This window comes from Dromaius novaehollandiae, unplaced genomic scaffold, assembly GCF_036370855.1.
Source record: "Dromaius novaehollandiae isolate bDroNov1 unplaced genomic scaffold, bDroNov1.hap1 HAP1_SCAFFOLD_37, whole genome shotgun sequence".
Classification (NCBI taxonomy): Eukaryota; Metazoa; Chordata; class Aves; order Casuariiformes; family Dromaiidae; genus Dromaius; species Dromaius novaehollandiae.
The window spans coordinates 1,784,912-1,926,149 of NW_026991398.1; the positions used below are offsets into that span (position 1 = coordinate 1,784,912).

The 141,238-nt window shown below is 52.6% G+C and overlaps 5 protein-coding genes across 5 annotated transcripts; 3 read left to right on the plus strand and 2 right to left on the minus strand.

Annotated features, from left to right (window-relative positions):
• The first annotated feature begins 1,299 nt into the window (after window positions 1-1,299).
• On the plus strand, window positions 1,300-30,177 carry LOC135326204 (olfactory receptor 14A16-like). Its single transcript, XM_064504054.1, has 4 exons — window positions 1,300-1,432; window positions 1,640-2,160; window positions 21,583-21,646; window positions 29,978-30,177. The coding sequence occupies exons 1-4, from the start codon at window positions 1,300-1,302 to the stop codon at window positions 30,175-30,177; spliced, it is 918 nt and encodes a 305-aa protein (XP_064360124.1).
• Window positions 30,178-32,553: 2,376 nt separating this feature from the next.
• Window positions 32,554-33,453, minus strand: LOC135326244 (olfactory receptor 14A16-like; the record flags this gene model as incomplete). The annotated part of the gene is made up of 1 exon (XM_064504093.1): window positions 32,554-33,453. A coding segment is annotated over exon 1 (900 nt), but the record flags the coding sequence as incomplete, so codon positions are not given.
• A 25,296-nt stretch (window positions 33,454-58,749) lies between these two features.
• On the plus strand, window positions 58,750-59,697 carry LOC135326205 (olfactory receptor 14A16-like). The gene has a single exon (XM_064504055.1). The coding sequence runs from the start codon at window positions 58,765-58,767 to the stop codon at window positions 59,695-59,697; it is 933 nt and encodes a 310-aa protein (XP_064360125.1). The 5' UTR covers window positions 58,750-58,764.
• Window positions 59,698-64,531: 4,834 nt separating this feature from the next.
• Window positions 64,532-65,511, minus strand: LOC135326206 (olfactory receptor 14A16-like; the record flags this gene model as incomplete). Its single annotated transcript, XM_064504056.1, has 2 exons — window positions 64,532-64,651; window positions 65,047-65,511. Coding segments are annotated over 2 exons (585 nt in total), but the record flags the coding sequence as incomplete, so codon positions are not given.
• Window positions 65,512-91,039: 25,528 nt separating this feature from the next.
• LOC135326207 (olfactory receptor 14C36-like) lies at window positions 91,040-91,960 on the plus strand. Its single transcript, XM_064504057.1, has one exon. It carries the CDS (start codon window positions 91,040-91,042, stop codon window positions 91,958-91,960), a length of 921 nt encoding a protein of 306 aa, XP_064360127.1.
• Window positions 91,961-141,238: the final 49,278 nt, after the last annotated feature.

A 141,238-nucleotide genomic window follows, 5' to 3' on the forward strand; every position in this document is an offset into this window, starting at 1 on the left:
GGAATAAGTTTCTCTGCACTCTTTAGCAAAGGACAAGAGGTGATTATTTTAGTTTACTTCAGGGAACATTTCCCAGGAGGAGGGAGCACAAGGGACAGAGAAATTCAGGCCTTCAGCTGGGCCCCTGCTCCTGAGCAGGGCCAGGCTCCTGGGATGGAGGGAGCTCACTGCAACCTGGCAGCACTGCCCAGAGACAGCTGTGTGCAGGAGCAGCTCCTCTGCAAAGAGCATCAGGGCTGCGGGCACTGCCTGCTGCTGCTGACAGGAGATGAGAGAAGGCAGGGAGAAGTGGAAGGCAGTGTGGAGTGGGAGGACAGAGGAGAGCTCCTTGTGGGGGAAATCTTCACAGCCCTTGGCATGGTAAGTCTCTGGCTGTACAGCAATATTATTGAGGTTCCTGGAGGGGTCTTCTGAACCCAGCCCATCCCATGACTGATAGGCTTTTTAAGAATTGCTCTCCCTGTTCTTCTGGTGCATAAGAGGAGGAGATCCTTTAGAGCAGGGATTCCCTGCCTCAGCATCACAGGGACAGGGCACGCTGCTCCCTTCTGCCTGTGAGGGTCAGCACTCAGCCTGCCCAGGGAGCTCCCCACGGTGCTGCAGGACAAAGCTCTGGGTGAGAGGAACAACCACCAGCAGGCAGGTTCGTTCTCCCACCAAGAGGGTGCTGCATGGGTCAGGGCTGCTCACAGCTCTAGCTCATGCACAGGAGATATCCGAGAAGCCTTTTCAAGAGGCAGATCAAGAGGAGGGCTACTTGAAAGAGAAGGAGCTTTCCTTCAGGTGTCTGTGCTTTCAGTTTTCTCCCTAATTTTGGCAGAGACAAAAAGAGAAAGAGTTTCCTGGTTTGGGGAGGAACTGGGACTCCTAAACCTTCACTCTGCAAGATTAATAGGGACAGCGAATCTGTTTTTCTCGAGACTCACAGTAGAAATGCCAAGGATTTCTTCTTCGAGGAACAATCCCCAGGGATGACAAGGACATCTAGTAGAAAATAAACACCATTTAAAAATCCCTAAAACTCTGTTTCTCAACGCTCATTCTCTATAATACAGAGTGAAAGTGCTGAAAAGCTCTTCCACATGTTGGGTGGAATTCACCTGACAATAATTGTGAACGTCAGAGCAGCACACTCAGCCAGTGCAAAGTGGAGCTGAAGCAAGGCAGCTGCACAAAGATCGTCTCGGTAAAGAGGGGCAATGTGGGGGGTTGTATGAGAATGGCAACATTTGGGGGAGGGGGTTGCCTGAAGATTCTCCCCTAACTTGTCAATGTCTTTTCTTCTTTGGACAGTCCCCCATGCCTGGAGAGAGCAAAATGTCCAACAGCAGCTCCCTCCACGAGTTCTTCCTCCTGGCGTTTGCAGACACACGAGAGCTGCAGCTCTTGCACTTCTCGCTCTTCCTGGGCATCTACCTGGCTGCCCTCCTGGGCAACGGCCTCATCATCACAGCCATAGCCTGCGACCACCGCCTCCACACCCCCATGTACTTCTTCCTCCTCAACCTCTCTGTCCTGGACCTTGGCTCCCTCTCCACCACTGTCCCCAAATCCATGGCCAATTCCCTGTGGGACACCAGGGCCATTTCCTACTCGGGATGTGCTGCCCAGGTCTTTTTCTACCTCTTTTTACTTGCAGCAGAGTTTTATCTCCTCACAGCCATGGCCTATGACCGCTTCATTGCCATCTGCAGACCCCTGCACTATGGGACCCTCATGGACAGCAGAGCCTGTGTCCAAATGGCAGCAGCTGCCTGGGGCAGTGGTTTTCTCCATGCTGTGCTGCACACTGCTAACACATTTTCAATACCACTCTGCCAAGGCAATGCCCTGGACCAGTTCTTCTGTGAGAATCCCCAGATCCTCAAGCTCTCCTGCTCAGACTCCTACCTCAGGGAACTTGGGTTTCTTGTGGTTGGTGCCTGTTTAGTCTTTGGATGTTTCATTTTCATTGTGGTGTCCTACGTGCAGATCTTCACTGCTGTGCTGAGGATCCCCTCTGAGCAGGGCCAGCACAAAGCCTTTTCCATGTGCCTCCCGCACCTGGCCGTGGTCTCCCTGTTTCTCAGCACTGTCATGTTTGCCTACCTGAAGCCCCCCTCCCTCTCCTCCCCATCTCTGGATCTGGTGGTGGCTGTTCTGTACTCAGTGGTGCCTCCAGCAGTGAACCCCCTCATCTGCAGCATGAGGAACAAGGAGCTCAAGGATGCCCTGAGGAAACTGGTTCAGCTGGTACCAGTTCAGCAGCTATAAGTTGCCCATCTCTCTTTGTAAGTGATTTATCTCAGACAACTCTTGTGCTTTGAGCATTGTATCTGTGATAATCAGGCTTGTACAGAAGTATTTAAATTCCTCACAATTCTCCAGAGGCACAAACCCAGCCTTTCTGACCCAGAGGCCTTCTGTGAATGTGTCCGTCACTGTGTCAGAGCTGGCCTGTCTCTAATAAAAGTGTATTTCTAATAAAAGGGGATTTCCTCAGTGCTGTGCTTGAAAGTTGCTTTCTTCTTCCACAACTGGAGCCAAGAATTCACTCAAGGGCTTTCACCCTGAAAAGGACTGTTGCTTTCTGGGAGGTCTCCATTGTCTCAAGGCAATGAGCTCATGGGGTGCTGTGTTAGGGAATGAGGGCTGCATTCAGCTCTCACTTGTGGGTGCCCAGTGCTCCTGGAGGTGCTGAATGGTCAAGCGGTGTCTGCCTGGGACTGTCTGCCCTATGACAGGGCTGGTGACAGATGCCCACAGTGGGGACCCTGCAGGCAGAGGGAAGGGAGCCTGGAGAGGGGTTCATGTCACCTTCAATGGAAAACCCTGGGCGGGATCTCGGCACACACCTGAACACAGCCTGAGCCATTTGAAATGCCCTGTGATTTCCCAGAGCATCATCCATGGCCACAGACCCCTTGGTAGGGGGTTGTCAGGTGCAATGATGCCCGTCCAGCTGGGTCTGCTTCTCACCCCAACCACCATGGCCAGTGCAGAGTCACCCCGTGGCCCTGGGGCACCACAACCCGCTCGCTCTGCAGAGCAGCACCGCCAGCTCGGGGCCCTGCGGGGAGCACAGGGGAGGCTCCAGGAATGGCCCGGCAGGCCAGCACTGATGCACTCCCTGGGTGAGGACACACACCAGTGGGTTTGTGGGGCAGAGCCAGGTCTCGTGGAGGGGAAGCAAGACATGCCGGGCGCAGGAGAGTGGAGGCCATTTGCAGCCCTGGCTGCACAGCTCAGGTTTATGGGTGAGTCTTGCTGTGCGGCCAGTTCATTCCTGCTGGGCTCAGTGCCGGTATCGAGGGGAAGAGCCAGGCCTAGGCAGCCTCTCTGCTGGCCCAGACCCCAGCAGGCCCTGGGGACGGCTGTGTGCTGACCCCTGCGTGGGACATGGCCAGGGCTGGGCAAGGTGCAGAAACTGTGGGGGCTGCCAAAGCAGGAGGGCTGTGGGGGGACGGGACACTGAAGGCTGTCGCAGGGACTGTGCCAGGGGGACGCTGGCCTGGCCCACGAGCTCTTGTTCTTGCTCCAGCTGTGCTGGAGGACCATGACGTCCCTCAGGCAAAGCTGTGCTGCTTGGGGAGCTGCCCTGAGCACCACAACAGGCAGAGCATGCTCCTTGTATGTCCCCGTCCTGCTGGGAGGGTGGCACGGGCACCATCCCTCGCTGCAGCCCCCACTGGCCCCTGCCAACCTGCCCCTGCCAACCTGCCACCACCCCCGTGCTGCCTCGTCCTCTGTCCCTCTTCTCCACGCTGCAGGCACCAGTCATGCAGCAGGAGCTGGCACAGCCCCACAGCCGCTGCCGGCCCCGGCCCTCCCCTCCTGCCTGCCAAACATTACAGCCATCTTCAAGAAGGACAGGAAAGAGGATCTGGGGAGTGATGGGCTGGTCAGTGTCACCTCAGTCCCTGGGAAGCAAATCTTCCTGCAGCTGGTTCCAGCCACATGAAGGGGTCGGGAACAGCCAGCTTGAAGTCATTGAGGGCAAATTGTGCCTGGCTAAGCTGACTGCCTTCTGTGATGGGATGACTGGCAGTGTGGACAAGGGAGTGCAGTGCATGCACTCCTCAAATGTAGGGAGGCCTTTGACAAGATCTTCCATAACGTCTTTGTAGCCAAACTGGGAAGAGGTGGGATGGAGGAGTAAGCAATGGAGGGTGTGGGAAATGAGCTGGAGGCTGCCTGGCTCAAAGGGTGGAGAACAGTGGTACAAAGCCGAGGGGCCTTGAAAGACTTGGGGATTTGGCTGACAGAAACTTCATGGCGTTGTACAAGGAGAAATGGCAGGTGCTGTTTAAGAGGGGGCAGAACAGCCTGTGCATGAGGACAGGCTGGGACTTGACGGGTAGAGGAGTGACCCTGAGGAGAAGGACCTGGATGTTGCAAGAGATGCCACATGAGCCAGTGCTGCATGCTCACCATAAACGAGGCCAGTTGCATACGGGGTGGCATTGGGAAGTGAGCGGCCACCCAGACAAGGTGAACTATTATCCCCCTCGTCTCAGCACTGGTGTGGCCACATCTAGAATAGGGTGTCCCAGTGTGGGATGCCCTGTGCTGGAGGAATGGGGAGAAACTGGAGAGGGTCCAGAGGAGGTCAGCAAAGGTGAGGTTAGAGGTCTAAAGGACAAGGCCTTTATGGAGAGGCTGAAGGACCTGGGTTGCTTTAGCCTGGGGAAGGGGAGGCTGAGGGCAGTCGAGTAGGAACCTGTGACTGTTTGAAGGGTGGCTTCAGAGATGATGGAGCTTTTCTTGGTAGTGGGAAACAGCAAGAGAAGGGGAAAGCCACAAGCTGCAGCTTGTAGGGCTCAGCTGTGACATTAGGAAAAGGAAATGTCACTTGAAGGGTAGTGCTGTGGTGCCAGAGGTCACCCAGAGGGAGCCTGTGATCAGCCGCTGGCTTTGTGTTTCAAGGAGAAGCAAGTGAGGACAGGAAGACAGCAGTAGAGGTGGAGACATCCCGGGGTGAAAGCAAGGTGGGGAAGCAGGTTGGGTGTCTACAGTCTGCAGGGAAACAGGCACAGGTGTGGGACAGTGTAGGACAGGCTGTGGTGGAGGTGGCCAAGGACACTGCCAGGGGTAAAAGCTCCCAACAGAACTGAGGTCTTTGTCCTCTTTGCGATGGCTGGTGTCTCTGCCACCAAGGCCTCTGAGAAGACACCATTTCCTGAAAGCACTGTGGCCTTGCTGCCTCCTCATCCCCAGGGAGCCCAGGAGGTGCTTTATCATTGCCCTGCACTTGGCGTTGCACACCCCAACCCTCACACTGCCCCCAGGAAGAGCCCTGAGCAATGCATGATGGAAAGGATCACCCTGCCCAGGGGCTGGCTGTCAGTGCCTGGCTGCTCTGCTTGATAACACACATCCAGGTTGATTTGGCATCACAACCACCTGCACATTGCCTTTGCCTGCCTGCAATCAGGGCCTCCAACTTTCTGCTCTAATCTGTTATTGAAATTAGGCTTATCGGCCACCATAACAGGGCTCGACCCTAGGTTCCCACAAGTAAAGTTCAGAGGCAAATCCAAACAAATTACATTTTAATCACATGCGTGCAGTAATTACAGCTCGAGCTGGGTGCCTCCTAAGAGGGCCCCTGACGTAAACAAATCCTGGGCAATTATAGTTTTTTCAACTTACATTTCCCACCCCTCACGCGGTAGTTAGACCAATAGTAATTTTTTTGGTCTGGGGTCTCCTGCTCCTCATTGGGTCTCATCATCATTCTTAGGTAAGCTGTTTTTCTCCTTATTCTTGTTTTTTGCGGTCTCTGATGATGGTTGTACCTCTGTTTTTGTTGGGTCTGGTGGTTGTCTCCCAAGGTCTTATTTTTCAATTGTTTTGATGTCTTCCCTTTCGGAGTGGGTAACACAGGAGCACAGACTGTGTGTGGCTTCCTTATTTTCCCAGCCTGAACGAGCTCTGAGGCACTATTTTTTACTAAACTAGGTAAAGATTCATTACTTTTCCCACCTGCGGCCTAAGGCTTCAGCAAATTTAGCTCCTCATGCTAAGCAAGTTTTATATAAGTTGTGCTAAGCAGCTATCTCCAGACAATTTCAATTCACCGTTCTTTAACAGATGCATGGTATAATGACCATTCTCACTTTTTCCTTGTCCTTATGCGGCCACCTCTCCGGTAACAGTTTTCCCCAGAATGTTCTCACCACACTCCAGCTGTGCCAGGATGATTCATGTCCTCCCTGGCAGTTGGCCTCAGGGTCATCCCCACTGATGGGTGGGTGGTCGGGTCCGCAGGCCAGCTGACGGTGAGTCCGAGTCCCCACAGAGGCATGTGGCTTACTCTCTTATCCTTCCTGGGTTTGGTTCGTTATCCAGTCAAACAATGCCAGACCACGGTTACACAACAGCTGTATGGCCCCAGTCAATACCAACAGGCATACCAAGAGACAACCCAGTGCTCAGTTGACAACAGTACGCGTATTCAACAGACAGCCGTACTCAGTCAATAGCAGTATGCAAATCAACAGGTCCTTCAGTGGAGAGTTCCACAGTACCTAGATGTCTTCGGTGTGAGTCTGTGGTGTCACTTCCTCTCTGCTGACTAGGTTTGTTCAGTGATCATGGGGTCGTTGGAGGGTGTGCCACTAGGCTACAGCAACCCCACAGTGTGGTGACTCTGGCCGTGGTGCCCCCAGGGTTCCTTAAGTCTTGGGGAGCACCCCAGAGCAAACCCCTCTTCTATGGGCTGCACCATCCTGAGTGCCGCACTTGCCTGTGTGGCACCTATCAAATGGCTGCAAAGGGTCTAGCAGGAGATGAATGTCCAGAGGAATTCCCTGTCCCAAGACCTTGGAGGAATGGAAGTGAAGGGATATAAACTTGGCCTTTGTGTGTTTTGGTGCCCTTGTGGGTCTCCTAGCTGCTGCCACGTCTAGTCCTGTCCCCTGTATGTCTCTGATGCAGAGGCGTGTGTTGGCTGGCAACCCTCTATGAGGCGAGGGGCAGGTGGTGCGGTGTGTCACAGTGGTGGGGTGTCCTGTGGTGGGAACGAGTGGTGGCCCCAGTGTCTTGGTGCTGCTCTGTGCGGGAGGAAGTGTCTGGAGAGAGCAGTGCTGTGCGTGGGGAGTGCCGCCAGGCTGGGGAGCTGGGGAGCCCTTGGAGGTGAGGAGGTGACTTGGCTCGCAGGGCCCAGGCTGCCCTGGTGGCGAGAGCCAGGGATGCTGGCAGCCTGCTGCCTTCTGTGCACTGAGGTTCAGGCCTTGAGTTTCCTCAGCTCTTGCCAGGATCTGCAGCCAGATATGCCACATAGACTGTGAAATACCTAGAAATATGGAGCTTAGAGTATTTGGAGTATAAGAGGTCATCTTTCAGAAAGGGTTCCTTGTTGGAGATTTTTAAAGTTAACACTTCTGGGATCTGTCCAACCACAAGGTTTTTTAGGCGAGAGGCATAGCAGTTGCCTCTCCCTCCTATTTGCAAAGGCTATGGGGAGATACTGCCCATATAGCTAATTGGTGCAGACACTCTTTTCTTCTCATGTGGCAGGACCCTAGAAACTCTTTGCTAATAATGCAGTATTATCTCCCAATTGGCCCTTACTTAACCATTTGAGTAACTCCCCTCCAATCCACTGAACTATAGAGAGGATCTTGAGCTCTTCTTGCTGAAGGCCTCGCTGCTTTGGGGCTCTCTGCTGCACCTTGCACCCTGCGCACTGCCCTGGGCTCTGACATGGGACATCCAGGGGCTGACATCTAGCAGGAGGCCTCAGAGCAGTTTAGATCATGTGGGACTTTTTTCACCCACACAGTTCACAAGGAAATGATCTTGCCACAGTGGAGCACTCAGAGGCACTCTTTCACGTGGCAGTGCCACAATTATTAGCTTTTTAAATAGCCAAAATAAGGAAGCTTCCAAAGACAAAGTATTTCTCCAGAAAATAATACGCCTTTAAAACCAGTTCTCCCAGATGCACAGTGACTGCAGTGAGTCGTGATGCTCAAGCACTTGCCTGCAAGTCTGCAGGAAATACTTCAGGGGTCATAGCTGAGAATCATGTTGCAAAGCTGAAGTTGTTTTGTGCAAATAACTTGCACATCCCCTCAGAATTATGTTCCTCACCCTTCCACATGCTCCTGTCTGCTCTAGGGGAGTCATTTCTGACCTGACAGATCAGGTGTCCAGCTCAGCTGAGCACATTTTGCAGCATGTCACTGAGCTGGTTGAGGCCTGCAGTTTCCGAACCTCCTGCCCAATCAGCTCGGGCACAGCCTGGGTCTTAGGTTATTCGTGGACTATTTTTTGCAAGTGATCTCCCTGTGAGATGAAATCCCAAATGTGGATCTGAGTCTAATTTGGACAAAGGTGCCTTCTTGGGGTTGAGGTGTGCATAAAAGCAAGTGAGGGTCAGATGCTTTTGGAGTGGTGCAGGGCTGTCCCAGCAGGCCTTGCACAGTTCAGCTTACCCACCCATTATCAAACTGCACATTGGAGCTTGCAAGATGGTTCCTTTTTGGTAGCACAGTATAAAATACCCCTCTGGCTGGTAATAATACATCATGTGCTGCTTTGGGAAGGTTGAGGTGCCAAAGGAAGCCTTCAGATAATGTCAACAGTGTGTCTGGGCCACAGGGGCAGCACCCTGGGCTCGGAGGAGATCTAGGCGAGGAGCTGTGCACTGCTCAGTGGCAGGTCCGCTGCAGAGGGGCGAGTCCTGAGCAGGGTGGCCGTGAGCCCTGCCTGCCTGCCTGCGGCTGTGGGCTTGTGGGGTGGCCGCAACAGAAGTGCCCTCACAATCAGCACCCAGATGGGTCCCTGTCACCTGCATCACCCCCTCCCCTCCCCAGGGCTGTCATTGCTGCTGGGTGGGCTCTCTGAGGCACTGGGTGACATCCCCAAGCCTGCTGGCCAGCACATCTGCTGAGGGCCAATCAGGCAGCTGCAGTGGAAGTGACCTCACAAACAGCACTGCAGCCATGTCCCCTTTGCCTGCCTCTCCCCATCCTCCTGCCTGTATATCATCTCTGATGGGATGAGAGGTGGTGTGATTCTCTTCTTGTCCTCATGAAACTGGGCTCCTGGGGAAGGCAGGCTGGGACAGCGAGGAGGTGCAGATGTGCTCTGTGCAAAGGGGTGGCTGGAGTGCACAGGGCTTTGCCTTGGAGCAGGTGATGAGCCAGTGGAGACCTTGTAGGAAGGAGAAGAGGACACAGCAGTCTGGGTGACATTCTGGTAGGTGTTTCAGCTCATTCAGGATCTGCTTGGCAGGATCCCCCAGGAGACTTCCGTGGTGGGCAGAGGGGCCATGAGGCCTCTGTAAAGAGAGACTTGGCAGAGGAAGAGAGGCAAAGGAAGGGAGAGGACACATGTCCATTTGAATACAGTAGTTTCTCAGAACAAAGTTTCTCCATTGAGAGTGTTGCCAGGAAGTGTATCAAGAACATATACATATATATAAACATGCGAACTCACATAGAATAATTTCTGTCGTGCATTCATATGGGGCTGCCAATCCAAAAAAAAAAAGAAAATAGTCATTAGAATTGCTAAAGAATATTTGAAGTTCTGAAAACAAAGATTTTTTTTCAGTTCTTGCATAGAGCTTTTTTTTGTATAGATTTCAGCAGTGACAAGAGCTTTACATAAAGGCTCTTATAGACACATACAGAGGCCACTGCTGCCTGAGATGCCCTGTGTAGCTGTGTTCCTGTGTGATGCTGGGAAATGTGACCCAGGAACCATGAGAACCTTCCTGGAGCATTGGCTGGTCACCAAGAGAAGCATCTCCAGACCTCTCAGTGGGAGGTCTATTTCCATCGACTAGAAAGGGCAGTCCAGACAACTGGATTAGCCAGAGACATGTGCTGAAGGTGTCTGGCATCGAGTGAGCTAATTCCCATCCCTGTTGTCGCCTAAAATGGAGTCGCACTTCATGACCACGCAAGGAATGAGAAGGGAGAGTGGCTAGATGTGTAGGGACTTCTTTAAGATGTCACTGTAACACAGGTACGTTGAGATTGGTGCAAATTAGGCCATCAATAAATAGAACATTTTATTGAAGCTGATCAGCCTGCTTTCCTCTATCAGTTGTGAGCTCACGACACCTCATGGTGCGACTCGCTGTGTGCAAAGAGCAAGGAGCAGCAAGAATGATCCTGGGCAGGAAGTGGTTTGTGGGGCACTGGACTCATGCAAGACACAACAATAGTATTTTTAGTAGTGTAGACCTTATTATAAAAGAAATCTTTAGAAACTGTCAATAAAAATGAAACAAGAAAGAAAGTGGATAAATTATCTCAAGGAAAACATATGTTTTGATACACTTTTCAGCTTTTGAAACTTCTTTGCATTCTTATTTTTTTCTTTTTCTTATTATCTTGTTTTCTTTGGTTCTTTTTTGATACGCTGGTCTTTTGGGGAGAATCTTTTCTTTTTTTCTTTTTTTGAAAGGGAAAGTGATTTTCAGAGCTGGGGTGGGATGCAGTCACAGGGCCATGGACATGTGGTGCCATTGCAGCTGCCCTGGTCCCCTCTGCCCAGCCTCCATCTGTAACTCCCAGGGGCTCCGGTCTCCCGCAGGTCCCCTGTGAGAGCTGCCAGGCCCAGGCAGGTGCCTCAGAGACACCGGGGCCTCTCCAAGTGCCGCTGGGTGCTTGTGGTTGGACACCTGGGCTCGGCCTGAAAAGGTGAAGAACTGTTTTCACCATTAAAAAAATAGGAGTCCACTTTCATCAGCTCAAATGATTGGCTAATTTTAATGTCAGTGTTTTCATGTGATGAAATAATGGAAGAAGAGGGAAGAAGACGTGGGAGAAGAAATACTGATCTGCCCCTGACCTTGTGTTTCCACTGCTCTGTCTCTTTGACTGTGGATGCAATCTCAGTGATCTCTCACATATTTCCACGTGGCCTGATTAACTTGATCATTTCTAAAGGCATCTTCACATCAGACTCTTTGGACATACACACTTTCCTTAGTTTCACAGTTTTCCTCCTCCCCTTGCTCTTTATCATTCAGATACCTCTCAACTCTCCAGTTGCTGCTTTGAGCTTCTGGGAGTCTGAAGCTTGCCTTGTCTTTCAGTAGTCTCACTGTCTCTTTAGCCAGCTCCTTTGTTCTGCTTCTCGTCTATCCTTTCCTATCTATCTGTCGAGAACATTTCAAGGAAGGTTATGTCTTGTGGGCAGTGGAACTCACTGGAGGCAGCTTGGACTTTACATAGAGTTGAGGAGTGTCTTTTATCTTTTATTAAACTGTTTCGAATTTTATTTTGGTTTGTTTGCTATTAAGAAAAACATCTCTATGTGTGCTTGCAGTTAGTTCTCTAAGGAAAGCAGGTGGGAATTGGCGCACATGAGCTGTAACCTTCAGCTACAGACTTGAGAGGAGAAGGGTTAGATTTTAACCAGAGTGATCTCAGTCCCCAGTGGCTGATGAGGGAACTGACAGAACTGGGGAGCTGGGGAGGAAGGTTGTCCATACATGTCTCCTATCAAAAATACTGCTTGACCTACATGCCCAGACTCCATTAGGAGACACCGTGGGTCAGTGTGAATTGGAGAATTGCTTATTCTGAAAACCAAAGAATAAAGAAAGCTTCAGAAGCAGACATTTTTGTTTTCAGGTGCTCATTGAAATCTGCCTAATCTCAGTACACTCCTGAAAACTTTCTAATTGGCCACACAAGACTTGAAGAACTGAAGCAAATTATGCAAGGAGGCATGGTCCCTTAGGGCTTTGGGCATTTTAATGACCCCTTGAGTGTATTTGGTGCTGAGCCCGTGAACTGCAGATGCTGAGAAGAAACTGAAGAAACCTCTCAAGAAGTTAAAGTCAGAAGCAAATCCCAAGTTTCTTGGAGCGTTAACAGGTCCCACTGAGGGCCATTACCAACAAAGCCTCCCCAGGGGCTGATTAGAGCAGAAAGTTGGAGGCCCTGATTGCAGGTAGGCAAAGGCAATGTGCAGGTGGCTGTGATGCCAAGTCAACCTTGATGTGTGTTATCAGGCAGAGCAGCCAGGCACTGACAGCCAGCCCCTGCGTAGGGTCATGCTTTCCATCCTGCATTGCTCAGGGCTCTTCCTGGGGGCAGTGTGCGGGTGGGGGTGTGCAACGCCGAGTGCAGGACCATGACACAGCACCTGCTGGGCTCCCAGGGGACAAGGAGGCAGCAAGGCCACTGTGCTTTAAGGAATGTTGTCTTCTCGTGGGCCAGGATGGCAGAGACACCAGCCATAGCCAAGAGGACAAAGACCTCGTTGTATTGAGAGCTTTCAGCCCTGGCAGTGCCTTTGGCCATCTCCACCTCAGGCTGTGCTATGCTTTCCCACACCTGTTCCTGTTTCCCTGTGTACTGTAGACACCCAACCTGCTTCCCCACCTTGCTCTCACCCTGGGATCTCCCGACCTCTCCTGATGTCTTCCTGTCCTCACTTGCTTCTCCTTGACACACAAGGCCAGGGGCTGAACACAGACTCCCTCTGTGTATCCTATAGCACCACAGCACTACCTTAGGAGTGACATTTTCTTTTCCTAATGTGACATCCAAACCCCATGAGCTGCTGTCTGTGGCTTTTTCTCCTTCTCATGCTTGTAGGGAACGGCGATCGGAAGATCTCGCGATGGCACGGAAAGAGGAAGGAAGAGGAAGGATATGACGTAGAGATAGCAGTATGCTTGTAGGTATATAAGCGAATGCATACGTACAATAAACGCCATTTGTAGCATCCTCATATTGGTGTCAGTGCTCATTGGCCCGGAGGCAGGGGGAGCCTCCGTGCCGTCTCAGGCGGACGGGAGATTGTCGCATCAGAAGGCGACAAGTGGTGACCCCAACGTGATAGCTGAGACGGCGGACCGCAGGCGGTCGAGAGGATCCGGATCATGGACGCGGTACTTAAGGTTGTACGTGTGGGTGCCCGGGAATGGGTGCTCTCTATGAGAGTGGATGCAGTTGCGAACTGCGTCGGGCGGCTCCTGAAAGATGGAGCGATAGTTAGAACAGGGGACATTTTTTCCCCTTCTAACTGGGAGAAGTGCACTCGAGCGCTTGCTCAGAGAGCTACGGCCACTAAGAAGGCCGCAGGGCTTAAGACGTGGGGAGACATAACGATCATTTTACAAAGGACTAGGGAGGAGCTTGAGACCTGGCAGGCTGCCCACGCGGCGCTGCACATGTCCGCGGAAATGGCGACACAGACAGCAGCAAACGCAGAGGAGCGAACGGAGGTGATAGAGGGAGAGACGATAGTAGGGGATGAAGTGAGAACGGAGAATGTGGAAACAGACATAAAGGAGGAGGCGGTTTATCAAGAACCAGAGCGGGGAGAGGGGGAGGCAGAAACTCCAGAGGCTTACCCAATAATGCCCTCTTCTCCGCCACCGCCGCGGTATCCGTGGAAAGAGATGAGGGCGATGGAAGGGGGAGAACCAGGAGAACCAGGAGAACCAGGAGACCTTTGTGGAGACCGAGATATGAAAAAGCCAGAGGCGGGTAGAGGAGAAGAAAGCAAGGTGAAAGTGGAGGAGGCAGAAGAAAAGGAAAGACCGCTTATAGTGGATGATCCCCGAGACTGGCTGCCGGGGGCCATGATTCGGGTGCAGTGGGAGGACGAAAGAAGAGAAGAAGCAGGGGAAAGACCAGAAGCAGGGGAAAGACCGAGGGTGCCGCACCCGGGGAAAGATGGCGCTGGCCGAGAGAGGAGTGGGCGTCGACCAGCATTGCGGAAGGAGGGGACTGAAGACTCAGGCACAGACTCTGACTCTGACCCCTTAAAAGGAATAACGACGAAGATGCAGCAACTAGGGCGGAGTTCCCCGCTGCAGTCAGAGGCGGGAGGAAAAAAGGGGAGGAAAGTCACAAGTTTTGTGACAGGCTACAGGCAGCAGTAGAACTTGGTAGAACTTGCATCTTTACCAGACGCTGCAAAAGGAGCGGTGATGTTGGAATGTAGCAAACAACAGGGCAACGAGTTGACAAAAGAAATCCTAAGAACAGCGCCTAAGGGAGCAAGTCTAGGGCAGACGATCAAGTACATATTAGAACACCGGGACAAGACCACAGCCCTACAGATTGCTGCAGCAGTTATGGCAATGCCGGAGGTTAGAGCTAGAGGAGGTCCAAAAGGAGGCCCATGCTTTGGCTGCGGGCAAATGGGCCATTTGAGAGCACAGTGCACGAATAAGGGAAGTTACGCGCGCCCAACAGGGGGTATGGGGAGCCTTACATGCTGGGCCTGTGGAAAACCAGGACACAGAGCACGAGATTGTCGGCGGTCGGGAAACGAGAAGCGGGGAGGGCAACTAGGGGGCCACCCCTCCCCGGTGAGCCGGCCTCAAGTAGCCCCTGTCAACAACAACACACCGCTGATGGACAGCTCCAGCGACCAAACTCCGAAGGGAAACCCCGTGTGGCCCTGGTCTTAGGGTGTGAGAAGAGACCCCGAGTGAAAGCGCATCTGATAGGCCCACCAGGGGCGGGTCCTCCTAGCATCCCCTTAATAATGATGCTAGATACCGGGGCAGATGTTACATGTGTGCCCTCGTGGTTGTGGCCATCGAGTTGGCCAGCAAAAGTGGCAAGCTCGTTAGATGGAGTGGGAGGCAGGGCGGAGGCTATGATTTCTGAAGCCGATATCACAATTGTATTGGAGGACCCGGATAGGCCTGCTCAGATCATCCGTGTGCGGCCGTACATAACTGCCATAGGGGAACCATTGTTAGGGCGAGATGCCTTATTGCAAAGCGGCTTCCACCTGACAAATTTAGGGTAAGGGCCACTGCCTACCTCCTCGGGGCTCATTTCGCTGTCCCGCTGACATGGTGCTCCAATGAGCCTGTGTGGGTAGAGCAGTGGCCATTGACAGGGGACAAATTGGCGGCTGCCTGACAAATAGTAAGTAGAGAACTAGAGCAGGGACACCTGGAGGAAAGCCACAGTCCCTGGAACACTCCTATATTTGTGATACACAAAAAGGACAAGTCTGAATTTCGATTACTGCACGACCTACGAGCGGTAAATCAGCAGATGGAAGCGATGGGTGCCCTCCAGCCGGGGTTGCCACTACCATCAGCAATACCAAAGAATTGGCCAGTGGTGGTGATGGATATCCAAGATTGCTTTTTCTCTGTACCATTAGCCTGTCAGGACAAAGCTCGATTTGCCTTCACACTGCCCTCAGAGAATCTGCAGGAGCCAGCAGCGCGATATCAATGGACCGTCCTCCCGCAGGGCATGAAAAATTCACCTACGATTTGTCAGGCGGCAGTGGCTAAGGTATTGCAGCCAGTAAGAGCGCAGCTCCCGCGCGCGCTTATCATCCATTACATGGACGACCTCCTAATAGCTGCAGAGACCCAGCAAGAAACCGATCAGGCAGAACAGGCAGTAATTAACTGCCTAAATGAAGCGGGATTGTACGTCCAGAAAGCGAAGACGCAAAGGGGAGAATCTGTCGACTATCTGGGAACCACCATCCTCCCCAGAGCTGTGGTCCCACAGCCGATAAAGCTCAATAGAGAGATACGGACGTTGCATGATGTACAGCAATTGGTTGGAGCTCTCCAATGGCTGCGAGGGCTGATAGGTATTCCCAAGGAGTGGATGGAGCCACTGTTCGAGTTGCTCAAGGGCCACAAACCATGGGAACCGAGGCAGATGACACCGAACGCGTTAGAAGCCCTCCGAAAAATAGAAGATCTCATGGCAAAGGGCGGAGTAACGAGATACGACCCGGCCAGACCAATCAATCTGTACGTGGCAGTTACAAGAACAGGAGCCATAGGCGTTCTAGGACAAGGGGCGCCGGAGCGTCCGGAAGTCGTATGGTGGATAGTGTCGAACCAAATAAGTACGGCATACGTCACAATCGTAACAGCGTTGGCACAGATGATACAGAAGGGAAGGACTGCCACCGTTCGGCACTTCGCGAAGGAGCCTGAGTCTATTTACCTGCCGGTAAAAAGGAGTCAATGGGACAGCGTGGTCCAGAAACAAGATAGTATAGCAATAGCTTTAGAAGGATTCCCAGGAACAATCAGATTATCGCCTGTGCTGGAGATGTATACACACCTCTCCGTCCTTCGGCCCCATCTGAAAGCCCGAGTGCTACAGCGACCTGCACCAGGGCGCACAGTGTTCACCGACGCGTCATCGGTGACCAGGGCAGCGGTCGTTGTGTGGCAAGATCAAAAGGCCCAATGGCACCGAGTGAAGATCAGCGAGCCGGACAGTAGCATACAGCATCTAGAGGCCCGAGCTGTGGCGCAGGCATTGCAAATGTGGCCAGAAGAGCATTTGAATGTAGTGACAGACTCCATGTTCGTCTTTAAATTGTTACACAACATGTTGTATCCCGGATGGGCCGGGTCGCCCATTGCGCTAATGCTAGAAAAAGCCCTACAACAGCGGCGGGCCACTGCCTCCGTTATTCATGTTCGGAGTCATGAGGCAATCCAAGGAGTGTACCAAGAAGGCAACAATAAAGCCGATCAAGCGGCCAAAGGTGTGTGGACAGTCGCAGAGGCAAGGCAGGTGCATGACCTTCTCCATGTTGGTGCAAAAGCACTGGCAAAAAGCTGCAACATCCCCCCTCACCACGGCTCGTGAAGTGGTTGCGGCTTGCCCGTATTGCCAAAAAAAACCCCTGTGGGGCGCCGGCATCAACCCCAGGGGGCTGAAAGGAAACCAAATATGGCAAACGGACTTCACAATATGCCAGCGACTTCGACCACGGCCCTGGCTGGCTGTCACAGTGGACACACACAGCGGTATCATCGTTGCGACCCAACATAAACGAGTCACAGCGCGGGCGGCACAGTTGCATTGGCACACGGCAATGGCCTGGCTGGGTGCCCCAGAAACTATTAAAACAGACAACGGCACGTGTTTCACAGCGCAAAGCACGAGAGAATGGGCCGTACGGTGGGGAATTAAGCTAGTGCACGGTATTGCCTATAATGGCACAGGTCAGGCCATCGTCGAGCGAGCAAACCACACTTTAAAGCAAAGGATCAAGATTCTTGGGGAGGGGGAAGGATATACACAAAGAATCCCCGCGCACAAACAATCAGAAATAATTATGCGGGCCTTATTCGGTCTGAACCAGTTCATCAGGGGGGAGGAGAACAAGACGCCAGCGGAAAAGCATTGGGCTGTCCGAGCGATGCACGAGGGACCAGACGTAAAGGTCCGAATCCCGGAAAAAGGGGAATGGGAAGAGGGGTGGCAGCTGGTAACCCAAGGACGAGGGTATGCAGCAGTCAGGCAGGGAGAAGTGGTAAGATGGGTCCCTGCAAAGTGGGTGCGCCCAGACCTCAGGGCAAGGACAAGACAGGAAGCAGAGAGTCAGGTGAATTAATGAATGTCTGAGCTTTATTGCAGGGGAGGACCACCCTGAATGGCCGATGATCCCTTCTAGCAGCAAAGACAGCAGACAGGAGAAGAAGAACAGATGAGAAAAGGCGCGTGAAACCACAAGAAGAACGTGTAACCAGAAAACCCGAGAAGATGGCAGGGGGAGCAACCCAAGTAGCTCTCCTCGTAGCGATGCTGGGACTGGGACTCCAAGGGGTGAAAGGCGAACCAACGTTAGCGAAATGGGGTAGTAACAATCTATGGCTCACCTGGGCAAACCGGACAGGAAATAAGCAATTTTGCCTGACGCTGGCGGGTGCGGGGCAGCCTTTTAAGACATGCTTAATAGGGGTCCCATTGAATTTGACCGTAGACCTACCAAAGCTGAGAGAGCATTGCACAAACACAAGCAATATTAGTAACTGCTTGAACACGCTGAATGCATCATTGCCCTGGGACCCGCAAGAGCTTGACCTTCTGGGTTCAGTAGTGGTAATTGGCTTGGGCTAGGACCATGGGCCAGGCAGTTACTAATAGAAGGGTTGCGCCTGCTGCTGATGCTCGTGCTAGGCATATTAGCATGTAAACTAGTGTTTAGATGCTTGGTAAGACAACTGCTAGAAAAGGGGTGGTCCCACCCACACCCACATTATGAACGCTTAACCCGCGACACGGCAATTTAAAGCAAATAGCATAGTCAAAGCATGGGGAGGGGGAGATGTAGGGAACGGCGATCGGAAGATCTCGTGATGGCACGAAAAGAGGAAGGATATGACGCAGCGATAGCAGTACGCTTGTAGGAATATAAGCGAATGCATACGTACAATAAACGCCATTTGTAGCATCCTCATATTGGTGTCAGTGCTCATTGGCCCGGAGGCAGGAGGAGCCTCCGTGCCGTCTCAGACGGAAGGGAGATTGTCGCATTTAAAGGCGACACCCAGCTGCCACCCAAGCTCTCCTGGGGAGCTTTACAGCCCTGGCACCCTGCATCTACCACAGTTTTGACTGTGGGCTTCCCAGGACATGCCCACACACCACAGTGCTGCTGTCCAGGCTCCAGTGCAGAGCCTGGAAGGCGGTGCAATGCCACAGGACCTTCATTTGGGCTCATTCAGAAGCTTGTGAGGTGACCAGCTCCCAGTGCTGCAGCTGCTGAAGCTTGAGAACATCCCTACAACCAGCCTTCCTCCCCTTCCTAGTCTTGGCATAGTCCCAGGGGTGACTCTTGCAGAAGGGAGACTCCATCCCCCTTGAATGCTGTCAGAGATGGGGCTTTCCAAGTCCCTGAAAAAGGAAGGACTCGTTTACTTCTTTGGGTTGCTTATTCAGCCTGTGACACCCCTTCTGTGATGCTGTGAGCCCAGCTGTGCACCCTGAGGTCTCTGCCCTTTCTCTGCCCTGTCTCCTGGGTGTCTACCCAAAGTCTTGCCAGTGCACCAGGGCCATGGGAAGTGTTGCTTTAGAGAGCTCACTTGAAGCTGTGCCATGTTGTGGAGCTGAAGACCTGACAGAGGCTTGTCTGGGACGTGGCCATGCTACCAAACCCCCTCTTGCTCCTGGTCTGAGGGGCCAGGAAGGTCCCAGGATTGAGAGCAGTGGGTTTGGTGTGGGTGGGATGGGTTTCCCTTGACATGCCTGAGTCCTGCCTGGGTTGTCTGAGTGTCCAGAAAAATCCCTCCTCTCCGGGGGCTTGCAAAGAGTGTTTGCCAGACTTTTGTACAGAAACACAGCCTGGTCCAAGATGCCCAAGAGCAGCACAGCCCCCAGCATGGTGCAGGATGCCCAGGAGCTCCATGGCTCTCTCCTCTGTTTCCACATGTCCTGATTACATTAACAATTTCTAACATCCCCTTTACAGCACAGTATCTGGGCACTGTAACACTGTAACTCCTTCCATTACTCTTTGTTCATTCCCATACTGCGCTGCTGATTTGCACTGTGAGGAGTTTTAAACTTGTTCCTCTGGGCAAGTCCTTCATTCTGTTTCTATCTAGCATTTCCTATCTACCCAAAACATTTCTAGCCAGGCTATCCCTTGTGGAAAGGGGACCTCATTGGAGGCAGCTTGGACTCAGCATACAGTTCAGGAGTGTAATTAATTTTACGAAACTATAGCATGCCTTTTTTTTTTTTCCCTTCTGGCTTGCAATTAAGAAAAATTCTTCTGTGTCTATTTGCAGCTCGTTCTCTAAGGAAAGCAGCTGGGAAGTGGGACATATGAGCTGTAACATTCATTTGCAGACTAAAGTGGAGAAAGGTTTGACTTTAACAGGAGTGATGCAAGTCCCAGGTGGCTGATGAGAGAAATGGCAGGTTTAAGGAGATGGGGAAGAAGATTGCCCATACAGCGTCTGACGTCTGGGACACTGCTTTTCCTGCATGTCCACACTTCCTTAGGAGACACTCTGGATCTGTACCATGTGGAGAATGTTGCTGTCACTTATTCTGAAAGCTGGATAATAATACTAACCATAAAAACCTTAAAAAGCAGGAATCCCTTTACACTACGTTCTAACTGAAGTCACTGTCTTTCAGCTACACTGCTGTAACCAATTACCTGTACATTACTTGAAGAGAATTACAGGGAGAGACGTGGTTCATTGGGGCTTTTGGCATTGTAATGAGCCCCATGGTGTATTTGGTGCTGAGTCCATGAACCTCAGCTATTGCGAGGAGATGGAGCAAAATGTTGAAGTCAAAGTCAGAAGCAAATCCCAAACTTTTGTAGAGTGTTAATAGATCCCACTGAGGGCCACTAGCAAGAAAGACTCGCTGGAGGCTGATTAGAGCAGAAAATTGTAATCACTGATTACAGGTAGGCAAAGGAAATGTGCAGGTGGCTCTGACACCATGTTAACCCTTGATGTGTTTTTCAAGCAAAACGTCCAAGCATGGACACTGAGACCCTGGGAAGGGACATCCTTTCCCGTATGTGTTTTCCATGGCTCTTCCTGGGGGCAGCATGCAGGTTGGGGTGAGCAATATTCATGCAAGACAATGACATGAGACCTCCTGGGCTCCCCAGGGAACAAGGGGACAGTGAGGCCCTGATGTCTACTCATAGGCCTCGGTGGCAGAGACAACAACCATAGGGGACAAAGACGTCAGGTCTGTCAGAGGCTTTCAGCCTGTTTCAGGCAGTTGGCATTCCTTGCTGCCCAGGCACACTGCTGTCTGACTAGCTTGCATACTAACTGGTATGCAAGTATACTGTGGGAGAAAGTGTCAAGAGCCTTCCTAAACTTGAGTTAACTGACATTCACTGTTCTCTGTTCATCCACAAATACAGTTCTTTTAGCACAGAAGGGCATGAGGTTGGTGAGGCTCACATCCTTTCCCCTCAGTAAATCTATGCTGACTGCTCCCTGTCACCTTCTCCTCTTTTGTTTACCTAGAAATGGGATCAGAGAAGACTTGGTCCATGACACTCTCCTGACCAAAGTGAGGCTGAATGGCCTGTAGTTCCCCAGGTTGTCCTTGTGGCCTTTTTTGAAGATGGATGCAACATTTGCCTTTCTCCAGTCATTGGGACCTCCCTGAGTCTCCACAGCTCTCCAAAATGATAGAGAGAGGCCTTGCTAGATAGCAGCCAGCTCTCTCAGCACCCTTAGCTGCAGCCCATCCAATCCTGTAGGCCTGTGTTCTTGCAGATAATACCTGACTCAACCCTCAGGCACTGCTGTTTTGTTTTTCTCCTTGCAAGTCCTGACTCTAAGCACAATGGCCTGGGAGAGCTTGTTGGTGGAGGCTGAAGCAAAGGCATTGAGTTCCCCAGACCTATCTGCATCTGCTGATACCAGATTCCCTGCCCCATTCAGCCGTGGCCTCACATTTTCCTTGTTTATGCTTTTACTGTTTCTGAAGGAATAGCAGATCATCTTTGTGCCTTTGACATCCCTTGAAAGCATCAATCCAGAGGAGCTATGGCTTTCCTAACCACTTCCCTGGACAATATTTCTGAATTCCCCCTTTGCAGCCTCTCCCTGCTGCCCATTCCTGTGTGCTGCCTTTTTGTACTAGAGCTCAGTGAGGAGTTCCCTGTTTAGCCACCCTGTCTCCTGAGATGTCTACCTGTTCTCCTGGGTATCAGTATGGGCCATTCTTGAGCTTGGAGGATGCTGCCTTAAAGACCTGCCAGCTTTCCTGAGCTACTTTGCCCTGCAGACAGATTCCCATGGGATTCCTCCACCAGTCTCCCCAGTAGGCCCAAGTCTGCTCCTCTGACATCCAGAGTCTGGACTCTGCTACTCTTCCTCCTCGCTCCCCTCAGGAGCAGGAGCTCCACTACCTCGTGGCCACTGCAGGCAAGGTTGACACTGATTATCCCATCCCTGGTCAGTTCTTCCTTGTTTGCAGGTTCCAGGTCCAGGAAGGTGTCACCCTTGTTGACCTGACTGGCTTAGCTGCGCTGAGTTGTCCTCCACACCCTCCAGAATCCTCCTGGACTGTTTGCACCCTGCTGCATTGCCCTCCCAATGAATGTCAGGGAGATTAAAGTCTCCCCATAGGAACCGGGGTCTGTGATCCACAGACTTCCTCAGGTTGCTAAAAGATTTGCAGTTCTGCAACAGCCTGTGCATCTCCCCTTCCTCTTGTTTGTGGACTGGTCTATGTGCATTTGTGTATATTTGGGCTACAGGACCTCAGCTGTGGCACCAGGGCTGAGTGCAGACTTGCCACAGTGAAACCTGTTCCCCAGAGCCAAGGACACCATGTATTCAATGGCCCCACTTCAGAACAGAGACCTGCTGGTGTAGATAGCAGATGGCGATACAATGATGATATGAGGCACCCACTAAGAGAGCAAACCCCGCAGTACCCAAGGCCAGGGAGAAACAGAGCTGGGCCATGCAGCTGTGGCAGGAGAGGTGTTGTGTACCCAAGATGACTTTGCAGCACCTTGGGGCCTGTGATAGAAGTTACCAGATGTCCAGGAAGGACAAGGTGCCACTGTGAAGGTCCTTGGGCCTGAACAGCCTGCAATCTAGCCACGCTGTAGCTGCATCATTAGTATGGTCCCGGTTCACATAACTGGGGGGTGAGAAAAGCTTTAGGGAGAGGAGAACTAGATGGATTTGGGAGTGCAGGAGTATGTGTGGAGACCTTGGTGCAATGTGCCTTCCATCTTTGCAGCATGCTTGGATGTAGACATGACAGACTTTGCCTAAAGGCAGTGGTGGGAATCCCTTGCTTGGGAAGAGGTAGGAGAGTCGAGATGCCCTGGGGTGTTTGTCCAGCTACCACTCCAGAGTGGCATGATTTTCCTGTAGGTCCTGAGCTGTATCTGCTAGAAACATGGTGGTTGTGCTGGACACCCCATGCATGTGACATGGCCCTGCAGGCCTATTGTCATTGCATTAAACCAAGTGTCTGCACTGAATTACATCAGCTGTTTGCAACATCAGGATCTGCACAGGTCTCAGCTTCAGGGTGAGCGGAGCTCTTGCAGTAGTAGGTAGCTAGTGTCATTTGGAATGGCCAAGGAGATTCTCCACCTGGCAGCTGATGCCCCAGAAAGATGTGGGTTTCAGAGCTGTTACATCAGAGCAAGGAGACATGTCTTGGACCACCTCTGACACTTCCAATGTCAGAAGCTGTTTGCATATGAACAACTGACTCCCACCCTCCATCTCCACTGATTACAATGGGAGCTTAGACAAGAAGCAGACAGTCACACTCTGCACCCCAAAACCTGGGCAAGGGGAATCCCACCTCCTGTGAGTCTGTGGAGTGCACAAGAGGGAACTGAATCCTACTACATCCCAGGAGCTTCCGAATCAGTATTTAATGCCTAGCTTGACACCTCAAAACCAATTGCTAAGACATGAATAAATGAACTCCCTTCTTGTCCCTGCCTAGGTGTCCTGTCTTCTTATGGGATGGGAGCAGGCCCTTCCAGAGTGGGACATTTCCACCTCTCCCAGATAACCATCTTCTGATGAGACAAACTGAAACGCTGAACTCAGTCTCTCTCCCCTGTTTAGGGAGGGACCATCGGTGATTATGTTAGTCTACTTCAAAGGGCATTTTCCAAAGGGTGACCACACGGTCTTTCAGGAGATGTCAGCCCTGGAGCCCTGGGAACTTCCTGAAGGTGCACAGGGCACAGAGAAAGTCACATCTTCAGCTGGGCCTGGCTCCTGGGACTGCAGGAGCCCATGGCAACCTGGCAGGCGCTGCAGAGAGACAGCTCTGTCCTGGTGCAGCTCCTCTTAAAGGAGCAGCAAGACTCAGGGTGCTGCCTGCAGGCACCAGGATGAGAGGAGCGGCTCAGAAGCTAAAGACAGTCAGCAACAGGAGGACAGCTGAGAGCAGCACACTCTGAGCAGAAATCCTCACTGCCCTTGACACAGTAAGTCTCTGGCTGCAGGGCAATGCTGCTGTGGTTCCCAGAGGTTTCTTCTGCAGCTGGCACCTTCCAGAGCTGAAAGGGTCTGTCAGGGTGACTCTCCCAGCTTCTCCTGTTTGGAGCAGGTGGTGCTTTACAGCAGGGATTAGCTTCCACACTATCACAGGGACAGGGCATCATGGCTACCTTCTCCCAGGAACAGTGCATGGGTGTGAAGCCAGGGAGTGCACCCAGGTCTGCCCAATGCTGCATTTCAGAGCAGTGTCCCTGTGCCCCAGGGTGCTGTGTGCCCAGGGCAGTGACTCTACTGCCTGCGAGGGTCAGCACTCAGCCTGTGCCAGCACCCTGTGGTGCTGCAGGGAGAAGCTGTGGGTGGAAGGAGTGACCCGCGTCAGAGCAGGTTCCTTCTCCTGTTGAGAGGGTGCTGCATGGCTCAGGGCTGATCTCAGCTCCAGCTCACCCCCAGGACATTTTCTGAAGGGGACTTTTCCAGAGGAAGGTATATGCTGGTCAAACCTGCAAAGGGCAGAGCTTTCCTGCCTGAGTCTGCGCTTTATCTCCCCATCCTTTGACAGGGCTGGAATGGAAACAGAGTTGTGTAGTTTAGAAAAGAAACTCTAACTCCTGATCTGTTTACAGTGAGAGAGCAAAAGGTCTGCAAGGAACCTCAGCAAATCCCTCCAGCCACCCCTCTGCCTATGAGCAGCACCACCATAATCTTTATTAGCCTCCTCAGGGTTGGTCTGAGCTGCTCCTTAGCACCTGCAAACCTGAAGGTATCTGCCCCTGGGACAGTGCCAGGCAGCAGCAGGATGATGCATGAAAGAGAGGAAACTTCTCACAGGAAAGGCTGTGGGAGGGTGGATGTGGGCAATTCCCTGACAGCTTCTGCAATGCAGATGCCTTCCCCTGAGCCAGCCCCTGTGTCTCCTCTGCCGCCTACCAGAGCCTCTGCCCTCAAGGCCACAGCATCCAGGGCAGGAGACACCTCCTTTGCAGTCCAGGCTCCAGGAGAGCAGATGTGCATCTCTCCTGTAGGTGCCCATTTTACCACTGCTTGACAGAGGGGCTGAGAGCAAAACTTCCTCTGCAGGGGGATGTGCACAGCTGAGTAAGATGCAGGCTTTCCTGCGTGCCCATCTGGAGGTGTTTGCATGGGAGTGAGGGGTCCCAGACCCCTTCTAGCCTGTGGGTCTTTGGGCCATGCAGTCTGTAGGGCTGGGGAATGCGCCAAGTCTCCCTAAGGAGACATCCCCTTTTGGGCGATGCACTAACCCAAACACTTTTGCCCCTCAGGATTCTCTAGTAATGCAAAAAGCCAAGGATTTCTGTCCCTTCAATAGATGTGCCCCATGTGTGGTGGGCAAGCCCCTCTGCTACAGCCCTTCTTCTGCAGAATGGGTTGTGAGGATGTTGCAGACCCCTTCCCAGTTATGAGTAGGCTTAATCGGAGAGAGGATGTGGACACACAGCTTGTCTGTACCCCCTGCCCCACAACCCCTATTGTGGCTGCAGGTGTGGTGCGGGTGGTAAACTGATGTGAGGGTAGGATCTATCTTAGTGGAACGGGGACCTCTGCAATGGGTCCTGTAACCCCTGCCTTCATGGGCCTGTTTTCCTCCCTTGCACTGAGTGGGAGCTGATGGTGAATGATTTGGATACAGACAACTGTTCAGAAGGGTGAAAGAGGAGGAGATGAATTCCTCCCAGGGTTCTTCTCTTGCAGAGGCTGATGGGCTGGATGCTAATGTCATTTGTCCCTGCAGGACTTGGAGAGTATTCCCATGGGATCACTGCATGAAATCCCCCTCACTCAGCTCAGGGCATCCACCCCAGAAACAGCTCCCCCCAAACACATGTTGCTGTTTGCTCTCTCCATGTACCCAGTGTGGCAGAGCACATGGTGAGAGCTAAGGAACTGAAGTTACAGGTGAGTTTCAAATATGAAAAGTCAGTTTTGTTCTGGAGTCATGCTTGTGGTTTGGCTGGGTACCAGGGCTACGCTTGTGTGCACACCCAGAGCACTTCGGTCATTAGCTCCTTGCCTGGCCTGAGAATTTCCTGGCCAGTCATCTGCACAGATGAGAGAATAGGTTGTCATGAGACAGTGGACCACCAAGAAACTAGGTGATTGACTGGACCTAGGCAATTAAGTATTTGACCAAGAGTTATGGCAGCCCTGCAGGTGGGAATTTCCAAAGGTTCTAGAAATTCCCCTGTGGCAAATCCTGCTGTGTCTAGTCCATTTTGTATGCTGAAATGTGTTGATAATCATCTTGGGTGGAGTGTCCCGAAGTGTCCTTGCTGCAGAAGTGATCTGATTGTGCATGGCTAAGACATTTGTAAATAGTCAAATACAAAGTGTTCCTGCAGTAATTGTCACATACTCTGAGCTTAAGGTGTATCAATAGCAATGAATTATGCATGTGCTGGGTGGTCACGTGGGTCCCCAGCCAACGGGAGTAGAACTGAGCCAAACAGGGGTTCAGGAGTCTCACCTAATCCCGCTGACAGCACTGCAAGGACACGTTGTCACTGCACAATGACGGACCATCCTGTTTTGATTCTGAGTGTGTGTGTAACAAGCAGGGCTGACTCCTCTGGAGCCCGTGGACAGAGGACCCTGTTCCCCATGGCAGACTCAGAAAGCACAGACTAGAGCAGAAGTAGAGGAGGTGAAGGAAGGTCCTCCTGGTAAGGAGAAAGGACATGTGGGGAGTTGCTCTGAGAAATGCTGTGGGTTTTGTTCCAAGTCAGTCCTAACTTGTCAATGTCTTTTCCCCCCTGGACATTCTCCCACAGCCCAGAGGCAGCAACTGTCTAACAGCAGCTCACTCAGCAAGTTCCTCCTCCTGCCGTTCTCTGACACACAGGAGCTGCAGCTCTTGCACTTCTCGCTCTTCCTGGGCATCTACCTGGCTGCCCTCCTGGGCAACGGCCTCATCATCACAGCCATAGCCTGCTACTACCGCCTCCACACCCCCATGTACTTCTTCCTCCTCAACCTCTCCCTCCTGGACCTTGGCTCCATCTCCACCACTGTCCCCAAATCCATGGCCAATTCTCTGTGGGACACCAGGGCCATTTCCTTCTCAGGATGTGCTGCCCAAGTCTTTTTGTTTCTCTTCTTAATTTCAGCAGAATATTTCCTTCTTACAATCATGGCCTACGACCGCTTTATTGCCATCTGCAGACCCCTGCACTACAGCATGCTCATGGACAGCAGAGCTTGTGTCAAAATGGCAGCAGCTGCCTGGGGCAGTGGATTTCTCAATGCTCTCCTGCACACTGCTAACACATTTTCAATACCACTCTGCCAAGGCAACACCATGGACCAGTTCTTCTGTGAAGTGCCCCAGATCCTCAAGCTCTCCTGCTCAGGTGCCTACCTCAGGGAAGTGGGGCTTCTTGTGGTTGGTCTTTGTTTAGCTTTGGGGTGTTTCATTTTCATTGTGGTGTCCTATGTGCAGATCTTCACTGCTGTGCTGAGGATCCCCTCTGAGCAGGGCCGGCACACAGCCTTTTCCATGTGCCTCCCTCACCTGGCCGTGGTCTCCCTGTTTCTCAGCACTGGCACGTTTGCCTACCTGAAGCCCCCCTCCATCTCCTCCCCAGCTGTGGATCTGGTGGTGTCTGTTCTGTTCTCGGTGGTGCCTCCAGCAGTGAACCCCCTCATCTACAGCATGAGGAACAAGGAGCTCAAGGAGGCACTGAGGAATCTGATTCAACTGGTACCAGTTCAGCAGCTATAAGCTGCCCATCCCTCTTTGTAAGTGCCTTGAATTTATCTCAGACAACTCTTGTGCTTTGGGCATTGTATCTGTGATAATCAGGCTTGTAGAAATTTTTTTAAATTCCCACTTCTCCAGAGGCACAAACCCAGCCTTTCTGACCCAGAGGCCTTCTGTAAATGTGTCTATCACTGTGTCAGAGCTGGCCTGTCTCTAATAAAAGGGGATTTCCTCAGTGCAGTGCTTGAAAGTTGCTTTCTTCTTCCAGAGCTGGAGCCAATAATTCACTCAAGGCCTTTCACCCTGAAAAGGACTGTTGTTTTTCCGGGACTCTTTATGGACTCAAGGCGATGAGCTCATGGGGTGCTGTGTTAGGGAATGAGGGCTGCATTCAGCTCTCACTTGTGGGTGCCTAGTGCTCCTGGAGGTGCTGAATGGTCAAACAGTTTCTGCATGGGGCTGTCTGCCCTGTGACAGGGCTGGTGACAGATGCCCACAGCGGATCCTCTGCCTCTGCAGGCAGAGGGAAGGGAGCCTGGAGAGGGGTTCATGTCACCTTCATTGAAAAACCTTGGGCTGCATCTAGGAACACACCTGAACACAGCGTCAGCCATTTGAAATGTCCTGTGATTGCTCAGAGCATCATCCACAGCCACAGACCCCTTGGTAGGGGGTTGTCAGGTGCAATGATGCCCATCCAGCTGGGTCTGCTTCTCGCCCCAACCACCACGGCCAGTGTGGGATCACCCCGTGGCCCTGGGTCACCACAGCCCGCTCGCTCTGCAGAGCAGCACCACCAGCTCTGTGGGGAGCACAGGGGAGGGTGCAGGAGTGGCCGGGCAGGCCAGCAGTGATGCACTCCCTGGGGACAGGCTCTCTGGGGAGCAGGGACCTCCCTGGAGAAGGGGAAAGGAGCAATTGTGTGCTTGCAAGGAAGAAAAATAGAGAAATCTATTCCCATGTATGTCAACTAAGGGCAGGGGGTGGTGAGCAGAGGCATTTCTACACCTGCCCTGAGCTGGCTGCCTCCCACCTGCAGTCCATTTTCCTGGACTGGAGAAAAGTGGGGACACACTTCCGCTGCAGAGCTGGTCATGTGGGGACTTGCTTTAGTTCAACGGAATGACATTCTGAGTGTAGCAGCAGGGCTGGCAGGCACTGATGCCTTCTCCCCCGGTCCAGGAGCTGAGACTGCTCCCCAGTGCTAAGGGGCTAAAAAGAAAGTTTTCGGTGCAGGGAGAAAGGCAGAGAAATACTGCAAGTCTCCTTCAGGCCAGACGTCATGGGATCTGCTTCTGAGGGCATTTCAAAGGAGATCATGATGTGACTCAGGTCCCTTGTGAGCCACACATTGGAGGCATCTCATAGTCTTCAGTCACCCAGGACTTTAAGGTCCCAGAATGAAATCTTTGAGTTCCAGGAAACTCCCCTTTGGTTGGGAGGGGTGTCTCAAATCCTGCTGCCCTCTATCGCACAAGGGGGGCCAGGAAAAGACTCTCCTTCCCCCAGGTGCCACTGGAAGGAATGGCCTTGCCAGAGAAGGGGGAAAATCTGCCTGTATTTGGAGATGTTTGCCAGTGGGACTCCTGGCCTTCATTCCCCCTCTTTTGATTTGTCTCCACTTTCTTCCGCCACTTCTCCCATATGGATTTATTTGACACTGTGAGGTGTGTCCTGGGCACATCATGCCCATGTCATGAGCAATCCAAGGAGGCCGTATCCATGGCTCAGGGATCGGGATCCTTGGCAGCTCAGGATGGTCTATCTCTAGATAGGTTAGACAACAAAGATGGATTCTGTCTCTAAAAAGTCATAATCCTGTCCATGCATCTAGAGATAGAGTAAATAACGGGTCCCCCTGGAGCTGCCTCCCTTAAGCAAGTCTGGGCGCACGTGGCTCCAGCCGATTGGCAGAAATGCCTAAATCCCCCCACACACACCTTTTTTTTTTTTAAGTTGTTTTAAAACATTTCCAGTACCGGGGACATTGATCATATTGTTATCTCAAAGATCAGTAGTCTGCCAGTTCTGCCCTTTCTTTATCCTGCTTCTCTTTGGCTGAGGCTGCCGGGATATTTCATCTGTCCCACTGCACTCGCCCTGCTGCCTGTGCTCTTGCTAATACAACGCAGGATGAGGGTGGCTGCCTGTGCTACAGGAGCAGCCTGAGGACTCCCTGTCAACTTGCTGTCCACCAGGACCTCCAGGTCCTTCCCTGCAGAGCTGCTTTCCAGCCAGGCAGCCCCAGCTTGCCCTGCTACATGGGGTTATCTCATCCCAGGGACAGGACCTGGTTCAACTCCCATATCACCAGCCTGTCACTGCCCCTTTGCTTAGCAATCCTGCCCTCCAGCAGGTCAACCACTCATAGCAATTTGGCATCATCCATGAACTGGCTGAGAGTGCACTCCATCCCACCATCTAAATCATTCATAGTGGCAAACACCATTGGCTCCAGTATTGACCTCTGAAGAACATCCCTGGTAACCATTAGTCAGCTAGACTTTGTATCACTCCACTCGTTGAGCCAGGCGGCCTCCAGCTCATTTCCCACACCCTCCATTGCTTGCTCCTCCATCCCACAGCTCCCCAGTTTGGCTACAAAGATGTCATGGAAGACCATGTCAAAGACCTTCCTAAATTCAAGGTGTACAGCATGCACTGCACTCCCCTTGTCCACACAGCCAGTCGTCCCACCACAGAAGGCAGTCAGATTGGCCAGGCACAGTTTGCCCTCGATGACTTCAGGCTGGCTGTTCCCAAGGCCTTCGTGTGGCTGGAATGAACTCACAGAAAGGTCTGCTTCCCAGGGACTGAGGTGACTCTGACCAGCCTGTCATTCCCCAGATTCTCTTTCCTGTCCTTCCTGAAGACAGATGTTAAATTTTCCTGTTTTCCAGTCCTCAGGAACTTCCCCTGATTGCCATGACCTATGGAAGAGGATTGTGAGCAGCCTAGCAATGACCACCAGCTCCCTCAGTAACCTAAGAAATTGCAACTCAATACAAGCAAAAGAGGTTTCCTCATGAGGGTGGTCAAAGACTGCACCAAGGGCAGCTATGGGATCTTCACTGCTGCAGATGTTCAGAGTTTACTGGGACATAGGCCTGAGCAACCTGCTCTAACCTGGCCTGCTTTGTATGAGAGGTTGGACTAGAGACCTCTGGAGGTCCCTTCCCACCTGAATTGCTCTGTGATTTCATGCATGGAAAGACCCCAGCCATAGAGACAGGCTGTGCTTCTCTCGCAGGCTGCCCACCAGCAGAGGACATGGAGAGCCCTTTGCCAGCCCCACACTCCCTTGTCCCCCTCCACTTGTGATGTGGGACACAGCCTGGGTCTGGACCAGGCCCACATGAGGTCTCCACTGCCGGCCCTTCCCCTGCAGAGGGAGGAAACCCCGACATTCCCGGCATGGAGCTGATGTCAAAACAGCACCTGCAGCCTGACTGGTCTGATGGCCTTGTCCCTCCCAGCACAACCATGGAGTCCCAAGTGGGGCTGCCCACCCTGCCCCATTATCCCCCCCCCCCACTCCCCGTTACCCCAAGCCCCATCCCAGCCCTGGCACTGGCTGACTGCCCTGACCTGGGGCAGTTCCAGCTCCCTGAGAGGGAGTGGGGGTGCAGAAGCAGCAGGCTGGGGGGCTGGGCTGCAGGCAGTGATGGCCCTGCCAGTCTGGGAGCTGGGGGGTGCGGCTGGACCCGCTGCCTGGATGGGGCTGGAGCCCCGGCATGGGGAGAGGCAGGAGGGCCGGAGGCCAGGCAGTGGCTGAGGGGCTGTTCCCACTCCTGCTGCACTGCTGGTCCCTGTGGTGTGGGGAGAGGGGATAGCAGATGAGGCAGCATGAGGTGGCAGCAGATCAGCAGGGGTGGGGTGCAGTGGGGGCTGCAGCAGGGGTCGTGGATGGTGCTTGTGCAGCGCAGCGGCACTCACACCACTGCCCGAGCCCCACTGTGGGTACAGCCCTCTCCTGGGGGCAGGGGTGTGTGTCGGCCACCCCATCAGCCTCCCAGCTGGGACTGGCCCCAGTGGCCCAGGCAGACAGGACAGTGACATCTGTGTCCCTTCTTCCTGTGTCCAGCAGATTCCCTACCCCCAGGCTGCCTGCAGCCCCCCCATGCCAGCCCCTCTCTCCAGGACAGCATGGGAGTCCCTGTCCTGGGGCTCCTCAGGCAGCTCCTGCTGCCCCAACATACACAGAAACAGATTTCTCTTTCTTGCTTATTCCTCCTTGCAAGCACACAATTGCTCCTTTCCCCTTCTCTAGGGATGTCCCTACTCCAGAGAGAGCCTTTCCCCAGGGAGTGCATCAGTGCTGGCCTGCCTGGCCATTCCTCGACCTTCCCCTATGCTCCCTGAGGGCCCCGAGCTGGCGGTGCTGCTCTGCAGAGCGAGCGGGTTGTGGTGCCCCAGGGCCATGGGGTGACTGTGCACTGGCCGTGGTGGTTGGGGTGAGAAGCAGACCCAGCTGGACAGGCACCATTGCACCTGACAACCCCCTGCCAAGGGGGTCTGTGGCTGCAGATGATGATCTGAGCAATCACAGGACATTTCAAATGGCTCAGAACCTGTGTTCAGGTGTGTCCCGAGATCCAGCCCACTGAAGGTGACATGAACCCCTCTCCAGGCTCCCTTCCCTCTGCCTGCAGGGTCCCCACTGTGGGCATCTGTCACCAGCCCTGTCATAGGGCAGACAGTCCCAGGCAGACACCGCTTGACCATTCAGCACCTCCAGGAGCACTGGGCACCCACAAGTGAGAGCTGAATGCAGCCCTCATTCCCTAACACAGCACCCATGAGCTCATCACCTTGAGTCCATGTAGAGTCTGAAAAGGAAGAGGCCTTTTCAGGGTGAAAGTCCTTGAGTGCATTCTTTGCTCCAGCTTTTGGAAGAAGAAAGCAACTTTCAAGCACTGCACTGAGGAAATCCCCTTTTATTAGGGACAGGCCAGCTCTGACACAGTGACAGACACATTCACAGAAGGCCTCTGGGTCAGACAGACAGGGTTTGTGCCTCTGGAGAAGTGGGATGAATTTAAATATCTCTGAACAAACATAGGTGCCCAAAGCACAAGAGTTGTCTGAGATAATTAGAAATCAGCTGTGAAGAGGGATGGGCAGCTTATTCCTGCTGAACTAGTACCAGCTGAATCAGTTTTTTCAAGGCCTCCTTGAGCTCCTTATTCCTCATGCTGTAGATGAGGGGGTTCACTGCTGGAGGCACCACCGAGTACAGAACAGCCACCACCAGATCCAGAGCTGGGGAGGAGAGGGAGGGGGGCTTCAGGTAGGCAAACATGCCAGTGCTGACAAACAGGGAGACCACGGCCAGGTGCGGGAGGCACATGGAAAAGGCTTTGTGCCGGCCCTGCTCAGAGGGGATCCTCAGCACCGCAGTCAAGATCTGCACATAGGACAGCACAATGCAAATGAAACACCCAAAGACTAAACAAAGACTAACCACAAGAAGCCCCAATTCCCTGAGGTAGAAGTCTGCGCAGGAGAGCTTGAGGATCTGGGGCACTTCACAGAAGAACTGGTTCACTGTGTTGCCTTGGCAGAGTGGTATTGAAAATGTGTTCCCAGTGTGCAGCACAGCATAGAGAAAACCACTGGCCCAGGCAGCTGCTGCCATTTTGACACAAGCTCTGCTGTCCATGAGGGTCCTGTAGTGCAGGGGTCTGCAGATGGCCATATAGCGGTCATAGGCCATGACTGTGAGGAGAGAATACTCTGCTGTGAGCAAGAAGAGAAACAGAAAGACCTGGGCAGCACATCCTGAGTAGGAAATGGCCCTGGTGTCCCACAGGGAATTGGCCATGGATTTGGGGACAGTGGTGGAGATGGATCCAAGGTCGAGGAGGGAGAGGTTGAGGAGGAAGAAGTACATGGGGGTGTGGAGGTGGTGGTTGCAGGCTACGACTGTGATGATGAGGCCGTTGCCCAGGAGGGCAGCCAGGTAGATGCCCAGGAAGAGGGAGAAGTGCAAGAGCTGCAGCTCCCATGTGTCTGCAAATGCCAGGAGGAGGAACTCGTTGAGGGAGCTGCTGTTGGCCATTTGATCCCACTGGGCTTTTGGGATTGTCTAAGGAAGAAGAAACAGTTGAAAAAAAAAAAGTGAAAAGACATTGACAAGGCAGGAGACACCTTCCAAGGAAAAAAAAAAGGAACATTTCTCTTTGAAAACACTAGGTTGTCTCTCTCTTTTTTGGGGAGGATCATTCGGCAGGTACCTGTAGTGTGCTGTGGGAAGCAGAAGCCTCTGCCTGGGGGCTGCACAGGAATCAGTCCTTCTGGACAGTAGTGGGAACATGGGAACAGAGGTAAACAGCTCTGGCACTCATAATTTCTGTCAGGTAAAATCTATTCCTCACCTGGAAGGGCTTTTCAGTGTTTTCACTATCTGCTCTAAAGAATGATAGTTGAGGAACAGAGTTTTAGGGAGTTTTTAATATATATATATTTTTCCATTAGATGTCCTTGTCACCCCTGGGGAGTGTTGCTCAAAGGCAAAAATTCTCAGCATTTCTACTGTGAGCTTGGGAAAAAAAAAAAAAAAGATTCACTGCCACTTGGTACAGAGTGAGGACAGCTTGTTTCTCTATTAGTCTTGTTCCCAGCTGTCCTGTACTCACACCGCTTTGAGCTGGAGGATGAACACTCTCATATGTTGCCCTAAAAAGAAACCAGCCCCTGCTGAGAGCAGAGGAGTCCACTTTCAAAGTGCAGATCTCCAAATTTCTCTCATTCTCAGGGTGCCAGAGGGAGCTCTCCACACTCCCCTTCTAGCCAAGGACACACAGAGCTCTTTTCAGCTGCCCATTTACAGCCTCCCAACACCATCTCCATGCTCTTCACATCTCTGCAATTTCTTCACGGGTCTCTCAGATATCACAGAGATGCTGTGAGACATCTGTGCCTTGCTGGAGGGCAGCTCGCAGCCTGGCTGGACACCACAGAGAAATGGTCAAAGGCCTGTTAGGACTGAAGATGGGTTCTCCTTAAGGGAGATTCAGCTCAATTCCCAACCCCATAGGCTGCATTTCTGGGAGCCACACTGGTCAGAAGTGGGCTGGGGCAACAGCACTCCCATGCAGGCCCCTCTCCTGCACAACATGCAGCATTGGTGTCAGAACTGCAGCTGAAGACCCCGACCCCAGGGAGCTTGAGAGAAAAACAGGAGCAGCATGACAGGAGGAGAAACAAGGAGCAACACCAAGATTCTACTGCCAAGGGAGGCAAGGAGAGACAGACGGGCGCTCAGAAAAGCCTTTACCTTACCCAGCTGGGCATGCCACCTTGCAGATGGTGACATTGCAGGGCAATCGTTCCCTTTGTGGCAGGAGAGATGCCCCTGTCCTCTGCCAGAGGTCTGGCTGCAGAGGAGGCAGCTCATGCCCTGGACTCCATGGCTGTCAGGGCAGAGGCTCTGCTGGGTGGGAGAAGACACATGAGGGGCTTGCTCAGAGGAAGAGTCTGCATCAGAGGGACTGACCATGACTTGCCCAAATCCATCCTCTCCTTGTGATTCTGTTAGCAGTTCCCTCTCATTCCCTGCCCATCTCTGCTGCCTGGAGCAGTCCCTGCTGGAAGCTCTTTCTCTGTCCCAACATCTTTTCCCGGTCATCCTCTGTGTGCTCAGTTCTGCCCTACTGAAATCTCCCGGGACAGGGCACTAGCCAGGGGCATCTCTGTGTTTGCAGGTCCTAAAAAGCAGGTGACACAAACCTTGACTAGCACAGAGAAGGTGATGCTGGTGCTGTCTGTAGGCAGAGGTGGGAGTGAAGCAGCTTACTGAGGTTTCTCAAACCTACTGATCCTGAGAGTGAAGGTTTGGGAGTCCCAGTTCCTTGCCAAAGCAGAAAACTCTCCTTTTTTCTCCCTGCCAAAATCTGGAAACTGAAAGTGCAGACATCGAGAGGAAAGCTCCTTCCCTTTCAAGTAGCCTTTTCTTCACTTTCCTCTAAAAACACTCCTCAGAAATGCCCTGTGCATAAGCTGGAGCTGTGAGCAGCCCTGAACTGGGCAGCACCCTCTCAACAGGAGAATAAACCTGCCCTGATGAGGGGCACTCCTCCCATCCAGAGCTTCTCCCCACAGTGCAGTGGGGAGTTTCCTGGGCAGGCTGAGTGCTGACCCTCGCAGGCAGCAGAGTCACTGCCCCAGGCACACAGCACCCTGGGATGCAGGGACACTGCTCTGAATTACAGCCCTGGGCAGACTGAGTGCACAGCCCAGCTTCACAGCCTGCGGCCATTCCTGAGAAAGGTAACAGGCTGCCCTCTCAATCTGATGGTGTGGCTGGGAATCTCTGCTCTGAAGCATCTCATCCTACTCTGAGTGGGATCCTTAAAAAGACAGTCATGGGATGGGATAGGTTTAGAAGACCCCTCCAGGAACCTCAGTAGCATTGCCCTGCAGCCAGAGACTCACCGTGTCAAAGGCTGTGAAGGTTTCCCCCACAAGGAGCTCTCTGCTGTCCTCCCACTTCACACTGCCTTCCACTTCTCCCTGCCTTCTCTCAGCTCATGTCAGCAGCAGCAGGCAGTGCCCGCAGCCCTGCTGCTCTGCGCAGAGGAGCTGCTCCTGCACACAGCTGTGTCTGGGCAGTGCTGCCAGGTTGCCATGAACTCCTCCTGTTTCATCAGCCTGGCCCCACTTGGGAACAGTAGCCCAGCTGAAGGTGTGATTTTGTTTGTCCTTTGTACTCCTCCTTCTGGGAAATGTTTACTGAGGGAGACTAAAATAATCACTGATGGTCCCTCTCTAAACACTGAAGAGACACTGATTCCAGGACTGTAATTTGTCTCATCAGAGGAGGGTTATCTACAAGAGGTGGAAATGTCCCCCTCTGGAAGCCCCTCTTCCCATCTCTTAACTAGGTAGGACACGTAGACAGGGACAAGAAGGGAGGTCATTTACCCAGGGTTCAGGTATTGATTCCAATGAGTCAATCTGGGCATTTCATGCCAGGTGAAAAACCCCTGGTCTGGAGTGGGATTCAGCAAACTGCCATGAACTCCACAAACACACACGAGGTGGGATTCCCCTTGCCCAAGCTGAAGTGTGCACAACACAGATGTCTGCACACAAGATCCTACCATTATAATCACTGGAGATGGAGGGTGGCAGGCAGTTGCTCACACGCGAACCCTTGGTGACATTTGGAGAGACAGAGGTGGTCCAGGGCATGTGCCAGTTTCTGCTTGCTCTGAAGGAGGAACCTGCTTCCTTCTAGAGCATTAGGTGGGGGTTAGGTGAGGAATTTCCTTGGCCATCTCCAATGACACTAGATGCCTACTACTACAACTAAAGCGCCAGTCACTATGATGCTGAGACACAAGTGGATCCATACAATGCAAACAGCTAATGTAATTCAGGACAGACACTAGATTCAGTGACATAAAGATAAGCCATAGGCAGGGCCATGTCCAATGCCTGGGGTGTCCAGCACAACCACATGTCTCTAGCAGATACAGCATGGGACCTACAGGAAAAGCATGCTCTTTTGGAGTGGTTCCTGGGCAAGGGCCCCAGGGCACCTTGGATTCCCTACCTGTGCTCAAACATCATGAATCCCACAGCTGCCTTTGGGCAAAGTCTATCCCATCTACATCCAAGCATGCTGCATAAATGACAGGCACATCACACCAAGGTCTCTGCACTCTCAAACATTTCTTGCTCTCCTCCTCCTGAACTTTTTCTCACCCCCAGATGATATGAACAGGGACTGTGCTAATGAGGTGGCTGGATCCAGGCCAGCTGGCTCACAGGCTGTCCAGACCCAGGAACTTCTTCACTGGCACCTTGTCCTTCCTGGAGATTGGTGGACCCCCGTCACAGGTCCCAGGGTGCTACAAAGTCAGCTCAGGCAGCAAACCCCTCTCCTGACATTTCTGCATGGCCCAGCTCTGTTTCTCCCTGGCCTTGGGCACTGCAGGCTTTGCTGTCTTAGTGGGAACCTCATTTCACCATTACATTGCCACGTGCTATGGGGTCTGTATGACCAGGAGTGCAGCCAGGAGGTCGAGGGGCATGATGATCCCCCCTCAAGTCAGTATTCATTAGACCATGTATACTGCATCTATCTTTGGGTCCCCAGAAAAAGAAAGAGGTTGATAACTGGGAACGAGTTTGGTGGCGGGTCCTCCAGATAATCAGGGAGCTGGAGCACTTGCCCTGTGACGAAATGGGGCTTGATCAACCTGGAGAAGAGATGGCTTTGGAGGGATCTCATAACAGCCTTCCAGTGGCTACAAGGAGGTCATCAAGGAGATGGTGCATGGCAGGAGGACAAGAGGCAATGGGCATAAGTTGAAAGAAGAGATGTTCATGCAGGGGACAAGGAAAAGCTTCTCCACTAAGAGGATGGTCAAGCACTGGAGTGCACTGCTCAGAGAGGCTGTGCAGTCTCCTCCCTTGGAGGTTTCCAAGGCCAGGCTGAATCAAGCCACAGCAACCTCATCTGACCCCAGAGCTGACCCTGCTGTGAGCAAGGAGATTGGGCTGGAGACCTCCTGAGGTCCCTTCCACCCTGAAGGAGTTCCATGATTCTTCCCCCTCTGGGTCTTTGCTCTTTGATGTCGGGGAAAACACAAAGGTTTCCTGTGACAGTGGAAGTAGATCAGCTCTATTGTCCTCCTCCAGTCAGATGTGTTCCCATACAGGGCTTCTTGGCAGGAATCCCAATAGCTGTGATCAATCCTTTGCTTCACTTTTAATTTCCTTCCTGCCCCCTCCAAGTTTGTGTCCCTTACCATCCTGATCCCCTCCTATACAACCAGCCCACCCCTGCTTACCCTTTCCCCAGTGGCACTGCTTTGTTTGGTTTCATTTTGTTTGGTTTTGGTTTTGACAGAGAGGAGCTTCAGTCCAGAAGCACCTTGAGAAACTTGGGGGATTCAGGCAACAGACACCTCAGGGAGGTTTGCACAGAGGTGTCGAGTCCTGTACCTAGAGGGGAATAACCGCATCCGTGAGGAGAGGTTCAGGGCCTTGGGCTCCTTCATCCTGCTGAAGCGGAGGTGAAGGGCAGTAGAGTCGAAGCCTATGACTGCTTAAAGGGTGGTTTCAGGGATGAGCTTCTCTTCGTAGTGGGAAACAGCATGAGAAGGGTGAGCAGCCACAAACTGTAGCTTGTGGGTTCAGATGTAACAGGAAAAGGAAATGTCACTTGAAGAGTAGTGCTGTAGTGCTACAGGTGACCCAGAGAGAGTCTGTGATCAACCCCTGGCTTTGTGTTTCACGAAAAAGCAAGAGAGAGCAGAGAGACATCAGTAAAGGTGGGGAGATCGCAAGGTGAGAGCAAGGTGAGGAAGCAGGCTGGGTGTCTAGAGACTGTAGGGAAAGAGGCACAGGTGCAGCACAGCACAGGACAGTGGTGAAGACAGCCTAGGGGACTGCCAAGGCTGAAAGCCTCCAATAGAGCTGAGGTCTTTGTCCTCCAAGAAACTTGGACGTTTTCTTCTGACTTTAACTTCTTAAGGGGTTTGTTCAGTCTCCTCTCAGTATCTGAGGTTCATGGACTCAGCACCAAATACACCAGAGAGGTCCTTAAAACGCAAAAAGCCCTAACATTCCATGTCACTGACCATAATTTCTTTCAGTTCTTCAAATCCTGTGTGGTTAATTGGAGAGGTTGCCGGAGTGTATTTACAAGAGGAAGATTTCAATGAGCACCTAAAAAAAAAAAAGAAAGAAAGAGAAAAAAAAAGGAATTTCTACTTTTGAAGTTTTGCTTACTTTTCAGCTTTCAAAATAAGTGATATCCACACTCTCCAATTTATACTGACCCACTGGGTCTCCTAATGAAGTCTGGATGACTAGGAAAAGCAACACATTTGACAGGAAACCTGTATGGACCACCTTCCTCCTCACCCTGCCCCAACCCTGCCCTTTCTCTCACCAGCCACTGGGGACTTACATTACTCTTGTTAAAAATCTAACCTTTTCTCATTTGAGTCTGTAGCTGAATGTTACAGCTCCTATGCACCAATTCCCAGCTGCTTTCCTTAGAGAACTAGCTGTGGACACAGCAGGATTTCTCTTCATTACAAACAAAAATGAAAAATGAAACAGTTTAATTAAACACCAGAAATACTCCTCCACTGTATGCTCATTAAGCCCAAGATGCCTCCACTGCTGTCCACTTTCCACAAGGAATAACCTTCCTAGAAATGTTTTAGACAGATAGATAGGAAAAGATAGACAGAAACATAACTATGGAGCTGGTAAAGAGACAACTAGACTCCTGAAGGATGAGGCAAGCTTCAGACTCCCTGAAGCTCACAGCAGCAACTGGAGAGTTGAGAGGTATCTGAATGGATACAAAGCAAGCGGAGGAGGAAAAGTGGAAAACTGTGGAAAGTGCATATGTCCAGATAGTCTGATGCAAAGGGAACTTTAGAAATGATTCTTTTAATCAGGGCATGTGAAAACACGTGGGAGATTCCTGAGATTACATCCACAGCATAATTAGACAGAGCAGTGGTAACGCAAGTTGAGGGGCCTATCAATATTTCTTCTGCTGCTACTCACACCCTTCCTGAAATACCCTTCCTTCATATCCTTCCTGAAAATTTCCATTATTTCATCATGGGAAACATTGACATTTGTATTAAAGTTAGTCAGTCATTTTAGCTGATGGAAGTGTGTTCATACTTTCTAAATGTTGAAAACAGTTCTTTCTTCAGCTTTCCAGGCAGAACTCAGGTGTCCAACCACCAGCACCCAGTGGCACTTGGAGAGGCCTCAGGACATGTCAGGTACTGGCCAGGGCCTGGCAGCTCTCACAGCTCTCACCTGCGGGAGACCGTAGCCCCTCGAAGCTGCAGAGGGGACCAGGGCACCTGCAATGGCACCAGATGTCCATGACACTGTCACTGGATTCCCACCCCAGTTCTGAAAACCCCTTTCCTTTCCAAAGGGAAAAAAAAATCCCCCTAAAAGACCAGTATATTTAAAAAAAAAGACAATAAAGCAAAGAAAGATAAGAACACAAGGAACTTCAAAGTTTTTTAAGAGCACAGCTAACAGCTGAGAGTGCAGCTAGCAGAGGCAGCGAACAGAGGAAGGCCAAGGCCCATTTGGAATTAAATCTGGCAAGGGATGTCAAGGACAACAAGAAGGGCTTCTTCAAATACATCAGTAGCAAAAGGAAGACTAGGGAAAATGTGGGCCCGCTGCTGAATGGGGTGGGCGCCCTGGTGACGCAGGATACAGAGAACTCGGTCCAGTCTTGTTCAACTTCTTCATTGGTGAGCTGGATGAAGGCACATAGTGCATTCTCAGCATGTTTGCTGATGAGACAAACCTGGGAGGAATGGCTGATACACCAGAAGGCTGTGCTGCAATTCAGAGGGTCCTTGACAGGTGGGAGAGATGGGCAGAGAGGAACCTCATGAACTTCAACAAAGGGAAGTGCAGGGTCCTGCACTGAGGGAGGAATAACCCCTGCACCAGGAGAGGCTGGGGGCTGACCTGCTGGGAAGCAGCTCTGTGGAGAAGGACCTGGGAGTCCTGGTGGACAACAAGTTAACCCTGAGCCAGCAAGGTGCCCTTGTGGCCAAGAAGGCCAATGGTATCCTGGGGTGCATGAGGCAGAGTGTTGTAAGCAGGTCAAGGGAGGTGATCCTCCCCCTCTCCTCCACCCTGGTGAGGCCACATCGGAAGTACTGTGCCCAGTTCTGGGCTCCCCAGTACAAGAGAGACATGGCACTACTGGAGAGAGTCCAGCATAGGGCTACAAAGATGATGAGGGGACTGGAGCATCTCTCCTATGAGGAAAAGCTGAGAGAGCTGGGCCTGTTTAGCCTGGAGAAGAGAAGACTGAGAGGGGACCTTCTCAATGTCTACAACTATCTGAAGGGAGGGTGTCAAGAGGATGGGGCCAGACTCTCTTCAGTGGTGCCGAGCGACAGGACAAGAGGCAACGGGCACAAATCGAAACACAGGAAGTTCCATCTGAACATGAGGAAAAACTTCTTTACTGTGAGGGTGACAGAGCACTGGAACAGTCTGCCAAGAGAGGTTGTGGAGTCGCCTTCTCTGCAGATATTCAAAAGCCACCTGGACACGATCCTGTTCAATGTGCTCTAGGTGCCCCTGCTTGAGCAGGGGGGTAGGCCTAGATGATCTCCAGAGGTCCCTTCCAACCCTAACCATTCTGTGATTCTGTGCTTCTGTGATCTTAAGCACCACACATGGAGAAACCTTCCTGAGGCCTCTTAAAAACAAGGAGCCTGCTTTGGTGCCTAAAGGAGGAAGGCTGAGTCCTGTCCCATATTGTCCTGCATCCTACCTCTACAAAAAGAGTGACCCACAGCAGAAATCAGTTTTGAAGCTCACCAAAGCATCACCAAAATCAGTTTTGAAGCATCACCAAGCTCTGGCTTCCTGCACAGGCCTGCCCAGGGCAGAGATCTGTTCAGTACGGGGGTGCAGAAGTGACTTCTCCAGTGCCTCATTTTTAGATACTTCACAGCCTTTGACACCATCTGGGGACATTCCTGAAGGATTTATCAACAAGTTCTGGAAAATAACTGGGGTGAAGGGAGGTGACTGCTTTCCAGGACATGAGGAGAAAACTGCCTGCTGTCTCCCTGGCTGTGCCATCTCCATGGCAGTGACCTACTGAGCCCCCTGATGACACAAGCAGAGGTCACAGTGGGATGTGCTGCATCACAGGGAGGTCTCCCTGGGGCCACAGGGGTACCCTCACTTCCCTGCAAGGCCTGCTCACTGCTGGGCACCGCTCATGTGCTGCCTGCCACTGCCCTCTGGAGCCACTCCGTGGCAAGGAGAGGGCTTGGGAGCCATACTGGGGCCCCTCACAGACAGGCAGAGAAAGAGGGACCCACCAGAGATTTTTGTGCAACGAGACAGGAAGAGCGTCTTTCCTCCTCGTCTTAGAGGCAAGCCAAGAGCAAGGAGACAAGCAAGACGGAGGATGGATGGACCACCACCATCAGCCCAGACTGCAGTTCCTTGTTCCCAGTGCTCCTGCAGCTCTCCACCAAGGGTAAGGGTTTTGGGAGCTCCTTCCTGAAGAGTCACAGAAAGACTGCTAACTATAAAAAAGGATGTGGATCCTGGGCTGTGGGGGTGGCTGGACAGGGTGGGGGCTGCCAAGAGAGCCTTGTTGTAGAGTCCTGACTGGCTGGGGGGCACAATGTGGCAGGCAATGTGACTCCTGGGTCCTGGGGCTTGGCCCTAAGCCCCCAGGATCCTGTGGGGGTGGGGGCAATCCAGGTCCAGGTTTCCCTGGGAGTGGGTCCCCCTTTGGGATCTGGCTCTGAGAGGAAAGGGGTGCTGCATCCCAGAGGCTGGGGTGACCTGCAGTTCCGTGGGGCTCTCAAGAGCCTGCTGGAAATGCCCTTGCTGGAAATGGAACCTTCACCTAGTAATAAACCCTAGTAGTCTACTTGTTTGGGAGAACCTCTGTTCCTTCCCCGTGGATCCTCTTCTGCCTTCATTTTGGCAGAGCATGTTTTGGGCAAGGAGATGCCATCTTCAGATGGTCACAGCCCCTGTCCTCCTGCAAATGGGGGCCAAACCTCTGCAGCCAGAAGAAAGCATGCTTGGGAGAGCAGCTTGGAAACAGGTGGGGGTGCCAGTGCCACTCCATAAGCCCTGGCTGATCCCAAACATTCTTCTTTAAGCCACAGTGGGCAGTGCTGGGGTGGAGTCCATCAGGGCCATCTACCCCAGCCCTCCTATGGGCCCTAAACCATTGGCAGGCCCAGAGCTGCTCTCCCCATTGCTGCCCCCTCATCACTGCCCTGTGACCCCATGGGTTCCTCAGCCCTGTGGAGTGACACGCTGGGGCCCAGCCCAGCCCCACAGAGACCAGCCCCTGCCCGGCCGCGGCTCAACCCTGCCGGGCGCGGCGCGAGGGCTGCCGAGCCCCGGGGCTGCTGCAGGCAGGGGACTGGGGCCCCAGAGGCCACAGGGCCCAGCCCAGCCCTGCCCTGCCCTGCCCTGCCCAGGGCAGCAGGACGCTGCCCGTGGACTCCAGCACCCCAGCCATGCCCAGGGCCCCTGCGCCAGCACCAGGGCCGGCACCAGCAGCAGCCCTGGGGCTGCTCCCCCACACCAGGCACAGGGCAGCCAGCAGCCCCATGGGACCCCTGTGGCAGAGGCCAGACCCTGCGGGGCAGCAGCCGGGCCCCAGGGCCCTGCACTGCCTGGGCACACGGCACCGGGCTGCCCCCAGGCCCCGCCACACCCCGCGCTGCTGCCCACAACATGGCGCCCAACTGCGGGGTGGGGAGGGGAGGGGCAGAGCTGGCCGCCAGGGCAGGAGGCTGCAAAGTTTCCCCGGCAACGCCCCAGTGCTGCCTCCTATTGGCTGCTGTGAGGAGGGGGGCTGGGCTGGGTTTGACTGGTGGCTCTGTCAGCCAATCAGAGTGCAGCATGTGGAAACCCAGCCCTGAGAGCATGGTGAGACCAAAGCGGGAGCGAGGGGCTGGGTGAGAGCAGGTGGGAGCAGGGCTGACGGGGCTGCGAGCGCGTCCTGATGGCGGCGGGTGCCCTCCCGCCGGGGTGGGGGCAGTGGTTCTGCCGCGGGGTTGCTTTCCTCCCGGAGCTGCAGCAGGGGCTGGTGGGGCCGGGAGCACGGGACAAAGCGCCCTGGCCCCGGGGCAGCTGCCCTGCGAGCCAGACGTGCCGGCTGCCCCCGAGCAGCTGGGCTGGGGCGGCTGGGGGGGGTTGGGGGCAGGAAGCTTTGCCCCTGCCCTGGGTTGCAGACCCCTTCTCCAGCCTTTCCCGAGCTGCTGCTTTGGGAGCAGTAACTGGTCCGTAGTGGATGTTTTGCTGCCTGATGAGTGTTGCGAGGCCCCGGGGTGAGTCCGGGAGGCTGCTCAGGAGCTGGCTGAGCCTTGGGGGAGGCAGGGGCAGCTGCAGGCGGCAATAGCCGTGTGGCCGGGCTGTGGGCAGGGAGGTCACGGCTGTCTGCGAGAGCTGGGCCAGGAGATCCCCAGGGTCAAATCAGCTCTTGGTCAGTAGCTGCCAGGCCAGCAGGAGGCCTGTGGCTCAGCTGTTGATGATGAGGTCACTTCTGCTGGAGTAGCTGATAGGCCAGCAGCAGGAGCAAGGCTTGGATGTTGATGGTGAGGTCATTTGTGACCAATTACCTGACTGGATAGCAGCAGAGTTGTGAGTGGAAAGATGATTGTCAGGCCACTTCCAGCTGAGCAGTGGTTGGGGCAGCAGCAGATCCACGGCTGGGACACGTGCTTTGGAGCTCACTTCTGCCTGAGCAGCTGATTAGCAGGATTTGGCTCAGGGCTGGGGAAGCTATCGTGAGGTAGCTGCTGTCTCAGAGGCTTGTAGGCCAGTGACAGGCACATGGCTGTGAAGGGGACTGTGAGGTCATCTCCTTCTGAGTCCCTGATAGGCCAGCAGCAGGCCCCTGCCTGCGAAGGTCCTTGTGAGGTCACTGCAGACAGAGCAGCTGCCAGGCCAGCAGCTGGCACCTGGCTGGGAACTGACTCGGAGGTCCCTCCTGTCCCAGCAGCCTCTCGGGCTGCAGCAGGCGCCTGGCTGTAAAGGTGCCTGTGAGGTGCCTTCTGGGTGAGAAGCTGATAGGCCAGCAGCAGTCTGTGAAGTGGGGAATGTGCTGGTGAGGTCAGCTGTGTGTCAGTATGTGACAGGCCAGTAGCAGGCCCCTTGCTGGGAATGGACTTTGAGGTCATTTCCTCCAGAGCAGCAGGGAGGCCAGCAGCAGGCACGTGCTGGAGAGATGTTTGTGAGCTCAGCTCTGTCTCAGTGCCTGACAGACTGTGTGGAGGCACATTGCTGGGAGAGTCGCTGTGAGGTCACTTGTCTCTGCAAGGCTAGCACTTGGCTAATGGCTTGGGCATTTGCCTGTGAGGTCACTTGTGCCTGAGTCCCTGATAGGCCAGCAGCAGGCAGATGGGTGTGGAGGTTGCTTGTGAGGTCTCCTTGGCAGAGGACCTGGTAGGACAGCAGCGTGTTGGTGGCTAGGGAAGTTGTTTTGAGGAAACTTGTGTCTCTGAAGCCATAGGCCATCAGCAGGCACCTGGTGGGGACATGCACTTGTGAGGTCACTTCTATCTGAGCAACTGCTAGGCCAGCAGCTGTTGGTGGTAAGGTGACTTCTGGGTGTGGTGAGTGTGCCCAGAGGAGGGATTGACACCTGCAGATCTCTACAGCAATATGGAAATCGAAGTATGTGCAAAGCTGATAGGCCAGCACTTGACTCCTGTGCGGGTTAAGCGCTTGTGAGGTCACATCTGCCTGAGTACCTGATAGGCCACCAGCAGGCACAGGGCTATTTAATGAACCATAGATACTATAGTACCTTTTCCAGGTTGGGATTGAGAGGTGGCCCGTCCGCCCAAGTCAAATTAAGTGAAGGTCATCTGGAGACGAGATGTTACATCCCTATGTACAAGCTCAACCACACGGGAGCTGGGCAAGAGCAAAATTCAGCAAGACAGAAGACTGAGCAAGCCCATGTTGTCTGTGTGAAGAATTTTACTCTTGCCTTCCAAAGAAGGACTTTGGATTAGTAAGTCATATACTGGTTAGTACAAAACATTAAACATCTTTACCTTTACTGCTAAAGATGTGAATTATATCTACTGAGGATAGGAGGGCTCTACGAGAAAAGAGCCTCGCTATCCTTAATTGGCGGCTACTGGAAAGTCCAAGGTCAGCGAGGAAACTGTCGTTTGCCTTATGCCACTTCCTGCGAGCGCCAGTTGGGAAACCCAGGAACTCCACCTCTCCAGCTTTGGTCAATGCTTTCACTTGTTCTTCAAGAGGTTGATACTTTCGGACTTTCTCTGCCGCTGCGTCCCCCAGAGATGACAATCCGCTCTCGTAGCAGACTGTAACATCCACTACTTTCGCCCAGCCTTCTTTAGCCACCACCAAATCCAGCTTGAAGAGCTCGTTGTTATTATCTCTGAGGTTGGGCTCTACATAGATCTCCCAAGCCAGTTTCTTAGCTTCTCCAGCCAGCAATCCACAAAAGATGTTGTGCCTTTTAATCCGTGCGTCCTGGACTGCAGGGCAGTATCCAATAATATGTGAACAAGTCTCCCATTCTGCAGGACAATGCCTGCATCCCTTTGGTGCCCCTTCTCCCAGCCCACGTGCCAAATACTGCCTAGTGGGATAGACATTGGCACGCAGCTGTATCACTGTTAATAGCTTCCTGTGGGGAATGCCCCAGTAATGTATGAGCCAATCATAACTGATACTATCATTCTCAAAGTTCTTAATGCTGTGGCCCTGTGCTTTCGGATTGACCCAGTTTTCTAACTCTCTTTTCCTCCACTTGCTAGGAATAGGATAGATGACCTGGGGAGATGGTACTTCCCATTCAGAGGTCGTCTCGCTCCCATCCAGTACGGTCAGAATTCCCATGGGGAGTTCTTCCCCAATTGATGGTATTTTATCGGCCTTTCCTCCAGTGGCGATCCACACCTTCTCAAAGGTGTGGATCCACCCATCCCGTAGGGCTAGGATGTAGGTTTTATGGTCACTCCTGTCTCTGCAGCTGATTGGCCAGCAGCAGGCACATGACTTGGATGTTGATTGTGAGGTCCCTTCTGCCCAAGTACCTGACTGGAGAGCAGCAGGCACATAGCTGGGTCACGTCCATCGGGAAGCTGAAAGGCTGGCAGCTGGTGCCTGGGCTTGGATGTTGTTTGCGAGGTTCTTTGTATCTGATCAGCTGATGGGCCACTGAGAGGCTGATGGGTGGCAAAGTTATGATGAGGTGAATTGTGTCCTGGAAGTTCCTAAGCTACTAGGAGGACCCTGGCTGTGAAGATGACAGTGATGTCACTTCCGTCTCTGAAGATGATGGTCCAGCAGCAGGCACCGGGGTGTGGAAGTGCCTGTGAGGTCACTTGTCCTGGAGAATGCGTTAGGCAGCAGGCTCACAGCATGGGAATGTGCTTCTGAGGGCACTTGTGCCTGAGGACCTGATTAGGCAGCAGGCACAGAGCCTGCTGGCACAGAGCCTGCTGGCACAGAGCCCTCGCCCTGCTGGCAACACTCTTCCCAGGGCAGCCCAGGAAACCATTGGCTTTCTTTGCCATGAGGACATGTTGTTGCCTCATGCTGCTTCCTGTTGTCTACCAGCACCCCCAGCTCCTTCTCTGCAAAGCTGCTGTCCAGCCAGCCAGCGCTCAGTGTGTCCTGGTGCATAGCGTTACTCTTTCTCATGGGCATTTCCCTTTGTGGAGCTTCATGAGGTTCCTCTGTGCCCATTTCCCCATCCTGCCGAGGTCCCTCTGCATGGCAGTGCAGACAGCTGTGGTATCATGGCTGTATTGTAGGAGAAGATTGTGTCTCAGAAGCTTATAGGCCTTTAGGTCTACATGCACATGACCCTGCACAGGGGAACTGTGAGGTGACTTCTGTGTCTGCAGGTGATGGGCCAGGAGCAAGCACAGGAGCTGGAAACTGTCTGTGAGGTCACTTCTGCCTGAGTGTCTGACTGGACAGCAGCTGGCACATAGCTGGGTCATGTCCCTCCGAGAAGCTGACTTGGCAGCAGCAGGCATATGGGGTTGGAATATGATGATGAGAGTACTGGTTTCTGATGGGCTGATAGGCCCCAAAGCTCAAAGGCCAATCTGAGGCAGATGGCCACGAAGGTGATGGTGAGGTCACTTCTGTCTCTGCAAGTGATGGGCAAGGAGCAACAGTCTGTGAGGTGACTTGTGCCTCAGTACCTGGGGTGTGAGTTTTCTACCTGTGTGGTTTGCACCTCGAAGTAGATGGTGCCATCTTCTCCAGTTTATCTTTCCTGGAGCTCAGACATGTACGTTTTGCCCTCAGGGGAGCTGAATCCCACCCATGACGGTTAAACCCATGCCCTGTGTTCATCCAGAGGACAGCAGGGAGGGTTTTCTCCTGTTGGCTTGCTCCCATGCCACAGGGGCTCTTCAGCTGGGATTTGTCTCCCCTTGTTTTGGACAACCACCATTGGGAGGTCCATCCACTCTTGCTTGTACAGGCTTCTCTTACAGCTGACAGAGGGTCTGAACCCTTATCCGGGATAATTCATCCTTGCAGCACTGTGAACTCACCTGGCTCCTCCATCCTCTCAGCCTCTGGGAGCCTGATCAGCCCAGGCACAGCCTGGCTATTAGCTCACTCCTGGACTCTTCTCTAGAGGTGAACCTCCTCTGAGGTGAAATCCCAAGTGTGGATCGGAAGCTAATTTGGACAAAGGTCCCCTCTTGGCATTGAGGTGTGGAAAAAAACAAGTGAGGGTCAGTTCCTTCTAGAGTGGTCCAGGGCTGTCCCAGCAGGCCTTGCACAGTTAAGCTCACCCACCCATCATCAAACTGTACTTTAGAGCATGCAGTGTGACTCCTTCTTGGTATCACACTATATAAAACCCCCCGTGGCTGGTAATAATACATCATGACTACTTTGGGCACGCTGAGCTGCCACTGAGCTGAACCTTCCAGATCCTGCCTGTGCTGTCCCTGGGGCAGCACCCTGGGCTCAGAGGAGATCTAGGCGAGGAGCTGTGCGCTGCTCGGTGGCAGGTCCGCTGCAGAGGGGCGAGTCCTGAGCAGGGTGGCCGTGAGCCGTGCCTGCCTGCCTGCCGGCCGCGGGCTGGTGGGGTGGCTGCAGCAGAGGTGCCCTCACAATCAGCACCCAGACAGGGCCCTATCACCTGCATATCCCCCTCCCCTCCCCAGGGCTGTCATTGCTGCTGGGTGGGCTCTCTGATGCACTGGATGACATCACAATGCCTGCTGGCCAGCACATCTGCTGAGGGCCAATCAGGCTGCTGCAGTGGAATTGACCTCACAATCAACACTGCAGCCATGTCCCCTTTGCCTGCCTCTCCCCATGCTCTGCAGATGCAGAAGAAAGGACAGAGAGGCAGAAGAAGAGATAGGCAGTACGTCTATTTGAACACAGTAGTTCCTCAGAACAAAGTTTCTCCATGCAGAGTGCTGGTAGGAAATGTATCGGGAATTAATAACTGTAAGTACATATATGTGTATATATATAATAAATATATACTGTTAAGGAATAGCGAACTGACACTGTCTAGAGGTAGCTGCTTAGCACAACTTATATAAAACTTGCTTAGCATGAGTAGCTAAATTTGCTGAAGCCTTAGGCTGCACTTAGATAAAATAATGAACTTTTACTTAGTCCAGTAAGAAAAGGCCCTCAGAGCTGGTTCCAGCTGGGAAGATAAGGAAGTTACAAGCAGTCTGCATTCCTGCGTCTCACACTCCGAAAGGGAGGGTGTCTGCATTCCTGCGCCTCACACTCCAAAAGGGAGGGTGTCAAGGCTTTGAAATAAGACCAGTGCAGGGCATTAGGACCTTGAGGGGCAAAGCCTTAGCTCACTGCTGGGGCAGTGTTGTTATGATTTAGAATCTCCTCCTCCTCCTCCTCCTCAGGACCTTAAGACACAACAGTAAGACCCAACAAAAACAGAGGTACAACCAGCATCAGAGACTGCAAAAACCAAGAATAAGGAGAAAAACAGCTTACCTCAGAGTGACAATGAGACCCAATGAGGAGCAGGAGACCCCAGACCAAAAAATTACTATTGATCTAACTACCGCGTGAGGGGTGGGAAATGTAAGCTGAAAAAACTATAATTGTCCAGAATTTGTTTATGTTAGGGTCCCTCTTCAGAGGCACCCAGCTCAAGCTGTAATTACTGCACATGCATCATTAATATTTAATTATTTAATTTGTTTTGATTTGGCTCTGAAATTTTCTGTGGGAACCTAGGGTCGGGCCCTGTTATGGTGGCCGACAAGCCTATTTTCCGTAATATATACAATAAAAACAGAAATAAAAAATCCATTCCAATTGATAAAATTGCATAGAGTTATTTTTCGAATAGGTTTCACCTTATGACTAGTAGTCAGTGTTCAGGCCTTTATTCATTTGCCCACAGATAGAGGCTATTGCTGCCTGAGACGCCCTGGGGTGGCTGTGTGCCCATGGGGAGCTGGGAAATGTGACCCAGGACCTGCGAGAATCTTTCTGGAGCATTAGGTGGTCACCAGAAGAAGTCTCTCAAGACCTCTCAGTGAGAGGGACAACAGGGAAGGAAACGGGAGTGTGGCTAGATGGTTAGGGACTGCTTTTGGACATCACTCTAACACAGCTATGTTGAGGTTTGTGCGGATTTGGCCATCTGAAGATACAGCATTTCACGGAAGCTGGTCACCCTGCTTGCCTCTATCAGTCGAGAGAGCGCGACACCTCAGTGTGTGACTTGCTCTGTGCAGAGAGTGAGGAGTGGCATGGGCAGCCCTGGGCAGGGGGTGGTTTTGGTAGACTGGACTCTATGCGAGACGCAAAAATATCTGTTTTAATGGTGCAGGCCTGATTATAAGAGAAAGGTCTAGAAACAGTCAATAAAAAATGAAACAAGGAAGAAATTAAGAGGATGATCCAAAGCGAAGGAATGTTTGGTTGCAGTTTCCAGGTTTTAACCTTCTCTGTGTTCTTATGGTCCTTCGCTTTGATTTCTTTAATATAGTGGTGTTTTATGGGGACTTCGTGTTTTTTCTTTGTTTTTTTTTGTTTTCAGAAGGAAAGTAATTTTCAGAGCTTGGGTGGGAAGCAGTCACTTGGTCATGGACATGTGGTGCCACTGCAGGTGCCCTGGTCCCCTCTGCCCAGTCTCCCTCTGCAGCTCCAAGGGGCTCCGGTCTCCCGCAGGTCCCCTGTGAAAGCTGCCAGGCCCAGGCAGGTCCCTCAGAGACACCAGGGCCACTCCAAGTGCCACTGGATGCTTGTGGTTGGACAGCTGAGCTCTGCCTGGAAAGGTGAAGAACTGTTTTCAAGATTTCAAAAATATGACACCACTTTCATCAGCTCAAATGATTGGCTAATTTAAAGTCAATGTTTTCCTGTCATGAAACGGTAGAAATCTTCAGGAAGGGTCTTAACCTGGGGAGAAGAAATATTGATCTGCCCTTGACTTTGTGTTTCCACTGCTCTGTCTATTAGGCTGTGGATGAAATATCAGTGATCTCTCACATATTTCCACATGTCCTGATTAAACTGATCATTTCTAAAGTCATCTTTGCATCAGACGATCTGGGCATATGCACTTTCCATAGTTTTCCAATTTTCCTCCCTCCTCCCCTTGCTCTTTACTCATTCAGATACCTCTCAACTCTCCAGTTGCTGCTCTGAGCTTCTGGGAGTCTGAAGCTTGCCTCGTCTTTCAGCAGTCTCATTGTCTCTTTAGCCACCTCCTTTGTTCTGCTTCTTGTCTATCCCTTCCTATCTATCTGTCAAAACCATTTCAAGGAAGGTTATGTCTTGTGGGCAGTGGAGCTCACTGGAGGTAGCTTGGACATACAGTTGAGGAGTGTCTTTTATCTTTTATCAAACTGTTTCAAATTTGATTTTTGTTTGATCACAATTAAGACAAATCCTTCTGTGTCTCTGCAGCTAGTTCTCTAAGGAAAGCAGGTAGGAATAGGTGCATATGAGCTGTAACCTTCAGCTACAGAATTGAGAGGAAAAAGGTTAGATTTTAACCAGAGTGCTCTAAGTCCCCAGTGGCTGATGAGGGAACTGGCAGGGCTGAGGAGCTGGGGAGGAAGGTTGTCCATACATGTCTCCTATCAAAAATACTGCTTCTCCTACATGCCCAGACTTCATTCGGAGACCCAGTGGGTCAGTCTGAATTGGAAAATGTGGGTATCGCTTACTCTGAAAACTGAAGAATAAAGAAAGCTTCAGAAGCTGACCTCTTTTGTTTTCAGGTGCTCATTGAAATCTGCCTAATTTCACCTGAAATCTTTCTAATTAGCCACACAAGACTTGAAAAACTGAAGGGAATTATGGAAAGAGGCATGACTCCTTAAAGGGTTTTTAATGACCCTTTGGGTGTATCTGGTGCTGAGCCCATGAAACACAGTTGCTGAGAAGAGACTCAACAAACTGCTCAAGAAGTTACAGTCAGAAGCAAATCCCAGGTTTCTTGGAGTGACAACAGGTCCCACTGAGGGCCATTACCAACAAAGCCTCCCCAGGGGCTGATTAGAGCAGAAAGGTGGAGGCCCTGATTGCAGGCAGGCAAAGGCAATGTGCAGGTGGCTGTGATGCCAAGTCAGCCTGGATGCGTGTTATCAAGCAGAGCAGCCAGGCACTGACAGCCAGCGCCTGGGTAGGGTGATCCTTTCCATCCTGCATTGCTCAGGGCTCTTCCTGGGGGCAGTGTGCAGGTGGGGGTGTGCAATGCCAAATGCTAGACCATGATACGGCACCTCCTGGGCTCCCAAGGGACAAGGAGGCAGCAAGGCCACAGTGCTTTGAGGAATGGTGTCTTCTCATGGGCCTCGGTGGCAGAGACTCCAGCCATAGGAAGAGGACAAAGACCTGGCTGTGTTGGGAGGTTTCAGCCTTGGTAGTACCCCAGGCCATCTCCACTGCAGGTTGTCCTATGCTTTCCCACACCTGTGCCTGTTTCCCTGCAGACTCTAGACACTCAACCTGCTTCTCCACCTTGCTCTCACCCCGGGATCTCCTGATCTCTCCTGATGTCTTCCTGTCCTCACTTGCTTCTCCTTGAAACACAAAGCCAGGGGCTGATCACAGACTCCTGGGTGACCTGTAGCACCACAGCACTACCGTACGAGTGACATTTCCCTTGACCTCCTGGCTGTGCTGCTGGTCAGACAGCCCACGATGCTTCTGGCCTTCTTTGCTGCCAGGCAACACTGCTGGCTCATGTTTTGCCTCCTGTCCACCAGGACCCTCAGGTCCTTTTCCACAGAGCTGCTCCCCAGGCACTCAGGCCCCAGCCTGTAACACTGTGGGGTGCTGATTAATCCCAGGTGCAGGACCTGGCATTTGTCCTTGTTGAATTTCATGAGGTTCCTGACAGCCCATTCCTCCTGCCTGTCTAGCTCCCTCTGAGTGGCAGCCCTCAAGCATATGACTGCCCCTCTCCCCCACCTCCAGTTTGGGGTCATCCACAAGTATGATGAGTGTTACCTCCTCCATGTAACTAGTACAGATGATAAACAGGACAAGTTCCTGGGGAGAGATCAGTGGTGCTGCACTTCTCCCTGTCCTCCAAGAAGAGTGCTACCCATTTACCATTGCCCCCTGACCATCCAAGCAGCTTTTACGCATCTGGTTGTCTACTCTTCTGGACTGTAACGTTCTAACGTGCATACAAGAATATTGTGGGAGGCAGTGTCAAACACCTTGCTGAAGTCTGGGTAAAAGACATTTACTCTTCTCCATCCACAAATACAGTTATTTATTCATAGCAGGCAATCAGGTTGGTGAGGCACAATCTACCCTGGGTAAATCCATGCTAAGTGTTCCCAGGCACCTTCTTCTCCTTCATGTGCCCAGAAATGTGATCTGAGAGGATTCTTTCCATGACTCACTCCTCACCAAAGTGAGGCTGAACTGCCTGTAGCTCCCCAGGTTGTCCTTGTGGCCTTTTTGGAAGATGGATGCAACATTTGCCTATATGCAGTCATTAGGACTTCACTCCATCTCCACAACCTTGCAAAGACGGTAGCGAGTGGCCTTGCAGTGACAGCAGTCAGCTCTCACAGCATCCTCGTATGCAGCCCATCCAACCCCACTGACTTGTGTAGTTTGAGTTCTCACAAGTAATCCCTCACTAACCTCATCCACCATTGGCTCTTTTTCTCCTCTGGAGTCCTGACTCAAGGCACAACAGCCCAGGAGACCTTGCTTGTGGAAAGGGAAGCTAACAAGGGCTTGAGTTCCTCAGACCTATCTGCATCTGCTGCTACAAGATTCCCTGTCCCATCTAGCAGGGCGGCCACATTTTCCTTTTTATTCTTTGATTCTTACTGGAGCAATAGCAGCTCATCTCCATGCCCTTGACATCCCCTGCAAGTGTCAATCCTAGGGGAGCTTTTTCTTCCCTAACACCATGTCTATGACACTGGACAATATTTCTAAATTCCTCCTTGGCCTCTCCCTTCTTCCCCCTGCTGTATGCTGCCCTAGTACCCTGGAGCTCAGGTGTGAGGTCCCTCTTTAGCCATGTTGGTCCCCTGAGGTGTCTGCTAGTTTTAGCAAGTATCGGGATGGCCCATCCTTGTGCTTGGCAGGTCTGTCCTTAACGACCTGCTGGCTTTGCTGAGCTCCTGGGCCCTTCAGAGCTGCCTCCCCTGGGATCGTGCACCAGTCCCCTGAACAGGCCAGGAAGTCTGCTCCTCTGAAGTCCAGGGTCTGTACTCTGCCACTGTCCTTCCTCACTCCCTCCAGGGTTTGGGACTCCACGTTTTCATGGTCACGGTAGGCAAGGCTGGCACTATCCTATCCCTGATCAGTTTCTCCTTATTTCTAGCTTCCAGATCCAGGAAGACATCACCCTTATCTGGCTTGTGCATCTCTTGTGTATATTTGGGCTGCAGAGCCTCAGCTGTGGCACAGGGAACAGATTTGTAATGGTAAAACCTGTTACCATGAGCCAAAGACACCATGTGTGCAATGGCCCCACTTCAGAGCAGAGACATGCTGGCACGGATAGCAGGTGGCAATGTAGTGGTGAAAGGAGGTTCCCACTAAGAGAGCAAACCCTGCAGTGCCCAAGGCCAGGGAGAAACAGAGCTGGGCTGTGCTGAAATGGCAGGAAGGATTTGGCTGCCTGAGCTGACTTTGTATCACCTTGGGGCCTGTGACAGGGGTGAACCAATCTCCAGGAAGGACAAGGTGTCACCAAAGAACTCCCTGGACCTGCATGTCCTGTGATCCAACCAACCTGTGGACATCACTAGCACAGTCCCTGTTCATATCATCTGAGGGGGTGAGAAGTTTTTCGTGGAGAGAAAAGCTAGAAGGGCTTGAGAGTGCAGGGACTACAGTGGAGACCTTGGTGTGATGTGCCTCCCATCTATGCAGCACTGCTGGATGTAGATAGGACGGCCTTGCCCAAAGGCAATGGTGGAATCCAGTTGTTTGGGCACTGGTAGGAAACCTGGGAGGCCCTGGGGTGCTTTCCCAGCAACCACTCCAGAAGGACATGGCTTTCCTGTAGGTTCCATGCTGAGTTTGCTAGAGATCTGTGGTTTTACTGGACACCCCAGGCATGGTACATGGCCCTGCCTATGGCCTATCTTTATGTCACTGAATCTACTGTCTGCACTGAATTGCATTAGCTATTTGCATTGCACAGATCTGCTCATGTCTCAGCTTGCAAAGTGAGCAGAGCTCTAGTTGCAGTAGGTATCTAGGGTCATTTCAGATGGCCAAGGCAATTCCCCACCTGGCCCCCACCTCATGCTCCAGAAGGATGTGGGTGTCATAGTTGCTCCATCAGAACAAGCAGACTCTGGCACATGCTTTGGGCCACCTCTGTCTCCTCCGCTGTCACCAGGTGTTTGTCCAGCTGACTCCCACCCTTCATCTCCAGTGATGACAATGGGAGCTTAGACAAGGAGCTCCTATGCAGACACCTCTGTGGTGCTCACTTCAGTTTTGGCAAAGGGAGTCCCACCTCCTGCGTGTTTTTTTGTGGAGCTGACAGGAGGGATCTAATCCCACTCCATCCCTGGGCCTTCTAAACCACCCTGAGAAGCCTAAACTGACTCATCTGAATTAACACCTGAACCATGAGTAAATGAACTTCCTTCTTGTCCCTGCCTAGGTTCCTGCCTAGTGAAGGTACAGGAATAGGTGCTTCCAGAGTGGGACATTTCCGCTTCTTGCAGATAACCATCCACTGATGAGACAAATTGCAATGCTGCAATCAGTCTCTCTCCACTCTTTAGAGAGGGACCATCGGTGATTATTTTAGTTTATTGCAGTGAACATTTCCCAGGAGGAGGGAGCACAAGGGACAGAGAAATTCAGGCCTTCAGCTGGACCCTGCTCCTGTGTGGGGCCAGGCTCCTGGGATGGAGGGAGCTCATGGCAACCTGGCAGCACTGCCCAGACACAGATGTGTGCAGGAGCAGCTCCTCTGCAAGGAGCAGCAGGGCTGCGGGCACTGCCTGCTGCTGCTGACATGGGATGAGAGAAGGCAGAGAGAAGTGCAAGGCAGTGTGGAGTGAGAGAACAGAGGAGAGCTGCTTGTGGGAGAAATCTTCAGAGCCTTTTGCATGGTAAGTCTCTGGCTGCAGGGCAATGCTAGTGAGATTCCTGGAGGGGTCTTCTAAATGGAGCCCATCCAATGATTGGATTTTTAAGGATCACTCTGCTGGCTTCTCCTTTGTAGAGGAGAGGGAGATGCTTCAGAGCAGGATTCCTGCCACAGCATCACAGGCACAGGGCATGCTGCTCTCTTTTGCTGGAGATGGCGGCAGGGGTGGGAAGCCAGGGAGTGCTCCAGAGACTGCACAGGGCTGTGATTCAGGGCAGTGTCCCTGTGCCCCAGGGTGCTGTGTGCCCAGGGCAGTGACTCTGCTGCCTGCGAGGGTCAGCACTCAGCCTGCCCAGGGAGCTCCCCATGGCACTGCGGGGAGAAGCTCTGGGTGGCAGGGCAGGTTCATTCTCCCCCTGAGAGAGTGCTGTGTGGGTCAGGGTCACAGTTGCTCACAGCTCCAGCTCACCCTGAGCACATTCCTGAGGGGACTTTTCAAGAGGGAGCTCAGGGCAAGGGCTACTTGGAGTGGAAGGAGCTTTCCTTTTAGGGTATGTGCTTTCAGTTCCCTACTTTTTGCAGGCAGATGAAAGAAAAGAGTTTTCTGCTTTGACAAAGAACTTGGACTTCTAAACTAGTGCTGTGAAAAACCTCAACAAGCCCCTTCATCCTCACCCAGCCTACAGACAGCATCGGCATCACCTTTAAGGCATTATCAGGCTTTATGTGACCTGCTGCTTAGCACTTTGGAGCACAGCAATGCCCCTGGCCAGTGCCCTGTATCGGAAGGTTTCTGTAAGGTAGAACTGAGCACACACAGGGTAGGATGGGATCTTGGGACAGAGAAAGAGCTGCCAGCAGGGACAGCTCCAGGCAGCAGAGATGGGCAGGGAAGCCCAGCAGAGCCTCTGTCCTGACAGCCATGGGGTTCAGGGCATCAGCCGCCTCCTCTGCAGCCAGACCTTTGCCAGAGGAGAGGTGCCTCTCTCCTGCCACGAGCCCATTTCATGCCGCCCGACAATGGGCCTGAGAGCAATTGTCCTGCAGTGTTGCTGTCTTCATGGTGCAATGCCCTGCTGGGGAAGGGGAAGGCTTTCCCAAGTCCCCCTTTCTCTCTCTCCCTCCTTGCCTCCCTTGGCAGCAGGATCATCTTGTTGCTCCTTGTTTCCTCCCCTCTCCAGGCTGCTCCTGTTCTTGCTCTTGGGCTCCCTGGGCTTGGGGGTTTTCAGCTGCAGTTCAGACACTGATGCCGCAAGCTGTGCAGCAGAGGGATCTGCTTGGGAATGAAGTTGCCCCAGACCCCTTCTAACCTGTGGAGTGCCAGGAAATGCAGTCCGTGGGATTGGGAATTGAGCTGACTGTCCCTTAAGGACAGTCCGTCTTTATTCCTAATGGTCCTTTGACCATTTCCCTGTGGTGTCCTGTCAGGCTTTAAGCTGCCCTCCAGAAAGGCACAGCTGTCTCATAGCATATCTGTGATATCTGAGAGACCCATGAAGAAGGTGCAGAGATGCTCAGAGTATGAAGGTGATGGTGGGAGGCTGTGGACGGACAGCTGAAAAGAGCCCTGTGTGTCCTTAGTTAGAAGGGGAGTATGGAGACCTCTCTCTGGTGCCTGGAGAAAGGGAGAGAAGGTTGGAGATCTGCACTTTGAAATGGGACTCCTCTGCCCTCAGCAGGGGCTTGTTTGTTTTCAGAGTAACATCATCGGCCAGCTCAAAGAGGTGTGAGCACAGGAGAGCTGGGAATGAGACTAATAGACACACTGGCTGTCCTCCCTCTGCACCAAGTGACAGAGGATGCTCTCCTCTCAGGGCTCACAGTAGAAATGCCAAGGATTTCTCCTTTTAAGGGGCACTACCCAGGGGTGACAGGGCATCTCAAAGAAAAACAATATTAAGAAAATACCCAAAACTCATTTCTGCAACCCTCATTCCTTAGAACTGGGAGTGAAGATGCTGAAAAGCCCTTCCACAAGACGAGTGGATTTCATTTGACAGAAATTGTGAATGTCAGAGCTAGTCACCCCCATTCCAATGAACCCTCTTCAGGTACGGCAGGACGGACTCTACCGGAGCGCGTGGGCTAATGTCCCTGCTCCTCATGACACTCTCAGCCAGCACAAACCAGAACTCAAGCAAGGGAAGTGGGCAAAGGGCTTCCCTATAAAGAGAGAAGCAATGTGGGATTTTAATGAGAAATTGAATGTTTTATTAATTTATTTATTTTCCTTTAAAAGTCTCTCCTAACATGTCCCTCTATTTTTCTCTTTGGACAGTCCCCCATGCCTAGTGGGAGCCAATGTCCAACGACACCTCCTTCAGTGAGTTCCTCCTCCAGGGTTTCGCAGACACACGGGAGCTACAGCTCTTGCACTTCTCGCTCTTCCTGGGCATCTACCTGGCTGCCCTCCTGGGCAACGGCCTCATCATCACAGCCATAGCCTGCGACCACCACCTCCACACCCCCATGTACTTCTTCCTCCTCAACCTCTCCATCCTCGACCTTGGCTCCATCTCCACCACGGTCCCCAAATCCATGGCCAATTCCCTGTGGGACACCAGGGCCATTTCCTACCCGGGATGTGCTGCCCAGCTCTTTTCCTTCTTTTTCTTAGGTTCAGCAGACTATTATCTTCTCACAGTCATGGCCTATGACCGCTTTGTCGCTATCTGCAGACCCCTGCACTATGGGATCCTCATGGACAGCAGATCTTGTGTCAAAGTGGCAGCAGCTGCCTGGGGCAGTGGTTTTATCTATGCTCTCCTGCACACTGCTAACACATTTGCAATACCACTCTGCCAAGGCAACACAGTGGACCAGTTCTTCTGTGAAATCCCCCAGATCCTCAAGCTCTCCTGCGCAGATGCCTACCTCAGGGAACTTGGCCTTCTTGTTGTTAGTCTTTGTTTAGCTTTTGGGTGTTTCATTTTCATTGTGGTGTCCTACGTGCAGATCTTCACTGCTGTGCTGAGGATCCCCTCTGAGCAGGGCCGGCACAAAGCCTTTTCCACGTGCCTCCCGCACCTGGCCGTGGTCTCCCTGTTTGTCAGCACTGGCATGTTTGCCTACCTGAAGCCCCCCTCCCTCTCCTCCCCAGCTCTGGATCTGGTGGTGGCTGTTCTGTACTCAGTGGTGCCTCCAGCAGTGAACCCCTTCATCTACAGCATGAGGAACAAGGAGCTCAAGGATGCCCTGAAGAAACTGATTCAATGGGCCCAATCTCAGCACTGATAGCTGTCCATTTTGCATCAATTCCTCAGGGTATCTCCCATCAAATCTGTGTGTTTTGCATTTCTTTCTTTCTTATTTTTCTCTTTTTGCTTTAAAAAAAAAATCAGGTTCATGTTACGTGTCGGGGCAGGACGGACGAGGGAAGCAAGAGGCAACCCAGTATGGGCGATAAACAAGCTTCAACTTTATTGGTAACAAGCACAGCTTATATAGCTCATTCGACTCTCGATTACATACTTGGCGCACATCCATTGGATAAGAATTGTACACGCCCTCCTGACAAGTCTCTTGGCCGACTGCCAGGGACTTCTAGTGTCCGTTAGTGGTGTGCTGTTTGTTACCTACACTGTGCTGTAACTAAAGGTCAAGTAAAGTTCAAAACCTCTGTAATTTTCCTCAAGCTAGCACCTATACAAGCATCTCCATAGAACTGTGTCGCTGTTCCTCAAGCCATTCCCCAACAGTTATGTCTACTCAAGAATCTCTCATTTGAATCTGACCCAGGGACGGTGTTGAAGCAGGAAGCCCGGTTTCCCCCTTCATCAGCAGCGACTGGGGAACCTCAGAGCCCCCTAGTCTGAGCTCCCTCGGATGCCCCAGTGCAATGAGGAGAGTTTCCCTTTGCAGTGTCTCTTCTGGCGCTAACACCAAGGGAGCTCAGGGGCACAGAGTCAGGCTCAGATGAGTTCCGGCCGGGTGAGACCATGGGTCCCATGTCCCCTGGGTCACAGTCAGGGTGTGATCTCACACCCCTCTCCTGTGAGGGTGGCAGCCAGCTGTCACCGTGGGCTGGTCCCTTCCCTCTAAAGTGCTCCAACACCACAAGTGGAGGGGGAGGGGAGGGGAGGGGAGTCAGGCAGCAGCTTGTGGGGACAGACCCCGTGCTTGGCAGTATCATCCCCCCACTGCCACAGCAGGCATTTCCTCACTGCAGCCTTCCTGGGGGGGCTGCAGCTGTCCTGAAGACACATCCACCCACAGCAGCAGGAATTACTCTTTTTAGAGTTGTTTTCTTCATTTCCATGATGGCCTTCTGTGCTCTGTGGATATGACGCAGGAGTTCTCATAACCTGGTGGTGGTAGGCTTGTGTTTCCACGTGCATGTCCTGGAAGTACAGGCAGGAGCAGGCAATGGACACCCTTATGTCAGTCCTGGCCTCCAGAATAACATTTCCACAATAAAAGGGGATCTCCCCTGTGACGTGCCTGAAGTCTGGCCTTTCTTCAGGAGATGGAGTCAAAAATATGCTTGAGGGGTTGGATCACTAAGAGGTCTGGTGTTCTACTTCCGTACTCCATGGGCTCAAGAGGATGAGCTCAGAGTCCCTGGGTGATCTGTTAGGGACCGAGGGCTGCACTCAGAGCTCATTTCTCAGTGACCAGTGCCAGTGGGGATGGGGAATGGTGTCTGAAATGTCTGCCTGGGGCTGTCCCGCAGGTGACAGTGCTGATGACAGATGCCCAACCTTCTGGAGGGGAAATGGAGCTCCACGAGAGCCCAGGGGATGTCCAGGGACAGTGTGTGCCTGGGGGTGGGCAATGAGTGGAGCCTCACAAAATGAGGGATGGTCCATGGTGGAGTAACCAGAAGGTAGAACACTAAATCCAGGTATGCATGGGGAAACGAGGGCTCTGCAATCCCCAGAGAGGCAGTGGGGACCCAGGCGTCCCAGGGAAGGGGCCCTGGAGAGTGATTCCTGCACCCTCAGTGACACAGGCTGGAGCTGGTGCCCCTCCAAATACATCTCCTGCCATTGCCAACATCTTGGGGTCCCTCTGAGCACTGTCCATGGGCACAGACAAGTGCCAGCAGTATCAGTGGTGGTGACCCCTGTCCAGCTGGGTCTGCTTCCCACCCCAACCAGCACGGTCCATGGCCCCACAGCAGGGCTGCTCCATGTGGGAAGCGGAGCCAGGAGCCGAGGGTGCCAGCAAGGCAGGTGGGGCAGGGACCCACTGATGAGAGGTGCCGTTCTGCAGAGCCTGGACAAGAGGAGCAGAGCAGGCTTGGGGATCCTAACCAGGGTCAGGCACAGTCCAGTGATGGCCAGATGGGACTGCAGGGCTCCTACAGCCCTGCTTTGTGTGGGAGGTTGGACTGGAGACCTCCAGAGGTCTCTTCCCACCAAAACTCCTCTGTGAATCCATGAATTCTCAGCCTCTACTCTGGCACCACTGGCACGGGGACGAGAGCACCTGGGGCAGAGCAGAATGAGCTCGTCTGGGAGAGCAGCAGGGGGAAGATCCCAATGCCCCTCCCTGGCTCAGCCTTGGTGTTTGGAAAACTCCCTCATTAACCCTGAGAGGCTCCATCTGCCTCTTCCAACCTCCCTCTGCTCCTCTCCCCTTAGCCAAAGTGGAGTCCAGCATTGCCTGGGGACTCTCTTCCCCATAGGGAGCAGAGGGAGGATCTTCACCAGCCCCACGCTGACTTTTCCACCCCCAGCTTTTGCAGTTGCCTGCGCCTGGGTCTGCCCACTTGCCTTCACCATGGTCACAGCTGCACTGAAGCCCATGAAAATCTTGGTGCTCCTACCTTCGAGCTGGCATCCACCCTGAACCTGGAGCCTGATCAGCCACAAAGGCATCACCCCTCCAGTGCCCTGGCCCTGAAGCCGAGAGCAGAGGTCTTTGCCCCAATTTCCCTGCTCCTCCCCTGCTCCCAGCACTGCTACTGCCGTGCCCATGTCAAACTCTCCTGTCACCAGACTGCTCCAGGCCTGAGGCAGCTCCAGCTCCCTCCAGGGCTGTGCTGGAGCCTTTCAGGAGCAGGCTGAGGTGGGGCTGGCACTGCTAGGGTGGGTCAGGAGAGGGCAGCTCCCCTCTGCCACGCTGGGGCTGGGGCTGGGGCTGAGGCTGGGGCTGGGGCTGAGCACAGCGTTGCCCTGGGGAGCTCCCTGAGGAGCCGCTCCGGGGATCCTCCACCTCTGCCCTGGCAGCAGCACCAGCGCTCAGGGTGCCGGGGTGGAAGTGCGCAGAGGGTGGAAGGGGCATGGGCTGCCCAGGGGGAGCATCAAGACCTTGTCCATGCATGCAGGGATGGAGTGAGGAAAGCCAAAGCTCGGCTGGACCTGGAACCACAGACCTCAGATGTGGAAACTGCTGGGGTATTCTTAAATGACTCTTAAATGATCCCCTGGAGTCTGAGGGGTCAAAGCACCCAGCCCCTGCCCAGCCCAGGCTGTGCCCAACGTGAGGGTCAGCAGACTGCTGTGCTTCAGCGTCTGCTGCGTTCTGGTGCAGAAGAGAGGCCATGCAAGGCTGGTCTTTTCCCCTCCATCGGGATACGGAGACCTGCAGGAGGACGGAACTGGCCATGGACCACCCCACAGCTGGGTGAGCAGCCAGTGCTGGAAAGGGGTGATGTGAGGGGCTGGTCTGGGACGATGGCCCTGGGGCAGCTTCCCCACTGTGTCCATGCAACACAGGGAACAACCTGGGCTCTCCTCTCCTGCACCCACCATGTCCTGTTGCCTTTCCCAGCAGACCTGCATTTGCCTGCAAGCACACGGCTCTGTGCTCCCACACTGCCATTCACACGCAGGAGCTGCCTGCTGGCATTTGTCCTCTCCCAGGTCCTTTCCAGACCAGACCAGACCCTCCCTGGCCCTCCCCAGCTCCCCTGCCCTCTCCCCAGCACACCCAGCACAGCAGACCAGGCTGGGGTGGCCCCACAGCAGTGCCTGTGGCAGGGGGCTGCAGAGCTCTGGGCACTCACCCCACAGCCCCAGCCCCTCTGCAGGGCACAGCAGCTGCTGGGGGGCAGAGAGGGGTGTCAGCCTCCCCATCAGCCCCACACCTGGGGGCCAGCAATGGCACAAGGAAATGGAGGCCAGGCACTCCATGTCTCCACTGCTCTCATGACCAGAGATCCTTCACCCTGGCTGCCTGCAGCCCCTCTGGGCAGCCCCTCTCCCCAGCACAGCACAAGAGTCCTGGCCCCGGGGCTCCTCGGGCAGCTCCAGTGACAGAGCAGCCTGCCCGGAGCTGACACACACAGGAACAGGTTTTCATTTATTCCTCCCCACAAGCACACGATTGCTCCCTCGCTCTTCTCTGTAGACCTCCCTGCTCCCCAGAGAGCCTCTCCCCAGGTCAGTGTGTCCGTGCTGGCCCATCCAGCCATTCCTGCACCTCTGTCCTCTGCTCCCTGCAGGGCCCTGGGCTGGCAGTGCTGCTCTGCAGGGCGAGCAGATGTGCAGTGGTCCTGGGTGACTCCGCACTGGCCATGCTGGTCAGGGCAGACCCAGCTGGACCAGCATCATTGCACCTGACAAGCCCCTCCCCAGGGTCTGTGGCTGTGGAGGGTCCTTGGAGCAATCACAGGCCATTTCACATTGCTCAGGATGGGTTCAGAGGTGTTGTTAGACCCAGCCTACTCCCTTTCCTGAGACTGCAGAGCCCTGATTTGGTGCATTCCCTGGTTTGGCCCTTTACCTTCAGGTGACTCCACTTGGTTTGGGGAGTCTCCACTCACTGTGCACCCCAGGCACGCGCTGCCCCTGGAGATGTCCTGTGCTCTCCATCCAGGTGGCTCCATATTCCCTTCCAGAAGGATAGACATCTCTCACCAGCCCTCTAATAGGTGGGACAGTCCCTGGCGGAGACCTCTTGACCACTCTCCCTCTCCAGGGGCACTGGGCAACCACCAGTGAGAGCTGAATCCAGCCCTCATTCCCTCACACATCACCCAAAAAAGCTCATCCCCCTTAGCCTATGGAAATCACAGGCACAGCAACAGGGCCTTTTGGGGTGCAATTCCCTGAGCACATTCTTGGCTCCAGCTTGGGAAGAAGACCCCATCGTTCAGGCACAGGACTAAGAAGGTCCACTTTTATTGCAGAGATACTACTTGGGAGGCCAGCTCTGACACAATGAGGGGCAGATTTACAGAAGGCCTCTGGGTCAGACCCATGGGGTTTGGACTAATGGAGAAGCGGGAGGAATTCAGACGCTTGTGTACAAACATGACTATCACAGACAGAACTCCCAAAACACAAGAGCTGTCTGAGGTAAACTGGGAATTGCTTGTGAAAAGCTGAGGAAATCCCCTTTTATTAGAGACAGGCCAGCTCTGACACAGTGACAGACACATTCACAGAAGGCCTCTGGGTCAGACAGACCGGGTTTCTGCCTCTGGAGAAGTGGGATGAATTTAAATACCTCTAAACAAACATAGTTATCACAGGGAGAATACCCAAAGCACAAGAGTTTTCTGAGAAAATTAGAAATCAGCTGTGGAGAGAGATGGGCAGTTTATTGCTGCTGAACTAGTACCAGCTGAATCAGTTTCCTCAGGGCCTCCTTGAGCTCCTTATTCCTCATGCTGTAGATGAGGGGGTTCACTGCTGGAGGCACCACCGAGTACAGAACAGCCACCACCAGATCCAGAGATGGGGAGGAGAGGGAGGGGGGCTTCAGGTAAGCAAACATGACAGTGCTGATGAACAGGGAGACCACAGCCAGGTGCGGGAGGCACATGGAAAAGGCTTTGTGCCGGCCCTGCTCAGAGGGGATCCTCAGCACAGCAGTGAAGATCTGCACGTAGGACACCACAATGAAAATGAAACACCCAAAGCCTAAACAGGCACTAATGACAAGAAGCCCCACTTCCCTGAGGTAGGAGTCTGAGCAGGAGAGCTTGAGGATCTGGGGGATTTCACAGAAGAACTGGTCCACTGTGTTGCCTTGGCAGAGTGGTATTGAAAAGGTGTTAGCAGTGTGCAGGAGAGCGTTGACAAGACTACTGCCCCAGGCAGCTGCTGCCATTTTGACACAGGCTCTGCTGCCCATGAGGGTCCCATAGTGCAGGGGTTTGCAGGTGGCAACATAGCGGTCATAGGCCATGACTGTGAGGAGAGAATACTCTCCTCCAAAAAAGAAAAAAAGCAGGAAGACCTGGGCAGCACATTCAAAGTATGAAATGGCCCTGGTGTCCCACAGGGAATTGGCCATGGATTTGGGGACAGTGGTGGAGATGGAGCCAAGGTCCAGGAGGGAGAGGTTGAGGAGGAAGAAGTACATGGGGGTGTGGAGGTGGTGGTCGCAGGCTATGGCTGTGATGATGAGGCCGTTGGCCAGGAGGGCAGCCAGGTAGATGCCCAGGAAGAGCGAGAAGTGCAAGAGCTGCAGCTCCTGCATGTCTGCAAATGCCAGGAGGAGGAAGTCATTGAGGGAGCTGCTGTTGGACATTTTGCTCTCTCCAGGCATGGGGGACTGTCCAAAGAGGAAAAGATATTGAGAATTTAGGAGAGAATCTTCAGGCAACCCCCCTCCCCCACATGTTGCAGTTCTCACGCCACCCCCCACATTGCCTCTGTCCTTACTGAGAGGATCTTTGTGCAGCTCCCTTTCTTCAGCTCCACTTTGCACTGACTGTGTGTGCTGCTGTGAGGAGCAGGGGTCTCTGCCTGTGGGCTCCAGAGGAGTCTGTCCTGCAGTGCAGCAGTGGGAACAGGGGAATGGGGGTCACTAGCTGTAGCATGTACCATTTCTGTCAGGTGAAATCCACCTGTCATGTGGAAGAGCTTTTCAGCACCTTCACTCTGTATTATAGAGAATAAGTGTTGAGAAGCAGAGTTCTAGGGATTTTTAAATGGTGTTTATTTTCTACTAGATGTCCTTGTCACCCCTGGAGATTGCTCCTCGAAGAAGAAATCCTTGGCATTTCTACTGTAAGTCCTGAGAAAAATGGATTCACCGTCCGTTAGTACAGAGTGAGGACAACTACTCTGTTTATTATTCTTGTTTCCAGCTGTCCTGTGCTTGTAATTCTGTGAGCTCGTGGACAATCACACTCATATGTTGCCCTGAAAAGAAACCGGCCACTGCTGAGAGCAGATGAATCCAGTTTCAAAGTGCAGATCTGCAACCTTCTATGCCTTTCTCAGGGCACCACAGAGAGGTCTCCACACTCCTTGCCAGAGACACACAGGGCTCTTTTCAGATGCCCATATACAGCCTCCCACCACTATCTCCATACTCTCAGTATCTCTGCACCTTCTTCTTTTCTCTCTCAGATATCACAGAGATGCTATGAGACAGCTGTGCCTTTCTAGGGGGCAGCTTGCAGCCCAACAGGACCCAAAAAGGAAACGGTCAAAGGACCATTAGGACTGAAGATGGTCTCTCCTTAAGGGAGAGTCAGCTCATTTCCCAACTCCAGAGCTCCACAGGTCAGAAGGGGGCTGGGGAAACCTCATTTCCATGCAGATCCCTCTGTTGCACAACTTGCAGCACTGATGTCTGAATCCCACCCCTGAGACCTGAGAGCAAGAACAGGAGCAGTGTGGACAGGAGGAGAAAGAAGGAGCAACCCCATGATCCTGCTGCCAAGGGAGGCAAGGAAAAAGAGAGATAGACAGGAACTCAGGAAAGCCTTACCCACCTGGGCATGCCACTTCATGGGTGGTGACATTGCAGGGCAGTTGCTCTCAGCTGCTTTGTCAGGCAGCATAAAATTGGCCTGTGGCAAGAGAGAGGCCTCTCTCCTCTGCCAGAAGTCTGGCTGCAGAGGAGATGGCTCATGCCCTCGACTCCATATCTTTCAGGGCAGAGGCTCGGCTGGGTGGGAGAGGAGACATGGGGGACTTGCTCTGAGGAAGACATCAGCATCAAAAGTACTGACCGTGACTTGCCTAAATCCTTTCTCCCATGATGATTCTGTTGGCAGTTCCCTCTCATTCCCTGCCCATCTCTGCTGCCTGGCACTGTCCCTGCTGGCAGCTCTTTCTTTGTCCCAACATCTTTTCCTTGCCAGTGCTCCCAGACCCCTTCCCACCCTCTCTGTGCTCAGTTCTACCCTACAGAAGACCCCCAGGACAGGGCACTTGCCAGGGGCATCTCTGTGCATGCAGGTCCTAAGCAGCAAGTGAGATAAACTCCCATGAGGCCACACAGGTGATGCTAATGCTGTCTGTAGACTAAGGTGAGGCTAAAGCAGCTTGATGAGATTTCTCACAGACCTATTAATCTCTCAGAGTGAAGGTTTAGGAGTCCCAGTTCCTTGACAAAACAGAGAACTCTTTCTTTTTTCCTCCCTGACAAAATGAGTGAATTGAAAGTGCAGATACCAGAAGCAAAGCTCCTTCTCTTTCAGGTAGCCCTTCTCTTGATATTTCTCTTGAAAGATTCCTCAGACATCTCCTGTGCATGAGCTAGAGCTGTGAGCAGCCGTGGTCCACACAGCACCCTCTCAGCGGGAGAATGAACCTGCCCTGCTGGGGGTCGCTCCTCTCACCCAGAGCTTCTCCCTGCAGTGCCATGGGGAGCTCCCTGGGCAGGCTGAGTGCTGACCCTCACAGGCAGCAGAATCACTGCTCTGAACTTCTCTGAATTACAGCCCTGCACAGACCTGAGGGCACACCCAGGCTTCACCCCCATGCAGCTGCACCTGGGAGAAGGGAGCAGCATGCCCTGTCCCTGTGATGGTGTGACAGGGAAGCCCTGCTCTAAAGGATCTCCTCCTCTTATGCACTAGAAGAACAGGGAGAGCAATTCTTAAAAAGCCTGTCGGTCATGGGATGGCCTGGGTTCAGAAGATCCCTCCCGGAACCTCAATAATATTGCTGTACAGCCAGAGACTTACCGTGTCAAGGGATGTGAAGATTTCTCCCACAACACGCTCTCCTCTGTCCTCCCACTCCACACTGCCTTCCACTTCTCTCTGCCTTCTCTCATCTCATGTCAGCAGCAGCAGGCAGTGCCCACAGCCCTGCTGCTCTTGGCAGAGGAGCTGCTCCTGCACACAGCTGTGTCTGGGCAGTGCTGGCAGGTTGTCATGAGCTCCCTCCATCCCAGGAGCCTGGCCCCACTCAGGAGCAGAGGCCCAGCTGAAGACACAAATGTCTCTGTCCCTTGTGCTCCCTCCTCCTGGGAAATGTTCACTGCAGTAAACTAAAATAATCGCCTATTGTCCTTTGCTAAAGAGTGCAGAGAAACTGATTCCAACATTGCAACTTATTTCATCAGAGGCTGTCTATCTATGATCAGTGGAAATGTCCCACTCTGGAAGCCCCTATTCCTATCTCTTAACTAGGCAGGACACCTAGACAGGGACAAGAAGGGAGGTCATTGACACATGGTTCGCATGTTGATTCAGATGAGTCAATCTGGACATCACACGCTGGTTTAGAAGCCTCTGGGTTGGGGTGGGATTCAGATCTCTCCTGTGAACTCCACAAACACAGAGGAGGTGGGATTGCCCTTGCCAAAACTGAAGTGAGCACAACATAGAGCTCTGCATGGGAGCTCCTTGTCTAAGCTCCCGTTATAATCACTGGAGAGGGAGAATGAGTCAGTTGCCCACACACAAACACCTGGTAACAGTTGACGAGACAGAGGTGGTTAAAGGCATGTGCCAGTGTCTGCTTGCTCTGTCTGAGTGACTAGGAGACCCCCATCCTTCTGGAGCATCAGGTGGGGGCCAGGTGGGGAGTTTCCTTGGCCTTCTGGAATGACACTAGATGCCTACTGCTACTACTAGAGCTCCACTCACTATGAAGCAGAGACACAGGCAGACATCTATGGTGCAAAAAGCTAACAGATTTCAGTGCAGGCACGTGATTTAATGACATAAAGATAGGCCATAGGCAGGGATTACGTCAGATGCCTGGGGTGTCCAGCACAACCACATGTCTCTAGCACATACAGCATGGCACCTGCAGGAAAACCATGCCCCTTTGGAGTGGTGCTGGGCAAGTGCCCCAGGGCCCCTCAGGTTTCCTACCTGTGCACAAACAACTGAATCCAACCACTGCCTTTAGGCCAAGTCCATCCCAGCTACATTCAAGTGTGCTGCATAAATGGGAGGCACATCACACCAAGGTCTCTGCTCTAGTCTCTGCAATCTCAAACCCTCTTTCTCTGCTCCCCCTGAACCTCTTATCACCCCTGGATGTTATGAACAGAGAATGGGCTAATGATATCCACAGGGTGCCTGGATCATAGGGTGTTCAGATCCAGGGACTTTCTTCAGTGGCACTATGTCCTGCCTGAAGATCAGTTCACCTCTGTCACAGGCCCCATGGTGCTGTGAATCAGCTCAGGCAGCAAACCCCTCTCCTGCCATTCCTGCACAGCCCAGCTCTGTTTCTCCCTGGCCTTGGGCACTGCAGGGTTTGCTCTCTTAGTGGGAACCTCCTTTCAGCACTACATTGCCACCTGCTATCTGTGCCAGCATGTCTCTGCTCTGAAGTGGGGCCATCGTACACACGGTGTCCTTGGATTTGGGTAACTGGTTTCACCATGACCAATCTGTTCTCTGTGCCACAGCTGAGGCTCTGTAGCCCAAAGAGATGCAAATGCCTGCAGCCTGGGGCACAGCCAGGAGCACAAGCTGTCACAGGACTGCAACATCATTGGAAGAACTGATTTGTGGTGGGAGCACCCACATGACTGGAGCGCTCTTCTTGGAGGGTACAAGCTCTTCAGGAGAGACTGTCAAGGAAGATGAGGAGGGGGGATGTCCTTGGTGTGAAGGGGCAGCTCAGATGTGTGGAGCTCTTCCATGGAAGAAGCAAGGCTTTGCATGAGTGCTTGGATGCAGTCTCCTTTAAGCAATGTGAACAAATCTGTGACTCACGGGCCCTGGTTCTTAGGGTGGTGGTGATGGTGGTGATTTTCATGTCCCAGATATTAACTGGAAGGGCAAGCAGCAGAGTGCAAGCAGGCCAGGCGGTTTCTGGAGGGCATCGGGGACAACTTCTTAGCACAGGTGTATGATGGGACAATACTCATGATACTTTCTTATATCCACTAATTTCAAACAGGGAGGAACTGACCAGGGATGGGATAGGCAGTGGCAGCCTTGCCTACAGTGACCATGAAAAAGTAGAGTTCTATATCCTGAGCAGAGAGAGGAAGGATAGTGGCAGAGCACAGACCCTGGACTTCAGAGGAGCAGACTTGGGCCTGTTCAGGGGACTGGTGGGGGTTCTCATGGGAGGCAGTTCTGAAGGGTCTAGGAGCTCAGGAAAGCCATCAGGTCTTTAAGGACAGCATCTGCCACACACAAGGACGGTCCGTCCCAATACTCAGAAAAACTAGTAGACATCTCAGGAGATCGGCTTGGCTGCATTGGGAACTCAAGACTGAGCTCCAGGGCAATAAGGCAGCATACTGGAAGCAGGAGGAGGGAGAGGCTGCAAAGGAGAAATTCAGAAACATTGTCCAGCAAAGCAGGGATGGTGTTAGAGAAGCCAAAGCTCCCCAAGTGAAGACACTTGCAGGGTACATCAAGGGCATGAGGAAGAGCTGCTGCTGCTTCAGTTGCAGGAAAAGGGTGAAAAGGAAAATGTGGGCTCACTGTTGAATGGGGCTGGGAATCTAGTAGTAGCAAATATAGATAGGAATGAGCTCAAGTCCTTCTTGGCTTCAGTCTTCACCAGCAAAGTCTCCAAGGCTGTTGTGCCTAGAGTCAGGACTTCAGAAGAGAAGAGTGACCAACAGTGGATGACAGCTGAGTGAGGCAACTCAACTCATACAAGTCTATGAGACTGGATGGGCTGCATCCAAGGACATTGAGAGGGCTCGTCACTATCACAAGATGACCATTCTCTATCACCTTTGAAAGGCTGTGAAGATCAAGGGAATTCCCAATGAGCAGAAAAAGGAATGTGTTGTGTCCATCCTCAAAAAAGGCCACAAGGGCACCCCAAGGAGCTGCAAGCCATTCAGCCTAGCTTTCATGAAGAATATTTCATGGAATGATGCCTCTCTCATTACAATTATGGGCATGTGAAGAAGGTGACTGGGAGCAGTCAGCATGGATTTTCTGAAGCTAAATCATTCCTGAGCAACCTGATTGCCTTCTGTGATAAAAGACCAGCACTTATGGAAGAGAGGAGAGGAGTGGATGTCATGATTTTAGCAAGGTGCTTGACACTGTCTCACAACAAGTAAGACATTATGATAGGCTGGGTAGACAACCAAATGAGAAAAAAGCTGGTTGGATGATCGAGCTCAGAGGGTTTTTGTGAATGGGTCAGGCTTTACCTGGAAGCCAGTGACAAGTGGAGGATGCAGGGGTCTATATTCTTACTTGTCCCGTCTAACAGGTTCATCAGTGACCTGGAGGACACAACTCTCATCACAGTTGCAGATGGCACCTAATCAGGAGAACAGTCGTAAGGTTGAGGGCTGCCATCCAGATAGATCTCAGCAGGCAGGAGGAATGGACTGCCAGAAACTTTGTGAAATTCACAAACAAAACAAATGCCTGGTCCTGCACCCGGGGTAGACCTGTAGTGATATGGGCCTTTCGGTGCATCACCTGCAGTGATATGGGCTCAGGAGCACCCAGAAGGGCAGCAACTCTGCAGAAAAAGATGTGGGATTCTTTGTGGTTAGCGAGCTGAACGTGAGCCAGCAGCATGCCCTGGCACCAAAGGAGGCCACAGCATCCTGGGCTGCCTGAATAAGAACACAGCCGGGAGATGGAGGGAAGTTACTATCCTCCTCTACTCAAAACTCATTAGAGCACATCTAGATACTACATCCATTTGGGGCCCTCTTCAGAAAAACACCGTTGATTACAAGGAGTGAATTCAGTGGCAGGCCCTCAAGGTGGTTGGGTGCTGGAGCACTTGCCCTGTGAGGAGAGACTGACACCTGTACATTAGTACAAGATACCAAATAAGTGTGACACACACAGAAAGCATGAGGGTGATTGCATCTAATGTGCCTAAGGTCCTCAGCAAATCCAGTAAAATACAGAAGGAGTGGAAGAACCATTAACATCCCAGGCACACACAGGGAACGTTGACTTTGTCACTATGGGAGGCTGAGGGAGCTAGGTTTATTCAGCCTGGAGAAGAGAAGGCTTTGGGCAGACCTAATTACAGTCTCCCCACGCCTGCCAGAATGTCACCAAGAAGACTGAGCCAGGCTTTTCATCGTTGTGCATGACGAGAGGATGAGGCCTAATGGCCATTAGCTGAAACAAGAGAGGTTCAGGCTGGGTGTAAGGAGAAACTTTTGACCCCTCCAGACAGTCAAGCACTGGGGCAGGTTGCTCAGAGAGGCTGTGCCATCTCCATCCTCAGAGGTTTTCAAGTCCTAAATGACTAAAGCCCTGAGCAACCTGGCTGCTGACCAGGTCAGCTGATAGCTGACTTTGCTGTGGGAAGGAAGCTGGGCCAGAGATGGTTGCCATGGTGATTCCTACCTTTGCCAGCAGTTCCTTTAAACTAATACCTCCTTTTATTATGTGTAGCGTCCTGCAGTTCCTCCTGCTGTTATCCTGTCAGAGGCACTGCAAGGCAGGATGAGCCATCTGCGCACACACATTTACAGCTGAAACAATGGAGCTTCAGTCCAGAGGGGCCTTGAGAAACTTGGGGATTTGGCCAACAGAAACCTCATGACGTTGTACAAGGAGAAGTGGCAGGTCCTGCGTCAGGGGACAGAACAACTCATGCTTCAGGACAGGCTGGAACCTAACGGACAAAGGAGTGACCCCATGGAGAAGGGCCTGGATGTTACGAGGGATGCCATATGAGCCGGCGTAGGCACTCACTGCAAATGAGGCCAGCTACATACTGAGCTGCATTAGGAAGAGCATAGCCACCCGGGCAAGGGCACTTCTTATCCCCCTTAGCTCAGCACTGGTGTGGCCACATCTGGAACAGTGTGTCCCAGTGTGGGCTGCTCAGTGCTGGAGGAATGGGGAGCAACTGGAGAGAGTCCGGAGGAGGTCTGCCAAGATGGGGTTTCTGTCCTCAGGCACATGGCCTGTAAGGAGAGGCTGAGGGACCTGGGCTTCTTTAGCTTGGTGAAGTGTTAGAGATAAGGGGAATACAGGGGTAGGGTAGCCTGTGACTGCTTGAAGAGTGATTTCAGAGATGATGGAGCTTTTCTTGGTAGTGGGAAACAGCACAAAAGGGGGAAACAGCCACAAACTGCAGATGAAAGGTACAGACTGGATGTCTGGAAGAAGAAATGTCACTTGAAGGGTAGTGCTGTGGTGCAACAGGTCACCCAGGGGGAGTCTGTGATCAGCCCCTGGCTTTGCATTTCAAAGAACAGCCAAGGAGGACAGAGACACATCAGTAAAGACTGAGAGATCCCAGTATGAGAGCAAGGTGGGGAAGCAGGCTGGGTGTCTACTGCCTGCAGGGAAACAGGTGCAGGTTTGGGACAGCTTAGGACAGCCTGAGGTGGAGATGGCTGAGGACACTGTCAAGGCTGAAAGCCTTCAACAGAACTGAGGTCTCTGTCTTCTTGGCTATGGCTGGTGTCTCTGCCATTGAGGCCTATGAGAAGAAACTTTTTTCTTATGGCACCAGGGCCTCTTTGCCTGCCTTCCCCCAGGGACCCAAGGTGTGCTGTATCGTTGTCCTGCATTTGGCCTTGCACACCCCGACCTGTGCACTGCCCCCAGGAACAGCCCTGGGCAACACATGGGGGAAAGGATCGCCCTACCCAGGAGCTGGGTGTCAGTGCCTGGCTGCTCTGCTTGATAACACACATCCAGGTTGACTTGGCATCAGAGGCACCTGCACATTGCCTTTGCCTGCCTGCAATCAGGGCCTCCAACTTTCTTCTCTAATCAGCCCCCAGGGAGTCTTCCTTGCTAATGGCCCTCAGTGGGACCCATTAACACTCCAAGAAACTTTGGGATTTTCTTCTGACTTCAACTTCTTGAGAGGTTTGTTCAGTCTCCTCTCAGCCTGTGAGGTTCATGGACTCAGCACCAAATACACCTGAGGGGTCATTAAAATGCATAGCTCCCCAAAGAGCCATGACTCTTCCCATGATTTTCTTCAGCACTTCAATTCTTGTGTGGTTAATCGGAGAGGTTTCAGGAGTGTATTGAAAAAGAAAGAATTTCTGATTTTAAAGTTTTTTCCATATTTTTCATCTTACAAATTAGAGTGATATGACATTCTCCAACTGATACTGATCCAGAGTGTCTCCTACTGAAGTCTGCACATGTAGGAAAAGCAGCATCCTTGATGTTAGACATGCATGGAAAAGATTCCTCCTCACCTCCCCAGCCCTGCCAGTTCCCTCATTAGCCACTGGGGACTTAGAGCACTCCTGCTAAAAATCTAACCTTTTTCCACTCAAGGCTGTAGCTAAATGTTACAGCTCATGTGCATCAATTCCTACCTGCTTTCCATAGAGAACTAGCTGCAAAGAGATGTCTCAATTGCAATCAAACAAAAATAAACTCAATCCAATGTCACAAGAAATAAAATGCACTTCTCAACTGTATGCCAAGTCCAGGTTGCCTCCAGTGAGGCCCATCAGCTGATCACATACAAGAACCTCGCAATCATCTTCCAAGCCCAGGGCCAGCTGCTGGCCTTTCAGCTTCCCTGATGGACATGAAGACTCAGCTCTGTGCCTGCTGCTACCCAATCAGGTCCTCCAGCAGAAGTGACCTCACAATCACCATCCAAGACATGCACCAGCAGGGACAGGAAAGACCACAAAGTCAACATCCTAGCCCTGTGCCTGTGCGTAGCCTAGTAGGTACTCCAGCAGCAGTGACCTCACAAGGAGCATCCAAGCAAATGAGCTGCTGCTATCCAATCAGGTCATCAAGAAGAAGGGACATGGCAAAGTCATTACCAAGCCAGAGGCCAGATCCTGGCCTATCAGGCATTCACAAACAATTCACCTCACAATCAGCATCCAATCCACGTGCCTACTACTGGTCTACCAGCTGCTTGGGCAGAAGGGGCCTCACATGCACATGCCCCAGCCATGAGCCTGCTGCTGGTCTATCACAGCCTGAGACAGAAGTGACCTCACCACCACTTTCCCAGCAATGTGCCTGCTGCTGGCCCATCACCTGCACAGACAGAAGTGACATCACTTTCACCTTTATGGTCATGTGCCTCCTACTATCCGAGGTGCTTCTGAGAAATAACTGCTCTCATCATAGTGTCCCCACCAGTCAGCCTTCATTCGGCCTACCAGCTGATCCTTTACAAGTAACCTCACAGCCCTCTTCCAAGCCCACCTGCCTGCAGCAGGCCTTTCAGCTTCTCAGAAGGACTGGACTTGCCATATGCCTGCTGCTATCCAAACAGGTACTCAGGCAGAAGTGACATCACAACACCCAAGCCATGTGCCTGCAAGTGGCCTGTCAGGTACTCAGGCAGAAGTGACTGCACAAACACCTTCTCTGCTCATGAGCCAGGGGCTGCCCTATCACATGCTGAGACAGAAGTGACCTCACAATCGACATCCAAGCCATGTACCTGATGTTGGCCTATCAGGTACTGAGACACAAGTGACCTCACAGACAGTTTCCCACCCATGTGCTTGCTCCTGCCCCATCACCTGCAGACACAGAAGTGACCTCACACTCACCTGCATGGCAATGATGTGCCTCAAACTGGCCTTTGAACTTTAGAGCCTATCAGCCTGTCAGATACCAGGTCCCTCATTGTATCGTCCAAGCCCAGGTGCCTGCTGCTGACATGTCAGCTTCTCAGGTGGACATGACCCAGCCCTGTGCCTGCTGCCATCCAATCAGGTATTCAGGCAGAAGTGTCTTCATAAACATCATCTAAGCTATGTGCCTGCTCCTGGCTTATCCACTACTGAGGTAGAAATGATCTCAAAAATCAGCATCCTAGCCATGGGCCTGCTGCTGGCCTATCAGGCACTCTGGCAGAAGTGACCTCCCAGACAGTTTCCCACCCACGTACTTGCTCCTGGCCCATCACCTGCAGACACACAAGTGACCACACAGTCAGCTGCATGGCCCTGTGTCTCCTAAGGGCCTACGAGCTTCTGAGACACAATGATGTCTTAAAATACAGGCATGACACAATAGATATTTGCCCTGCCATTCAGAGGGACCTCAGCAGGCTGGGGAAATGGGCACAGAGGAACCTCATCAAGTTCCACAAAGGGAAATGGAATGTCTTGCTCCAGCACACACTGAGTGCTGACTGGCTGGAAAGCAGCTCAGCAGTAAAGGACCTATCTGGGGGCCCTGGGAGGCAGCATGTAGCAGCATAAGCCAGCAACACGTCCAATGGCAAAGGCAGTCCATGGCTTCCTGGGCTGCATTAGGAAGAGCGTTCCAGCAGGGCAAGGGCTCTGTGCCTGCAGGCTCTGTGTCAGCAGGAGATGGGCCTGCTCTCTAATCAGATACTCATCAGATACTGGCCCATCATCTCATGAGGTACAAATAACCTCACAGTCATCTTCCAAGCTCACTGCCAGCTGCTGGCCTTTCAGTCTCCTGATGGACATGATGACCCAGCTATGTGGGTTTCTTTTCTCTCTGTGGAGAAAGGAGACACACTGGGATTTAGTCAGCATCCCAGCTGGAGATCCTGGCAAGAGCTCCAGAACCTGCAGGCCTCAACCAGCTCAGTGACACATTGCAGAACATGCTCAGCTGAGGAGCATGTGGAAAGGTGAGGAACATAATTCTGAGGGGGCTTTCAAGTTATTTGCATGAAACAACTTCAGCTGAGCAAGCTGATTGTCAGCTATAACCCCTGAAGTATTTCCTGCTGACTTGCAGGCAAGTGCTTGAGCATCACTACTCACTCTGGTATGCACGCCTGGGAGAAGTGTTTTTAAAGCCAATTATTTTCTAAGGAAATCCTTTATCTTTGGAGGTTTCCCTTATTTTACCCACTTTAAAAGCTAATGACTGTGGCAATGTTGCTTGAAAGGGTGCCTCTGAGAGCTCCACTGTGCCAAGACCTTTTCCCTGTTAACTGTGGGTGAAAAAAGTCCCACATGATCTAACCTGCTCTCTGAGGCCTCCTGCTCGATGTCAGCCCCTGGATGTTTTTTTCAGAGCTCAGGGCAGTGCGCAGGGTGCAGAGCGCAGCGGAGAGCCCCGAAGCAGGGAGGCCTTCAGCAGGAAGAGCTCAAGAACCTCTCCCCCCAACTATAATTCACTGGATTGAAGGGGGGTAATCGGATAGTTAAGTAATGGTTAATTGAGGGATACTACTGCATTATAAGCAAAGAGTTTCTAGGGTCTTGCTGCATGAGAAGAAAAGAGTATCTGCACCAATTAGGTATATGGGTAGTATCCCCACGTAGCCTCTGCTAATAGGAGAGAGGGGTAACTGCTATGCCTCTAGCCTAAAAAAAAAATGTGGTTGTACAGACCCCACAAGTGTTAAATTTAAGACTCTCCAACAAGGAACCCTTTCTGAAAGATGACCTCTTCTATTCCAAATACTCTAAGCTGCACATTTATATGAATTTCACAGTCTATGTGGCATATCTGGCTGCAGATCCTGGCAAGAGCTTTGGAAGTTCAAGGCCTGAACCTCAGTGCACAGAAGGCAGCAGGCTGCCAGCATCCCTGGCTCTGGCCACCAGGTCAGTCTGGGCCCTGCGAGCCAAGTCACCTCCTCACCTCCAAGGGCTCCCCAGCTCCCCAGCCTGGCAGCACTCCCCACACACAGCACTGCTCTCTCCAGACACTTCCTCTCATGATAAGTACAAAGACACTGGAGCCACCACCCATCGCGAGCACAGGGCACCCCACCACTGTGACACACCAAACCTCTGACCCCTCGCCTCACAGAGCCAACACGTGCCTCTGCAGCAGGGACACACAGGGCACAGCACCACACAGGGCAGCAGCCAGGGCATCCCCAGGGCCCCTAAACACACACAGACCAACTCTCCAGCAGTTCCATTACCTTCCAGTCCTCCCAGACCTTCCAACGGGGACTTCCTCTGAACAGTCCCGAACAGCCCTGCCCCGCTCACTTCCCACCTCCAGGAATCCAAGGACAGAGATATCCTTCTGATCTGGGAGAAAACCTCAGCAGCCCCCTGGTATTTTGATGGGGAAGAATATTTCGCAGCACACCAACACATAAAATCAGAGATTGCCAATGTCACTGCTCACACCAGCACTTCACTCATTTAGCAGCGTAAAAATTCTAGCTGGACTCCCTCACCCACCGGCAGCAGGCTGTAAGCCTGTACTTAGGAAGAAGTGCATGGGTAAAGTCCACGTCTACATTCACCAGTGAACATCATCCACATTTTACATGTAGCAGTACTAATCCATGATGAGGCAGCTGAATAAGACTTGTGACAGATGGTGTGGAATATTATCTGCTTCTGCTTGATTTACTAGTTGCGTCTCTATACTGCTGTAGAGCTCTGCAGGTGTCAATCCCTCGTCCCACCATGCTCACCAAACCCAGAAGTGACCTCACCACCACCATCCAAGCCATGTGCCTTCTCCTGGCGTATCAGCTGCTCAGATAGAAGTGACCTCGTAAGTCCATAGCCCCACCAGGTGCCTGCTGATGGTCTAAGGGCCTCAGAGACACAATTTTCCTTGAAATAACATGCCCTGTCATGAACATGCTGCTGCCCTACCAGGTACTTTGATCAAGGAGCCCTCACAGTCTGCTTCCACACCCCTCTGCCTGCTGCTGGCCTATCAGGGACTCCGGCACAAGTGACCTCATCATCAACAGCTGAGCCACGTGGCTCCTGCTGGCCTGGCAGCTACTGACCAAGAGCTGATTTGACACTGGGGATCTCCTGGCCCAGCTCTCGCAGACAGCCGTGACCTCCCTGCCCACAGCCCAGCCATGCGGCTATTGCCACCTGCAGCTGCCCCTGCCTCCCCCAAGGCTCAGCCAGCTCCTGAGCGGCCGGCCTGATTCACCCCGGGGCCTCACAACAATCACAGTGCAGCAAAACGCCCATTACGCACCAGTTACTGTCCCAAGAGAACATCAGCTCCTGCCTAGGTAGCACCTACACCTGGCCTGTGAAACTTAGCAATTGCAGAAAGGCCTGCAAGTAATTCTGGGCAACATCTCCTAACAGGAGGATTGCATGGGAGCAGCGACCATGGAGCTAGAGACAGCAGGGCCTCATGTCCCAGGCAGAGGGAGAAGCCTTCCCACAACTCCCAAGTCTGGGTCCTGCCCCAGTGCTGAACACACCCAGCAAACCCTCCACACCCCCAGGACAACAAGCACTCTCCTGCTTGGGGCCCTGACACTCTGAGACACGGGGAAGGACTGCGGCCAGGGCATCTCAGCGGGGGAAACCAGCAGAGCCGGGATTCAGCAGCTCTGCAGCCCGGCCTGGGAGCAGGGCTAATGGCATCGGCCAGGGCAGCACTGGCCGCCCAGCAGCTGCCCAGGCCCTGCAGGAGCCCAGCAGCTCCCAGCACAGAGCTGCTCTGCAAACACCCTCCCGGCTGCTGCCAGGGCCGCAGGGCTGCGGCCCAGCAAGAGGCCCGGAGCAGCCGCAGCGGCTGGGGCCCAGCGGGACCCGTGGGGACAGCCTCTCTGCGAGCCCTGGAAACGCCCTGTTCAGGACAAAAGCGAGCCTGGGGCAGGGCCCTGGCGAGGCCCCCAGCAGCCTGCTGCACTCCCATTGGCTGACGGAGCCATCAGTCCAACCCAGCCTGCCCTGCTCCCCTTGCCAGCCAATCAGAGTGCAGCACTGGGGGCGATGCCATGGCAACACTGGAGCCCTGTGTGACCCGGCCGGCAGTCTCTGCCCTTCACCCTCTTCCCCCCCCACCACTCTGGGGCGCCATGTTGTGGGCGGCAGCGCGGGGCGCAGAAGGGCCTGGGGGCAGCCTGGCACCGTGTGTCCAGGCAGTGCAGGGCCCCAGGGCCCAGCCGCTGTCCCACAGGGCTGGGCTCTGCTGCAGGGGCCCTGTGGGGCTCCTGGCTGCCCTGTGCCTGGGGGCTGTGCTGGGCATGGGGGAGCAGCCCGGAGCCCCTGCTGGTGCCAGCCCTGGGGGCAGCGCGGGGCCCTAAGCATGGCCGGGGTGCTGGAGCCCATGGGCAGCATCCTGCTGCCCCCAGGCAGGGCAGGGCAGGGCCCTGAGTCCCCTGGGGCCCCAGTCCCCTGCCCGCGGCAGCCCCGGGGCTCGGCAGCCCTTGCGCTGCGCCCAGCAGGGCTAGGCTGTGGCCAGGCAAGGGCTGCTCTCTGTGGGGCCGGGCTGGGCCCCAGCAGTCACTTCAGAGGGTGAGGAGCCCATGGGGGTATAGGGCAGCGATGAGGGGGCAGCAATGGGGAGAGCAGCTCTGGGCCTGCCAATGGCTTAGGGCCTGGAGGAGGGCTGGGGTAGATGGCCCTGATGGACTCACCCCAGCACTGCCCACTGTGGCTTAAAGAAGAATGCTTGGGATCAGCCAGGGCTTATGGAGTGGCACTGGCACCCCCACCTGTTTCCAAGCTGCTCTCCCAAGCATGCTTTCTTCTGGCTGCAGAGGTTTGACGCCAATTTGCAGGAGGACAGGGGCTGTGACTGTCTGAGGATGGCATCTCCTTGCCCAAAACATGCTCTGCCAAAATGAAGGCAGAAGAGGATCCACGGGGAAGGAACAGAGGTTCTCCCAAACAAGTAGACTACTAGGATTTATTACAAGGTGAAGGATCCATTTCCAGCAAGGGCATTTCCAGAAGGCTCTTGAGAGCCACACAGAACTGCAGGATACCCCAGCCTCTGGGATGCAGCACCCCTTTCCTCTCGGAGCCAGATCCCAAAGGGGGACCCACTCCCAAGGAAACCTGGCCATGGATTGCTCCCACCTCCACAGGATCCTGGGGGCTTAGAGTCGAGCCCCAAGACCCAGGAGTCCTGGCTGCCACATTGTGCCCCCCAGCCAGTCAGGACTCTACAACAAGGCTCCTGTGGCAACCTGCAGCTGTGTGCAGCCATTCCCACAGCCTGTCATCCACAACCCTTTTTACAGTTAACAGTCTCTGCGCGACCCCTCAGGAAGGAGCTCCCAAAGCCCTTACCCTCAGTGGACAGCCGCAGGGCATTGGGAGCAAGGAACTGCAGTCGGGGATGATGGTGGTGGTCCAGCAGTGCTCCATCTTGCTTGTCCCCTTGCCCTTGGCTCAGCTCTCCAGACGAGGCGGAAGGACGCTCTTCCCATCTCATTACACAAAACTCCTCTCTGATGTGCCCTTGCTCCTCTGCCTGTTGGTGAGGGGCCCCAGCATGGCTCCCATCCCCTCTCCTTGCCATGGAGTGGGTCAAAAGGGCAGTGGCAGGCAGCACATGAGAGGTGCCCAGCAATGACCAGGCCTTGCAGGGAAGTGAGGGTACCCCTGTGGCACCGGGGAGACCTCTGTATGAGGTGGCACATCCCACTGTGACCTCAGCTTATGTCATCGGGGACTCAGTAGGTCACCGCCATGGAGATGGCACAGCCAGGGAGAGAGCAGAGATTTCCCCTCACATCCTGGAAAACAGTCACTTCCCTTCACCCCAGTTATTTTCCAGAACTTGTTGATAAATCCTTCAGGAATGTCTCCAGATGGTGGCAAAGACTGTGAAATATCTAAATTGGGGCACTAGAGAAGTCACTATTGCGCCCCTGCACTGACATGTCTGCCCTGGGCACACCTGCGCAGGAAGCTTCAGGGCTGATTTAAGTTTTGGCGTTTTTCAAAGCCAGGATCAAACTCATGTGAGATCAAACAGCACAAAGCATGGCCACGGGCTGAGATGCTTTGGTGAGCCTCAAAACTGGTTCTTGTTGTGGGTTGCTCTTCTTGTAGAAGTAGGATATAGGACATTGTGGGAGAGGACAGAGCCTTCCTCATTTAGGCACCAAAGCAGACTTTTGTTTTTAAAACTCCTCGGCAAGCTTTCTCTGTCTGTGGTGCTCCAGATGAAAATAATATGCCAGAGAAGAGCAAATGTGCCCTTAACACCCATCATCTGGAGGGCCAGGCCAGGGAGCAAATCTGGGGAAGTTCTCCCATTTCCCTGTGCATTTTGCCCAGCCTTCCTTCTGGCTGAACCTAACCTGAGCCTAGGGAAAGCCACTTCTCCTCCCTGGTCCTTTTTGGGCCTTGGGCTTTTCAGTGTCTCCTCGAAGGAGTGCTTTTGCCTGAGGGTCACTAAAGCCTCTGGCACCCTGCACATACCCAGCTGCCACCCAAGCACCTGGATCCCTGGATCTCCCACAGTTTTGACCCTGGGCATCTCAGGACATGCCCACACACCACAGTGCTGCTGCCCAAGCTCCGGTGCAGAGCCTGTAAGGCAGTGCAATGCCTCAGGACCTGCATTGGGCTCATTCAGAAGTTTGTGAGGTGACCAGCTCCCATCTCTGCAGCTGCTGAAGCTTGAGAATGTCCCTACAACCAGCCTTCCTGCTCTTCCTAGTCTTTGCACAGTCCTGAGTGACTCTTGCAGAAGGGAGACTCCATCCCCCTTGAATGCTGACAGAGATGTTGCTTTCCAAGTCATTGCAAAAGGAAGGACTCGTTTACTTCTTTGGGCTGCTTATCCAGGGTGGCACACCCTCTGTGATGCTGTGAGCCCAGCTGTGCACCCTGAGGTCTCTGCCCTTTCTCTGCCCTGTCTCCTGGGTGTCTGCCCAAAGTCTTGCCAGTGCACCAGGGCCATGGGAAGTGTTGCTTTAGAGAGCTCACTTGAAGCTGTGACATGTTGTGGAGCTGAAGACCTGATGGAGGCTTGTCTGGGATGTGGCCATGCTCACAAACCCCTCCTGCTCCTGGTCTGAGGGGCCAGGAAGGTCACAGGATTGAGAGCAGGGGGTTTGGTGTGGGTGGGATGGGTTTCCCTTGACATGCCTGAGTCCTGCCTGGGTTGCTCTGAGTGCCCAGGAAAATCCCTCTGCTCCAGGGACTTGCATAGGGTTTTTTCCAGACTTTTGTACAGAAACACAACCTGGTCCAAGATGCCCAAGAGCAGCAGAGCCACCAGCATGGTGCAGGACCCCCAGGAGCTGTATGGCTCTCTCCTCTTTTTCCACATGTCCTGATTATATTAACAATTTCTAACATCCCTTTACAGCACGCTATCTGGGCACTGTAACACTGTAACTCCTTCCATTACTCTTTGTTCATTCCCATACTACACTGCTGATTTGCACTGTGGGGAGTTTAAAGTTTGTTTCTCTGGGCAAGTCCTTCATTCTGTTTCTCTCTAGCATTTCCTATCTATCCAAAAGGTTTCTAGCCAGGTTATCCCTTGTGGAAAGGGGACTTCATTGGAGGCACCTTGGACTCAGCATACAGTTCAGGAGTGTAATTATTTTTCAGGAAATTGCATCATGCCTTTTTTTTTTTTCTGGCTTGTAATTAAGAAAAATTCTTCTGTGTCTATTTGCAGCTCGTTCTCTAAGGAAAGCAGGTGGGAAGTGGGGCATATGAGCTGTAACCTTCATTTGCAGACTTCAGTGGAGAAAGGTTTGACTTTAACAGGAGTGATGCAAGTCCCAGGTGGCTGATGAGAGAAATGGCAGGTTTAAGGAGATGGGGAAGAAGAGTGTCCATGCAGTGTCTGACTTCTGGGACACTGCTTTTCCTACATGTCCACACTTCATTAGGAGACACTCTGTATCTATATCATTTGGAGAATGTTGCTGTCACTTATTGTGAAAGCTGAATAAGACTACTAATCCTAAAAACCTTTAAGAAATACCTTTATATGATGTTCTAACTGAAGTCACCATCTTTCAGCTACTCTGCTGAAACCACTCCAATTAGCCATACATTACTTGAAGAAAATTACAGGGAGAGACGTGGTTCATCACGGCTTTTTGCATTGTAATGAGCCCCATGGTGTATTTGGTGCTGACTCCATGAACCTCAGCTATTGCGAGGAGATTGAGCAAAATGTTCAAGTCAAGTCAGAAGCAAATCCCAAACTTTTGTAGAGTGTTAACAGATCCCACTGAGGGCCATTACCAGCAAAGACTCGCTGGGGGCTGATTAGAGCAGAAAATTGTAGTCACTGGTTACAGGTAGGCAAAGGAAATGTGCAGGTGACTCTGATGCAAAGTGAAGCCTTCATTTGTTCTATAGAGCAAAATGGCCAATCATGGACACTGAGACCCTGGGAAGGGAGATGCTTTCCCTCATGCCTTGCCCAGGGCTCCTTCTGGGGGCAGTGTGCGGGTGGGGGTGTGCAATGCTGAGTGCAGGACAATGACAGGACATCTCCTGGGGTCCCTGGGGGGACAAGGGGACAATGAGGCCCCATTGTCTCCTGGCAGGCCTTGGTGGCAGAGACAACAGCCATAGGACAAAGACCCCAGTTCTCTCAGGGCCCTTCAGCCTTTGCAGCACCCTCGGCCATCTCCACCACAGGCCGACGTACACTGTCCCACTCCTGCTCCTGTGTCCCTGCAGAGTGTAGACACCCAGCCTGCTTCCCCACCTTGCTCTCACCCTGGGTTCTCTCTCCCTTCATTGATGTCTTTCATCCTCAGTGGCTGTTCCCTGGAACACAAAGCCATTGGCTGATCACAGACTCCCTCTGGGTGACCTGTTGCACCACAGCACCACCCTTCAGGTAATTTATTTCTATGCTACTGGCCAGTCTGAACTTCCCAAGCTGCAGGTCTGAGGTTGTTTCCCCTTCCCATGCTTCTTCCCACTACCAAGAAAAGTTCTGGGGAGCCTGGGAATCGGACACATCAGTGCTGAGTTGAGGGGGACAATAACTGCTGTTGTCTGGGAAGCCATGCTCCTCCTAATGCAGCCCTGTTGATGTCTGGCCTTATTCACAGTGAGCATGCACCACTGGCTCCTATGGCATCCCTTGCAATACCCAGGCCTTCTCCTCAGGCCATTCCCCAGCTGCTCACCTCCTAAACTGCCCAGATACATGGGGTTATTCTTCCCCATGTGCAGGACTTGCCCCTTCTCTTTGTAAAACATCATGAGGTTTCTGTTGGCTGAATCCCCAAGTTTCTCAAGGTCCCCCAGACTAAAGCTCAGTGCAGCAGCTGTTAACGTGGAGTGCGGAAGGCTCAGCTTGAGTTGTGATGCCCCTAAGAAGACACTAGCAGAAGGAACTGCAGGACACTTCAAGTACTAGAAGGAAGTACTGGTTTAATGGAATTGCTGACCTAGGTAGGAATTACCACGGCAACCATCCCAGGAATGCCTAAGGAAGGTACTGAGGGTCTGTGGGGAGAGGGTAAAGAGAGGTGGGCAGTTTGTACGGGAGGTTATGAGGCTGGTAAGAGGGTAGAACTTGGAAGGAGTAAAGGAGACAGAAACACAATAAAGGGTGAAACAAAGGAGTGATCAGGGCTGTTCTGGGGTACCTGTGAAGCTGCTCTGCCTCTGCACATCTCTGACTGGAGCAGGACAAGAAAGTCAGTTGATCTGGTCATGCTTGTGTCTGACTTACTTCCATGGTCAACGAGAACTGGGTGCTTCCCCTAACACTGACAAGAATTGACCCAGAGGGGAAGGAATCATGGAGTCTTTCAGGCTGGACAGGACCTCAGGAGGCCTCTAGCCCAATGTTGTGCTCACTGCAGGGTCAGCTTTGGGGTCAGGCCAGCTTGCTGAGGCCTTGATCCAGTCTTGAGAACCTCCAGGGATGAAGATGACACAGCTGGTCTGGACAACATGTTCCAATGCTTGACCATCCTCTCAGTGGAAAAGCTTGTCCTTCTCTCCAGCCTGTTCCTCTCTGGTTTCAACCTATGGCTGTTGTGTCTCATCCTTCTGCCATTCACCATTATGGAGAGCCTGTCTTTGTCTTCCTGAGGACCTCCTTGTACAGGGAGGGCCCTTTCTCGGGGTGGGGGGAGGGGCAAAAACTGAATGCAGTGTTGTACATGTGGCCTAAGAAGTGCCTGGAACAAGGGGCTAAGCACTTCCCTTGACTTCCTGGCCAGGCTCCTATTCATACAGCCCAGGATGCTGTTGGCCTTCTTTGCTGCCCAGGCACACTGCTGTCTCACATTTTGCCTTCTGTCTGCCAAAATATTTGTGTCCATCTCAGCAGAGCTGCTGCATGGCCACTCAGTCCCCAGCCTGTCTCTCTGCAGGGTGTTGGTCTGTCCCAGGTGCCGGAACATGGCATTTGTCCTTGTTGAATGTCATGAGACTCCTGACAGCCCTTTCCTCCTGCCTGTCTAGGTTCCTCTCAAGCATAAGATTAATCTTCATGCAGTTTGAGGTCATCTACAAACAGGATGAAAGTTGCCCCCTCCAGGTCATTCATAAAGGAGATAAGTAGGACAGGCCCCAATAGAGACCCTGTGCTCTCAGGAGCAGGAGCACCACTACCTCATGGCCCTGGCAGGCAAAGCTGACACTGATTATCTTTGACTCTGACTCTGGTCAGTTATTTCTTCTTTGCAGGTTCCAGGTCCAGGAAAGTGTCACCCTTGTTGACCTATCTGGCTTAGCTGTGCAAGGAAGTTTTCCTCCACATCCTCCAGAATCCTCTTGTACTCTTTCTACCCTGCTGCATTGCCCTCCCAGGGAATGCCAGGGATATTGAAGTCTCCCCATAGGAACCAGGGTCTGTGATCCGCAGACTGCCTCAGGTTGCTTAAGGTTGCTTTTGTAGTTCTGCAACAGCTTGTGCATCTCCACTTCCTCTTGTTTTGTGGCCCAGGCTTTGTGCATTTGTGTATATCTGGGCTGCAGAACCTCAGCTGTGGCAGCAGGGCTGAGCACAGCATTGTTGCTGTGAAACCTGTTCCCAAGAGCCAAGGACACCAGGTATGCAAAGGCCAAAGTTCAGCACAGGGACATACAGGTGTAGCTAGCAGGTGGCAATGTAATGATGATACGAGGCACTGACTAAGAGAGCAAACCCTGCAGTACTCAAGGCCAGGGAGAAACAGAGCTGGGCCATGCAGCCATGACAGGAGAGGTGTTTGGTGCCTGAGCTGAGTCTGTAGCACCTTGGGGCCTGTGACGGAGGTGACTGGATGTCTAGGAAGGACAAGGTGCTGCTGAGAAAGTCCCTGGGCCTGAACAGCCTGCAATCCAGCCATGCTGCAGCTGCATCATTAGCACAGTCCTTGTTCCTATCATTGGGAACGAGAAAAGGCTTCGGGAGAGGAAAAGGAGCAGGGTATGAGAGTCTAGGCATATGCGTGCAGACTTGGTGTGATGTGCCGTCCTGCTGGACACCCCATGCATTTGACAGCCCTGCAGGCCTCTTGTCATTGCATTAAATCAAGTGCCTGCCCTGAATTACATGAGCTATTTGCAATGTGGAGATCTGCATATATTTTGGCTTCAGTGAGGGGAGCTCTTGCAGTAGTAAACATCAAGTGTCATTTCAGATGGCCAAGACGATTCTCCACCTGGCCCCTGGCTGATGCTCCAGAAGGATGCGGGTCTCCTACTTGCTCCATCAGAGCAAGGAACACTGGCACACGTGTTGGAGCACCTCTGGCACCTCAAATGTCCAAAAGTGTGTGTAAACAACTGGCACCCACCCTTCATCTCCACTGATCACAGTGCTTGGGCAAGGAGACTGCCTGCAGACACCCATTTTATGCACCCCAAAATTTGGGCAGGGGGAATCCCACCTCCTCTGCATTTGTGCAGTGCACGGGAGGCTGAATGCCAGTCCATGCCAAGGGGCTTCTCAATGGGCATTAGATGTATTGATTTCTTCCTCTAAATCAGTCCCTGAAGCACAAGTCAATGAACTGGCTTCTTGTCTTTTGCAGGTGTCCTGTCTACTTATGAGATGGGAGCAGGGCCTTCTAGAGTGAGACATTTCCACCTCTCTCAGATAATCATCCTCTGGTGAGACCAACTGCAATCCTGAAATCAGTCTCTCTTCGCTGTGTAGGGAGGGACCATCTATGACTATTTTCATCTACTTCAGTGGACATTTCCCTTGGGTGACCCTGCTGCCTTTCAGGAACCATCAGCCCTGGAGCCCCAGGAACATCTTGAGGATGCACAGGGCACAGAGAAAGTCACATCTTCAGCTGGGCCTCTGCTCCTGAGCTGGGCCTGGCTCCTGGGACTGCAGGAGCCCATGGCAACCTGGCAGGTGCTGCAGAGAGACAGCTCTGTCCTGGTGCAGCTCCTCTTAAAGGAGCAGCAAGACTCAGGACACTGCCTGCAGGTGCCAGGATGAGATGAGCGACTCAAAAGTTAAAGACAGTCAGGAACAGGAGGATGGCTGAGAGCTCACTGCAGGTAGAAATCTTCACCACCCTTGACACAGTAAGTCTCTGGCTGCGGGGCAATGCTGCTGTGGTTCCCGGAGGGTTCTTCCAAAGCTGGCACCTTCCACAGCTGATAGGAGCTGTGGTGCTTTAGAGGAGGGATTCCCAGCCACACCATCAGAGGGACAGGGCATCATGGGCACCTTTTCCCAGGGGCGGTGCAGTGTTGTGAAGCCAGGGAGTGCACCCAGGTCTGCATGGGCTGTAATTCAGAGCAGTGTCTCTGCACCCAAGGGTGCTGTGTGCCGACTCTGTCTCCTGTGAGGGTCAGCACTCAGGCTGCCCAGGAAACTTCCCACAGTGCTGCGGGGAGAAGCTCTGGGTGGAAGGAGCGACCCCCAGCAGGGCAGGTTCATTCTCCTGTTGAGAGGGTGCTGTGTGGGTCAGGGCTGCCCACAGCTCCAGCTCACCCACAGTGTTTTTCTGAGGGGCTTTTTCAAGGGGGCTGTCAAGGCAAGGGTTGCCTTAAAGATCAGGATCTTTCCTGAATCTATGCTTTCATTTTCCTACTGTTTGCAGAGCACTGGCAGGGAAAAGACATGGGCTAGAGAAACAGCTCCCGGGAGCAAAAGCTGCAGGTAGTGGAGCAACCAGAGAATGAGGGGAAACTGAAAACAGAAATTCTGTGGGAGGGGGAATTTGGGAAATTCTAAGTCACTCCCCACAATGTAGACATTTTCCTCTAACTAAGCCCCCTGTGTCTCCTCTCCCCCCCAGCAGAGCCTCTGCCCTCAAGGCCAGGGGGTGCAGGCCATGAGCCCCTTCCTGAGCAGCCCGATCTCCAGCAGAGGAGAGGGGCATCTCTCCTGCAATATGCCCATTTTCCACAGCATGACAAAGGGCTGAGAGTGACTGTCCGGCAGTTTCGCTGTCTGGGAGGTGGTGTGCACAGTTGGGTACGGTGACGGCTTTCCTGCATGCCTGTCTGTCTCTCCCTCCTTGCTTTCCCTTGGTAGGAGGCTCACAGTATTACTTCTTGTTTCTTCACCTCTCTGCTGCTCTGGATCTTGCTCTTGTGCTCTCTGCGGTTAAGGAGGGGGGTTCAGCTGCAGTTAAGGCATTTACCCTGTAGGTCCTGCATGGAGTTGTCTTCATGGCAGTGACATGTCCAAGTCCCCTTCCAGTCCCCCTTCTAGGCAATGCATTTCATCTGGTTGGGGAATGAGCTGACTCTCCCTTAAGGAGACCCCATTTCTAGCACTCTTGACTGTCTTTGTGGGGTGTGCTGCCAGGCTGCAACCTGCCCTCCAGAAGACCACAGCTCTCCCAGAGCGTATCTGTGATAGCTGAGAGTGCTTGTGCTGGTCGTGTGAGTTAGAGACCTCGTCACACGCTCTGAAGAGCTCTCCATAGCACTCTCTCCGAATGTGGGCTCAGATAAAATTTGGCAGTCTTCATTTTGAAACTGAACTCCTCTGCTCTCACCTCAGTCCACTTTCTTTCTCAGAGTAACTCGTGAGTGTGATTGTCCTTTAGCTGGGAGAGGTGCAAGCACAGAGCAGTGAGGAGTGAGACTCACGGACAGACCAGATGCCCTGACGCAGTCACAGTGAGCCCCTTTTTCTTCTTCAGATGCACAAGTGCTCATGTTGAGAGCAACTGACATGCCAGAGATTTCTACACCATCAAAGAATGCTCCCATGGTGTGATGGAAGCATCTAAAAACTAGAGAAATATGTCATAAAACTATCCACTTCATCCTATTTTCTGGAGAACATGCATGTTAAAATGTTGAACAGCCTTTCCACAAAACAAGTGGATGTCATCTGCTGCAGGATGTGTGCATCAGACCTAGTCACTTCCCCCTCCCACTGCAGCGTCTGGAGAAAGAGTGCAGATGGTAAACCAGTGTGAGGACAGGGTTCATCTCCTTGGGACAGAAACATCTAGGAAGGATCAAGTCAGTCCCTGCCTTCACTTCACGGTTTCTCTACCTGGCCAGAGTGGGAGCTGGTGTGACTGGTTCAGTACAGACACCTCTGTTCAAGCGGGCAAGGTTGGGGGGGATGAATCCCTCACAATGATCTTCTCTTTTGGCTGCAGATGGCATGAGTGTTCTATTCATCTCTCAAAATGGTAAATAGAGAGTATTCCCACTGGCTCACTGGACCAAATCCCCTTCACTCTGTTCATGGTGCCCATCCCCAGGTATCTCCACCGAATACACAGGGCAGTTTGACATCTCCATTTACAAGCCCTGGCAAAGCAGGAGTGGCGGCCCTGGAGCCCATGGGCAGAGGCCCCTCCTCTACAGGACACACTCCGTCAGCCCAAAGCAGAGGTCAGGAAAGGGAGCTGAGCGAAGGGAGAGGAGAGAGGCGATGCAGGGGGACTTGGAGGAGTGGAATGGGTTTTGCTCAGAGAAGTCTGTCCTAACTTGTCAATGTCATTTCTTCCCTTGACAGTGCCCCAGAGAGCAAATGTCCAACAGCAGCTCCCTCAGCAAGTTCCTGCTCCTGGCATTTGCAGACACCCGGGAGCTGCAGCTCTTGCACTTCTCACTCTTCTTGGGCATCTACCTGGCTGCCCTCCTGGGCAACGGTCTCATCATCACAGCCGTAGCCTGCGACCACCGCCTCCACACCCCCATGTACTTCTTCCTCCTCAACCTCTCCATCCTCGACCTTGGCTCCATCACTGCCATTGTCCCCAAATCCATGGCCAATTCCCTGTGGGACACCAGGGCCATTTCCTACTCGGGATGTGTTGCCCAGATATTTTTATTTGTCTTTTTCATTTCAGCTGAGTATTCTCTCCTCACAGTCATGGCCTATGACCGCTACGTAGCCATCTGCAAACCCCTGCACTATGGCGCAATCATGGGGAGCAGAGCTTGTGTCAAAATGGCAGCAGCTGCCTGGGGCAGTGGTTTTCTCAATGTTCTCCTGCACACTGCTAATACATTTTCAATACCACTCTGCCAAGGCAACACAGTGGAGCAGTTCTTCTGTGAAGTTCCCCAGATCCTCAAGCTCTCCTGCTCAGACTCCTACCTCAGGGAACTTGGACTTCTTGTGGTTAGTGCCTGTTTAGCCTTTGGGTGTTTCATTTTCATTGTGGTGTCCTACGTGCAGATCTTCACTGCTGTGCTGAGGATCCCCTCTGAGCAGGGCCGGCACAAAGCCTTTTCCATGTGCCTCCCACACCTGGCCGTGGTCTCCCTGTTTCTCAGCACTGGCATCTTTGCCTACCTGAAGCCCCCCTCCATCTCCTCCCCAGCTCTGGATCTGGTGGTGTCTGTTCTGTACTCGGTGGTGCCTCCAGCAGTGAACCCCCTCATCTACAGCATGAGGAACAAGGAGCTCAAGGACGCAGTGAGGAAACTGATTCAATGGGTATGATGTCAATGCCAATAGCTGTCCCATGTGCATCTGCTCATCATTCCTAGGGTATTCAGCCTCAAGGATACATATTTCTCATTTCTTTCTTTCTTACTTTTCTCTGTTATATTCATGTGAAAAGGAAATGTGTAGGTTCATCTTACTTCTCAGTAATCCCTCTCTTGTATTTGACCCAGAGGCCATGTAGAAGCAGGAAACCAGGGTTCTCCTTTCATCAGCAGAGATGGGGGAACCTCAAAGCCTGCTAGTCTGAGCTCCCTCGAATGCCCCCAGGGCAATGGGGAGAGTTTCCCTTTGCAGTGTCTCTTTCAGCACTGACACCAAGGGAGCTCAGGGGCACAGAGTCAAGCTCAGGTGAGTACAGGCGGGAGGAGACCATGGGTCCCATGTCCATTTGGAGAGCTCAGCTCCTCTGGCCACAGTCTGGGTGTGATCCCACACCCCTCTCCTGCGAGGGTGGCAGCCGGCTGTCACTGTGGGCTGATCCCTTCCCTCTCCAGTGCTCCAACACTCACAACATATCGTGAGTGGAGGGGAGGAGAGTCTGGATGCAGCCTGTGGGAAAAGATGCCCTGCTCCTCAGGACCATCCCCTCACTGCCACAGCAGGCATTTCCTTGCTGCAGCCTTTGCATGGGGGCTGCAGCTTTCTGGGAGACACATCCAGCAACAGCAGCAGGACTTTCCCTTTTCAGGGCTTTCCTCCTCATTTCCACACTGTCCTGCTGTGCTCTCATGTGTGTATATGGCCTCAGTGCTCTTGTAACCTGGTGCTTCCGTGTGCATTTCTGTGAGCTCAGGCAGCACCAGCCCCTGGGCACCCGTATGCCAGACGTGGCCTCCAGAATAACATTTCCGTAATAAAAGGGGTTCTCCTCTGTTATCTGCCTGAAGTCTGGCCTTTCTTCAGAAGATGGAGTCAAAAATATGCTCAAGGCAATGCACCACCAAGGGGTCCAGTGTTCTGCTTGTGAACTCCATGGGAGCCAGGCGATGAGCTCAGAGTCCCCAGTAATCTGTTAGGGACTGAGGGTTGGATTCAGGGCTCATCTCTCAGTGACCAGTGCCAGTGGAGATGGTGAATGGTGTCTGAATTACCTTCCCAGGGCTGTCTCACGGGTGACAGTACTGATGACCTGACCCTGTCCCCGTCCTGCTGACCTGACTCCTCATCTCTACCTGGGACCTGCCTCTGACTACAGCCAAGAAAGCCTTGGCAAGGGAAGGTGGGATCCAAGTAGATCCCAAGGAAGGCTGTAAATACAAAAGGTGACTCTATGTCCGTAGCAGCAACTCTTACCTGACAGCCACTATAAAGGTGTGAGGAGAGCTTCAGATTTTGACCCTCTACCCAGGTAACATTGCATGCAGAGTCTTAGCTGCATGAAGAAGCAAAAACAGTCACTTGGGGTCAGATTTTGTGATGCCCAGTTATGACAACAGGTCTTTCTGTGTCACAGCTTGACCCTTTATGCACCATTTCTGACAGGGTTCCTGCGACAGAGAGTATGTTGTCGGGAGCAGCAAGAGCGGGGCTGCTCCGTGCGGGAAGTGGAGTTGGGAGCTGAGGGTGCCAGCAAGGCAGGCAGGGCAGGGACCCACCGATGAGAGGTGCCGTCCCACAGTGCCCGGAGAAGAGGAGCAGAGCAGATTTGGGGATGGTAACTGGGGTCAGGCACAGTCCAGCGATGGCCAGACAAGACTCAAGTGCTGGGGACCAAAATGGGATGATGCTGTGTCAGACAGCAGAGGATCTCTAAGGCAGAAAGTGATGATGTGGTAACTACGATCTGTGGCCAGAATGTGTGCACGTGAGTTGCCCGTAATCACGATGTGCCTTGCTGCCTACGTGCCAGCAATCACAGTGTGTCTTCCTGCCTGCCTGCCAGGGATCAGGATGTGCCTTCCTGCCTGTCACAAGATGCCACAACGCACAAGGAGATACGTGGCAGGAAGAGGGGCTGGCCTTGGTTGGTTGCTATATAACCAGCCATTGTTGTCTCAGTAAAGGAGATCTCTTGCACCATCCTATCTGAGGTCCGTGTCGTCATATGCCACACTCAAAGGCTCCAAACAGCCCTGCTTTGTGTGGCAGGTTGGACTGGAGACCTCCAGAGGTCCCTTCCCACCAAAACTCCTCTGAGATTCCATGAATTCTTGCTCCTTGGCCTCTGCTCTGGCACAGCTGGCAGGCTGAGGAGAGCACCTGGGGCAGAGCAGAATGAGCTCAGCTGGCAGAGCCTCAGGGAAAGATCCAAAAGTCCCTCCTGGAGCTAGTGAAAGGAGAAATGAAAGCTAGTGACACACACAGAAACAGATGTGCTTGGGTGGGCCCTAGCTCCACTCTCCTGCTCAGCCCTAGGCTTTGGAAAACTCCCTCATGCACTCCGAGAGGCTCCACCTGCCTCTTCCACCCTCCCTGTGCTCCCCTCCCGTCGGCCAAAGTGGAGCTCAGCATTGCCTGGGGACTCTCTTCCACACGGGGAGCAGAGGAAGGGCCTTCACCAGCCCCACATTGCTCGTCCCACCCCCGGCCTTTGCAGTTGCTTGGGCCTGGGTCTGCCCACTTGCCTTCACCATGGTCACAGCTACACTGAAGCCCACGAAAATCCCAGTGCTCCTACCCTCAAGAGGGCATCCACCCTGAACATGGAGCCCGGCGGGCCACAAAGGCATCACACATTCAGTGCCAAAGCCATGCAGCCGAGGGCAGGGGTCTCTGCCACAATTTCCCTGCCCCTTCCCTGCTCCCAGCACCGCTGCTGCTGTGCCCATGTCAAACCCTCCTGCTGCCAGACTGACCTGGGGCCTGAGGCAGCTCCAGCTCCCTCCAGGGCTGTGCTGGAGCCTTCCAGGAGCAGGCTGAGGTGGGGCTGGCACTGCCAGGGTGGGTTGGGAGAGGGCAGCTCCCCTCTGCCACGCTCGGGCTGGGCACAGTGTTTCCCTGGGGAGCTCCCTGAGGAGCCGCTCCGGGGGATCCTCCACCTCTGCCCTGGCAGCAGCACCAGTGCTCAGGGTGCTGGGGTGGAAGTGCACAGAGGGTGGAAGGGGCACAGGATGCCCAGGGGGAGCATCGAGACCTTGTCCATGCATGCAGGGATGGAGTGAGGAAAGTCGGAGCTTGCTTGCAGCAGCCACCAGAGACCTCAGACATGGAAAGGGCTGGGATATTATTAAATGACTCCTAAATGATCCCCCAGAGTCTGAGAGGTCCAAGTGCCCAGCCGCCGCCCAGCCCAGCCTGTGCCCCACATTCGTATTAGCAGACAGCCATGATCCAGGATCTGTCAGGGTCTGGTGCAGAAGAGAGGCCATGCAAGGCTGGCCTTTTCCCCTCTGTTGGGATACAGAGACCTGCAGGAGGATGGAGCTGGCCATGGACCACCCCACAGCTGGGTGAGCAGCCAGTGCTGGAAAGGGGTGATGTGAGGGGCTGCTCTGGGACGATGGCCCTGTGGCAGCTTCCCCACTGTGTCCAAGCAACACAGGGAACAACCTGGGCTCTTCTCTCCTGCACCCACCATGTCCTGCTGCCTTTCCCAGCAGACCTGCATTTGCCTGCAAGCACAGGGCTCTGTGCTCCCACACTGCCGTTCACACGCAGTAGCTGCCTGCTGGCATTTGCCCTCTCCTGGGCCTTTTCCAGACCAGCCCAGACCCTCCCCAGCTCTCCCCACCTCCCCTGCCCTCTCCCCAGCCCACCCAGCACAGCAGCCCAGGCTGGGGTGGCCCCACAGCAGTGCCTGTGGCAGGGGGCTGCAGAGCTCTGGGCACTCACCCCACAGCCCCAGCCCCTCTGCAGGCCACAGCAGCTGCTGGGGGGCACAGAGGGGTGTCAGCCTCCCCATCAGCCCCACACCTGGGGACCAGCAATGGCACAAAGAAATGGAGGCCAGGCACTCCATGTCTCCACTGCTCTCATGAGCAGAGATCCTTAACCCTGGCTGCCTGCAGCCCCTCTGGGCAGCCCCTCTCCCCAGGACAGCACTCACTGCCCACTCCAGGCACAAACTCCCCCTGGAGATCCCCTCTGCTTTCCGAGTGGCTCCATTCTCCCTGCCAGAACTATAGGCATCTCTCACCAGCCCTCTAATAGGTGACACAGTCCCCAGCAGAAACCTTTTGACCACTCACTGTCCTCAGGGCCACTGGGCCCCCACAAGGGAGGGCTGAATCCAGCCCACGTTCCCTAACACATCACCCCATGAGCTCATGTTCCTTAGCGCATGGAAACCAAGGCACAGCAACAAGGTAGTAGAAGGATGGAGTGGATGACAGAAGCAACAGTGACTCTTCTCTCATAGACTACTTCTAAGTGGGGATCCCATTTGTGGGAAGTAGTAAGTCGGCTAAATATGTGACAAACTCCCACGGGAAGTCCCATAGATAAGGGGGTTGTGTCAGTAGCTGCATGAATTCCTGTTAAAACTGAAAGAAAACCCAATTAAAGACCTGGAGATGAGGCTGTGATTAAACATCCAACTCAGAGATCAGTATGGGTGACGGTGCTCTTTTACCATGGAAAAGGAGTATGGGATGCTGTAGACCCTGCAGGGAGTAAGTTAAGCATAATTGAGGCTTGGATTATGTCCAAGACGTAGGTGTCTTCTCTTGCAGGGAAGTGTGGTGTTACCTGCTAACCGTGGGGACACTGATAACTGGAAAAAACACCTGAAATGTGTCTCTAACAGGTTCTGCCTTTTCACGTTGCCCATGGGACAACTTTGTTATTGAAGACCAGTCACAACCCATCTTTAAAACTATAGTTACAAGAGAAATACCATCTGTAATAGCACAAGGTCAAGGACTGATAGCCATAATGTTACACTGAACCTAAGATCTAACGTTAGTCTAAATGTAGCTGTATGTAATAACACACGGGATGGGAAGCTGCACCTGGTTATGACAACAGAGTGAGATGGGTACTACAGACACGGAAGGCGACAAAAGCCGTTGTAATGTGACCTATGTTTTTGACCAAATCACCACGCAGACTTACTGGTGAACTTCTCACATGACTGAACAAATGATGGCTTTGTTTGGATCCATTTAATACATCAGTAACACTTGGAGTAACCTTCCATCAACTTGACAGCATTCCCAGACGGAACACCAAGGTTACTCAACATCTGTTGGAAACTGGAGAACTCTTAGAGGAAAGGGAAGGAACGATGATATATGATACAACAAATAGATTTGGTTAGTAGAAGTGTTCAGTGACAGAGCAGCCTGCCCTGAGCTGACACACATAGAAGCAGGTTTTCATTAATTCCTCCCTGCAAGCCCACAGTTGTTCCTTTGCTGTTCTCAGGAGATGTCCTCCAGAGAGCCTTTCCTCAGATCAGTGTGTCTGTGCTGGCCTCACCGGCCATTCCTGCACCCCTCTGCTGTGCTCCCCAGGCTGGTGGTGCTGCTTTGCAGAGTGAGCAGCTGTGGGGCCCCGGAGTGACTCCACACTGGCCGTGCTGGTCAGGGTAGACCTGGCTGACCCAGCATCACTGCACCTGACAAGCCCCTCCCCAGGTCTCTGTGGCTCTGGAGGATGCTCAGAGCAATCACAAGACATTTCAAATGGCTCAGGATGGGGTCAGGTGTGTCCCGAGATGCAGCCACAGGTTTTCATTGTAGGTGACATGAACCATTCCTGAGGCTGCCTTCCCTGTGCCGGATGAGTCCCCACTGCCTCTCCTGAGACTGCAGAGCCCTGATTTGGAGCGTTCCTTGGTTTGTCCCTATATTTTGGATGACTCCACTTGGTTTTGGGAGTCTCTACTCACTGCCCATCCCAGGCACATGCTGTCCCTGGAGATCCCCTGTGCTCTTCTGGTGACTCCCTACTCCCTTGCAGAAGGATGGGCATCTCTCACCAGCCCTCTAATATGTGGGACAGTCCCCAGCAGATACTGCTTGACCACTCACCCTCCCCCGGGGTACTAGGCACCCACAAGTGAGAGCTGAATCCAGCCCTCATTCCCTCACACATCACCCTATGAGCACATTCTCCTTAGCCCATGGGAAACCCAGGCACAGCAACAGGGCCTTTTCAGGTGCAATTCCCTGAGTGCATTCTTGGCTCCTGCATTGGAAGAAGAGGCCAACCTTCAGGCAGTGTACTGATGAAATCCCCTTTTATGACAGAGATGCTGCAAGGGAGGCCAGCTCTGACACAGTGGTCGGCAGATTTAGAGAAAGCCTCTGAATCAGACAGAGTTTGTGCCTCTGGGGAAGACAGATGAATTCAGACATTTTTGTACAGACACGCTCATCACAGGTAGAATGCCCAAACCACAATCACTTGTGAGGAGAGATGGGCAGGTTATTGCTGCTGAAACAGTACCAATTGAATCAGTTTCCTCACTGCCTCCTTGAGCTCCTTGTTCCTCATGCTGTAGATGAGGGGGTTCACTGCTGGAGGCACTACCGAGTACAGAACAGCCACCACCAGATCCAGAGCTGTTGTAGAGAGGGAGGGGGGTTTCAGGTAGGCAAACACTGTAGTGCTGACAAACAGGGAGACCACGGCCAGGTGCGGGAGGCACATGGAAAAGACTTTGTGCTGACCCTGCTCAGAGGGGATCCTCAGCACAGCAGTGAAGATCTGCACGTAGGACACCACAATGAAAATGAAACACCCCAAAGATAAACAGGCACCAACCACGAGACGCCCCACTTCCCTGAGGTAGGAGTCTGGGCAGGAGAGCTTGAGGATCTGGGGGATTTCACAGAAGAACTGCTCCACTGTGTTGCCTTGGCAGAGTGGTATTGAAAATGTGTTAGCAGTGTGCAGCACTGCATTGAGAAAACCACTGGCCCAGGCAGCTGCTGCCATTCTGACACAAGCTCTGCTGTCCATGAGGGTTCTGTAGTGCAGAGGTCTGCAGATGGCAACAAAGCGATCATAGGCCATGACTGTGAGGAAATAAAACTCTGTTGCAAATAAAAAAAAGAAGAAAAAGACCTGGGCAGCACATCCTGAGTAGGAAATGTCCCTGGTGTCCCACAGGGAATTGGCCATGGATTTGGGGACAGTGGTGGAGATGATGCCAAGGTCGAGGAGAGAGAGGTTGAGGAGGAAGAAGTACATGGGGGTGTGGAGGCAGTGGTCACAGACTACAGCTGTGATGATGAGGCCGTTGCTCAGGAGGGCAGCCAGGTAGATGCCCAGGAACAGCAAGAAATGCAAGAGCTGCAGCTCCTGGGTGTTGGCGAATGCCAGGAGGAGGAACTCGTTGAGGGAGCTGCTGTTGGACATTTGCTTCCTCGGGGCTTTGTGGACTGTGCAGGGAGGAAAAGACAGTGTCAAGTTAGAGCAGCCTTCTCTGAGCCAAACCCATTCTGTTTCGCATAGAAACCCCCACATTTCCTCGGTCCTTTACCTTCTTTCAGCTCCCTTTCTGGGGCTCTGGTTTGCTCTGGCTGAGTGTGTCCTGTGCAGCAGGGGCTTCTGCCCGTAGCTCCAGAGGAGTCGGTTCTGCTTTGCTGCAGGTGTAAATGGACATGTCAAACAGTCCCAGGTATTTGGGGGGGATACCTGGGAACGGGCACCGTGAGCTGGGTGGAGGGGGCTTGGTCCAGTGACCCAGGGGGAATATTCTCTATTTACCATAATGAGAGCTGACTACAGCACTCATGCCAGCTGTGTCTGAAAGCGAAGACCCTTGTGAGGGATTCATCCCCCTCAATCTTGCCCTCTTGAACAGAGGTGTCTGTATCTGAATCAGTCACACCAGCTCCCACCCTAGCAAGGGAGAGAAACAGGCAAGGGAAGGCAGGGGCTGACCTGACTTTTTCTAGATGTCCCCCTTCCAGTGAGATAAACCATTTCCTCATGCCAATTTACCATCTGTTCTCTTTCTCCAGGTGCTGTAGTAGGAATGGCAAGGGGCTGGTTCTGATGTGCACATCCCGCAGCAAATTATGTCCACCCCTTATGTGGAAGGGCTGTTCAATGTTTTGTCAGCTATTACCTCCAGAAAATAACCTGCAGCAGAGGAGTCTGATTATATATTGATTTAGATTTTAGATGCCTCCGTTACACTGTGGGAGCATTCTTGGATGGGGTAGAAATCTCTGGCATTTCAGTTGCTCTCAGCATGAGCACTTGTGCACCCGAGGAGAAAAAAAGGGCTCCCTGTGACTTTGTACAGAGTCCTGGGATCTGGTCTGTCAGTGAGTTTTGCCCCTCACTGCCCTGCACTTGCACCTCACTCAGATAAAGGACAACCACAGTCACACATTCCTCTAAGAAAGAAACTGGACTGAGCTGGGAGCAGAGGAGTTCAGTTTCACAGTGAAGATTTCCAAATTCTTCTCTCTCAGCCCAGACATGGAGGGAGTGATGAGGAGTGTGACAAGGTTTCTGACTCACAGGAGCAGACCAAGGACTCTCAGATATCACAGAAATGCTCCAGGGAAGCTGTGCTCTTCTGCAGGGCAGCTTGCAGCTTGATAGGACACCCCAGGGAAACAGCCAAGGGTCCTAAAGATGGGTTCTCCTTCAGAGGAAGGCAGCTCAGTAAGAGTCAGCTCTCTCTCTTGAGAGAGACAGAGCAAAAAGTCTGTGAGAAACCTCAGCAAGTCCCTTCATCCCCACCTCAGCCTGCAGACAGCACCAGCATCACCTTTATGGCCTCATCAGGCTTTCTCTGACCTGCTCCTTAGGACCTGTGAGCACAGAGATGGCCCTGGCCAGGGCCCTGACCCAGGAGGTTTCTGTCCATCACAGAACACAGAGCGGGGGACGGGGTCTGTGAACAGCGACTGGGAAAAGGCCTTGGGACAGAGAAAAAGCTCTTGGCAGAAACAGCTCCAGGCAGCAGGGATGGGCAGGGAATGGTAGAGAATTGCTAACAGAAACATCATGGGAGAGAGATGAGCAAGTCATGGTCAGTCATTTGATGCCAAAGCCTTCCCCAGGGTGCTCTGGTCCGCCCTGCAGATACCTCCCAGCAGCAGGGCACTGTCCAGGGGCATCCCTCTGTGTGCAGGTGAGAAGGAGCAGGTCCCTGGGGAGGCCACCATCAAAGGGGGATTTAGTGCTGTCTGTAGACTAAGGGGTTGGTGAAGGGCCTTTCAGAAGTTCCTAGCAGAACTATTGATTGCTAATTAATACTGTTAAAGAGTCTCAGTCTTTTGTCCAAGCCTGACAGCTCCATTTCCCTTTTCCCTTTGCCAGGTGGAAGGAAACTTAAAGCACCATCTCAGGGAATTGCCTTTTCTTTCACTAAACACTTGCCTTCACCTTCCTTTTGCAAAGTCCCCTCAGAAATGTGCTGTGCATGAGCTGGAGCTGTGAGCAGCCCTGACCCATGCAGCATCCTCTCAACAGGAGAATAAACCTGCCCTTCTGGGGGTCGATCCTCCCACCCAGAGCTTCTCCCTGCAGCACCATGAGGAGTTCCCTGGACAGGCTGAGTGCTGAACCTCGCAGGCAGCAGAGTCACTGCTCCAGGCACACAGCACCCTGGGGTACAGGGACACTGCTCTGAGTTACAGCCCTGGGCAGACCTGTGTGCACACCCCAGCTTCGCACCCCTGCAGCGTCCCTGGGAGAAGGCAGCAGCATGTCCTGTCTCTCCGACATTGTGGCAGGGAATCCCTGCTCTAAAGCAACTCCTTCTTCTCCACATTGCAGAAGACAGGAGTGATATCCTTAAAAAAGCAGTCATGGGATGAGATGGGTTTAGAAGATCCCTCCAGGAACCTCAGTAGTGTTACCTCCCAGCCAGAAACTTATCGTGTCCAGGGCTTCCACAGTGAGCTCTCCTCTGTCCTCCCACTCCACACTGCCTTCCACTTCTCTCTCTCGTCTCATCTCATGTCAGCAGCAGCAGGCAGTGCCCGCAGCCCTGCTGCTCTTGGCAGAGGAGCTGCTCCTGCACACAGCTGTGTCTGGGCAGTGCTGCCAGGTTGCCATGAGCTCCCTCCATCCCAGGAGCCTGGCCCCACTCAGGAGCAGAGGCCCAGCTGAAGACACAAATGTCTCTGTCGCTTGTGCTCCCTCCTCCTGGGAAATGTTCACTGAAGCAGACTAAACAGTCACCTATGGCCCCTCTCTAAACAGTGAAGGGAGACTGCTTCCAGCATTGCAGTTTGTCTCCTCAGAGGAGGGTTATCTGTGAGAAGTGGAACTGTCCCACTCTGGAAGCCCCTACGCCCATCTCTTCACTAGGCAGGACACCTAGAAAAGGGGCAAGAAGGCAGTTCATTTACCCATGATTTAGATATTGATTCAGATGAGTCAATCTGGGCTTCTCATGACAGTTTAGAAGCCCCTGGGCTGGAGTGGGATTCAGATCCCTCCCGTGAACTCCACAGGCACAGAAGAGGTGCAATCCCCCTTGCCCAAGCTGAAATGTGCACAACACAGATGCCTTCAGGCTTCTGATGGAGCAACTGAAACCCACATCTTTCTAAAGCGTGTGCTGGAGGCCAGGTGGGGAGTTTCCTTGGCCATCTGAAATTACCCTTGATGCCTACTGCCACAACTAGAGCACCACTCACTGTGATGCTCAGGCACAAGCAGATCCCTACAATGCAAACAGCTAATGGAGTTCAGGGCAGACCCTTGATTTAAGGACATAAAGATAGGCCATAGGCAGGGGCATGTCCAATGCCTGGAGTTTCTTGCACAACCACATGTTTCTAGCAGATACAGCATGGGACCTCGAGGAAGGCCATGTCTTTCTGGAGTGGTCGCTGGGCAAGTGCCCCAGGGCCTCTCCGGTTTCCTACCCATGCCCAAACTCCTGAATCCCACCTCTGCCTTTGGGCAAAGTCCAGCCATCTGCATTCAAGTGTGCTGCATAAATGGGAGGCACATCCCACCAAGGTCTCCAGTCTTGTCCTTGCACTCAAAATCTTCCAACTCTCTTTCCCCTGAACCTCTTCTCACCTCCAGATAATATGGCCAGGCATTGTGCTAATGATCTCCATGGATCACAGGCTGTCCAGGCCGAGGGACTTCTTCAGTGGCACTTCGTCCTTCCTGGAGATCAGTTCACCTCTGTCGTAGGCCCCAAGGTGCTGCAGAGTCAGGCAACAAACCTCTCTCCTGCCATTTCTCCATGGCCCAGCTCTGTTTCTCACTGGTCTTGGGCACTGCAGGGTTTGCTCTCTCAGTGGGAACCTCCCTTCACCATTACATTGCCACCTGCTATCTATGCCAGTGTGGCTCTGCTCTGAAGTGGGGCCATTACACACGTGGTGTCCTTGGCTTTTGATAGCAGGTTTCACCATGACAAATCTGTTCCCTGTGCCACAGCTGAGGCCTTGCAGCACAAATATAGACAAGTGACTGCAGCTTGAGGCACAGACAGGAGCTGATGGAGATGCACAAGCTGTCACAGTGCTGCTACGTGGTTGGAATAACTGAGGGGTGGTGGGACTGCTCACATGACTGGAGGGCTGTGATGGCAGGGTACCAGCTCTTCAGGAGACATTGGCAGGGAAGATGATGAAGTGGGAATGCCCCCAGTGTGAAGGGGCAGCTTGGATGTATGGAGCTCTTCCAAGGGATGGAGAGGGGCTGGGAGAGCTTGTGAGTGAGCATCAGAGTAAGGGTGCCTCAGAGCTAAGAGCTTCAGATAATGCAATTAGAGTGAGAAGGTGGACACAGTCTCCTTTAAGCAACCTGAGGAAGTCTGTGGGTCACAGGGCCTGGTTCTTATTGGGGGTTGGGGGGAGGGACTTCAATCTCTCTGACATTCACTGGCAGGGCAAGCAGCATGGTGCCAGCAGTCCAGGGGGTTTCTGGAGGGTGTCAGGAATAGCTTCTAAGCACAGCTCCCTGATGGGCCAATCAGGGCAATGCTCATCTGGATTTAGCACTTGCAGGCAAGGAAGAACTGATCAGGGATGTGATCATCAGTGGAAACCTTGGCTGCAATGACCATGAAATAGTGGCATCCCAGATCACGAGGGCGGTGAGGAAAGGCAGTAGCAGAGTGCAGAGTCTGGACTTCAGAGGAATAGACTTGCATCTCCTCTGGGGTCTGCTGGGGAATCCCGTTGGAGGCAGCTCTGAAGGGCAGTGGAACTTAGGAAAGCCAGCTGATCTTTAAGGACAGCAGCCACCAAGCACAAGGATGGTTCATACTGATGCTGAGTAATAGCAGTAGACATCTCAGGGGAGCACCTTGATTGAATAGGGCACTATTGTCCAGCAAAGTAGGGATGGTGTTGGGGAAGCCAAAGCTCCTCTAGGATACACACATGCAGGGATGTCAAGGGCCTGAAGAAGAGCTGCTAATGCTTCAATAACAGTGCAAGAAGAAACAAAGAAAAAGTGGGCTCACTGCTGAATGGGGCAGGGAATCTAGTAACAGCAAGTGCAGGTAGATCTGAGGAACTCAAGTCCTTCTTGACTCCAGTCTTCACCAACAAGGTCTGCTGGGCTGCTGTGCCTAGAGTCAGGACTGCAGAGGAGAAAAACATCCAGCAGAGGATGAGGCTTGGGGGAGGGATTACTTGTGAGAACTCAACCCCAACAAGTCTATGGGACAGGATGGGCTGCACATGAGGACACTGAGAGCTGGCAATAGCAAGGCCACTTGCTGTCACCTTTGAAAGGCTTTGGAGATCAAGAGAGGTCCTGCTGACCAGAGAAAAGAATGTGCTGTGCTAATTTTCTTTCTTTCTATCCTCCGATCATTTCATATATATGAAATGATCATATGATTAAATGATATATATTCATACATATGACAGTGGTCAGGGATCATTTCTGAGATGCTTGATGTACCAACTTCTACCTTTGCCAGCAACTGCATTTAACTAGTACCTCCTCTTATTATGTTTAATGTCCAGCACTTCCACGTGCCATTATCCTGTTAGAGGCACTGCAAGACAGGATGAACCATCTGCACACACACATGCACACACATTAAGAGCTGACCCAAAGGAGCTTCAGTCCAGAGGGGCCTTGAAAGACTTGGGGATTTGGCCGACAGAAACTTCATGACATTGTACAAGGAGAAATGGCAGGTGCTGTATCAGGGGGCAGAACAGCCTGTGCATCAGGACAGGCTGGGACTTGACCAGTAGAGGAGTCACCCTGAGGAGAAGGACCTGGATGTTGCAAGAGACGCCACATGAGCCAGTGCTGCGTGCTCACCCTAAATCAGGCCAGCTGCATACGGGGCAGCATTACGAAGTGAGCGGCCACCCAGACAAGGTGAATTATTATCCCCCTCATCTCAGCACTGGTGAGGCCACATCTAGAATAGGGTGTCCCAGTGTGGGCTGCCCTGTGCTGGAGGAATGGGGAGGAACTGGAGAGGGTCCAGAGGAGGTCTGCAAAGGTGAGGTTAGAGGTCTAAAGGTCAAGGCCTTTGTGGAGAGGCTGAAGGACCTGGGCTGCTTTAGCCTGATGAAGGGGAGGCTGAGGGCAGTAGAATAGGAGCCTGTGACTGCTTGAAGGGTGGTTTCAGAGATGATGCTTTTCTTGGTAGTGGGAAACAGAAGGGAAAGGGGAAAGAGCCACAAACAGCAGCTTGTGGGGCTCAGCTGTGACATTAGGAAAAGAAAATGTCACTCATAGGGTAGTGCTGTTGTGCCAGAGGTCACCCAGACGGAGCCTGTGATCAGCCCCTGGCTTTGTGTTTCAAGGAAAAGCAAGTGAGGACAGGAAGACATCAGGAGAGGCTGGGAGATCCCAGGGTGAAAGCAAGGTGGGGAAGCAGGTTGGGTATCTCCTGTCTGCAGGGAAACAGGCACAGGCGTGGGACAGCGTAGGACAGTCTGTGGTGGAGGTGGCCCAGGGCACTGCCAGGGCTGAAAGCTCCCAACAGAACTGAGGTCTCTGTCCTCTGGTCTATGGCTGGTGTCTATGCTATCAAGGCCTCTGAGAAGACACCATTTCCTGAAAGCACGGTGACCTTGCTGCTTCCTCATCCCCAGGGAGCCCAGGAGGTGCCGTACCATTGTCCTGCACTCAGTGTTGCACACCCCTACCCTCACCCTGCCCCCGGGAAGAGCCCTGAGCAACGCCTGAGGGAAAGGATCACCCTTCCCTGGGGCTGGGTGTCAGTGCCTGGCTGTTGTGCTTGATAACACACATCAAGGTTGACTTGGCATCACAGCCATCTGCACATTGCCTTTGCCTGCTACCATCAGTGCCTCCAACTTTCTGCTTTACTCAGCCCCCAGGAGCCCTCTTTGGTAACGGCCCTCAGTGGGAGCCATTAATGCTCCAAGAAACTTTGGGATTTTCATCTGACTTTAACTTCTTGAGAGGCTTGTTCAGCTTCCTCTCAACATGTGAAGTGCATGGGCTCTGACCCAAATGCACCAGAGGGGTCATTAAAATGCATATAGCCCCTAAGGAGCCATGTCTCTTTCCATAATTTTCCATAATTATCCATAATTTTCTTCACTTCTTCAATTCTTGTGTGCATAATTGGAGATATTTCAGGAGCACATTTACAAGAGCAAGGTTTTAATGAGCACCTGCAAGAGAAAGAATTTTAAACTTTCATTATTCTTTACATTGCAGAATAAGTGATCTCCACATTCTTCAATTGATATTGATCCAGAGTGTCTCCTAATGAGGTCTGGACATGTAGAAAAAGCAGTATTTTTGACAGGAGACCTGCATGGACAACCTTCCTCCCACCTCCTCAACCCTGCAATTTCTCTCTTCAGCCACTGGGGACTTGCATCACTCTTGTTAACATCTAACCTTTTTCCACTCCAGTCAGTAGCTGAATGTTGCAGCGCATATGTCCCAATTCCCACCTGCTTTCCTTAGAGAACTAGCTGCAGACACAGCAGGATTTCTCTTAACTGCAAGGAAAAAATATATATATAGTTTAATAAAAAAAAAAAATGCACTCCTCAACTGTATGTTAAGTCCAAGCTGCCTCCAGCAAGGTCCACTTTCCACAAGCAATAACCTTCCTTGAAATGTTTTAGGTAGGAGAAATACAGCTAGATAGAAATACAGCTAAGGAGGTGGCTAAAGAGACAATTAGACTGCTGAAAGACGAGGCAAGCTTCAGACTCCCTGAAGCTCGGACCAGAGCTAGGGAGCTGAGAGGCATCTGAGCAGATAAACAGAAAGGGGAGGAGGAAGACTGGAGAACTGTGGAAGGTGCATATGTCCGGACAGTCTGATGCAAAGGGGACTTTAGAAATGATCACTTTAATCAGGACATGGGGGAAGAATATGTGAAAGATTCCTGAGATGTCAGCCACAGCATGGTAGACAGAGCAGTGGTAACGCAAATTGACCTCGTCAGATCAATATCCAGAGATTATTACCCTTCCTCAAAATTTCCACCCTGATGGCCAAAATTTCTTTCGTCATCGGAAAACATTGGCATTAAGATTCGTCAATCGTTTTAGCTGATGCAAGTGTGCTCATATATTTTTAAATCTTGAATACTATTCTTGACCTTTCCAGGCAGAGCTCAGGTCTCCAACCACACGCACCTAGTGGCACTTGGAGAGGCCCTGGTGCATCTGAGGGACCTCCCTGGGCCTGGCAGCTCTCACAGGGGTCCTGTGGGAGACTGGAGCCCCTCAAAGCTGCAGAGGGAGGCTGGGCAGAGGGGACCAGGGCACCTGCAATGGCACCACATGTCCATGACCGTGTGACTGCATCCCAGCCCAGCTCTGAAAAGCACTTTCCTTCTGAAAACCAAAAAAATCAAAACCAAAAAACCCCACAAAATCCCCATAAAAGACCACTATGTTAAAGAGAAGAAAACAAAGCAAAGAAGGACCATAAGAACACAGAGAAGGCTAAAACCTGGAACCTGGAACCAAACATTCCTTCGCTTTGGATCATTTCCTCATTTCTTCCTCATTTCATTTTTTATTGCCTGTTTCTAGACCTTTCTGTTATAATCAGGCCTGCACCATTAAAACAGATATTTTTGTGCCTCGCACAGAGTCCAGTGCACCAACACCACCCCCAGCCCAGGGCTGTCCATGCCACTCCTCACTGCACAGAGTGAGTCACACACTGAGGTGTCGGGCTCTCTCGACTGATAGAGGCAAGCATGGTGACCAGCTTCAGTGAAATGCTGTATCTTTGGATGGCTAAATCTGCACAAATCTCAACATAGCTGTGGTAGAGTGATGTCTGAAAGGAGTCCCTAGTCATCTAGCCACACTGCCGTTTCCTTCCCTGCACGGTAAATGAAGTGCTACTGCATCTGAGGTGACGACAGGGATGAGGCTGATCTCACCCAATGCCAGGCCATTTTGGTGCACATGTCTATGTCTAACGCAAGTGTCTGGACTTTCCTTTCTAGTCAAGGAAGAGAAATAAGTTGTCTCACTGAGAGATCTGGAGAGACTTCTGCTGGTGACCACCTAATGCTCCAGAAAGGTTCCCGTAGGTCCTGGGTAACATTTCCCAGCTCCCCATGGGCACACAGCCACCCCAGGGCATCTCAGGCAGTAATAGCCTCTATAAGTCAGCAGATGAATAAAGGCCTGAACACTGATTTTTAGTCATAAGGTGAAACCCATTCAAAAAATAACTCTACGCAAGAGCTGAAAAAAATCCTCATCTCCACAAAAATTCTTTTTTATCAGTTGGAATGGATTTTTTATTTCTTTTTTTACTGTATATATTTATTATATACATATATATATACTTACAGTTATTCATTTCTTATTCATTTCCTACCAGCACTCTGCATGGAGAAAATTTTGTTCTGAGGAACTGTGGTATTCAAACAGACATACTTCTTTTCTCTTCTGCCTCTCTGTCCTTTCTTCTGCATCTGCAGAGGATGGGGAGAGGCAGGCAAAAAGGACATGGCTGCAGTGTTGACTGTGAGGTCACTTCCACTGCAGCAGCCTGATTGGCCCTCAGCAGATGTGCTCACCAGCAGGCATTGTGATGTCACCCAGCACCTCAGAGAGCCCACCCAGCAGCAATGACAGCCCTGGGGAGGGGAGGGGGTGACACAAGTGAAAGGTCCCTGTCTGGGTGCTGATTGTGAGGGCACCTCTGCTGCAGCCATCCCACCCGCCCGCGGCCGGCAGGCAGGCAGGCACGGCTCACGGCCACCCTGCTCAGGACTCGCCCCTCTACAGCGGACCCGCCACTAGAAGGAATTAAACCTCATTTTTTCCACACCTCACTGCCAAGAGGGCACCTTTGTCCAAATTAGCCTCAGAACCACACTTGGGATGTCATCTCAGAGGAGGTTCACCTCTAAAGAAAAGTCCAGGAGTGAGCTAATAGCCAGGCTGTGCCTGGGCGGATCAGGCTCCCAGAGGCCAAGAGGATGAAGGAGCCAGGTGAATCCATGGTGCTGCAAGGATGAATGACCCCAGATGAGGGTTGAGACCCTCTGTCAGCTGTAAGAGAAGCCTGTACGAGCAAGAGTGGACGGACTTCCAAATGGCAGTTGTCCAGAACAAGGGGAGACAAATCCCAGCTGAAGAGCCCATGTGGCATGGGAGCAAGCCAGCAGGAGAAAACCCTCCCTGCTGTCCTCTGGATGAACACAGGGCATGGGTTTAACCGTCATGGGCGGGATTCAGCTCCCCTGAGGGCAAAACGTACATGTCTGAGCTTCAGGAAAGAAAGACTGGAGAAGACAGCTCCATCTACTTCGAGGTGCAAACCACCCAGATAGAAAAATCACACCCCAGGTACCGAGAGACAAGTCACCTCACAGACTGCTGTTCCAGTACTATCATCTTCACCTTCCAACCCTAATTGCCTGCTGCTGGCAGGTCACCTTCTCAGAGGGACATGACCCAGCTACGTGCCAGCTGCTATCCAGTCAGGTACTCAGGCACAAGTCACCTCACAGACAGTTTCCAACTCCGGTGCTTGCTCCTGGCCCATCACCTGCAGACACAGAAGTCACCTCACAGTTCTCCTGTGCAGGGTCATGTGCATGTAGACCTAAAGGCCTACAAGCTTCTGAGACACACTCTTCTCCTACAATACAGCCATGATACAACAGCTGTCTGCACTGCCATGCAGAGGGACCTTGGCAGGATGGGGAAATGGGCACAGAGGAACCTCATGAAGCTCCACCAAGGGAAATGCCCATGAGAAAGAGTAACCCTATGCACCAGGACACACTGAGCGCTGGCTGGCTGGAGAGCAGCTTTGCAGAGAAGGACCTGGGGGTGCTGGTAGACAACATGAAGCAGCATGAGGCAGCAACACATCCTCGTGGCAAAGAAAGCCCATGGTTTCCTGGGCTGCACTGGGAAGAGTGTTGCCAGCAGGGCAAGGGCTCTGTGCCTGCAGGCTCTGTGTCAGCAGGCTCTGTGCCTGCTGTCTAATCAGGTCCTCAGGCACAAGTGACTTCAGAAGCACATTCCCATGCTGTGAGCCTGCTGCCTAACGCATTCTCCAGGACAAGTGACCTCACAGGCACTTCCACACACCGGTGCCTGCTGCTGGACCATCATCTTCAGAGACAGAAGTGACATCACTGTCATCTTCACAGCCAGGGTCCTCCTAGTAGTTTAGGAACTTCCAAGACACAATTCACCTCATCATAACTTTGCCACCCATCAGCCTCTTAGCGGTCCATCAGCTGATCAGCTACAAAGAACCTCACAAACAACATCCAAGTCCACGCACCAGCTGCCAGCCTTTCAGCTTCCTGATGGACACGACCCAGCTATGTGCCTGCTGCTGTCCAGTCAGGTACTTGGGCAGAAGGGACCTCACAATCAACATCCAAGTCATGTGCCTGCTGCTGGCCAATCACCTGCAGAGACAGGAGTGACCATAAAACCTACATCCTAGCCCTATGGGATGGGTGGATCCACACCTTTGAGAAGGTGTGGATCGCTGCTGGAGGAAAGGCCGATAAAATACCATCAACTGGGGAAGAACTCCCCATGGGAATTCCGACCGTACTGGATGGGAGCGAGACGACGTCTGAATGGGAAGTACCATCTCCCCGGCTCATCTATCCTATTCCTAGCAAGTGGAGGAAAAGAGAGTCAGAAAACTGGGCCAATCCGAAAGCACAGGGCCACGGCATTAAGAACTTTGAGAATGATAATATCAGTAATGATTGGCTCATACATTATCAGGGCATTCCCCACAGGAAGCTATTAACAGCGATACAGCTGCGTGCCAGTGTCTATCCCACTAGGCAGTATTTGGCACGTGGGCTGGGAGAAGGGGCACCAAAGGGATACAGGCATTGTCCTGCAGAATGGGAGACTTGTTCACTTATTATTGGATACTGCCCTGCAGTCCAGGACGCACGGATTAAAAGGCACAACATCCTTTGTGGATTGCTGGCTGGAGAAGCTAAGAAACTGGGTTGGGAGATCTATGTAGAGCCCAACCTCAGAGATAATAACAACGAGCTCTTCAAGCCGGTGGTGGCTAAAGAAGGCTGGGTGAAAGTAGTGGATGTTACAGTCCACTACGAGAGCGGATTGTCATCTCTGGGGGACGCAGCGGCAGAGAAAGTCTGAAAGTATCAACATCTTGAAGAACAAGTGAAAGCATTGACCAAAGCTGGAGAGGTGGAGTTCCTGGATTTCCCAATTGGCACTTGTGGGAAGTGGCATAAGGCAAACGACAGTTTCCTCGCCGACCTTGGACTTTCCAGTAGCCGCCAATTAAGGATAGCAAGGCTCTTTTCTCATAGAGCCCTCCTATCCTCAGTAGATATAATTCACATCTTTAGCAGTAAAGGTAAAGATGTTTAATGTTTTGTACTAACCAGTATATGACTTACTAATCCAAAGTCCTTCTTTGGAAGGCAACAGTAAAATTCTTCACACAGATGAAATGGGCTTGCTCAGTCTTCTGTCTTGCTGAATTTTGCTCTTGCCCAGCTCCCGTGTGGTTGAGCTTGTACGTAGGGATGTAACATCTCGTCTCCAGATGACCTTCACTTAATTTGACTTGGGCGGATGGGCCGCCTCTCAATCCCAATCTGGAAAAGGTACTATATAGTATCTATGGTTCATTAAATAGCCCTATGCCTGCTGGTGGCCTATCAGGTACTCAGGCAGATGTGACCTCACAAGCGCTTACCCCACACAGGAGTCAACTGCTGGCCTATCAGCTTCGCACATACTTCGATTTCCATATTGCTGTAGAGATCTGCAGGTGTCAATCCCTCCTCTGGGCACACTCACCACATCCAGAAGTCACCTCACCACCAGCAGCTGCTGGCCTGGCAGTTGCTCAGATAGAAGTGACCTCACAAGCAAATGCCCAAGCCATTAGCCAAGTGCTAGCCTTGCAGAGACAAGTGACCTCACAGCGACTCTCCCAGCAATGTGCCGCCACACAGTCTGTCAGGCCCTGAGACAGACATGAGCTCACAAACATTTCCCCGCCATGTGCCTGCTGCTGGCCTCCCTGCTGCTCTGGAGGAAATGACCTCAAAGTCAGCTCCCAGCAATGGGCCTGCTACTGGCCCATCACAGACAGACACAAAACTGACCTCCCAAGCACATTCCCCACTTCATAGCCTGCTGCTGGCCTATCAGCTTCTCACCCAGAAGGCACCTCACAGGCACCTTTACAGCCAGGCGCCTGCTGCAGCCCCAGAGGCTGCTGGGACAGGAGGGACCTCCGAGTCAGTTCCCAGCCAGGTGCCAGCTGCTGCCTGCCAGCTGCTCTGTCTGCAGTGACCTCCCAAGGACCTTCCCAGGCACGGGCCTGCTGCTGGCCTATCAGGGACTCAGAAGGAGATGACCTCACAGTCCCCTTCACAGCCATGTGCCTGTCACTGGCCTACAAGCCTCTGAGACAGCAGCTACCTCATGATAGCTTCCCCAGCCCTGAGCCAAATCCTGCTTATCAACTGCTCAGGCAGAAATGATCTTAAAAGCATAAACCCAAGCCACGGGCCTCCTGCTGGCCTGGCAGCTACTGACCAAGAGCTGATTTGACACTGGGGATCTCCTGGCCCAGCTCTCGCAGACAGCCGTGACCTCCCTGCCCACAGCCCGGCCACGCGGCTATTGCCACCTGCAGCTGCCCCTGCCTCCCCCAGGGCTCAGCCAGCTCCTGAGCGGCTGCCCGGACTCACCCTGGGGCCTTGCAACGATCACAGTGCAGCAAAACACCCACTATGCACCAGTTACTGCCCCAAAGCAGCAGCTCGGGAATGGCTGGACAAGGGGTCTGCGACCCAGGGCAGGGGCAAAGCTTCCTGCCCCCAAACCGCCCAGCCACCCCGGCCCAGCTGCTTGGAGGCAGCTGGCACGTCTGGCTCGCAGGGCAGCTGCCCCGGGGCCAGGGCGCTTTGTCCCGTGCTCCCGGCCCCACCAGCCCCTGCTGCAGCTCCGGGAGGAAAGCAGCCCCGGGGCAGCACCGCTGCCCCTGCCCCGGCGGGAGGGCACCCGCCGCCATCGGGACGCGCTCGCAGACCCGTCAGCCCGGCCCCCACCTGCTTTCACCCAGCTCCTCGCTCCCGCTTTGGTCTCACCCTGCTCCCAGGGCTGGATTTTTCCACATGCTGCACTCCGATTGGCTGACAGAGCCACCAGTCAAACCCAGCCCAGCCCCCCTCCTCACAGCAGCCAATAGGAGGCAGCACTGGGGCGTTGCTAAGGTAACATTGCAGCCTCCTGCCCTGGCGGCCAGCTCTGCCCCGCCCCTCCCCCCCCCCCCCACAGTTGGGCACCATGTTGTGGGCAGCAGCGCGGGGTGCGGCGGGGCCTGGGGGTAGCCCGGCGCCATGTGCCTAGGCAGTGCGGGGCCCCGGGGCCTGGCTGCTGCCCCGAAGGGTCTGGGCTCTGCCGCAGGGGCCCCGCGGGGTTCCTGGCTGCCCTGTGCCTGGGGGCTGTGCCAGCCATGGGGGAACAGCCCTGGGGCCTGTGCTGGTGCTGGCCCTGGTGCTGGTGTGGGGGCCCTGGGCATGGCCAGGGCTGAGGAGCCCGTGGGCAGCATCCTGCTGCCCCCGGGAAGGGCAGGCAGGGCAGGGCCGGGCAGCATCCTCTCGCACCTTCAGCCCCATCGGGACCCTACAGAAGGGCTGTCACAGCAGCCCTCTCCCTGTGCAGCCACCCCCACAGCCCAGGATCCACAGCCCTGTTTGCAGTCTCTGTGCGACCCCTCAGGAAGGAGCTCCCAAAGCCCTTACCCTCAGTGGAGAGCTGCAGGAGCTCTAGGAACAAGGAACTGTGTCTGGGCTGATGGTGGTGGCCCAGCAGTCCTCCATCTCACTTGTCCCCTTGCGCTTAGCTCACCTCTCCATCCAAGCAGGAAGGACGCTCTTCCTGTCTTGTCACCCAAAACTCCTCTCCAACATGTCCCTGCTCCTCTGCCTGTCGGTGAGGGGCCCCACGCAGCTCTCATCCCCTCTCCTTGCCACGGAGTGGCTCCAAAGGGCAGCAGTGGGGAGTGCACAAGTGGTGTCCAGCAGTGCTGGGCCTCTCAGGGAAGTGAGGGCACCATTGTGGCCCTGGGGAGACCTCCCTGTGATGCAGCACATCCCACTGTGACCTCAGCTTGTGTCATCAGGGGGCTCAGGAGGTCACTGCCATGGAGATGGCACAGCCAGGGCGAGAGCAGAGAGATTTCCCCTCATGTCCTGGAAAGCAGTCACCTCCCTTCACCCCAGTTATTTTCCAGAACTTGCTGATAAATCCTTCAGGAATGTCTCCAGATGCTGTCAAAGGCTGAGAAATATCTCAAATGGAGTGCTGGAGAAGTCACTTCTGCACCCCTGCCCTGACATGTCTCTGCCCTGGGCAGACCTGTGTGGGAAGCCAAGGCGTCAGGGCTGCTTTAAGCTTTGGCATTTTTCAAAGCCAGGATCAAAGTGCTGTGAGATCAAACAGCACAAAGTGTGGCCACAGGCTGAGATGCTTTGGTGAGCTTCAAAATTGTTTTCTGCTGTGGGTCACTCTTTTTGTAGAAGTAGGGTGTTGGACAATATGGGAGAGGACAGAGCCTTCCTCCCTGAGGCACCAAAGCAGGCTCTTTGTTTTTAAGGGTCCTCAGCAAGGTTTCTCCATCTGTGGTGCTTAGGATGAAGATGATACGCCAGAGAAGAGCAAACGTGCCCTTAACACACATCATCAGGAGTGTCAGGCCCAGTAGGAAATCTGAGGAAACTTTCCCATTTCCCATGCATTTTGCCCAGCTTTGGGCTTTCTGGCTGAGCCTTCCCTGCGCCTAGGGAAAGCCCTTTCTCCTCCCTGGACCTCTTTTGGGCTTTGGGCTTTTCCGTGTCCCCTCGAAGCAGTGCTTCTTGCCTGGGGGTTGCTAAAGCCGCTGGCACCCTGGACATACCCAGCTGCCACCCAAGGTCTCCTGGGGAGCTTTACAGCCCTGGCACCCTGCATCTCCCACAGTTTTGACCCTGGGCATCTCAGGACATGCCACATACCACAGTGCTGCTGTCCAGGCTCTGGTGCAGAGCCTGGAACATTGTGCAGTGCCACAGGACCGGCATTTGGGATCATTCAGAAGTTTGTGAGGTGACCAGCTCCCACCTCTGCAGCTGCTGAAGCTTGAGAACGTCCCTACAACCAGCCTTCCTGCTCTTCCTAGTGTTGGCACAGTCCTGGGGTGACTCATGCAGAAGGGAGACTCCATCCCCCTTGAATACTGTCAGAGATGTTGCTTTCCAAGTCACTGCAAAAGGAAGGACTCGTTTACTTCTCTGGGTTGCTTATCCAGCCCGTGGTACCCGCTCTGTGATGCTGTGAGCCCCGCTGTGCACCCTGAGGTCTCTGCCCTTTCTCTGCCCTGTCTCCTGGGTGTCTGCCCAAAGTCTTGCCAGTGCACCAGGGCCATGGGAAGTGTTGCTTCAGAGAGCTCGCTTGAACCTGTGACATGTTGTGGAGCTGAAGGCCTGACAGAGGCTTGTCTGGGACATGGCCATGCTCCCAAACCTCCTCCTGCTCCTGGTCTGAGGGCCTGGGAAGGTCCCAGGATTGAGAGCAGGGGGTTTGGTGTGGGTGGGATGGGTTTCCCTTGACATGCCTGAGTCCTGCTTTGTTTACTCTTCACACCCAGGAAAATCCCTCCTCTCTAGGGGCTTGCATAGAGTGTTTTCCAGACTTCTGTACAGAAACACAGCCTGGTCCAAGATGCCCAAGAGCAGCACAGCCACCAGCATAGTGCAGGACCCCCAGAAGCTGTATGGCTCTCTCCTCTTTTTCCACATGTCCTGATTACATTAACAATTTCTAACATCCCTTTACAGCACCCTATCCGGGCACTGTAACACTGTAACTCCTTCCATTACTGTTTGTTCATTCCCATACCACACTGCTGATTTGCGCTTTGGGGAGTTTAAAGCTTGCTTCGTCTTTCAGTAGTTTGTTCCTCTGGGCAAGTCCTTCATTCTGTTTCTATCTAGCATTTCCTATCTCTCCAAAACATTTCTAGCCAGGCTATCCCTTGTGGAAAGGGGACCTCACTTGAGGCAGCTTTGAGTTAGCATGCAGTTCCGGAGTGTAATTAATTTTACCAAACTATAGCATGCCTTTTTTTTTTTCCCTTCTGGCTTGCAATGAAGAAAAATTCTTCTGTGTCTATTTGCAGCTCGTTCTCTAAGGAAAGCAGGTGGGAAGTGGGGCATATGAGCTGTAACCTTCATTTGCAGACTTCAGTGGAGAAAGGTTTGACTTTAACAGGAGTGATGCAAGTCCCAGGTGGCTGTTGAGGGAAATGGCAGGTTTAAGGAGATGGGGAGGAAGATTGTCCATACAGTGTCTGACCTCGGGGAACACTGCTTTTCCTGCATATCCACACTTCATTAGAAGACACTCTGGATCTGTACCATGTGGAGAATGTTGCTGTCACTTATTGTGAAAGCTGAATAAGAATACTAATCATAAAAACCTTTAAAAGCAGAAATACCTCTACACTACGTTCTAACTGAAGTCACTGTCTTTCAACTACACTGCTGTAACCAATTAGCCATACATTACTTGAAGAAAATTATAGGGAGAGACGTGGTTCATCAGGGCTTTTGGCATTGTAATGAGCCCCATGGTGTATTTGGTGCTGAGTCCATGAACCTCAGCTCTTGCGAGGAGATGGAGCAAAATGTTCAAGTCAAAGTCAGAAGCAAATCCCAAACTTTTGTAGAGTATTAATAGATCCCACTGAGGGCCATTAGCAAGAAAGACTCACTGGAGGCTGATTAGAGCAGAAGATTGTAATCACTGATTACAGGTAGGCAAAGGAAATGTGCAGGTGGCTCTGACACCATGTTAACCCTTGATGTGTTTTTCAAGCAAAACATCCAAGCATGGACACTGAGAGCCTGGGAAGGGAGATCCTTTCCCCCACGTGTTTTCCCTGGCTCTTCCTGGGGGCAGCGTGCAAGTTGGGGTGTGCAATATTCATGCAAGAGAATGACATGAGCCCTCCTGGGCTCCCCCGGGGACAAGGGGACAGTGAGGCCCTGGTGTCTACTCATAGGCCTTAGTGGCAGAGACAACAGCTATAGGGGACAAAGACGTCAGGTCTGTCAGAGGCTTTCAGCCTGTTTCAGGCAGTTGGCCTTCCTTGCTGCCCAGGCACACTGCTGTCTGACTAACTTGCATACTAACTGGTATGCAAGTATACTGTGGGAGAAAGTGTCAAGAGCCTTCCTAAACTTGAGTTAACTGACATTCACTGTTCTCTGTTCATCCACAAATACAGTTCTTTTAGCACAGAAGGCCGTGAGGTTGGTGAGGCTCACATCCTTTCCCCTCAGTAAATCTATGCTGACTGCTCCCAGTCACCTTCTTCTCTTTTGTTTACCTAGAAAGGGGATCAGAGAAGACTTGGTCCGTGACACTCTCCTGATCAAAGTGAGGCTGAACGGCCTGTAGTTCCCCAGGTTGTCCTTGCAGCCTTTTTTGAAGATGGATGCAACATTGGCCTTTTTTCCAGTCATTGGGACCTCCCTGAGTCTCCACAGCTTTCCAAGATGATAGAGAGAGGCCTTGCTAGATAGCAGCCAGCTCTCTCAGCACCCTTAGCTGCAGCCCATCCAATCGTGTAGACCTGTGTTCTTGCAAATAATACCTGACTCAACCCTCAGGCACTGCTGGTTGTTTTTCTCCTTGCAAGTCCTGAACTCTAAGCACAGTGGCCTGGGAGACCTTGTTGGTGGACACTGAAGCAAAGGCACTGAGTTCCCCAGACCCACCTGCATCTGCTGATACCAGATTCCCTGCCCCATTCAGCCGTGGCCTCACATTTTCCTTGTTTATGCTTTTACTGTTTCTGAAGGAATAGCAGATCATCTTTGTGCCTTTGACATCCCTTGAAAGCATCAATCCTAGAGAAGCTATGGCTTACCTAACCACTTCCCTGGACACAATTTTAAAATTCCCCCTTTGCAGCCTCTCCCTGCTGCCCATTCCTCTGTGCTGCCTTTTTGTACTAGAGCTCAGTGGCAAGTTCCCTGTTTAGCCACCCTGTCTCCTGAGATGTCTACCTGTTCTCCTGGGTATCAGTATGGGCCATTCTCGAGCTTGGAGCATGCTGTCTTTAAAGACCTGCCAACTTTCCTGAGCTCCTTTGCCCTTCAGAGCTGCCTCCCAAGGGATTCCTCCAGCATTCCTCCTCCCAGTAGGCCCAAGTCTGCTCCTCTGACATTCAGAGTCTGGACTCTGATACTCTTCTTCCTCACTCCCCTCAGGAGCAGGAGCTCCACTACCTCGTGGCCACTGCAGCCAAGGTTGACACTGATTATCCCATCCCTGGTCAGTTCTTCCTTGTTTGCAGGTTCCAGGTCCAGGAAGGTGTCACCCTTGTTGACCTGACTGGCTTAGCTGCGCTGAGTTGTCCCCCACACCCTCCAGAATCCTCCTGGACTGTTTGCACCCTGCTGCATTGCCCTCCCAATGAATGCCAGGGAGATTAAAGTCTCCCCATAGGAACCGGGGTCTGTGATCCACAGACTTCTTCAGGTTGCTTAAAGATTTGCAGTTCTGTGACAGCCTGTGCATCTCCCCTTCCTCTTGTTTGTGGACTGGTCTATGTGCATTTGTGTATATTTGGGCTACAGGACCTCAGCTGTGGCACCAGGGCTGAGTGCAGACTTGCCACGGTAACACCTGTTCCCCAGAGCCAAGGACACCAGGTATGCAAAGGCCCCACTTCAGAGCAGAGACCTGCTGATGTAGATAGCAGATGGCGATACAATGATGATATGAGGCACCCACTAAGAGAGCAAACCCTGCAGTACCCAAGGCCAGGGAGAAACAGAGCTGGGCCATGCAGCTGTGGCAGGAGAGGTGTTTTGTGCCCAGGATGACTTTGCAGCACCTTGGGGCCTGTGATAGAAGTTACCAGATGTCCAGGAAGGACAAGGTGCCACTGTGAAGGTCCTTGGGCCTGAACAGCCTGCAGTGTAGCCACGCAGTAGCTGCATCATTAGTACGGTCCCTGTTCATATCATTGGGCATGAGAAAAGGCTTAGGGAGAAGAAAACGAGCAGGGTTTGAGAGTCTAGGCACATACGTGGAGACCTTGGTGCAATGTGCCTTCTATCTTTGCTGCATGCTCGGATGTAGATGGCATGGACTTTGCCTAAAGGCAGTGTTTGGTGGAGATCCATTGCCTGAGATGCTCTGGGGTGTTTGTCCAGCAATCACTCCAAAGGGCATGATTTTCCTGTCGGTCCTGTGCTGTATCAGCTAGAAACATGGTGGTTGTGCCAGACACCCCATGCACCTGATCTGGCTCTGCAAGCCTATTGTCATGGCATTAGATCAAGTGTCTGCACTGAATTCCATTATCTGAATTACATTAGCTCCACCTGGCCCCCAACTGATGCTCCGGAAGGATTTGGGTCTCATAGTTGCTGCATCAGAGCAAGCAAACACTTGCACATAGCTTGGACCACCTCTGGCACCACAAATATCAGAAGGTGTTTGTGTGTGAACAACTGACTCCCATTCTCCATCTCCATTGATCACAGTGGGAGCTTAGACAAGGAGCTCGCATGCAGATACCCATTCTGTATACACCAAAACTTGGACAAGGAGAATCGCACCAACTATGAGCTTGTGGAGTGCATGGGAGGGAACTGAATCCCACTTCATCTCAGGGGCTTCCCAGTGGGCATTAGATGCATTGATTAATTCCTCTAAATCAGCCCCTGAAGCACAAGTCAATGACCTCACTCTCATCCCTGTCTATGTGTCCTGATGGGAGCAGGGCTTTCTAGAGTGGGACATTTCCACCTCTCAGATAACCATCCTCTGATGAGACCAACTGCAATACTGCAGTCAGTCTCTCTCCACTGCTTAGAGAGGGACCATCTGTGTTTATTTTAGTCCACTTCAGTGGACATTTTCCAAGGGTGACTCTGCTGCCTTTCTGGTGATGTCAGCCCTGGAGCCCCGGGAACATCTTGAGGGTGCACAGGCAGAGCAAGTCACGTCTTCAGCTGGGCCTCTGCTCCTGAGCTGGGCCTGGCCTCTGGGACTGCAGGAGCCCATGGCAACCTGGCAGGTGCTGCAGAGAGACAGCTCTGTCCAGGAGCAGCTGCTCTTAAAGGAGCAGCAAGACTCAGGGCACTGCCTGCAGGGGCCAGGATGAGATGAGCGACTCAGAAATTAAAGACAGTCGGCAACAGGAGGACAGCTGAGAGTTCACTGCAGGGAGAAATCTTCACCGCCCTTGACACAGTAAGTCTCTGGCTGCAGGGCAACACTGCTGTGGTTCCCAGAGGTTTCTTCTGCAGCTGGCACCTTCCACAGCTGAGAGGGTCTGTCAGGGTGGCTCTGCCAGCTTCTCCTGTTTGGAGCAGGTGGTGCTTTAGAGCAGGGATTCCCAGCTGTCAGATTGACAGGGCATCACAGCTACCTTCTTGAGGGGATGGTGCAGGGATGTGAAGCTGGGGTGTGCACCTAGGTCTGCCCAGGACTGTAGTTCAGAGCAGTGTCCCTGCACCCCAGGGTGCTGTGTGCCTGGGGCAGTGACTCTGCCGCCTGTGAGGGTCAGCACTCAGCCTGCCCAGGGAACTCCTCAAGACGTTGCAGGGAGAAGCTCTGGGTGGGAGGATCGAAGGGCAGGTTCATTCTCCCTTTGAGAGGGTACTGTATAGGTCAGGGCTGCTCACAGCTCCAACTCATGCACAGGACATTTCTGAGGGGACTTTGCAAAAGGAAGGTGAAGGCAAGTGTTTACTGAAAGAAAAGGCAATTCCCTGAGATGGTGCTTTAAGTTTCCTTCCACCTGCAAAGGGGAAGATGGAAATGGAGCTGTCAGGTTTGGACACGCGGCTGAGACTCATTAACTCACCTGCACACAGAGGGATGCCCCCGGACAGTGCCCTGCTGCTGGGAGGTTTCTGCAGGACAAACTGGAGCACCCTGGGGAAGGCTTTGGCGTCGCCCAACTGACCATGACTTGCTCATGTCTCTCCTCCCATGATGTCTCTGTTAGCAATTCTCTACCATTCCCTGCCCATCCCTGCTGCCTGGAGCTGTTTCTGCCAAGAGCTTTTTCTCTGTCCCATAGTCTTTTCCCAGTCGCTGTTCACAGACCCCATCCCCCCCTTCTGTGTTCTGTGATATACAGAAACATCCCGGGTCAGGGCCCTGGCCAGGGCCATCTCTGTGCTCGCAGGTCCTAAGGAGCAGATCAGAGAAAGCCTGATGAGGCCATAAAGGTGATGGTGGTGCTGTCTGCAGGCTGAGGTGGGGATGAAGGGACTTGCTGAGGTTTCTCACAGACTTTTTGCTCTGTCTCTCTCTTAAGAGAGAGAGCTGACTCTTACTGAGCTGCCTTCCTCTTAAGGAGAGCCCATCTTTAGGACCCTTGCCTGTTTCTCTGGGGTGTCCTACCAAGCTGCAAGCTGCCCTGCAGAAGAGCACAGCTTCCCTGGAGCATTTCTGTGATATCTGAGAGTCCTTGGTCTGCTCCTGTGAGTCAGAAACCTTGTCACACTCCTCATCACTCCCTCCATCTCTGGGCTGAGAGAGAAGAATTTGGAAGTCTTCACTGTGAAACTGAACTCCTCTGCTCCCAGCTCAGTCCAGTTTCTTTCTTAGAGGAACTCATGAGTGTGGTTGTCCTTTATCTGAGTGAGGTGCAAGTGCAGGGCAGTGAGGGGCAAGACACACTGACAGACCAGATCCCAGGACTCTGTACAAAGTCACAGCGAGCCCTTTTTTCCTCCTCGGGTGCATAACTGCTCCTGCTGAGAGCAACTGAAATACCAAAGATTTCTAGCCCTTCCAAGAATGCTCCCACAGTGTAATGGAGGCATCTAAAATCTAAATCAATATATAATCAGACTCCTCTGCTGCAGGTTATTTTCTGGAGATAATAGGTGTCAAAATATTGAACAGCCCTTCCACAAAAGGAGTGGACATAATTTGCTGCGGGATGTGCGCATCAGAACCAGTCCCTTGCCATTCCCACTACAGTGCCTGGAGAAAGGGCACAGATGTAAATTGATGTGAGGAGCTGGTTTATCTCACTGGAAGGGGGACATCTAGAAAAAGTCAGGTCAGCCCCTGCCTTCCCTTGCCTGTTCCTCTCCCTTGCTAGGGTGGGAGCTGGTGTGACTGATTCAGATACAGACACCTCTGTTCAAGAGGGCAAGATTGAGGGGGATGAATCCCTCACAAGGGTCTTCGCTTTCAGACACAGCTGGCATGAGTGCTGTAGTCAGCTTTCATGGCAAATAGAGAATATTCCCCCTGGGTCAGTGGACCAAGCCCCCTCCACCCAGCTGATGTAGCCCGTTCCCAGTTGTCCCCCCAAATACCTGGGACTGTTTGACATGTCCATTTACACCTGCAGCAAAGCAGAACCAACTCCTCTGGAGCTACGGGCAGAGGCCCTTGCTGCACATGACACACTCAGCCAGTGCAAACCAGAGCCCCAGAAAGGGAGCTGAAAGAAGGTAAAGGACCGAGGAAATGTGGGGGTTTCTATGCGAAACAGAATTGGTATGGTTCAGAGAATCCTGCTCTAACTTTTACTTTCTTTTCTTCCTTGGATAGGCCTCCTGTGCCCCAAAGGAGCATATGTCCAACAGCAGCTCCCTCCACGAGTTCCTCCTCCTGGCATTTGCAGACACACGGGAGCTGCAGCTCCTGCACTTCTCACTCTTCCTGGGCATCTACCTGTCTGCCCTCCTGGGCAACGGCCTCATCATCACAGCCGTAGCCTGCGACCACCGCCTCCACACCCCCATGTACTTCTTCCTCCTCAACCTCTCTCTTCTCGACCTCGGCTCCATCTCCACCACTGTCCCCAAATCCATGGCCAATTCCCTGTGGGACACCAGGGCCATTTCCTACTCAGGATGTGCTGCCCAAGTTTTTTTCTTCTCTTTCTTATTTTCAGCAGAGTTTTATCTCCTCACCATCATGGCGTACGATCGCTACATTGCCATCTGCCAGCCTCTGCACTACAGGACCTTCATGAGTAACAGAGCTTGTGTCAAAATGGCAGCAGCTGTCTGGGCCAGTGGTTTTCTCAATGCTCTCCTGCACACTGCTAACACATTTTCAATACCACTCTGCCAAGGCAATGCCCTGGGCCAGTTCTTCTGTGAAATCCCCCAGATCCTCAAGCTCTCCTGCTCAGACTCCTACCTCAGGGAAGTGGGGCTTCTTGTGGTTGGAATTTCTTTAGGCTTTGGGTGTTTCATTTTCATTGTGGTGTCCTACATGCAGATCTTCACTGCTGTGCTGAGGATCCCCTCTGAGCAGGGCCGGCACAAAGCCTTTTCCATGTGCCTCCCGCACCTGGCCGTGGTCTCCCTGTTTATCAGCACCTCATATTTTGCCCACCTGAAGCCCCCCTCCCTCTCCTCCCCAGCTCTGGATCTGGTGGTGGCTGTTCTGTACTCGGTGGTGCCTCCAGCAGTGAACCCCCTCATCTACAGCATGAGGAACAAGGAGCTCAAGGAGGCCTTGAGGAAACTGATTCAACTGGTACCAGTTCAGCGGCTATAAGCTGTCCATCCCTCTTTGTAAGTGACTTGACTTCATCTCAGACAACTCTTGTGCTTTGGGCACTGTATCTGTGATAATCAGGCTTGTACAGAATTATTTAAAATCATCCCACTTCTCCAGAGGCACAAACCCATCCTGTCTGACCCAGAGGCCTTCTGTAAATGTGTCTGTCACTGTGTCAGAGCTGGCCTGTCTCTAATAAAAGGGGATTTTCTTAGTGCTGTGCTTCAAAGTTGGTTTCTTCTTCCAAAGCTGGAGCCAATAACTCACCCAAGGGCTTTCACCATGAAAAGGACTGTTGGTTTCTGGGGGCTCTCCATGGGCTCAAGGCAATGAGCTCATGGGGTGCTGTGTTAGGGAAGGAGGGCTGCATTCAGCTCTCACTTGTGGGTGCCCAGTGCTCCTGGAGGTGATGAATGGTCAAGAGGTGTCTGCCTGGGACTGTCTGCCCTATGACAGGGCTGGTGACAGATGCCCACAGTGGGGACCCTGCAGGCAGAGGGAAGGGAGCCTGGAGAGGGGTTCATGTCACTTTCAACAGGTTGGATCTTGGGACACACCTGAACACAGCGTGAGCCATTTGAAATGTCCTGTGATTTCCCAGAGCATCATCCACAGCCACAGACCCCTTGGTAGGGGGTTGTCAGGTTAACTGACATCCAGCTGGATCTGCTTCTCACCCCAACCACCACGGCCAGTGCAGAGTCACCCCCTGGCCCTGGGGCACCACAGCCCGCTCGCTCTGCAGAGCAGCACCGCCAGCTCGGGGCCCTGTGGGGAGCACAGGGGAGGCTCCAGGAGTGGCCAGGCAGGCCAGCACTGATGCCCTCCCTGGGGTGAGGACACACACCGGTGGGTTTGTGGGGCAGAGCCAGGTCTCGTGGAGGGGAAGCAAGACATGCCAGGTGCAGGAGAGTGGAGGCCATTTGCAGCCCTGGCTGCACAGCCCAGCTTTATGGGCCGGTTTTGCTGTACGGGCAGCTCGTTCCTGCTGGGCTCAGTGTCTGTATCGAGGGCAAGAGCTAGGCCTAGGCAGCCTCTCTGCTGGCCCAGACCCCAGCAGGCCCTGGGGATGGCTGTGTGCTGACCCCTGCGTGGGACATGGCCAGGGCTGGGCAAGGTGCAGAAACTGTGGGGGCTGCCAAAGCAGGAGGGCTGTGGGGGGACGAGGCACTGCAGGCTGTCGCAGGGACTGTGCCGGGGGATGCTGGCCTGGCCCACGAGCTCTTGTTCTTGCTCCAGCTGTGCTGGAGGACCATGAGGTCCCTCAGGCAAAGCTGTACCAGCCTTGGGGAGCTGCCCTGAGCACCACAACAGGCAGAGCACGCTCCTTGTATGTCCCAGTCCTGCTGGGAGGGTGGCACGGGCACAACCCCTCGCTGCAGCCCCCACTGGCCCCTGCCGACCTGCCCCTGCCAACCTGCCACCACCCCCATGCTGCCTCGTCCTCTGTCCCTCTTCTCCACACTGCAGGCACCAGTGATGCAGCAGGAGCTGGCACAGCCCCACAGCCGCTGCCTGGCCCTTGGCCCTCCCCTCCTGCCTGCCAAACATGACATCCATCTTCAAGAAGGACAGGAAAGAGGATCTGGGGAGTGATGGGCTGGTCAGCGTCACCTCAGGCCCTGGGAAGCAAATCTTCCTGCAGCTGGTTCCAGCCACATGAAGGGGTCGGGAACAGCCAGCACGAAGTCACTGAGGGCAAATTGTGCCTGACCAATCTGGCTGCCTTCTGTGATGGGATGACTGGCTGTGTGGACAAGGGAGTGCAGTGCATGCACTCCTTGAATGTAGGAAGGCCTTTGAAATGGTCTTCCATAACGTCTTTGTAGCCAAACTGGGGAGAGGTGGGATGGAGGAGTAAGCACTGGAGGGTGTGGGAAATGAGCTGGAGGCCGCCTGGCTCAAAGGGTGGAGAACAGTGGTACAAAGCCGAGGGTCCTTGAAAGACTTGGGGATTTGGCTGACAGAAACCTCATGGCATTGTACAAGGAGAAATGGCAGGTGCTGTATCAGGGGGCAGAACAGTCTGTGCATCAAGACAGGCTGAGACTTGACCGGTAGAGGAGTGACCCTGAGGAGAAGGACCTGGATGTTGCAAGAGACGCCACATGAGCCAGTGCTGCGTGCTCACCATAAATCAGGCCAGCTGCATATGGGGCGGCATTGGGAAGTGAGCGGCCACCCAGACAAGGTGAATTATTATCCCCCTCGTCTCAGCACTGGTGTGGCCACATCTAGAATAGGGTGTCCCAGTGTGGGCTGCCCTGTGCTGGAGGAATTGGGAGAAACTGGAGAGGGTCCAGAGGAGGTCTGCAAAGGTGAGGTTAGAGGTCTAAAGGACAAGGCCTTTATGGAGAGGCTGAAGGACCTGGGTTGCTTTAGCCTGGTGAAGGGGAGGCTGAGGGCAGTCGAGTAGGAACCTGTGACTGCTTGAAGGGTGGCTTCAGAGATGATGGAGCTTTTCTTGTGTGGGAAACAGCAAGAGAAGGGGAAAGCCACAAGCTGCAGCTTGTGGGGCTCAGCTGTGACATTAGGAAAAGGAAATGTCACTTGAAGGGTAGTGCTGTGGTGCCACAGGTCACCCAGAGGGAGTCTGTGATCAGTCACTGGCGTTGTGTTTCAAGGAGAAGCAAGTGAGGACAGGAAGACAGCAGTAGAGGTGGAGACATCCCGGGGTGAAAGCAAGGTGGGGAAGCAGGTTGGGTGTCTACAGTCTGCAGGGAAACAGGCACAGGTGTGGGACAGTGTAGGACAGGCTGTGGTGGAGGTGGCCAAGGGCACTGCCAGGGGTAAAAGCTCCCAACAGAACTGAGGTCTTTGTCCTCTTTGCGATGGCTAGTGTCTCTGCCACCAAGGCCTCTGAGAAGACACCATTTCCTGAAAGCACTGTGGCCTTGCTGCCTCCTCATCCCCAGGGAGCCCAGGAGGTGCTTTATCATTGCCCTGCACTTGGCGTTGCACACCCCAACCCTCACACTGCCCCCAGGAAGAGCCCTGAGCAATGCGTGAGGGAAAGGATCACCCTTTCTTGGGGCTGGGTGTCAGTGCCTGGCTGCTCTGCATGATAACACACATCAAGGTTGACTTGGCATCACAGCCACCTGCACATTGCCTTTGCCTGCCTGCAATCAGGGCCTCCAACTTTCTGCTCTAATCTGTTATGGAAATTAGGCTTATCGGCCACCATAACAGGGCTCGACCCTAGGTTCCCACAAGTAAAGTTCACAGCCAAATCCAAACAAATTAAATTTTAATCACATGCGTGCAGTAATTACAGCTCGAGCTGGGTGCCTCCTAAGAGGGACCCTGACGTAAACAAATCCTGGGCAATTATAGTTTTTTCAACTTACATTTCCCACCCCTCAAGCGGTAGTTAGACCAATAGTAATTTTTTTGGTCTGGGGTCTCCTGCTCCTCATTGGGTCTCATCATCATTCTTAGGTAAGCTGTTTTTCTCCTTATTTTTGTTTTTTGCGGTCTCTGATGAAGGTTGTACCTCTGTTTTTGTTGGGTCTGGTGGTTGTCTCCCAAGGTCTTATTTTTCAATTGTTTTGATGTCTTCCCTTTCGGAGTGGGTAACACAGGAACGCAGAATGTGTGTGGCTTCCTTATTTTCCCAGCCTGAACGAGCTCTGAGGCACTATTTTTTACTAAACTAGGTAAAGGTTCATTACTTTTCCCATGTGCGGCCTAAGGCTTCCGCAAATTTAGCTCCTCATGCTAAGCAAGTTTTATATAAGTTGTGCTAAGCAGCTATCTCCAGACAATTTCAATTCACCGTTCTTTAACAGATGCACGGTATAATGACCATTCTCACTTTTTCCTTGTCCTTATGCGGCCACCTCTGCGGTAACAGTTTTCCCCAGATTGTTCTCACCACACTCCAGCTGTGCCAGGATGATTCATGTCCTCCCTGGCAGTTGGCCTCAGGGTCATCCCCACTGATGGGTGGGTGGTCGGGTACGCAGGCCAGCTGACGGTGAGTCCGAGTCCCCACAGAGGCATGTGGCTTACTCTCTTATCCTTCCTGGGCTTGGTTCATTATCCAGTCAAACAATGCCAGACCACAGTTACACAACAGCTGTACGGCCCCAGTCAATACCAACAGGCATACCAAGAGACAACCCAGTGCTCAGTCAACAACAGTACGCGTATTCAACAGACAGCCGTACTCAGTCAATAGCAGTATGCAAATCAACAGGTCCTTCAGTGGAGAATTCCACAGTACCTAGATGTCTTCGGTGTGAGTCTGTGGTGTCACTTCCCCTCTGCTGACTAGGTTTGTTCAGCGACCATGGGGTCGTTGGAGGGTGTGCCACTAGGCTACAGCAACCGCACAGTGTGGTGACTCCAGCCGTGGTGCCCCCCGGGTTCCTTAACTCTTGGGGAGCCCCCCAGAGCAAACCCCTCTTCTGTGGGCTGTCCCATCCTGAGTCCCACGCTTGCCTGTGTGACGCTTATCAAATGGCTGCAAAGGCTCTAGCAGGAGATGAATGTCCAGAGGAATTCCCTGTCCCAAGACCTTGGAGGAATGGAAGTGAAGGGATATAGACTTGGCCTTTGTGTGTTTTGGGGCCCTTGTGGGTCTCCTAGCTGCTGCCATGCCTAGTCCTGTCCCCTGTATGTCTCTGATGCAGAGGCGTGTGTTGGCTGGCAACCCTCTATGAGGCGAGGGGCGGGTCGTGCGGTGTGTCACAGTGGTGGGGTGCCCTGTGGTGGGAACGAGTGGTGGCCCCAGTGTCTTGGTGCTGCTCTGCGTGGGAGGAAGTGTCTGGAGAGAGCAGTGCTGTGCGTGGGGAGTGCCGCCAGGCTGGGGAGCTGGGGAGCCCTTGGAGGGGAGGAGGTGACTTGGCTCGCAGGGCCCAGGCTGCCCTGGTGGCCAGAGCCAGGGATGCTGGCAGCCTGCTGCCTTCTGTGCACTGAGGTTCAGGCCTTGAGTTTCCAAAGCTCTTGCCAGGATCTGCAGCCAGATATGCCACAGAGACTGTGAAATACCTAGAAATATGGAGATTAGAGTATTTGGAGTACAAGAGGTCATCTTTCAGAAAAGGTTCTTTGTTGGAGATTCTTGAAGTTATCACTTCTGGGATTTGTCCAACCACAAGGTTTTTTAGGCTAGAGGCATAGCAGTTGCCTCTCCCTCCTATTAGCAAAGGCTATGGGGAGATACTGCCCATATAGCTAATTGGTGCGGACACTCTTTTCTTCTCATGTGGCAGGACCCTAGAAACTCTTTGCTAATAATGCAGTATTATCTCCCAATTAGCCCTTACTTAACCATTTGAGTAACTCCCCTCCAATCCAGGGAATTATAGAGAGGATCTTGAGCTCTTCTTGCTGAAGGCCTCGCTGCTTTGGGGCTCTGTGCTGCTCCCTGCACCCTGTGCACTGCTCTGGGCTCTGACACCAGACATCCAGGGGCTGACATCCAGTGGGAGGACGCAGAGAGCAGGTTAGATCATGTGGGACTTTTTTCACCCACACAGTTAACAAGGAAATGGTCTTGCCACAGTGGAGCACTCGGAGGTGCCCTTTCAAGCGGTCAGTCATTAGTGCCACAGTCATTAGCTTTTAAAATGGGAAAAACAAGGGAAACTTCCAAAGACAAAGTATTTCTTCAGCAGATAATTGGCCTTTAAAACCACTTCTTCCAGATGTGCAGTGACTGCAGTTAGTTGTGATGCTCAAGCACTTGCCTGCAAGTCAGCAGGAAATACTTCATGGGTCATAGGTGAGAATCAGCTTGCAAAGCTGAAGCTGTTTTGTGCAGATGACTTGCAAGACCCCTCAGAATTAAGTTCCTCACCTTTCCACATGCTCCTCTCTGCTCTAAGGGAGTCATTTCTGACCTGACAGTTCAGGTGTCCAACTCAGCTGAGCACTCTTTGCAATGTGTCACTGAGCTGGTTGAGGCCTGCAGGTTCTGAAGCTCCTGCCCGATCACTTCGGGCACAGCCTGGGTAGTAGCTCACTTGTGGACTGTTCTTTGCAAGTGAATCCCCTGTGAGAGGAGATCCCAAGTGTGGATCTGAGGCTAATCTGGACAAAGGTGCCCTCTTGGCAATGAGGTGTGGATAAAAGCAAGTGACAGTCAGTTCCTTCTGGAGTGGTGCAGGGCTGTCCCAGCAGGCCTTGCACACTATAAAAAAACCCCTCTGGATGGTAATAATACATAATGTGCTACTTTGGGAAGGCTGAGCTGCCAAAGGAAGCCTCCAGATAATGTCCATGGTGTCTCTGGTCCACAGGGGCAGCACACTGGACTTGGAGGAGACCTACATAAGGAGCAGTACGCTGCTTGGTGGCAGGTCTGCTCCACAGGGCGAGTCCTGAGCCGAGTGGCCATGAGCCGTGCCTGCCTGCCTGCCAGCTGCAGGCTGGTGGGGTTACTGCAGCAGAGGTGTCCTCACGATCAGCACCCAGATGGGTCCCTGTCACCTGCATCACCCCCTCCCCTCCCCAGGGCAGTCGTTTCTGCTGGGTGGGCTCTCTGAGGCACTGGGTGACATCACCAAGCCTGCTGGCCAGCACATCTGCTGAGGGCCAATCAGGCTGCTGCAGTGGAAGTGACCTCACAACCAACACTGCAGCCATGTCCCCTTTGCCTGCCTCTCCCCATCCTCCTGCTCATATATCATCTCTGATGGGATGAGAGGTGGTGTGATTCTCTTCTTGTCCTCATGAAACTGGGCTCCTGGGGAAGGCAGGCTGGGGTGGCGAGGAGGTGCAGGTGTGCTCTGTGCAAAGGGGTGGCTGGAGTGCACAGGGCTTTGCCTTGGAGCAGGTGATGAGCCAGTGGAGACCTTGTAGAAAGGAGAAGAAGACACAGCAGTCTGGGTGACATTCTGGGAGTGATTCAGTTCATTCAGGATCTGCTTGGCAGGATCCCCCAGGAGACTTCCCTGGAGGACAGAGGGGTCATAAGGCCTCTGTAAAGAGAGACTAGGCAGAGGAAGAGAGGACAGAGAGGCAGAGAAAGAGAGAGGAGACATGTCAATTTGAATACAGTAGTTTCTCAGAACAAGGTTTTTCCATTCAGAGTGTTGGTAGGAAATTGATCACATTGAATAACTGTACATTTATATAAATATATACATTCATGCAGAGTAATTACTGTAGTGTATACATATGGTGCTGCCAATCAGAAGGAAAGAAATTATGCATTAGAATTGATATGTCTGAAGTTCTGAAGACAAAGATTTGTTTCAGTTCTTGCACAGAACTATTCATGACACAGATTTCACCCAATGACGGGAACTTTACATTCAGGCCTTTAGAGATACATACAGAGGCCACTGCTGCCTGAGATGCCCTGTGTAGCTGTGTTCCCATGTGGTGCTAGGAAATGTGACCCAGGAACCATGAGAACCTTTCTGGAGCATTAGCTGGTCACCAGGAGAAGCATCTCCAGACCTCTCAGTGGGACAACTTTTTTCTTTCCACTGACTAGAAAGGGCAGTCCAGACAACTGGATTACCCAGAGACATCTGCACTGCAGGCGTCCAACATCAGATCAGAAAATTCCCATCCCTGTTGTCACCTGAAATGGAGTCACACTTCATGACCATACAGAGAATGAAAAGGGAGAGTGGCTAGATGTTTAGGGATTCCTTCAAGATGTCACTGTAACACAGGTACATTGAGATTGGTGCAAATTAGGCCATCGATAACAAGAGCATTTTATTGAAGCTGGTCAGCCTGCTTTCCTCTATCAGCTGTGAGCAGGTGACACCTCACGCTACAACTCGCTGTGTGCAAAGAGCGAGATATGGCAAGGAAGATTCTGGGCAGGGAGTGGTCTGAGGGGCGCTGGACTTGTGCAAGACACAAAAATAGTATTTTTAATAGTGTAGGCGTTATTATAAAAGATATCTTCAGGAACTGTCAATAGAAATGAAAGAAGAAAGAAATTAAATAAATTATCTAAAGCAAAAAAAAAAGTTTTGTTACATCTTTCAGCTTTTGAAACATCTTTGTGTTCTTATTGAACTGGGAAAGTGATTTTCAGAGCTGGGGTGGGATGCAGTCACAGGGTCATGGACAGATGGTGCCGTTGCAGGTGCCCTGGCCCTCTATGCCCAGCCTCCATCTGCAGCTCCGAGGGGCTCCAGTCTCCTGCAGGTCCCCTGCAAGAGCTGCCAGGCCCAGCCAGGTCCCTCAGAGACACCAGGGCCACTCTAAGTGCCACTGGGTGCTTGTGACTGGACACCTGAGCTTGACCTGGAAAGGTGAAGAATTGTTTTCAACATTTCAAAAATATGAGCCCACTTTCATCAGCTCAAATGATTGACTAATTTTAATGTCAATGTTTTGCTTTGATGAAAGAGTGGAAATCTTCAGGAAAGGTGATGAACTTGGGAGAAGAAATATTGATCAGCCCTTGACCTTGTGTTTCCACTGCTCTCTCAGTGATCTCTCACATATTTCCACATGATCTGATTAAACTGGTCATTTCTAAAGTCATCTTTGCATCAGACTCTCTGGACATATGCACTTTCTATAGTTATCCAATTTTCCTTCCTTCTCCCCTTGCTCTTTACTCATTCAGATACCTCTCAGCTCTCCAGTTGCTGCTCTGAGCTTCTGGGAGTCTGAAGCTTGTCTCATCTTTCAGCAGTCTCAGCGTCTCTTTAGCCAGCTCCTTTGTTCTGCTTCTGGTCTGTCCTTTCCTATCTATCTGTTGAAAACATTTCAAGGAAGGTTATGTCTTGTGGGCAGTGGAACTCACTGGAGGCACCTTGGACTTGACATACAGTTGAGGAGTGTCTTTTACTTCTTATGACACTTTCAAATTTTATTTTGTTTGTTTGCAATGAAGACAAATCCTTCTGTGTCTCTTTGCAGCTAATACGCTAAGGAAGGCAGGTGGGAATTGGTGCACATGAGCTGTAACCTTCAGCTATAGACCTGAGAGGGAAAAGGCTGGATTTTAACCAGCATGATCTAAGTCCCCAGTGGCTGATGAGGGAACTGGCAGGGCTGGGGAGCTGGGGAGGAAGGTTGTCCATACATGTCTCCTGTCAGAAATCCTGCTTGTCCTACCTGCCCAGACTTGATTAGGAGACCTAGTGGGTCAGTGTGAATTGGAGAATGTGGGTATCACTTATTCTGAAAACGGAAGAATAAAGAAAGCTTCAGAAGCAGACATCTTTCATTTCAGGTGCTCATTGAAATCTGCCTAATCTCAGTACACTCCTGAAAGCTTCCCAATTAGCCACACAAGACTTGAAGAACTGAAGCAAATTATGCAGAGAGTCATGGCCCCTTAGGGTTTTTGGCATTTTAATGACCCCTGAGGTGTATTTGGTGCTGAGCCCCTGAACCTCAGATGCTGAGAAGAGACTGAACAAACCTCTCAAGAAGTTAAAGTCAGAAGCAAATCCCAAGTTTCTTGGAGTGATAACAGGTCCCACTGAGGGCAATTACCAACAAAGTCTCCCAGGGACTGATTAGAGCAGAAAGCTGGAGGCCCTGATTGCAGGTAGGCAAAGGCAATGTGCAGGTGGCTGTGATGCCAAGTCAGCCTGGATGTGTGTTATCAGGCAGAGCAGCCAGGCACTGACAGCCAGCCCCTGGGCAAGGTGATCCTTTCCATCATGCATTGCTCAGGGCTCTTCCTGGGGACAGTATGCAGGTGGGGGGTGTGCAATGCCGAGTGCAGGACCATGATACGGCACCTCCTGGGCTCCCAAGGGACAAGGAGGCAGCAAGGCCACAGTGCTTTAAGGCATGGTGCCTTCTCATGGACCTCGGTGTCAGAGACACCAGCCATAGCCAAGAGGACAAAGACCTAGCTCTGCTGGCACTCAGCCATCTCTACCTCGGGCCATCCTATGCTTTCCCACGCCTGTGCCTGTTTCCTTGCAGACTGTAGATACCCGGCCTGCTTCCCCACCTTGCTCTCACCCCGGGATCTCCCGACCTCTCCTGATGTCTCCCTGTCCTCACTTGCTTTCCCTTGAAACACAAAGCCAAGGGCTGATCACAGACTCCCTCTGGGTGACCTGTTGCACCACAGCACTACCCTAGGAGTCACATTCTTTTTACCTGAAGTCCAGTCAGAATCTCTCAAGCTACTGTTTGTGGCTCTTTCCCCTTCTCATGCTGTTTCCCACTACCGAGAAAAGCTCCATCATATCTGAAACCACCCTTCAGGCAGTCACAGGCTCCTATTCTACTGCCCTTTGCCTGCACTTCAGGAGGCTAAAGAAGCCCAGGTCCCTGAACCTCTCCTCATGGACAGGTTTATTCCTGCCTATGCACGGGACTTGACACTTCTCTTGTAAATCTTCATGAGGTACCTGTTGTCCAAATCACCCGAGTTCCTCAAGATCCTTCTGAACTTTAGCTCCTCCTGTGTCAAAAGAAAAATAAAAGACAAAGAAACAAACAAAAAAGAAACCAATACAGCACCAATGAGTTAAGAGTAAGCAGGAGTGGGCTGATTGTAGGGGAAGGGATCAGGATGGTAAAGGAGACAAACTGAGAAGGGGGGGAAGAAAAAATCTCTAGGAAACTAAAAGTGAGGTAAAGGATTGATCAGGGCTGTCTTGGGGATTGAGGTGGAGAGGACATCAGGAGGTCTCTAGCCCAATCTCCATGCTCACAGCAGGGTCAGCTCTGTGGTCAGACCAGGTGGCTCTGGCCTTCAGCCAGTCTGGTCTTGGAAACCTCCAAGGCAGGAGACTGCACAGCCTCTCTGGGCAACCACTTCCAATGAGTGACCATCCTCATAGTGGAAAAGCTTTTCCTTATGTCCTGCATGAACGTCTCTTCTTTCAACTTATGCCCATTGTCTCTTGTCCTCCCACCATGCACTCTGGTGAAGAGCCTGGCTCCATCTTCTAGGTGACCTCCTCATAGCCATTGGAAGGCTGCTGTGAGATCCCTCCAAAGCCATCTCTTCTGCAAGCTGAACAAGCCCCATTTCCTCACAGAGCAAGTGCTCCAACTCCCCAACTACTGCGAGGACCCTCAGCCGAATTTGCTCCCAATTATCAGCCTCTCTCTTGTTCTGGGAACCCAACACTGGATGCAATATTCTCTAGGTGGTCTAATGAATACTGACTGGAAGGCGATCATCATTTCTCTTGACCTCCTGGCTGTGCTCCTGCTCAGACAGACCACAATGCTTCCGGCCTTCTTTGCTGCCAGGCAACACTGCTGGCTCATGTTTTGCCTCTGTCCACCAGGACCCTCAGGTCCTTTTCCACAGAGCTGCTCCCCAGGCACTCAGGCCCCAGCCTGTAACACTGTGGGGTGCTGGTTAATCCCAGGTGCAAGACCTAGCATTTGTCCTTGTTGAATTTCATGAGGTTCCTGACAGCCCATTCCTCCTGCCTGTCTAGGTGCCTCTGAATGGCAGCCCTCAAGCATATGGCTGCCCCGCCCACCTCCAGTTTGGGGTCATCCACAAGTATGATGAGTGTTACCTCCTGCATGTAACTAGTACAGATGATAAACGAGACAAGTTCCTGGAGAGATCAGTGGTGCTGCAGTTCTCTCTGTCCTCCAAGAAGAGTGCTACCCATTCACCACTGCCCTCTGACCATCCAAACAGCTTTCTACCCATCTGGTTGTCTACTCTTCTAGACTGTAACATTCTAACATGCATGCAAGAATATTGTTGGAGACAGTGTCAAACACCTTGCTGAAGTCTAGGGAAAAGACATTGACTCTTCTCCATCCACAAATGCAGTTATTTATTCATAGTAGGCAATCAGGTTGGTGTGGCACAATCTTCCCTGGGTAAATCCATGCTGAGTGCTCCCAGGCACCTTCTTCTCCTTCATGTGCCCAGAAATGTGATCTGAGAGGATTCATTTCATAACTCACTCCTCACCAAAGTGAGGCTGCAATGCCTGCAACTCCCCAGGTTGTCCTTGTGGCTGTTTTTGAAGATGGATGCAACACTTGCCTTTCTGCAGTCATTGGGACTTCACCCCATCTCCACAACCTTGCAAAGGCACCTATCAAATGCCTGCAAAGGTTGTAGCAGGAGATGGATGTCCAGAGGAATTCCCTGTCCCAAGGCCTTGGAGGAATGGAAGCGAAGGGATATAGATTTGGCCTTTGTGTGTTTTGGGGCCCTTGTGGGTCCCCTAGCTGCTGCCACGTCTAGTCCTGTCCCCTGTGTGTCCCCAGTGCAGAGGAGTTTGTTGGCTGGCAACCCTCTATGAGGCGAGGGGCAGTTGGTGTGGTGTGTCACAGTGGTGGGGTGCCCCGTGGTGGGAACGAGTGGTGGCTCCAGTGTCTTGGTGCTGCTCTGTGTGGGAGGAGGTGTCTGGAGAGAGCAGTGCTGTGCGTGGGGAGTGCTGCCAGGCTGGGGAGCTGGGGAGCCCTTGGAGGTGAGGAGGTGACTTGGCTCGCAGGGCCCAGGCTGCCCTGGTGGCCAGAGCCAGGGATGCTGGCAGCCTGCTGCCTTCTGTGCACTGAGGTTCAGGCCTGGAGTTTCCCCAGCTCTTGCCAGGATCTCCAGCCATGTATCCCACATAGACTGTGAAATACATAGAAATATGGAGCTTCGAGTGTTTGGAGTACAAGAGGTCGTGTTTCAGAAAGGGTTCTTTGTTGGAGATTCTTGAAGTTAACACTTCTGGGATCTGTCCAACCACAAGTTTTTTTAGGCTGGAGGCATAGAAGTTGCCTCTCTTTCCTATCAGTAAAGGCTTTGGGAAATACTGCCCGTATACATGATTGGTGCAGACACTCTATTCTTTTCATGTGGCAGGACCCTAGAAACTCTTTGCTAATAATGCAGTAGTATCCCCCAATTAGCCATTACTTAATGATCTGATTAATCCCCCTACAATCCAGTGAAATATAGCTGGGAGAGAGGGTCTTGAGCTCTTCTTGCTGAAGGCCTTGCTGCTTCAGGGCTCCATGCTGCACCCTGCACCCCGTGCACTGCCCTGGGCTCTGACATGGGACATCCAGGGGCTGACATCCAGCAGGAGGCCACAAACAGCAGTTTAGATCACATGGACTTTTTTCACCCACACAGTTAACAAGGACATGATCTTGCCACAGTGAAGTGCTCAGAGGTGCCCTTTCTAGTGGCAATGCCACAGTCCTTAGCCTTGCACAGTTTAGCTCACCCACCCATCATCAAACTGTACATTGGAGCTGGCAGGATGACTCCTTCTTGGTAGCACAGTATAAAAAAACCCTCTGGATGGTAATAATACATCATGCACTGCTTTGGGAAGGTTGAGGTGCCAAGGGAAGTTACCAGATAATATCCATGGTGTCTCTGGGCCATGGGGGCAGCATGCTGGGCTTGGAGGAGACCTAGGTGAGGAGCTGTGCACTGCTTGGTGGCAGGTCCCTGCCAGAGGGTTAGTCCTGAGCAGGGTGGCCATGAGCCGTGCCTGCCTGTCGATGCCGGCCATGGGCTAGTGGGGCAGCTGCAGCAGAGGTGCCCTTGCAATCAGCACCCAGATGGGTCCCTTTCACCTGCATCACCCTCTCCCCTCCCCAGGCAGGCATTTCTGCTGGGTGGACTCTCTGAGGCACCGGGTGACATCATAAAGCCTGCTGGTGAGCACATCTGCTGAGGGCCAATCAGGCAGCTGCAGTGGAAGTGACCTCACAATCAACACTGCAGCCATGTCCCCTTTGCCTGCCTCTCCCCATCCTCCTGCCTGTATAACATCTTTGGTGGGATGAGTGGTGGTGTGATTCTCTTCTTGTCCTCAGAATGGCTCCTACCAGAACCCAGCCCACAAGGTTCCTCTACAAGAGGTGACCTCACCATCAATACTGCCAATGTGTCACTTCTGTGTTTTTCTCCCCTGTCCCTCTTTTGAGTTGTCATCTCTTCTGGGCCCCACACTCAACATCCCAGTCATATCCCTTTACTGGCACCTCCCTCTCCCCTATCCCCATGGAATTACACACACATGGTGGGGCAGCTCACGTGGCAGGATGAAACTGGGCTCCTGGGGAAGGCAGGCTGGGGTGGCGAGGAGGTGCAGGTGTGCTCTGTGCAAAGGGGTGGCTGGAGTGCACAGGGCTTTGCCTTGGAGCAGGTGCTGAGCCAGTGGAGACCTTGTAGGAAGGATAAGTGGACACAGCAGTCTGGGTGACATTCTGGGAGTGTTTGCTAACAGCTGCCTGAGGAGGGAAGGGAAGCAGCTGAAACCTTGTGCAGGCAGCTGGGGGAAGCCTCATGGTCCCAGATCCTGGTTCTCACAGGGTAGTTTCACCCCCTTGAAATCTGCTGGATGGGCAGTGGGCCTGGGCACAAGCAGCCCAGGAGGTTCCTGGAGAGTGCTGAAAACAATTTCTTGGCACAGGCAATCAGTGAGCCAACACCAGCTGGACTCTGTCAGTCACAAGCAGAACAGACATGGATGGAGATGTAAAGGTTGAGGGCAGCCATGGCTGCAATGATCCTGAGATAGTGGAGATGTAAGACAAAAAGCTGAAGAAGAGCCCAGGGCTGCAGGGGAGCCGATTTCACCTAAATGAGGATCTGCTTGGCAGGATCCCCCAGGAGACTTCCCTGGGGGGCAGAGGGGCCATGAGGCCTCTGTAAAGAGAGACTAGGCAGAGGAAGAGAGGACAGAGAGGCAGAGGAAGGGAGAGGAGACATGTCCATTTGAATACAGTAGTTTCTCAAAACAAAGTTTCTCCATTCAGAGTGTTGGCAGGAAATTTATCACATTGAATAGCTGTACATTTATATAAATATATACACTCACGTAGAGTAATTACTGTAGTGTATGCATATGGTCCTGCAAATCAGAAGGAAAGAAATTATTCATTAGAATTGATAAATGTTTGATGTTCTGAAAATGAAGATTTGTTTCAGCTCTTGCATAGAAATATTTTTGGCACATTTTCCACCCAGTGATGCAAACTTTACGTTCAGGCCTTTATAGATAGAGAGGCCATTGCTGCCTGAGATGCCCTGTGTGTTCCCATGTGGTGCTAGGAAATGTGACGCAGGAACTATGGGAACCTTTCTGGAGCATGGGCTAGTCACCAGGAGAAGCATCTCCCAACCTCTCAGTGGGACAACTTATTTCCATTGACTAGAAAGGGAAGTCCAGACAGCTGGATTAGCCAGAGACATCTGCCCTGAAGGGGTCTGGCATTGAGTGAGCTAATTCCCATCCCTGTTGTCACCTCCAATGGAGTTGCACTTCATGACCATGCAGGGAATGAAAAGGGTTTGTGGCTAGATGTGTAGGGAGTCCTTTAAGACATCACTGTAACACAGGTACATTGAGATTGGTGCAAATTAGGCCACTGATAAATAGAGTGTTTTCACTGAGCTGATCAGCCTGCTTTCCTCTATCAGCTGTGACAGCACAACATCTCATGGTGTGACTTGCTGTGTGCAAGGAGTGGCAAGAATGATCCTGGGCAGGGAGTGGTTTGAGGGGCACTGGACTTGTGTGAGACACACAAATAGTATTTTGAATAGTGTAGGCCCTCTGCAGCTCCCAGGGGCTCCAGTCTCCAGCAGGTCCCCTGCGAGAGCTGCTGGGCCCAGGCAGGTGCCTCAGAGACACCGGGGCCTCTCCAAGTGCCACTGGCTGCTTGTGGTTGGACACCTGAGCTCTGCCTGGAAAGGGGAAGAACTGTTTTCAACATTTCAAAAATACAAGACCACTTTCATCAGCTCAAATGATTGGCTAATGTTAATGTCAATGTTTTGCTATGATCAAAGAGTGGAAATCTTCAGGAAGGGTCTTAATCTCGGGAGAAGAAATATTGATTTGCCCTTGACCTTCTGTTTTCACTGCTCTGTCTATTAGGCTGTGGATGTAATCTCAGAGATCTCTCACGTATTTCCATGTATCCTGATTAATTTGATCATATTTAAAGACCTCTTTGCTCAGACTCTCTGGGTGTATGCACTTTCCCTAGTTTTCCAGTTTTCCTCCTCCCCTTGCTCTTTATCATTCAGATACCTCTCAGCTCTCCAGTTGCTGCTCTGAGTTTCTGGGATTCTGAAGCTTGTCTCATCTTTCAGCAGTCTCAGTGTCTCTTTAGCCAGCTCCTCTGTTCTGTGTCTTGTCTATCCTTTCCTATCTATCTGTCGAAAATATTTCAAGGAAGGTTATGTCTTGTGGGCAGTGGAGCTCACTGGAGGCACCTTGGACTTGACATAGAGTTGAGGAGTGTCTTTTATCTTTTATTAAAGTGTTTCAAATATTATTTTGGTTTGATGGCAATTAAGACAAATCCTTCTGTGTCTGTTTGCAGATAGTTCTCAAAGGAAAGCAGGTGGGAATTGGTGCACATGAGCTGTAACCTTCAGCTACAGACTTGAGAGGAAAAAAGCTGGATTTTAACCAGAGTGCTCTAAGTCCCCAGTGGCTGATGAGGGAAGTGGCAGGGCTGGGGAGCTGGGGAGGAAGGTTGTCCATACATGTCTCCTATCAAAAATACTGCTCATCCTACATGTGCAGACTTCATTAGGAGATACTGTGGGTCAGTGTGAATTGGAGAATGTGGGTATCACTTATTCTGAAAACGGAAGAATAAAGAAAGCTTCAGAAGCAGACATCTTTCATTTTCAGGTGCTCATTGAAATCTGCCTAATCTCAGTACACTCCTGAAAGCTTCCCAATTAGCCACACAAGACTTGAAGAACTGAAGAAAATTATGGAAAGAGGCATGGTGCCTTAGGGCTTTGGGCATTTTAATGACCCCATGGGTGTACTTGGTGCTGAGCCCATGAACCGCAGATGCTGAGAAGAGACTGAACAAACCTCTCAAGAAGTTGAAGTCAGAAGCAAATCCCAAGTTTCTTGGAGTGTTAACAGGTCCCACTGAGGGCCATTACCAACAAAGTCTCCCCAGGGGCTGATTAGAGAAGAAAGTTGGAAGCCCTGATTGCAGGTAGGCAAAGGCAATGTGCAGGTGGTTGTGATGCCAAGTCAACCTTGATGTGTGTTATCAAGCAGAGCAGCCAGGCACTGACAGCCAGCCCCTGCGTAGGGTGATCCTTTCCATCCTGCATTGCTCAGGGCTCTTCCTGGGGGCAGTGTGCAGGTGGGGGTGTGCAATGCCGAGTGCAGGGCCGCGATACGGCACCTCCTGGGCTCCCCAAGGGACAAGCAGGCAGCAAGGCCACAGTGCTTTGAGGAATGGTGTCTTCTCGTGGGCTTCGGTGGCAGAGACACCAGCCATAGCCAAGAGGACAAAGACCTCGCTGTGTTGGGAGGTGTCAGCCTTGGTAGTGCCCCTGGCCATCTCCACTGCAGGTTGTCCTATGCTTTCCCACACCTGTGCCTGTTTCATTGCAGACTGTAGACACCCAACCTGCTTCCCCACCTTGCTCTCACCCCGGGATCTCCCGACCTCTCCTGATGTCTTTCTGTCCTCACTTGCTTTTCCTTGAAACACAAAGCCAGAGCCTGACCACAGACTCCCTCCGGGTGACCTGTGGTACCACAGCACTACCTTAGGA

Bases quoted from the DNA above. Each gene is read 5' to 3' on its own strand.
- LOC135326204 (XM_064504054.1), top strand. From the start codon at position 1,300: ATGCCTGGAGAGAGCAAAATGTCCAACAGCAGCTCCCTCCACGAGTTC. The intron at 1,433-1,639 runs GCAACGGCCTCA...TTTTACTTGCAG, and splicing joins CTACCTGGCTGCCCTCCTGG to CAGAGTTTTATCTCCTCACA. The intron at 2,161-21,582 runs GCAGTGAACCCC...CGCTCCCCTCAG, and splicing joins TGTACTCAGTGGTGCCTCCA to GAGCAGGAGCTCCACTACCT.
- LOC135326207 (XM_064504057.1), top strand. From the start codon at position 91,040: ATGTCCAACAGCAGCTCCCTCAGCAAGTTCCTGCTCCTGGCATTTGCA.
- LOC135326205 (XM_064504055.1), top strand. From the start codon at position 58,765: ATGTCCAACGACACCTCCTTCAGTGAGTTCCTCCTCCAGGGTTTCGCA.